Genomic DNA, 144,179 nt, shown 5'->3' on the forward strand with positions numbered 1-144,179 from the left:
TATTTGGGATTTGTGATATCCAAAGGTACTTTGAAAATGGATCCAAAGAAGGTAGATGCCATCTTGACTTGGCCAACACCAAGGACACCGAGAGAGGTGAGGAGCTTTCATGGGTTGACAAAATTCTATAGGAAATTCATTAAGAATTTTAGTCACATCTGTGCACCACTCCTTGACACCATCAAGGGAGGAAGAAGGGTAAAGTTTGAATGGACAACTAAAGCAGAGGAAGCATTTTAATACATGAAAGGTAGAGTGGCACAATTTCCTATTCTTACCATTCCTGATTTCAATAAACTATTCACAGTAGAAATAGATGCAAGTAATTTGGCCATTGGAGCAGTCCTTAGCCAAGAAGGTAGGCCGGTTGCATTCTTTTCTGAAAAATTGAATGAAGATAAGTAAAAGTATAGTACATATGACTTGGAATTATATGCAATGGTGCAAGCACTTAGAAAGTGGAGGCATTATCTTTTGCCCAAAGAATTTATTTTTTTCACTGACAACCATGCATTAAGCTTCTTGAATGGACAAGAGAAACTAAGTTGCAGGAATATGAAGTGGGTTGAGTAGCTGCAGGCCTATACATTCACTATAAAACACAAGAAGGGAACACAAAACAAAGTGGTAGATGCACTCAGTAGGAGAGCTCATTTAGTGCAGGAGGTTCAGATTTAGAGTATTGGGATTGATGCCCTCAAAGACCTCTACAAAGGTGATACAGATTTTGGTGAGATATATGATGTTTGCATTACTCTTTCTAATGCATGCCACACTTTGTATTTTGATTATATGATTCAGAATGGCTTATTGTTCAAGGGGGACAGTTGTGTATTCCAAAGTGTTCAATGAGAAGAAATCTCATTAATGAGAAACATTGTGGTCCTATGGGAGGTCATATTGGTATTGATTAAACACTAGAGTTGGTTAGGAGGCACTACTTTTGGCCTAAAATACAGACAGACATTAGGAAGTTTGTAGAGTATTTCACAATCTGTCAAAGAGCTAAGGGAGTTAGCACAAATCAAGGCCTTTACCAACCATTTCCAATACCTACAAAACCATGGGATAGTGTGAGTATGGACTTTGTTATGGGTTTACCTAGGACAAGACAAGGGTTTGACAACATTTTTGTCATTGTAAACAGATTCAATAAAATGGCACATTTTGTACCCTGGAATTCCACAAATGATGCATCTCACATTACCAATTTATTCTTTAAGGAAGTAGTCAGAATCCATGGATTGCCTTCCTCAATCATCTCAGATAGATATGTAAAGTTTCAAGGCCATTTTTGCGAACTCTTTGGAAGAAGTTAGGCACAAATTTTTCTTTCAGTTCTTCCTACCATCCTTAGATAGATGGGTAGGCTGAAGTCATAAATAGGTCTCTTGGAAACCTATTCAGATGTCTAACCAAGCAGTATGCACAAGCTTGGGTTTCAATTCTTCCACAGATAGAATTTGCATTTAATGATACTATTAACAGGAGCACTCAAAAAAATCCTTTTTAGATCAACTATGGTATTCATCCTAGAGGGGTGATGGAGTTAAGAGAGCTACCAAATGATTTCAAAGCAAGTGCCCAAGGTGAAGATTTGGCAGATTTTATCAAACAAGTTCATGAACAGGTGAAGGGGACTTTAAAATGTACTGCAGAGAAGTATAAGGTACATGTAGATCACAGAAAAAGATATATCAGTTTGAAAATAGGAGATCAGGTGTGAGCTTATTTGAACAAAGGAAGGCTGCTTAAAGGCAAGTACACTAAGTTGTAGATGAGGAAGATTGGTCCTTGCCAAATCATCCATAAGTTTGAAGATAATGAATATGAAATCTCTCTACCACTTAATCTTGTTATTTCTCCTATTTTTAATGTTTGTGATCTCAATTCTTTGCAGGAAGCTGATGATGAACAAGTTGAATGGGTGAAGGACCTTCCACCTAGCCAACCACTCCAGTTGGAGAAAGTGCTGGATACTAAAGTGGTAAAACGGACCAGAAAGAACATCTATAAGGAATATCTGGTCAAGTGGAGAGGTTTACCAGACTTGGATGCCACTTCGATGGATGAGAAGACAATCATCAAGAATGGAACCACATTGTAAGAGCTACTCTCAATTAGGAACTTGAGTTCAAAACAACAAGGGGAGTATGGTGCAGGAGCACCCCAACAATGAAGCCCCTTTTCCATTTTTCATGTTTGTTGTAATAAAGATCCATTTTTGTAAGACCAATTATCAAGTTGGTACACCTATAAACTACTTGGTCAAACTTGGTCAACAGATCTATGGTAGAATATGAAGAGTCAATTTTGTGTGTATTGTGTGATTAGGGCTCATTTGGAAACCTTTGGAGTGCATAAAAATGCGTAAATGGTCGATAGAGCAAATGTTGCAAAAAGGTGTAAAAGTTGCACTATCAGCGTAACATATCCCGATAGAGTTGCCTTCTTGAAGAATTGTCATTGGGTATCGGTGTAGCTATTTTGAGCACCACTCGATAACTTGATGGAGCAACAACATTTTGAAGGAGTTTTCATCGAGTATAGGTGTAGCAGTTTGAGCACCACCGATAACCCGATGGAGTAGCGTCAACATTTCGAAGGAGTTTTCATCAGGTATCAGTGTAGCAGTTGTGAGAACCACCTAATAACCCGATAAAGTAGCATATGGAAGGAGTCAGCATCAGTGATCATAAGTCAAGGATCCTAACTTACCCCAATGACCCGATAAGTTAGCACACTTAGAGTTTTGGCATCGACTATTGGAGAAACTGTCTGGAAGTCATCTTGATGACCCGATAGAAAAGTGGACTTCTGTTCACATGTTATCGAGTATCGGCAAAGCACACTTGAATTTATCCCAAAGAGCCAATGGAAAAGCGCACCACCTTGAGGACATTTCATTGGACATCAGGTGGAGATTTTTTGAGCTACTCTGAAGACCCGATAGGAGCGCACTAGTGGTAGAGTTGTGATCAAACATCAGGAGAGCTATTTTTAAATTAACCCGATGACCTGATAGAACCACATGATTATAAAACATTTCATTGGGCATCAAAGGTCATGTTTTTGACCTATGTCGATGACTCGATGGAAGTTGACAACTACCAGGAAATATAACCGAAAAGGAATTCAGTCTCCCAAATCCTTCCAACGGCTAGACCGGATTGAATTTCAGTTGAGGACATTGGTGGAGACCTATTTGAACAAGTGTGAATAATTTGCAATAGGAACAGATTGATTCAATAAATGTAATGTGATCTTTTGGTGCAGACAAAAACATAGTTGCAAGTTTCACAAAACATCTTTTGGGTGTTGAAAATCAATAATTTGCATTAGTAGGACTTGGCATGGGCATGAAGGCTTAAATTGTGTAGTTCCAATTGTTCTAAAATTGGCTTAGGATTTGGGTGGACACATCTGAGTCAGAAATTCTTTTGTTCTAGTCTGACAACCAGGGTAAAGTGAAATAAGGGTTTCATCTAGCAATGGTTCTAACTTGAGATTCTTGCATTGGACCACATCGGCCATTAGGAGAGTTCAAGTTAGAGCAATGTACATTAGGAAACTGGTAGTCATCACTTAGGTTCCACACCATACCCTAGGCTAAGCATGTTGATGTGCTTGGTCTCAGAATTTAGGAAGTAGGAGTGCAGAAGGACTTTGGGAGTGGAATGAACCAACCCAAGGTTGGATTGTGTATGTAGGAGCCAACTTAGACCTAGACTTAAGGTTTATTTAGCCTTGTGAATTCATTTGCAATTTGTTGCTTCAAAACCAGACTTAGTTATCCCTATTAGGCCTATCTGGCTGAGAAGAGTTCAAAGGTGTGCCAAAGGAGTGGGAGCCTATCCTTTTTTGGAATCTGGAAGTACTCAATGAAGAGTAATCAGATGTGAAGGTTGTTCCCTTCATCCTTTGGAGGATTTGAGGCTGGTTTGCAGAAAATAGTGTTTGGAGGGCTACAAGATGAATTTAGTTTGGCATGACAATATTGTAACACTTGGGTGTTGTAGGTCTAGGAGCCATTGGGGATCAACTTGGTTGATCAAAATAAGTCTGAAACAAGATAGGTAACCCTATCCACTCCCTAAATCGAAGGGTTTGAGTATTTCCACATTTTGCGAATTTGGCTTGTCAGCCATTAGCCTTATCATGCTAAGTAAGGAGACATTGTTCACTAGGTCAGAGTGAACAAGAAGGATTGATCATCTGCAGAAGGTTGGATTTAGGGCATAATTGTGCTTCCCCTACCAACCTCTGTATCATTCATCCCATTGGCCACAATAGTGAAAGTATTCTTCCTCCCATCATGCACTTCTTATCTATCAAACTACAAGGCTCTACCCAACAAAAGGTGACAAATATCCATAGGCATAATATCACACAAGAGTTCATCATGATAATTCCCAATTTTCAATTTCACCAAACATTGTTCACTTTCTAACAACTTATGTTCATCCTGAATCCATGGTTTCTGATAAGGATTAGAGTGTTTCAATCTCTCCAATTTTAACTTATTCATCATTTCTTCTAAAACAAGATTATCTGAACTACCACTATGAATAACAACTTTACAACACTTACTGCATACCTTACATCTGGTATTGAACAAATTCTTCCTCTACAAGGGCTTTTCATCTCCTTTGGTATGACACAAAGCTCTCCTCATCACCAATAGTTCTCCATCTTCTAGTTTATTGTCTGATCCGATGGGGTTTTCTTCCACCACTGCTTCTCTTTTGGTAGTTTATATCTTCTTACACTTGAATGCATGATTCCTTCTCCTCCACACTTAAAGCAGGTTCTCTAAATGTCCTCTTGTCTTTTCTCCCAAAATTCTCATTTCGGTAACCATCTGGTTCTCTCCTCCGATAGAAATTTCTATCATCCTTTCGGTATAAATTACCTTCTTTGCTCACTTTATTGTCCTTGTTCTGATCTTTATTGATTCCTCTTCCTTTGGTATATCCTTTTCCTCCTTGAAATATTCCTCCCATAAACCTTCCACCTCTGCCTCTTTGCCTCTGCTCATGTCTTTTGTTTAACTTCTCTTCTGCCTTTAGGGCATACTAGTAGGCCTCTTCACTACTCTCCAATTTTACCATACTCAATTCATCTTGTATAGACATCGGCAATCCATTCAGATATCTTGCAACTTGTTCAAATTCATCAATAACATATCCAGATCTAATATTAAACTTGTAAAATACTTCGGTGTACTCCTTCACACTAGATTCCTTCTGTCTCAAATTTTGCGACTTCTGGAACATATCCACTTGATAATTAACCAGCACAAACTTTGAATTCAACTTAGAAATCATCCAATCCCATGTCTTAATATTTTCTTTACCTCTTCTCTATCTATCAACTTGCAAATTCTCCCACTAAAGAGATGCATGACCTTTCAACCGGGTATAGGCATATTTCACTTTCCTCTCTTCTGCAGTGTTTTCATAATCAAAATAATTCTCCATCTCTGAGATCCAATCCCTCAATTCATTTGTGTTGGCATTTTTTATGTTTATGCTATGATTGTCATTGATGGACACACACTTGCATTGAGATCCCCTTTATATGTATGAGTTAGAGCTCAACCAGTATCTGTTCCAACCGGTATGTTGTATTCTAGTCTTTAGACTATTGGTGATTTTGCAGAAAGTGTTTCCCGGTCTGAAGCGGCATGTCAGCCCCAAGCGGTTTGTAGATCTCAAGCGGTATGAGGGAGCAAAGCAACATAAAACATTCTTACCAGTCTTCATTTTTGTCAAACCGACAACCAGTATTTTGTATGAACCGGTAATACTTTGTGTTGAGTTACCAACTGACATTTTGTGATGAGTTACTAATCCACCGATTGTTTGATGGTGTCAACACATTGGCGGTGTTTCTTGTGTCATGTTACTGAGTATGTCTAGATTCATTGAATCTAGGAAATTGAAACGTAATCCTATTGGACTGACATGAAATCAAACTCCTTTAAAAGGACATCATGTCTAGGGTTTTAGATTATTGCTGAAAGGGTTTATGTTGTGACTAGGGTTTAAGGTGGTTGAGGAGTTGAAAAGAATATGAATGTGTAGAAGACTGAAGTAATGCAGAAGTACATTAAGAACGAGCTATCAAGGATCTAACCGAGCAGTTTGTGCTATTAGATAGATCAAACACTTGTTTATTACTCACATCTTTGACAAGTCTGTAGCCCTTAATCGGGTAGGCCCAAAAGACTTTTGTAAAATCCTCTAACAAGGTGGTTCACATCTGTGAATCTAAAATACTCTAGCAAGGTAGTCCTTGATTGGACTTATCTCCTAATAGAGATTGAGATTCCTAATAGGATCTGTTCTGGTCAAGAACATTGTAAGATCTTAACCAGTCTGACCTTAACCGGTCTAGTTCCTATTCTGCAGATAGTGACTTGTGAGTTCCATCTCATTGTGGTTTTTCCCATTTGGGTTTCCACATCAAATATCTTGTGTTATGGTTGTATTGCTTTTGTGGGTGAATGCTTTATTTGCATTTTGGTTTGCATGTGTGATAACTGGTCTGTCTGTTAAACTATTTTATCAGTTTATCTTCAGACTATTTAAGTGTTTTAGGGCAATGTTTTTTGGCATACTAATTCAGCCCCCCCCTCTTAGTATTCATCAATTGGTATCAGAGCCTACCTTTCTATAAGTTTAACCACTTGGAAAGAGATATGGGGGAATACACCTTGAGGGAACTTACTCACTCAGTCTGAGCAAGCTTATGATGATCTTATGGTCAAATACAAGGAATCTCAAGAAAAAAGGAGAGAACATGCAAAAAAGCTGATGGAGCTATTTGAAAATAGTTCTGCAGATGAAGCAGATATGAAAGCCATGATAGCAAAAGTAAATAAGCTAAATGATTCAAACTCCAATCTAAGAAAGGAGTTGGAAGGACTGACTATCCAGTTTAGTCAAAAGCTTGAGAACTGGAGGAAAGCTGAAGATCTGGTGAAGGACAGAGATCATGAGATCTCCAAGTTGAAACAAGAGATTAGTGCACTGACTACTCGCCTTCATGAGAGAAAAATGGAAGAAGAAGGAGTACAAGATGAACTGAACATAGCCATCTCTGAAAATACAAGCCTAATGGAGACAAATACTGCTATTTCCAAAGAACTCTCTGAGTCAAAGGAAATACTTGCTAAGTTCAACAAGAGCACTGTTAAGCTAGAGCAAAAGCTTGAGTCATCTAGACCGGCAAAGAATACCAATGGACTTGGTTTCTCTGGTCATGAGGAAGGAGAATTCTCAAGAACAAATGCTGAAACATCAAAGAAGCTACCGAAATTCAAAGGAAAAGGTAAGCAAAAATTCAAACCTGTATGCTTTGACTGTCTTAAAGAAGGACATACTGCCAATGTATGTAGGAGCAATGCCTACAATAATTTTGCTTACTTTATTAACAATACACCTAGATCCAATAAGTTCAATGGTCATTGTTATGCATGCAACAAGTTTGGGCATAGAGCATTTGAATGTAGGTTTGTCATGAACAACATCAGAAGATATCCTCAGAGGATCCAAGGAGCTGGTCCGAAATCTTTTGTGAACTGAAACCCCAACCGGTTTATTGCTTACAATTATCAGTCAGGTAACAATGGTTATCAATCGGCAACCAGATGGAGAGAAAATTGTTGGGTTTGTCATGGTCATGGTCACACTGCTGCTACATGCAGAAGGAAGAATGGAAATATGAATAATGGACCTTGGAGAGCACCTGGAATGATTTGCTATCATTGCAACAAACTGGGTCATGTGACAAGATTCTGCAGAAGCAAAAAGAGTGTATCTAATGATATACCGGTCACTTTGGAAGCAGAAATTGATGTTGAAATAGTTCAAGCGGACATGAACAAAACCTAGAGGAAGAAACCAACAATGTTGGAAGAGGAACCGGTTTCTGCACCTAGTGTGGAAATATTGGAACCGGCAAACTAAGCTTCAAAAGGCTTAGGGGGAGCAAAAGGTGAAATGTTTTCAAACCCCCGGTTTACACCGGTAAAAGACCTTAACCAGTATGTGATACCTGTCGCTTGGCAGAAGACCGAAAATGGTAAAAAGGAAAATTAGGGTTTACACCCTAATAGAGGAGCATTAATGGCGGTAGGTGAGAGACATGTGTAAAAGCATTTTTCAAATCATTTCTCACTATCTGTTTTCGAGTGAAGAAAAGTTTTTCAAAGAGAAGAGTGAAGAAAAGGCGATTTGAGCTGCGATTTCAAGAAATTGACAAATCACGAATGAGATTCAAATTCAAATTGCAAACGATCAAGTGGAGAACACAAAGTGATGATTCAGCAACTGACAGAGTGTGGAGTGAAGGAGAATCAGAAAGCCCTAAATTCGTGTTTTAAAGGTATTTCTCGAGTTCTTAAAATATTCTACAATGGCTTCCGCATCTCATACCAGTTCTAGTGCATCCATTGAGTCTGAAAGTTTCATTCAAAGGAAGTCAAAGTATAATGCCCTATTACAAGTTCCAGCTGGAGTGATAGTAGAAGAGGGAATTTTTGACTATATTGATTGCAAGATTGAAGACCTAGGGTCTCTAGCCATCCACTCCCAACTAGGTCTGTTTTGTGGAAAGGATAAGAAAATCAAACTGGAATACAGTATCTTAGGGAAGAAGAAACTCCATAATGTTGTATACTTTCTGGAAGACTTTACAGAGGATCATATTAGGATCATTTTGAGCAGAGTCCATGGTGACAAGATGTACCTGGAGAGGATGCATGATATCACACCATAGGCAATTCATGTAGCCACCGGTTTTTGCAACACATGGGAAGTGCTAGCCCTAAGGACAATAAGCAAAACAGAAATGTCAAGGCTCACTAGTTCAGTGAGCGATTCATGAGACATGACTGTCAACTCCATCAAGGATGATCTAGTTAAGTATGCCTGCATGGTGATAGGCTACTGAACATTCTCTGCCAACAGAATTAACTTTGTATCTGCTGCAATGGTAAATGCCGCTTACCGAATGATTAAAGAGGATGCATCATTTGATTGGTGCACTGGTATGCAGAGGCAACTTCTATCTAATATGAAGTCAATCAAACAAGATAATGCATTGAGATTCAAGTTCGGACAACTATTGGTTGGGTTGTTCTTCTATTTCCAAGGCTACTTTCCTGGAGTAGGAGATGTCCAGTGGTCTCCTGACCAACCGGTAACCAAGCAGATCAAGGAAAGCATTCAAGCAATCGGAATTGGTTACCCTAATGTGTTGAACAAGTATTTTGATGAGTTCAGATGGAAAATGAGTCAAAGGATGAGGATCTCAGGTGACATCGTCAATAAATATGAAGATGACATCTGTTTCACCATCTAGGTGGACAAATGCTTAATGGAGGCTGTTGAGCCTAGAATGGAAGAAGTGGAGCCAATGGGTTATGAGGTGATGTATGATATGCTGGAAGGGTATGCCTCAACCCTTATTGCCTCACCTCTTGATCCTAAGGCAAAGAGGACTAGAACCTATCTGGAAAGGATTGCACCGATCGAGGAACCCTCTGTTAAGAAAGGAAAAGAACCGGTAGAAAAGAAGGCAAAGGCAGTGCCTGTAGCATCAACACCAGCTACTACTGAAACTCCAAGAGTGACCAAGTGGTCACCTGCAAAGAAGAAACCGGAAGTGGCACCAGCAAAAGTCTTTGAAAGAAAAAGGAAGACTAAGTCAAATGAACCAGACTCTGAAGAGACTGAGTTTGAGGAGATGCCAAAGAAGGCCAGATAGACGAAGAAGATGAAGAAGAATGAACCGGTAGCATCTGCACCAGTAAATATTGATATCTCCTCATATAAACCTTTGACACATTGTCAAAGAACAATAAAGAATATTAGGAGAAAATTACTTCATGACTTAGTAGATTATTATGATGATTTTAGTGATGAGTAGAAAGAAGATGTACTATAGGAGATTATTATTTATAGTGTTCCATGGATGTTGGGAACAAGGAGATGGGGGGATGCAGGGATGGGCTTCAGGGATGGGGGGAAAAAGGGAAAAAGTTTTGGGGACGGGGGGACTTGGGCCTGGGAGGGGGAAACACGTTTCCATGGAACACTGATTATTTATTTGTGTAAGAATGACCGGTTGCTATCAGAGATTAAATCTTAGACACCGGATTCCTTATATAAGGCATTAGATAATAAATGGCGCATTGCCATAGAAAAAGAATAGGAGATTAGGGAGAAAGTCTTTGCACAGTACTTTTTCGACCTCTCAAACTTAGAATTATTTGATGTTTTGGACCAAAATAAAGGACTCTTCTTCACAAGGAGAAGAAGACTCTGGCTGTTAGAGGGAAGAGTTGATGATGTTAAAAAAGACACTCATCAGTATATGGATCATGCTATCCATGCTCACAAAGCATGTATGGCCAACCTGCAAGTGGAAAAAGAACCAGTTATATCCAAACCGGATGAAGTTTTTGATGAAGAAGGAAACCTAGTTGAAGAACCAATCGACACTATTGATTTCAATGCTCTGGACGTAGAAGATGTCACTTAGGACATAACTTCTGAGGGAATAGGACAGGTACAATAGGCCGAACAAGGCAGTGAGCAAGCTGAGGACAGACAGGAAGTGGCTAAGGAACAGGCAGAGAAGAAGAAGAGGGATGAAGATAGAAAAAGCAGAAAGAGGAAGAGAAGAGAAAAGAGGAAGAGGAGAAAAGAAAAGATGAAGAGAAAAAGAACCAAGAAGATGAGAGGAAAAAGAAAGAAGAAGAGGATAAGGAAGAAAAGAAGAAGAAGGAAGAGGAAAAGAAGAAGAAGGAAGAGGAAGATAAAGAAAAGGAAAAGTGGAAGGAAGAAGAGAAGAAGAAGAAGGAAGAGGAAGAGAAAGAAGAGGTGAAGAGGAAGGAAGCTGAGAGGAAAAATAAAGAAGAGGAAGACAAGGAACAAGAAAAGAAGAAGGAAGTAGAGAAAAAGAAGAAGGAAGAAGAAGACAAGGCAGCGGAGAAAAGAAAAGCGGAGAAAAAGAAAGCGGAAGAGGACAAGGCAGTGGAAGTGGTGAAAAGCACATAGATGGAGACTCCGAAGGCAACTGGGAGTCAAGCCAAACCGGCTGATATCACCAGTCCTATCGATCTCTAGTCTGCAAGTGAATTGGAGCTAATACAGAGCATCAAGGTTGCTCAAGAGCGCTTAGAAATTATTCAAAGGAAAAAGGAGCAAGATATAATTCAAGCGGCTGTGGACACCCTTACCGGTTTGATCCCCAGTACCAGTCTTCCCAACACTGAATCATCACTAGCAAAGCTTAAGCTACTATGTATAGTAGTGGATGATCAGGTGCAGAGCTTGGAAGAAGCAGCTGAGGCAAATGTCAAGAAAGAGCATCGAAAGGCTCTTAACATTACTCTGGTGAAGAAGTTGAATGAACTCCGGTCTGAACTGCTGAAAGACCAAAAGGATATAAGGGACGCTTTGGATGAGGGAAGTCTGCTACTAAGCAAAATTTATCAACCCCATCTATTCTACGATGATGTGCTAGCTCAAAAGGAAAATCTTCAAACGAACTTATAGTCTTACTTGAGCACATTTAAGCCACCTTATGATTCCTTTGCAACTTATGGGCAAACCGTTCACCGGTTTCACATCCAGTCAGCCAAAATGGAGCAAGAGATCAGCACACGGTCTAGAGATTTGCAGGAGCTTCAACTGGTTCTACTCCCACGTTTGCAAATTCTTCAGAAGTGTCATCTGAACCTGGATGCCTTGATAGTTACACAGGAAATGAGCACAGTTGATGCCATGGAAGAATAGGTCTCCCAGATGCAAACAGAGAAAGAAGTGGCCACCTCCCTACTTGAGTCTTGGTCTCTATCAATGAAACAATTTTTGTAGGACTATAAATCGGTTTTTGACAAGTATTATTCCTTGTTGTCACAAACTTTTATTATTTTAATATCAAATGGAAACAAGGTTGTTCAGCGTTACTTTGTCATTGTTGGCAAAGGGGGAGAAGTACTCTATCTATTTTGAAGAAGTATAGGGGAGAAGTATCTGGCTTTAAAATTTTGCTATATGCTTTGATAAATGCTATATGCCTTAATATCTCAATGTTTATGCTCTATATGCAAAATTGCTATACATTGTATTGATTAAGGGATAGTGTATATGCTTAGGGGGAGCAATTTTGTTAATGGCATGTTTTTGTTGTAAAACACTTAGATGTCAAAATTTTATTTTCCTAAGTGTTGCCATCAATGCCAAAGGGGGAGATTGTTGGCACTTTTGATGTTTATGTTGTGATTGTCATTGATGGACACACACTTGCATTGAGATCTCCTTTATATGTATGAGCTAGAGCTCAACCGGTATCTGTTCCAACTAGTATGTTGTATTCTAGTCTTTAGACTATTGGTGATTTTGCAGAAAGTGTTTCCCGATTTGAAGTGGCATGTCGACCCCAAGCGGTTCATAGATCTCAAGCGATACGAGGGAGCAAAGCGGGATAACACATTCTTACCAGTCTTCATTTTTGTCAAACCGGCAACTGGTATTTTGTATGAACCGGTAATACTCTATGTTGAGTTACCAAATGACATTTTGTGATGAGTTTCCAATCCACCGATTGTTTGATGGTGCCGACACACTAGCGGTGCTTCTTGTGTCATGTTATTGCGTATGTCTAGATTCATTGAATCTAGGAAATTGAAATGTAATCCTACTGGACCGACATGAAATCAGACTCCTTTAAAAGGACATCATGTCTAGGGTTTTAGATTATTTCTGAAAGGGTTTATGTTGTGACTAGGGTTTAAGGTGGTTGAGGAGTTGAAAAGAATATGAATGTGTAGAAGACTGAAGTAATGCAGGAGTGCATTAAGAACGAGCTATCAAGGATCTAACCGAGTAGTATGTGCTATTAGATAGATCAAACACTTGTTGATTACTCACATTTTTGACAATTCTGTAGCCCTTAACTGGGTAGGCCCAAAAGACTTTTGTAAAATCCTCTAACAAGGTGGTTCACCTCTGTGAATCTAAAATCCTCTAGCAAGGTAGTCCTTGATTAGACTTATCTCCTAACAGAGATTGAGATTCCTAACAGGATCTGTTCTGGTGAAGAACATTGTAAGATCTTAACCGGTCTGGTTTCTATTCTGCAGATAGTGACTTGTGAGTTCCATCTCACCGTGGTTTTTTCCATTTGGGTTTCCACATCAAATATCTTGTGTTATGGTTGTATTTCTTTTGTGGGTGAACGCTCTATTTGCATTTTGGTTTGCATGTGTGATAACCGGTCTGTCTGTTAAACTGTTTTACCAGTTTATCTTTAGACTGTTTAAGTGTTTTAGTGTAGTGTTTTTTGGTATACTAATTCACCCCCCCCCCTCTTAGTATTCATCAATTTGAATCTAAGTTCCCATCATATTTCGATGGGGTATAATGAGGTGTAGTATTCACCCTACTCAAAACCCTCAAAAACTTTTCCTCATTTGGATCAACTACCGGTGGATTTTCTTGTTCTGATGGGGCTTCTTCTCCTTCATTTTCACTTATATCTTCAATATGTTTGCCTATTCTCTGGGCTGTCTCCATGGCTTCTAATTAGGCTTCTATTCCTCACAACATATCCATCACAGTAGGGTCTGCATTCCCATGTGCTCCACCATTCCTAGCTCCTCTTCGCTCCATCATTCATGCTAGTCCTCTGCAACTATAGGTCGGATCCAGAATCTGCCACCCTAAAACAAAATTTTAGGACACACAACCTCTGGAATGAAAATTCACTCTAATACCACTTGAACCAGTCACCTGTGAGGAGGGACCTCAAAGAGATCAATATGGACCGGTCAACAAGAGTAAACATAGTGGAAACACAAAATCTATGATGGAGGCAATGCAAAACAAATTGTTTTATTTCATGAAAATTGATTACATCCAACCAGTAACAACCGGCTCACAACATACTGGCTCACAGGCCTGGTAGAATAGGTCACAATTAGGACCTTGAATCTTAAGATATATATTCTACGTAGAGTCTAGCTACTTGGTTCTCTCATTGATTACATTATAATGCACAATTACAATTATATATATATATATATATATATATATATATATATATATATATATATATATATATATATATATATATCGATCCAAAGGATCCAGTCGGCCCAAAATGGATCAAAACCCAAGGAACAAGACCTAACATGCAAAATAAACAAGGTCGGCCTCTACCAATCTGCCAAGAGATTCCTCCAGAAAATCCAAATGATGAAACATAGATCAAGGGAAAAGGTTGGGGCTATGCCAAGGAACATCAGAATCAACGCCCAAGGCTATGCAAGGTTTGAAATGGGTTCTGGTAGATCACCAAAGTAGGTCCAAGCAATCGGTAACAAAGGATTGTCAACAGGTAACAAGAAACTATCATGGAAATCGGTAGCGATATCTTGCCAAAAAGTGATCCAAATGCGATGCGGTTTGGAAACAAGAAATATGATGAAGTCTTCAAGTACAATCCAACTCCACAGGATCTGGTGAGCCAAAACAGGGACACACATAAAGGAAAATTGAAACTACAAACATAAAGGAAAATGTTTTTGGTTGATGCAAGATTGCTATGAACCGGGGATGCTCCTGCATCAGTTCTGTAATTCCTTCAGGTGTTGGTGCACCTTGGAAATAAGCTTAAAATGTTGCAAACATTGTTATTCATATTGTGAGTTAGATTCTCACCATGGTTTTTCCCAATTTGGGCTTTCTAGATATATTTGGTGTTCATGTGTGTCATGGTTGATGCTTATGTGCTAATGATTAATGTGTTATTTCTAATTAAGTTATTGTTGTTTATTAATAATCTATTTTGAAGTTCTTGACTAATTCACCCCATTTCTCAGTCTTGGTGAATGTTCAAAATCTCCTATATCATTTGTGAGTATTTTGGCTTTTAGCATACTTATTTTCATCACCACAATAATCCTAGTCTTCCTCTAAGCTACTCCATTTTTCTATGGAGTATAGTTGGTTGTCAACTCCTTCTTAATGCCTTGGTTCTTGTAAAAGTTTATAAATTCATTATAGGTATCCTCTTCCTCTCTATTCTATTAGAGGACCTTGATGAAATGTCCACTTTCATTCTCATCTTGGGCTTTAAACACTTTAAAAATCTTAAAATCTTCTAATCTATGTAACAAAAAAATAATCCAATCTTTCAACCATTATTATCAATAAATATTAATTAAATATTGATTCAAGTTCCTATTGTCAGAGTTTGTATAGAGCCACATAAATCTATATGCACTAGCTCGAATAATGTTCTTGATTTTGTCAAATTATTTGATTGAAAGGTACCTATGTTATTTTCTTAAGATGTATGCTTTACATCTACTATTTGACTCTACTATGTTTGGTAAACCCCCAACCATAGCCTTCTTCGATGAAAGACTCAATCTAGAATAACCTAAATTTCTATACCTTAGATGCATGGCTTTGAAGGTTCTTAAATGATCATCTTGAAGATAGATTGCTGCCATAGTATTGGACATATGCCATGCATGGTAGTAGCAACTACAAATTGAGCTGATAAAACAATTTTTTTCTTCAAAAGAAACATTTTTTTTTGTCATTGGCACTGATATCCTATTCTTTATCCCATTCATGTCAAATATGATGCATTCATCTTTTTCTATTAGCATTATGTGACCTTTTTGGACCATTTGTCCAACACTCAAGAGGTTGTGTTTTATACCTATGACAAAATAATTATTTTTACATCCATTATTCATATACCACACTTTAGTGTTCTTGTGCTCACTAATGTTGCACATGATGAAGGTCTTTGACTAATTATCTTCTATTACGTTTTTATCAACTACATTTACACTTTGTTTTGATTGCTCATGTTTCTTTTTCTAGCATTCATTTCGTAATGGCCATACTTGTGGCAATAATGACACTTAACATTGCTCTTGTCATACCTTTGGCTCGAGACTAATACTATTTTGTTTTTGGCTCTAGAGGTGAACTATGTACTACTTTCTTCCTCTTGGTTGTTCATCCATCTAAAGCTATCTATTCTAGAGGTAACCTGTCCATAGTTACTTCTACTTCTAGCTCTCGAGATCCGCTTGAAGCTATTTCTACCTCTGCCCCTACCTCTTGTAATGCCCTAAACTTTGAATGTCTACTCTTTGGTAGGAGGTGCAAAGCTGTTCAAGCATTAATCATGGATTTTTAGAAATTTCATCAATTCGTCCACTGTCATAGTTAAGAGGTCCTTAGCCTCTTCTATTGGAGTTACTATTAGGTCAAATTTTGAAGGCAAACTTTTGACGATTTTTTCCATAATCCTATGCTCCTCCATGGTTTCCATTTTTTCTCAACTAATTTATCAATGCGGAAACTGTGAAATTATGAAATAGACTCACCGTCCTTCAATTGCAAGTATCAAAATCTCCGAAGAACTTGGTCAAGCTTAACTACTTTTACTTTATTAGTTCTTTTATTCCTAGTTTGGAGGATTTCCCAAGTCTCCTTTGCATAGTTAGTTGTTAGTATTCTAGGGAATGCTGCCTCTATTAAGACTGCCTCTATCAAATTTAAGGCTTTTGCGTCTTTCCTTCTTGTCTCCTTCAATAGATTCTTTTGGTTATTTGTGAGGGCTACATAAGTTGCTAGGTAAATCACATCTATGAATCCATTAACCACAAGCTCCCATAAGTCATTTGCAACCATGATGGTTTTCATTTTCTTCGCTCACATATAAAAGTTTTATCCATTAAAAAATTGTGGATACTTCCAACTTTCGATGTCTTCTCTAGCCATGTTTGACACAAATAAATCTCTAAACTCAAAAAGCTATGACTCAAAACACTCTAAAACAGAGGGTTCTGAAATGAATTCCAAATTAAAAAGACAGAGACTGCCACTCTGTTACCAAACAGTTTGCAATGAACTGAATAAAATGAACCACATAGACTAATGGAGGCAAACAACAATTTTATCAACAAAATAATGCTTGCAAAATTCTCAAATTTAGATTACAAAATGTTTACAGATTTTTTTACTACTGATATACATGAACTGGTTTTTCTACAACTATCTAGAGCTGTTGTGTATGATTGTTTCCTACAGTTGTCTAGAGATACTTTATACAACTGATTTTTCCAACTGTCTGGAGCTGTTGTATAACTGCTCTTTCTGGAGCTGCATGCTGTTCCTTTAGAGATACTTTATACAACTGATTTTTTCAACTGTCTGGAGCTGTTGTATAACTGCTCTTTCTGGAGTTGCATGCTGTTCCTTTCTTCCTCTGGAGTTGCCTGTTGCTGCAAAACACTCCTTCCTCTATTCTCCTTCACAAACTGTGCTGCTACGACTTCTCTTGTTTCTACTCAACACACTAAATATTCTATTTTTCTTTCCCATTTTTTTGTTTTTCACATTTCAAACTCACCTACCTACATTAACCTTCCCCCGCAAATACACTTGCTCATAAAAAACTCAAATTTGGACATCAGAAACAGTGCCTCAAAAATCAGTGTGTGTTGGTGGTTGCAGGAGGAATGTGGAGGCAAGACCCAAAAAATCAGAGGAATATAGTATTTCCTGCAACTATGTTTGCAGGAAGTATGCAATTTAGGTGCAGATGGTCATGATGTCTGACAGGGTACTCTAAACTGCCACAGAGTTTAGTAACACTGATTTCTTCTGGACCAGGCTTGGATATTGTTCTAGTGTGTACGACTGGTGGGGAAATGGTGAAGGGACTAGCACATACTACATGTCAATTAATTAGGTAGTCGCTGGGAAGTTAATCACTAGCTGACAAACTTGTTTGTAACATTAGTAAATTCTGGTTGGAATATGCAAGTTAGTGAGCATGTACAATGGTACATATAAAAATAGATATCAAATCAAAAGTCAGTTTTGAAATGTATTTACTATTTAATTGTGGTTTGGGGATGCAACGCTTCAGAGTTTACTGAAACTCTTTCTCATATTCTGTTTTTTCTTATCATTCCATTAGACTCATGCTCATACATGATCTGGTATTTTTTCTAACTCAAACTTGAAGCATGGAAAGACCCTTTACAGAACCAAAATCAATGTCTGCCCATTTATCTCAGACCACAAAGAGCATACATCACAGATGCTTACCGAATTATCAGAAGTATCTCATCATTCCTCTGTTATATCTTATTTCAAACGCAGATATGTCACAGTAATGTAAAATTTTTAAATTACTCATGAACTAAAAACAGAAATCTCAAAATGTAAATCTCCCCTTTTACATTAGTTTTTATTATTGTTATTCAAGCAGACACCACACTGCATCCTCTATCAGTTTTCACATTTCACTCAAATTCAAGAAAAACGTTCTGATAACAATAAAATTTCCTAGAATAAAATTTATCGAGCTCATAAAAAGGCTATTTCAAAGACTAGCCTGGACTATGGATAATTAATCAGTGTTTTTTATTTTTTCATCATCTGGTTGAATATGACTGTCAGAAGCTGTTTAGGTAATAGATTTTGTTGTCAATGAATATCTTTCATCATTGAGATGTTTGTTTTCTTGAGGTTGGAGTAACTGGTCAACAGTGTCACATAAGTTGTTTTCAACAGAGTTTCCCGACATACATTCTGAATAAAAGCTAGATTCCTTCTCAAGAAAAGGAGTCCGAAATAATAATTTTCTATCAAACTTGAGTTAAAAAATGCTCAATATGTGAAATCATAGATTGGCTCTGCATTGTTTTCATCTGTATTTCATGCAATAAAGACACCATGTTCCTTTCCTGAGCAGCAACAGTATATGGAAACAATTTTAAAACTATAGGATATGAGACGTGAACCCTTAGAGTACGTACACAAAATATTTGGGCAGTAAAATAATCTTACCTGTTTGCAAGCATTTCTGTAAGAAGCTAGTCAGGGCAATCCTTCTTTAGCTAAAGCGCTTCACAAGAACAGCTGTCATTATCACTACAATATTTAATCCTCTGTATAATAGCCTTATTCACTTCAAATTTCGAGGACAAAGATTGAATTGCACAGAGATGTGAATAATTACTGCATTGAGAATTCCTAATCTGTTTAAGGGGTGGTGATTTTTTCAAACAAATGTCTATGGTGCTTCCCTCCTTAATGTTATCGCCACTGCCTACTATGGGTCATATTGGCAAATCATGGAAGAACCCAATCTGTGTTGAAGACTGAACTAAATAGCTTTGATATATCAATACATAATTACCATCTAAGAAATTTACTAGTTGTTATTGGAAGAGAAGAACTAATAAAATAATAATGCAAACGGAGAAAAGAAACCTGGAATGATGCCTTCATTTTTAGGTTCGCATTATCTATCCATCATTCCTTTCCCTTAGGGTTTGGGTGTTTTTATCAGCTCTGCGCATTGCCTTTGCAGAGTCATTGCATCTTGCCCTTGGAGAATCACTGTGCAGCACTTTCCATCCATTATCTGTTGTCTCCACAAGTGCTTTAGAGGTGGAGATCTTGCACGATTTCAATTATATTGCTTCAACCATGGGCGCCTCAATGCAATCAAAGCTCTGTGGAATGAACCTACATTTCACAATGCACTCCCCACTTGCAATTCCAGACACCAGAGTTATGATAGTATTTGCAATTTCCATGCCGCTGCCTTTGCACACATTGTATTCATTTAATAACCACTCTCCTTTCAGTGCTCCCTAACTTATTTACGGCATCGTTGCCAGAATCGTCCTGCTAATTTCTGAATCCATGATCATTTCTTCATCAGTAAAATAGTCCGCGATCAACCCATCACAACTCTTCTAAAATCTTCATTGTGCCTTCATCTCCGCACTTAACGCCAGCAGAATCCACAGAGTTCTCCAGATCCGCCATTAGAAGCTGTATCAACAGCACGCGCCCTTGAACCCGTGACCTTCTTCCCCACCAAAGAACGTACAACCTAAACAAAGAAATCTTACTTCCATGTGGTATTGGCCTCAATTTGCAAGAGTATTCTCGTTAAAATGTTCCTAAAATCTTAAAAACCTGGTACATTCCATCTTGATAATTTGGCCTTATGCACGCAAAAGTGTAGCCGCCTCTTTGTGTGAGCTATTTGAAAGAGTGCCACAACAAGTGTCGTCATCTCATAGAATGGAAACAAAATGGATTTGTTGAAGAGGCTTTAGAAACTCTAGATTCAAGACAAACAGTAATGCCAGTAAGGCATCAATTGTTGCACTGAAAGAGAAAAAAATGCTCCCGTCCTCCAAATTGTTCTACGATTATATGCAAGTGAAAGCCTTTAAAGCATCCAACTCAGATTATGAGGATCCTATGTTGTAATTTACAAAAGAGAAATATATAAAATGGCATGCTTTTATGTTGGCCATCTTTGTCATCAATAGTAGGGCAGCTACAGCGATGGTGAAAGAAAGAAAAGCCCAAGATCAATTGAATAAATATAAAGTGGCCCTTTCGAATACAAATGAAAAAGATTCCGTTAAGTAGATAAACAGTGATCTGTTCGATCTATGAATCACTTATTAGATAAACATATAATACATATATATAGGAATATCAGAAGTTTCAAAAGGTATCTTCTTTAAAGCGATGCAAACTTGAGTATGATTAGGTCTTGTGTGTGTTTTAAAGCATCAAAGTGACATATATTAGGTAAATTATGTACATCATTATAATAAATCATAAGATTTAAATTGTAATTTATCATATTGATTTCAAATTCAATAATAAAAGAGTGGTTTTGGTAAATGTCATATCTTATTTTATAGATAATAAATTTTGTATTGTTTTTTTTTATGTTTGTAGACTGATAGTATAGATAAATATATTTGGTAGGTTATTGCTAGGTTGCAAGAAGCATTCACTTAGATTAACTCTTTGAAATTAAACAATGAACAAAAGAATAAAAATCAATTATGTATGTGTTTCTATAATGGATATGTAATGTTAGAGCATGTTATTTAGAGTACCAATAGAAATGTGTAAGATGAATAAACTTTCTTTAAGATTTGATTAGAAAAAATGCCTCAAATGTCTATAAATACAAGAATATAAATCCCACAAAATTTTACTTAAAAAGATTTTAGAAAAAATGTTCAAACTCAAATTTAAACTTTTAGTAATAAAAAGAGCAATAAATCAAAGATGGATTAAGATAATATGTAAATAAGGGTTCTTCCCATAGTGTATTGGTTTTGTTGTTGTGATCACCAAAGACTAAACCCCCCTTGGCCATTGTGATTATGGGCTTGTGTCTTCCTTGATCCAATGTGCTCACATGTTTGAGCCTGAGCATTGCTACATGGGGATGTTGTTCCCTATTGGTGACCTCACCAGTTCATAGCTTTGGGTCAAAAGTGTTTCATGTGGAGCCACAGGGTATGTTGTGCTAATGTCAGTGGTCACCAGTTCGTGTTGATGATGATATCTTCAATTTGACGGAGTTTTGAGATAGTGTTTTAAGTGAGATGTGCTTGCCATGATATTGGTTGCTTGACATAATAGTTTAAGGACATTTTCATGATTAGGAGATCTTGTTCATTTCAATTCAACTATTGCTTTCTTTATCGAAAGATAGTGAACTTTTCTTGGCATCTTTTTGTATCTTTCCTTGAGACAACATGTCTTTGTCTTGCAAGTCATTTGTATTTTGTTCTAAGGTTGTGTACCTTATTTTTGTAAGTCCTCTTAGGGGTAGTGACTTTCAAAGTCACTATTGTAATAAATTGCATTCATATTGTGAGTGTGATTCTCACCATGGTTTTTGCCTACTTATGGTCTTCCATGTAAATCTGGTGTTCATGTGTTGGTTATACCTTGTGGTTTTATGATTTATTAATGTAGTAATTACATAGTTGTGGTTTGAAGTTTAAAATATAAAAAATTAAGTATTTTTGACGTCCAAACTGATTCAACTCCCCTCTTAGTCATGTGGTGTGTTCAACATGGATATCTATATTCCTTAATATATGAAAATAAAACTATGTAACATCTTAAGGGGGTATATTCTTTAAGAGATGAAAATTAAACTATGTGATATGTTAAAGGGGGGCATGTAAGGCCTCCTCATTTCTTATGCTTAGTGTCACTATAGAACCCATTTTTCAGTCTCATCTTAATTTCTACTTGGTGCACAGATACAACACCCATTTTGTAATTGCATTTAAAAATTACCTAGCAAATAGAAGTTTTGTTTTGTAATCTTTGCATTTGGTGCATATTGTAGCACCCATTTTACAGCTACCATTTTGGATTACCTAGTGAACAAAGGTTTTGTTTAGTAATATTTGTGTTGGGTGCATCCTAGAACACACATTTTGTATTTGTACTTTTACATTATCTAGAAAATAGATATTTTTCTTTGTAGTATTTCTTAGCATGGGTTAACTAGCATAACACACCTTTCTAGTCTTATTTGAGTCTCCATGATATAACATGATTCATACACCATAACATACCTTCTCTCTCTCTTTATAATGTAGCATAACATAACTTGCTAGCCAATGGCCACTTGCCAAGATTGGTCTACAGACGGAGGTCCAAGATGTCTCTGATTCGGAGATGGACCTAGACAATAGTGGGTTTCCTGCTGATGACCCTGAATATGAACCTATGGAGGAAAAATACAAGATGGTCACTCTTGAGATGCTCGACAGCAAGTAAATACAAAACCACTAGCAAGTTGATCTACAAAGCCAAACCCCTCACCAAAAATAAAAAGTTGGTGGCGAAGTATCACAACCCGAAGATTACGAACCAAGGGATTAAACTAGACAATCCCTATCAATGTCTAGAAAGACAATCAGGGGAAAGATGGTATTATGATGAATCTTGTCATGGAAGCCCCTAGAAGCCAGGAGCACTACTGGAAGTGGGTCGAGCATGAAATCAATACCCTCAAGATGGGGGTTAAAGAAATAATTGACATTTTCGCTACTTCCCCAGAACCCAGCAAGCCATAAAAACTCATGATCATGACTCAAAAACTCTCTCAGAATGTGGAGGTTATGAAATGTAACCATGAACAAAGGATTGATAAGCTGGAACAATCCATGGTTGAGATTAAGAAAAATCTCAAGAATCTGGTCAACATTAGTAAAGAAGCCATGAACAATAACATTGAGGGGCTGGAAAAGATTAATGAGGTGGTTGCTGATTATAGATCCTTCCATAGTGACCTGGTGAAAGAACTTGGTGTAGATGATGTGGCTGCTAGAGACACCAAAACCATGGGACCTAGTTCCAGAACCAAGAGCAGAAGCAGCAACAAGGGTACCTCTAGATTCATCATGGAGGAGCTTGAGGAAATCAACAAGATTTACATCCAAAAGAACAAGGATTTGCTGCTCTCTCTTAACTGAGAGCTTTTTTGCTTCGGCATGTTTGTTTGTGTTTCTTTTGTTTTTGTTTCTGCTCAGGGTTGTTCCCTTGTTTTGTTGTCGTTTCTTGCCGGATTGGCTGTTGGCCAGTTGTTGTAAAACTTTAGGTTTTGAGTCCTTGTAAAACCTGTTTATCCTTATCAAAAACTTGCTAGACAATGGAATCCATGATGCAAGCATAAATCGCCCAACATAATAAACCTTGTTGGCTAGTGTAATTTATGGTTCAAAATTTTCACATGGACCCATACCATAATATATCTTGCTACTTTTTGGATTGTGGTTTCTTGACCAGTCAACTAATGTATTCTCTTTCTCTTTGGATAAGACTACTTGTGCTCTTCAAATAATATTTTAAGAATGGTATTATCAATTGAGACATTTTTATTGTCAAGGTATCTTCAACTAGTTGACTTGAAGCCTTGTTTTAGTAGTATAAGCTTTGTGTTTCTTTTGTTGATTTTTTTTCTATTTTCCTTTTGTTTTTGTTTTTTTTTCTTTTGTGTTGTCTTGTGTTTTGGGAATTCTTTCTTGGATGTTATTGTGTGAGTTAAGATCCTAAGACTAGGGGCTTGTACTCTTAAACTCAATGGCATCTCTCTCTCTCTCTCTCTCTCTCTCTCTCACACACACACACACACACACACACACACACACACACACACACACACACACACACACACACACACACACACACACACACACACACACACACACACACACACACACACACACACACACATGAGTATGAGCCTATTTTCATACTCTTACTAAAGTAGGGGATAAATGAAGTGTCATAAATTATAACCCATTTTCAATTTCATGCTTCTTTTTGGGCCATTGTTTTAGTTTTCTATCTCATAGCTCATTTCAAGCCTATTTCTACCCTTGTTGCAACCAAACTATCATCATATACTGATGAGGTGACTAGATCATATTTCCAAGGTATGTGCACTCGGCCTAAAATAATGAATACAATGTAATACCTATATAAAGGTATACTCTCTCTTTAATGTTAATCTAAGAACTATCAAGCACTTTCCATTAGGAAGCATTGTTGAACATGTATGTTTAGATCTGAGCATTATGGAGCAACAAGCTATACCATCCTACATGCAAGAGTATTTTCTTTTTTCATCTTGTTGTTTATTGTCATGCCATTTTTATTGACACAACTCTTAAAAGAAATTATCCAAAGAGTATTTCATCACCATCAAATTATCAAACCTAAGGTAATATCATTTCACTTAACATTTCCTTAATATTTTCAACCTCTTCCCTACTAGAGGTAATCTCTCTTCTAATCATCATTGTTGTAGTGAAGGTCAATACCTATCACAATTTTGAATTAGGAAAGCCCATTTGGATCTCAATATTTCCCTTCTCTTTATGTGCAAGTTACAAATTTGATAATCAAAAGTTATGAAGTTGTAGAGAATAGACTCAAACATACAATTCTATGTTTTAAATAATAAAAAATTCATGGACTAATCTAGTTAACTCATCTGTCTAACACTTTTCGATTGAATTTATAAGGAAGAAATCTATAGAGCATCTTGATTAAAAATTTGAAGTGGTAGTTGATTGAAGTACCTTCAAGACTAGGGCACCTATCTCATTAGTTTGTCATTTTTTTTTGTTTATGTTATATCTTATCAAGTTTTTATCATTTTGCCTAGTTCTTGCATCATTTCTCATCATTCCATGTCCAATAATATTGATAAAAGACAAAAAAAATTAATCACGGTGATCAATTTCTAGTTTGCAAGTTTAAGGTAGTGAATTCATTTCCCTACATTTCTATTAGAATTTTCACCCATGAAGGTTTATAGTTATTGGAAATAATTTTTGTATCAGTTCAAACAAATAGTTTGAATCCTAGGTCCACTTCCACCATAGGAGATTTTTCCTAATTTTAGTTTGTCTATATTTAAAATTGGCCATTTTTAGAAAAACTTGAGGTTTTAATAAGATTTAATTCATGACTTCAAATTGAGGAACTTTATTTTCGCAAAATTTAATTATTCAATTTTTCTCTTTCATTGAACCTATTTGTATTATAAAAATAATTGTTAATTAGTTTCAAATATTTGGGGGAGGAATAGGGGGTTCATGTAATATTGAATCAAGAGGTTGTCTTGAGTTGTTCCACTTCCACACCTTTATGAGAACTACATCATATAAAGATGAACAATGTAGTACTTAAACATGCATTATGATCTTATCACTTTTTTCTACATATAAATCTAGAAATGTTTCATAGAAAGCATCAATGATTCCTTACCACAAGATATTCATAGTTATTTCATAGTACCATAAATTTTGGAAGACATCATTGAGGAAATTGGTCTTTCTTTTTATAGTTTTTAAATAGAGTTTGGAGATACTTGAAAAAAAGCATCCAAAGAGTCAGCAATACATCACTTCTTTTGTTCCTATTTATATCACATGTTGCATCAAAATTCAAAGACACTTCATAAACAACATTCATAGATTTTTTCTAGGAAAATGATACATGGAACACTTGCATAGTCTCCTTTTCCTCTTATACAAGGGGAATATTTATTGTGTATAATACATATAAGTAGGCTTTGGGAGGTATTGTTTCCTTATCTGATCTATCTTCTTCACTTGTACACTCACACTATATCATTTCACTTTTGGAGATGAGTTTTATTCTTATAGGGTTTTCCCCTTTACTCTATTTAATGAAAAAGTTATACATGGATGCCCAATATGACTAATAGTCGAGACCCATCATCATTTTTATTTAAATTACTTGCTAAGTTTCTCTTAAGGGGGTGTTGGTCTAAATATCAACTTCATCAAATTAGTTATCTTCTAGCCTACCTAATAAAATTCTTACTAGAACATTTCTTAAGTTTCAAGTTATGTGACCTTATGCAAGTTGAGACATGTGCAGTCACTTGGTGAAATACCTATTGCATGTACATTTACAACTTGCTCAAGCAATTTCCAAGTGAGCTCACAAGTGTCCCATGTTTGTAGCGGTAGTTAGTAAATATCTCCTCCAATTTCGCCTACTGTTTCTCCTCATCTACCTTGGTTATATATACAAGTTTCTATGTAAATTACTTGCACTCTCATTGTGTATGATATGTCTGGCATTAAGATGACAAGTAGTCAAGTTAGGAAGGTTTTTCTGAATGTGCAAGTCATTTTCTTTGTCACAGCTTCCTTGGATTATAAGATAGTTGATTGTGTTTTTATTTAAAATATTCAGACTACATCATATTTAGCTACATAGATAATTAAAGTTTTACATTTCACATCTCTTTGAAATGTTTTAATAATATCACATCCCTATAAGAGATATGCCCCCCCCCCCCCTCTCTCTCTCTCTCTCTCTCTCTCTCTCTATTATAAAACATGTATATAGATAAATTTTAACTACTTATTTCACTCACACCATTACTTCAAATTATAATTATAAATAATTTAAACTTTAAATTTATATATTAATTTTTTTAATATTAAATATAAATTTATTACGTCCAAGGGGTTGAGCTTAATTGGTTAAAACACTGGGTTCTCACTGTGGAGACCCAAGTTCAATTCCCAATAAGGACATCTAAAATGAATTCTAACTTCGGCCAAAAATACACATAAAAAACAACACGTTCAAGACTCCTAGAAATCAAACACAATCATATGATATAACTTAAATAGAGAAAATGAAGATATTTAATTTGAATTTATCCATACAATAGTCTTATTTAATGTAGATGATACAAACTTTTATAAAATCTTATAATTAACCCATTTATGGTAGCTCTTATTACATTAATTTTATATATAGGAAAAAAGACCTTTTCAAAAACAATTTTTTATTAAGAACATATGAATTTTAAATCTACAAAATGAAATAAAATGAAAGTTAGAATATATATATAGGAGATGATAATCACAGAATACTATAATTGATTTCTGAATTCAATTCCATAAGAATTTTTACGTCATTTCAAATCACAGCCGCTGATCAGGAGAATGCAAGAAAACGTTTAAAGAGAAATGGGAGGAGCAACGTAAATGAAAGAAAACGTTTAAAGAGAAATGGGATGAGCAACGTAGGAGATTATGTATGTTTCATTCTGGTGGTACAAACGGAGGAGTAATGGATAGGATGCGGTTCCAAGAAATAGTGTGAAAGAAAGGATGTCTTTTGACGTTCTTCATCTCAAGCATTTCCTTACTAGAAGGCTCCAATAACGCCTTGATCAAATCCATGGCTTCCTCGCTAACAGAAGGAATTCTCGGGAATCTCAAGCTCTCTCTTACTGCATTGTAATAGTAATATCTGCATTCACCATGCCCAATTTTGAACGGCATCTGTCCAAACAACAATTCATACAAAAACACTCCGAAAGTCCACAAGTCCATAGCACTTCCAATAAGATTATCTCCCTCACTTCTAGGCTCTGCAACAAATTCCCGCACGCTCTTTCTCCTGCAATCCACTGCACTTTTTCTCCAACATAAACGGTTACATATCTTTGCAGGTAAAAACGGCAAACATCTAAATAGCTTCTGCACGCTCGAGTAATTTGAGGAACAAGGAGTGCAATCTGTGACCAGGTAAGGGTCCAAAGTACACATCACAGATGAAGAAAAATCCATCAACATAATATGCCCATCTGATCTTATGAAGACATTTTCTGGTTTGAGATCTCTGTAAACTATTCCTTCAAGTTGATGTAGATATTCCAGAGCTATAAGCAGCTCTGCTGCATAGAACCTGCTAATAACAACAGAAGAAAACATATGGAAACCCTAAAATGCTTAAAACTGTTTCTTCCATAAGGAAAGAAAAAATTAAAAGCTAAACCGTAAATATTTGGAATCCTAGAATGCCTAAAACTGTTTCTTACATAATGTAAAGAAAACAACAAAAAGCTAAACCCTAAATAAATGGAAACCCTGAAATGCTTAAAACTGTTTATTACATAAAGGAAACATCAAAAGGCGAAACCCTAAATATTTGGAAACCCTAGAATGCCTGAAACTGTTTATTAGAAAACAACAAAAAGCCCTTACCTTGCAGTGTCTTCGGGAAAATAGTTTCCAGGATACAATTCCCTAAGGGAACAAAGGTTTATTCCACCAGGGCAATAGTCTGTGACTGCATAAAAGGAAGTTTCAGTCTCAAAATAACAATACAAAGGCTGTACGAATGGATGATCAAGCATTTGCAGGATTTCCTTTTCATTCTGGGCGCTTTTTAACTTTCCTTGGCTTGCAAGTTGATGCTTGTCCATGACTTTCATGGAGTAGTAAATTTGGGTGCCTCGTAGTTGTGCCAAATACTGTGTTCCCATGCCATGGCGGCCTGTTTCCTTGAGAATCTTGAATTGGCTCAGTCTCAGCCTATGATCTGCATCGCTAGCTCTTCGGATTGCCCTTGTTCTTAACAAATCTCCACGCCCAGATTTCCTGAACACATTACCGCTTGCTTCTTCCATTTCTACGTGGGCTCTCAGTTTAACGATTTGAGAGCTTTGCAGAGGTGGGATTGCTTTATACAATCACGCACTTGGTGGGATTGCTTATTTCCCTGCATATGGATGACTGCAATGAGTGTTAAAATTTTATATGGTGATGAAGAAAATACAAGTTTGGCTAAAGACAGCCGACGTGACGATCCAAGGAAGGTAACGAAAGTGCAGCTCTAAAACATCATGAGGTGGTGAATGGAATAAAAAATTTAATGAAAAGGGGAGTTTTTTTCTTAGAATTACAACCAATTAGCTCAAATTTGGGTTCACGTAAGATGGGGTTTTAATGGGGATAGTGGATCTTATTTTTTTATTTTAAGGTCGTCTCAAATAGTAGTATAAGAATATAAATGTATTTTTAATAAATGTAATTTGATGAAATTGAAATATTAGTAATAATTAATTATAGAAATATGTGTTGGGATTTATAATTGAATGTGAGTGTTTAAATAAATAAATGTATTTATTTTTAAAGTTGATGGTAAATTATTTTTTAAGTTATTTTTCATTATAAAATTAGGCTTATCAATTATAAAACACTTGGACATTGAAGGAGACTTTGCAATTATTATCAATGCCTTGAGGGCGGGCTATACTCCAAATTGGAGGCTCAATTCTTTGCTTGGGAAAGTTTTGGAGGAGATTAATTCCTTTGATTCAGTAATTGTGGACTTTATTTATCCATGCTATGTTCTGATAGGTTTGCACATGCCTACCATAGGTTGGCACAATGCGCATTCTCGGCGCCTCTTTCTTTTCCTTGCTGAAGAGATGCATTCATCTAATGCATGGCATTTTGTCTTTTTGAACCCGCAAAGCTTGGCCCACAGTTTTACAATGAGGCTATTGTGATACGTGGCAACTCCTTAGGAGGTTATGAGATCGCAGTTTTGTCTGTTGGTTTTTAGGTCTCAGATTAACAGTAAGAACAAAATCAGAATTGTATCTTTAACAACTTATATTAACATGAAGGCTAGCTGAACAATTAAACAAATATAGTCTAAATGAAATGCATAAACAATATAACACAAAACATGAGTTACCCTAGAAAACCTCCCTCTTGGAGGAAAACCCAGCAAGGAATGATCCTCAGATCTGATTGTCACCAATTGGATAGATTACAATACTTATCCCTTTAATGCTAATGATGATGAACAAACAACAATCTATTTGTTCTAATCTGGTAACTAGGTCAACACACAAGCTTGACCAAGACTACACCAAATCAGATATAAACATCCTTCTTCTTTAGATCTGCTCCAGGTTTGATATGATGTCTCAAAGCTTTGATAACCTGTCTTCAATATCAATATGAAGTACACAGGTCTGCACCTTTTGATGATGAATTCTGCACTCTTTAATGGAGGTATTTGCATCTAGGATTATGCCCATGAACGGGATTTTCCTTAAGTCTATATAGCATCAGTTCTTCACATACAATGGATCAGATTCTTCTGGCACAGATTGCTCCTAACAGCAGAGATAGTTCACACCAAGTTGGCTCAGATTCTTCATATACTGATTGCACATAATAGCTGAGAAGGTTCACACTATACGACTGGAGAATTTCACACCATAGGGAAAAGGTAGAGTTCGCATCAATCTTTTCGAGCAGAATTATTTGCTTGAAAAACTTATTTTATGCACTCCAAATGACACCATATATATATGGTGCTTGCTGACTTATTGGGTCGGCCCAATAAGTAATTGGCGCCAACTTCAAATTTGATTTCCCACACTAATATATATATATTTGAATGCTTCCACCTTTTATCGTATAGGGTCAGCCATATATTGAATTTGGCGCCAATGTTAGTTTGAATGCCCATGCTACCTTTGGGTGTGGATACAAGAAAGGGCAGGCCCAACCCTATTTAGCAAAAAATCAATTGTTGCCTTGGGTAATTTGATTTTTGCTTTATAATTAATTTTTGAACTAGTTACAAACAACACTCCCTCTTAACTAGGGAGAAAAATAATCTTACAACCAAGTTACATGATTAGGGCCCAACCCTAAGTAATACATGCAATCTATATCTTGTATTCTGAAATTAGCCAACACTCTTTTAGAGAGGATTATAACAAGTAGCCAGAAATAACACCACGAATAATAACCCATAGTATTCATCTTGCATTGCCATTCATTGTCTGCTAAGAATGAAGGAGAACTTCCATTTTAATGTTCTTTATTTACATCTTGCACACAGTATTCTCCTTTAATCTTCACCTAGAGAAGAGTGTAATACCTTTACCTCAATCTTCTCCCACAGAAGAGTATAACATCAAAAATTCATAATCTTGCACACAAGCAAAGAAGGGAATAACCATAATCTTCCATCTAGCACACCTTCCATCAAGCAAACCTTCCATCCAGCACACAAGCATAGGATGAAGTTTCATCTGCCACACAAGCATAGAGTGGATCTAGCACATCTTTCATCTAGCACACAAGCATAGGATGAGATTGCATCTAGCACACAAGCATAGAGTGGATCTAGCACATCTTTCATCCAGCACACAAGCATAGGATGAGATTCCATCTAGCACACAAGCATAGATTGGATCCACCTTACATAGCCCAAAGAGGGTGGTTGATGCAACACAATGCATCACTGAGGTTGAGACTTCTTCTCAACCAAGGTAGTGTTCTCCATAGCTCCAAGTCTATCTTATGAAGTATTCAAGCTTCAAAAGACTTGGTGAGAACATGTGCAACATAGGATTGACCTGTCATAAGACATTGAATTGTCAAGTATCACTATACAACCCTGATAATAAATAATTATAAGAAACAATTCAACAAGAATTCGAAAAGCCACACAGTTTCCTTGATACAGTTCATGCTCTAATGAATTCAGCTTCGGCAATACTTAGTACAACTGAGGACTGTTTACTGTAGTCCTAATAGATCATAGAGTTTCCAAGCTGGAACAAGGTGTTTGAAGTGTCTTTCCTATTTGTGTCACTTCTTGTCCAATACTCTAGGTGATAACAGCTTCAACTCACAATCATATATGCTTAGCAAAAATACTTTAGGGTATGCTTGCCAAGAACAACATACACAACCTTGATCATGAATTAGCTGAAGAACCCAATAATCAACTGCCTGTCTTCAGATGGATCTATAAATCAGACTTAGCTGTAGACATCCTCAACTTCTCTAAGTTAGTTTACATAAATGTTTACAATCCATCAAATATCAATAGTATACTTGACTTAGAATACTTGGTTAGATCCTGGACATACTTCTAACCCTAGAAAGTAAAGCATTAAATTTTAGATTCTTAATTCATCCACATCAGAAATAAGAATTCACAATATATTACAAAACCCTACGCTTAATAAATGATTGTCAATTCTTTTATACCAAGTATTCATTGAGGATTGTGGGAATCCTAGGACTCCTTAATCCTTAACCAAATATAACAATTAACAAAAGAACCAGACATATATAAAACTGAAGATGCTAATTTGCTTTTCTCTTATTTTCACATTCTGTGAAAGGACCTATGGCATACCTTTGGACATCTTCTTCAGTAAGTAAATGAGTTGAAGGTTTGTATAGGCTTTCATACCTTTTTCAAGATCCCTCTGAAACTTTGAAGCAAGAACTATCTTGAAGAGAAATCATCAAACGCAAGGAAAGCTTATCTCTTTCATTGATTGGAAATCCTCCAGCATTCTTAGCCCTAAGAACCTCTGAAGACTGAGAGGCCACCTTTATCTCAGCAAAGAGGCATAGCAACCTGTGAAGTATCAAACACATACAAATATTCATGGATTAAGAGATATTAATATTACTACAAAAATGTAGTTATGAGTTTCATCCTGATTGTACTAATATCACGAGTGGAATTTTAATTTTCCTAAAGGATATAACTTGAACTCAGAAGAGATCAATTACAACTCGAGTCATAAATTGTCAAAATCAACCTTACCAAGGATTTTTTTTTTTTTTTTTTCAAATAACCTTCACCTTTGACCCTGAGAGATGGATGAGGCTAATATATAACTAAGTCAATATCTGAATAGCCAAACTTGAAAGAGTCTTATAGATTAATCACAATATGGTTGATCATGTACATATAATATCAAGTAGAACAAAGTCTTCATACTTAGCCGGGCAAGAACCTAATTATATTCAACTAGGATGGAAGAGGCCCAAAACTATCAAGTGAAATGCTTACCTCAACCTGAGGCATCTCAAAATCACAAGCATATGAATAAAGAAGAAGAAACCACTATTGTATTGAAACATTCATCTTTTACTGCATATGCTATTTTACTGAACACAAACTAACTTCAACTATCAACACATCATCATAACTAATTAACAATGATATGTTGCTCTCATGTATAGATAAATCATTGTCTAGGGAAGCACTATTCAACAATAATTGACATACCATGCCAAGGTGAAGAAATGATCAAGGCCAATCGAAAGAAGCCTTTCTATGACATTAGGAGCACAAGACAACAATAATGGAACAAGAGAAGATTTGCAATTTATGTCCAGCAACACCTAGGTCCAATAATAGATGTTGGATATCTAGAAGCAAAATAAGTCTATCATTTAAAAAACTTCAACCATTGTCAATATTCAATCATATCACATTAGGGGTTAAGGATCATGAAAAATATGTCAATCTAGGGTTTGGACAAGAATACTTATCACAAGGAAAATTACAAAGCCTAGAAAATATGCAAACCCTCGATAATACTCTTAATGTGAAAGAAAATAAGTTAGAATGACCTTATCTTTAGATAGGACCCCAACTAGGGTCATAATAGAAAAGTACATCAAAGCAAATGTTCAAGAGAAGTGAGCCTTTCTTGAAGGCATCTCTTGAATCCTGCATACCCATGATGTGGACCTGCTAATGCCCTTACTCTTCAACCTGATTCCCAACCTTTAGAAAAATATTCTCCTTAAGGGTGAAAGTAGTACGAACCTTTCGAGAGGCAAAGGTGAGTGCCCCATCAAGTCTCTCTTCAACCCTACTATCATCTAAATCTAAAAAACGATAAAAACTTTACTGAAATTTGAATGTTAGTATGACCTTAGCTCTGATACCATGTTGGATTTTAGGTCTTAGATTAACAGTAAGAACAAAAATCAGAATTGTATCTTTGACAACTTAATATTAACATGAAGGTTAGCTGAATAATTAAACAAACATAGTCTAAATGAAATGCATAAACAATATAACACAAAACACGAGTTACCTTGGAAAACCTCCCTCTTGGAGGAAAACCCAACAAGGAATGATCCTCAGATCTGATTGTCACCAATTGGATAGATTACAATACTTATCCCTTTAATGCTAATGATGATGAACAAACAAAAATCTATTTGTTCTAATTTGGTAACTAGGTCAGCACACAAGCTTGACCAAGACTGCACCAAATCAGATATAAACATCCTTCTTCTTTAGATCTGCTCTAGGTTTGATATGATGTCTTAGAGCTTTGATAACCTGTCTTCAATATCAATAAGAAGTACACAGGTCTGCACCTTTTGATGATAAATTCTGCACTCTTTAATGGAGGTATTTGCATCTAGGAATATGCCCATGAATGGGATTCACCTTTACTCTATATAGCATCAGTTCTTCACATACAATGGATCAAATTCTTCAGGCATGGATTGCTCCTAATAGCAGAGATAGTTCACACCAAGTTGGCTCAGATTCTTCATATACTGATTGCACATAATAGATGAGAAGGTTTGCACTATATGACTGGAGAATTTTGCACCATAGGGCAAAGGTAGAGTTTGCATCAATCTTTTGGAGCATAATTATTTACTTGAAAAACTTATTTTATGCACTCCAAATGACACCATATATATGGTGCTTGCTGACTTATTGGGCCAGCCCAATAAGTAATTGGTGCCAACTTCAAATTTGATTTCCCACACTAATATATATATATATATATTTGAATGCTTCCACCTTATATCATATAGGGTCGGCCATATATTGAATTTGGCGCCAGTATTAGTTTGAATGCCCACGCTACCTTTGGGTGTGGATACAAGTAAAGGTGGGCCCAACCCTATTTAGCAAAAAATCAAATGTTGCCTTGGGTAATTTGATTTTTGCTTTATAATTAATTTTCAAACTAGTTACAAACAACATTGTCAAGGCCCAACTCTTTCCCTCCTATAGCCATGTGTCTTTCAGAGAAGTAGTCTAAAGGCTTCGGACATTCAGTTAGCAGGGGCAGCATCACGGGTAGCCACTAATCATTTTTGGGACTACATTCTAGATATTTTGAAACTTAGGCTATTGCAAAAGAACCACTCGGATCCTTTTTGATCCGAATAACAGAATGGTGGATGCAGTTTTGCTAGAGGCTGAGAGCAGTTTTGCCTACATGTTTGGGTATTGCCATGGGGGTCAAGGAAGTACAAGTGATATCTTTTGAAGATTATTTTCTTGCTTTTCAGTTCTCGACTGTTAGGTCCCGTTCTATAAGAAGTGCAATGTTTGTTTTTGATAAAGATAAATGGGTTTTACATGGACCCAAAACCAAAAGTTTTACAGAATCTGGCCATCAGCCAGCCAAATAGAAACCAACAGCAAAACATGGGAGCACCCCATAACAAACATGAAAGAAAAAAGAGGCATAGACAACAAAACAAAAACACTCAATTAAGAGAGTGCACCAGCTCCTTGTTCTTCTACATAGTAATCTTGTTTATTTCCTCCAATTCCTCCATAATGAACCTAAAGATGCCCTTATTGCTGCTCTGACTTCTAGTCCTAGAGCTAGGGCATGTGGTTTTGTTGCTGCCAGCAACAATGTCTTCACCTCCAAGATCTCTCTCAAGATCACTGTGAATGAGTCTGTACTCTGCAACCATGACATTGATCTTTTCATGCCCCTCCATACTATTATTTATGGCCTCCTTGCTTATGTTGACTAGGTTCTTGAGGTTTTTGTTTATCTCTGCCATAGACTGTTCTACCTTTTCAATTCTTTGTTCATGGTTGCATTTCATAACCTCGACATCTTGGGAGAGCTTCTGGGTCATGATCATGAGCTTCTCAGAGTTGCTAGGCTTAGGCGTAGTAGTGAAGATATCTATTATTTCCTTAATCCCCTCTTTGAGGGTATCAATTTCCTTCACCCACTTCTAGCATCTCTCCTGGCTTCTAGTCGCTTCCATCAGCAGGTTCATCAGAGTACTATTCTTCTGTAACCCACTGTCCACTTCTTTACGTAGAGTCCCCTACTTTTCCTCTAGGACATTAAGAGGAATGTCCAGTTTAATTCCCTAGTCCAGGGTCTTGGGACCATAGTCCTTAACTGCAAGCTTCTTCTTTTTAGAAGAAGGCTCAGAAATTAGCTTGCTGGTTTATTTATATTTTGGTTACCCATCTAGGGGGATTCTTTCTAGTTCCAGGGGTGACCAACAATTCACCTTCTTCAACCGGCTTATAATCAAGGTCATAAAAAGGTTTGGCACTCCCACTATCCTCCATTTCCATATTCGAATCAGAGACTTCCTGAATATTAGTATGTGGGATTTGGCCTTTCTCAGAGAGAGAGGACACAACTTCATGGGTCCTAGTGTACTCCATAATGATCACAATAAGCCCTTCATGGAGGACCAGATTATTTGGATTCTCAACATGTTTTTCAAGACTATTCTTCAAAGAAGAGGCCAGATAGAAAGGAATAGAAATGACTTTACCATGCCTAAAGTGATTCAAAATGGTAAAATGGTAGGAAAAGATATTGGCGTATCTGCCATCAAGTGTAATGTACCTCATGATGAACTCAGCCATATTCGCTTAGGGAGCCATAAGATCTTTCTTGTTGTAGTCACCATCAGCCATTTTATTGACTCTTGAATGCTCCTTATCTTTGTCAAAAAAATTTGCCATGTCTTCCTCCCTAGTTTTCCTATCTCTGTGGAACCTTTTACCATTCATCGCCATACCCATAACCGTTGCCACTAGGTTATGATCCAGCTAGAATTCAGCACCATAATCCCTCAAAACCCCATTTTTCCACCCATTAACAAATGTTTCCGTGAGCAGAGGAGAAGGTCCATGGAGTCTTTCCAAGAAGGGAATTTAGCCTCTAATCTATTATTGTAATTTTGGAATAGGATAATCAAATTGTGTCTACGACCTTTGAGATTAGTTTATTCGGTGTGCATTGATAGTTTTTTGTGCATCTTTAAAATTTTGGCTTAACTTTAGCAATAAATGCTTAAGATTATACTGATTAAATCATGTTCTTATACTTTTTATCTAGTAGATGCATGACGTATGTTGCTTTTTGTTAAGAATAATGTTTGGATGTATTTTAATTAGTGTTTGGGACATGTAGAATATGGAATGGGCCTCAAAATGACATGCATTTGAAGTTCTCTGTGCTCTTAAGTTTGACAAAAATAATAATTCAGCGCATCACTTTAGAATGGTTTTATTTTTAATGTTCCTTCCTTTCACTTTTCTGCCCCCAAATGAATGAAGAGCTGACTTCTAAAATCCAACAGGTTACCCAGTGAAACCACACAAGTCCCCCATCACTGAGTTTACCATAAGGTTGTTTTTCTGGGAGCAATTTAGTGGAAGACATATTAGAATTCAGTATTTTGGGTTCAGACGATATTGATGAACATAGATTTAAATCTTATTCATTATTATTTTTGTTATTTTTGGCATTTGTTGTAGGGCTGGATATGGCTTCTAATATAAAATGGGAACCCCAAATATAGTTGCTCCATTCTTCCCCATTGGTGGGATTTTTTACTTTCATATTCAATTTTTTGTCATCATCATTACCTATGTACATAGACCACTTAAAGTTGGCAGTGTATTTAATGTTTAAAGTGATGATGGTGGTGTAATTTCTAAGCTTTCCATAAAATTTAATCAGCTTATTACTTTGAGTGTTTAGATACTCCAGTTCATTAATGCCTTGAGTTGACGGTTTCTTGAGGTTGGCAAGGATTGGTCTTTTTGCCTTGGGTTTGTTGAGCTAGCTTTCTATTGCCCTTTGGCCTCATTAATGTTCCTCCTTTTGGTTGGCCATTGAAATTATACAAACCATCCCTTTTTATGAGATAGTTATCTTGGTTGTTCTTTCTATTTTTATCTAGGCTTTATTTGTCTCTCCTCTTTTTTGTTTTTTGGTCACCTTTCTTGCATTTAATTTCTTCTCCTTTAAGCAAGATATTTTCATAGATTTGGCTTAATGTTGATTAGACTTCTTCATCCTTGATTCCTTTATGAGATCTATTTTTTGAGCTTGGCTTCTCAAGCAAGTTGGATTATTTTTTGTTTTCTCTCATCCCTCAGGAGAGTTGTTGACATTCTCTAAGTTCTTCCATCCTTTTCAAACCATTTGTCCTGCATTTCCCCATTTCTCTTAGAATGGATACATCAATCACCCTCATCACTTCAAAGTGGAAGATGTTCTTTCTTGACCCGATTACTCACAAACGGCTTGGTATGGTAGTCAATTATTCTCATTAAATTTTCTTCCATGTTGTCTGCCATTTTCTTAGGGGTGAATTCATTAGAACTACCCACCACTACAGAGTCAATACAAACATTTCTGCCTTTTTCTTTCCATGACCCTCATGGTTAGGGAATCAAAGGTCGCTACAAAAACACACTATAGAAGGGTCTTAAAAGTAAATTTCTTGGGTAAATTGGACAAGGTTTTGATATCATCAAAAAGGATCTAACCATACCCTACAAGATACATTATGTCATCAGAATGGAGGTTGGTATCCCTACTCCTAGATTCCCAATTCTCTTTGTTTGGAATAAAACCTTTTGGGATTTCAAATTAGCTATCATCAAGAGAAGTATTCAATTTCTCAAATAGTTAATGAGATTCACAATAGATGGTTTAATTGTCTTCAACATTATCAGTGATAATGTGGATTAGAATGAGGAATGGGTACTCGACTACAAATTTATGGAGAGTTTAAATGCAAACGATAATGTGGAAACATCTTCAAGCTCAAGTGATCACGATGGTGACCAGGTTCATGAAATGGAGCTTGCAATGGTGGCTTCCCCCTCTTTTGGCTATGCACCTTTCTCTTTGTCTTCCTCCTTTGTTTAGGCATTGGACTAATTTTCTTCAAGGTGCCCCTATCTTAGTTTTGGTTCTATTCTATTTTGGTTCTTTTTGATGGCCCCTTTTCATAGGTTCTATAGATAAAATCTCTTAGGGATTCTGTCTTTGTTTGGTTTTTTCTTAGTTAGGGTTCTTACTCATAAATGTTTGTTTGCATGATATGGCCACTTAGTTGATATTTTGTATTGTCCCTCACATTCGATAGGATCATTCGTCCCCTATTGTTGGGATGTTTTTTGATTTACTGGTTCTGGTTTTGGTTGGTTATGGTTTAACTATTTCCATGACAACTTATCAATTAAATGTATTAAAATTATTTTTTCCTCCTAATTATTTAGTTTACTTTTGTGATTCTAGCAATGATTTTTACAAATATGGACCAATCTATCTTAAGTGTTTGAATTTGATATGAATGGTTATCTATAACTTACCTTGAATGTTTTTATATATTCTACCAATAACCAAGCATATATCTTTCCTTGGACAAACTTCTCAGTATTTTAACTTATAGCTTTGTACAAAGACAAAAAATATATAATTTTAAGAGAAGAACATTGTAATTAATAGCTTATAACCAAGAGAAACTTCAAAATTATTATTAAGACCCTAAAAAGAACAATCAAGAAATAACAAAGATTATCATAATGACCCTAAAGAAAGGAGGGTGGAGAGATTCATAATGGACCTATCAAAGTAATTTGAACCCTTGATGAAAATGTCTCATTGAAAGCATTTCTCCCTCTATTCTACTTAGTTTTCAAGCAATGTTCATATAAGACCTTGATCAAATTCTCTTTAAGTTTGATGTTTTTTTAATCTAACCTATGACTACAAATTAAATAATAAAAATACTCAAACTATTTTCATCAACCTTAAAAGATTGAATAATGTGATGGTTCATAGAAAATCTGATAGATCCACTAGTTCATGGGAGGAATTAAACAAGTTATTTTTGGATAAATACCATTACTATCATAAAGTAAGAGATAAAATCAAGGAGGCACTCTTAAGGTCAGAGAAGAAATACAATGAATTTATAGAATATTTTGGGATCAATTCCTATATTTAACAATATTATGGTGGCATCTTATTCTTGTTCAAAATCTTAGCTATGTAGTCATTGATGTCAAACTTGTTGTTCTAGATGGAGTTTGGTCCATATGTAGTGTTGTTGACTTTGTGTCTCTTTTGATTGGTTATTAGAAGTACAAACATTCATATGCTTATATTGTGCTTGGTGAATATGTATTAAGTGTCTCCAGAATGTTACACTTATGGCAAGTTCAATATATAGTAAAGAGTACATAATGCCCCAGTGGTAGAATGATTTATATTCCTCTAGATTGTGAATAGTATGGTGTTTGGATTTGAATATAATGTCAAATTTTTATGAGTAGTCTACTATCAAGTCTATAGGTCTTCTGATTGCTCAGATGATGAGATTAGTTATTGTTGTTTTTTGGTAGTAAGAGTGTCTATGAAATTGGTCTAGGATTTATTTTTTTTCTTTCAAATACATGAATTGAAGTGTTTTGGTTTTGAGAAATGCTTTTTTGGTTTATGTAGTATTTCAATTCAATTCTCTGGTGGTATTTCTATTCCATAAGTGAGTTATCTTGGTCTATTCTTGGTATGTTCATTTGTGTTATGTTTCCAGTGTGTCTAGTTGGATTATCTTATTTGGATCAAGCCTTTTGGTCTAGATATATATTTTAGGTTGAATTAGAACATTTTTATGGGTCTCACCACCATCTGTGAGAAATCTTCGTTAAGTAATATGCATTTGAAGATATTTTTGGGCTGACTAGTTGCTAAATTTTATTGTTTATCTACAGGTGACATTTGGTGCCAACTTTGGAGGATGTGCTAGCATGTGTAGTTCATTGGATTCAACTTAGAAGGATGTTTTGTGGTTTATTTGGGTCCCCTCTAACTCATGGAGTGGACCACATTGAGTACTTTTCATCTAGGTGGCCTATTTTATGTAATATTGTATATTATGTCTATGGTCAACTCTCAACTAGGTTTTTGAAGATCTAACTTGTATTTAAGAAGTGGAAATGCATGAGTTGTTTCATGTGTAGTGTGTAAATTGATGTCAGGTGAATGTGAATGATGTTCAACCATATTTGGTAATGTAGATCTATAAAATTCTACGAAGAGTTTTGATGATTATATATTCAGCGTGACAATGGTCTAAGATAGTGGTTGATGTCAAATATGTTTTCTATTATATTGGTTACTTGAAATAGTAATTTAAGGGTAATTTCATGATCAAGAGATTCCTCTGAGTTTAATTCAGCTATTTTTTTTGTTGCCACAAGATAGTGAGTCTTTTGGTAGCTCTTTGTATCTTTCCCTAAACCAATCAATTTTACTTGTGCGAGTTATTACATCTTTCCCTAAGTTCATTTTTCTTAGCCTTGCAAATTTATTAGGTGCATGTTTCTCCTTGGCAATAAGCCTAATAGATTGTTATCAATTTTATTTATATTGTGAGTGCTATTCTCACCATGTTTTTTTGTTGTTGGATTTTTCGCATATATTTGGCATTCATGTGGGATGATCCCAAAATACTAGGTTACACTTTTTGGTACATCCTAGCTTTTGTTTAAATCATACATTTTTTAGAAAATATAATGATTTAAGATTTAAGAGGTCCCATTTAAAGTAATTAATTGAGGAGAGTTAGATCAAAGACTCTTAGATCTAGACTAATTCACCCATATCCTCTCAGTCCTATCATGGGTTCAACAATTGGTATTAGAGAAAGATTCCTCTTTTAAATTATTAACCACTTAAGTTAGATCCAGAATGACACATGAAATTTACTTCAAGGCATCGAAGTTTGATGGCTCAAATTTCTCTTATTGGAAGGAGAGGATGTAATCTTATGATGCAAAGGCCTACCCAAACTCCTAATGACAAGACCAAATGAGGTTAGGTTATTGACCCTTCAACTACTCACAAGGGTCCTGCAAGGATGGACTCTACACCTTGGATGAAAATACTCACACACTCACTAGTCATGGGCCTACTCAAGATGAGTTAAAGGCTTCAACTCTTCAAAAGTGCTTTGCCGGTGATCCCTACTCCTTGGTATTTTATAGTTGGCCAAAAAATAACATCTAAGACATTTTTCAAGCACTGGTTTTGATCTTGGGCATCAAATCCTTATACCTTCCTTGTAAACCTACCCCTTCAGGTAGTAGCCCTTTTATACCGGTGTTTTGGCTTTAACTCAAAAATATTCCACACAACACTACAAAAAACTTAGCATTTAGGACACCCTTTTGGAAGATATATACATCCCCAAAATGATTTGTTCAGATCTACAAATATATGGTCTGCTCCCTTTAGAGGCTAAGAGAACTAATAGGGGCAATTAGCCCTATTTTCCAAAGAAACTACCTTTATCAGTAGAATAAATGGAGAATAAACTCAATAGAAATGTGGGGGGTAGTGAGAAACTTCTAATTTGAGGGTTGCATGCCTGGAATCCATTGCTAAATGAAATTATGATGACTATCCTAAAACTTGTCCTAGGTAGTCACATAGAGATGCCTACCTAAATCTGTTCTTTTCTCCACACAATAAGGTCTCCCCTATAACAAAAAACAAAAAAAGCTAAAATACAAAGGCTTATCCTGTATCCCTCCAAAGGAAGAGTCTTCTAATGGACTGGAGTACAAGATAAAGTCATTTTGGTTCAAAACCCTCTCCAAACCCTCACTTTCCGGGTCATAGTCAGTAAAATGGAGGGTTGTCTCTACTACAGGATGATTAAGACCTCAGATCACCACCAAAAGAAAACTAATGCATCTCCCTATCTACTCCATTGATTTTGTGGTTCAAACCAATCCATACAGTTACGTACAACACCTGCAAACTCAAAATGTTATGAGAAAACTGAAGTATTTTAAGTATTATTGCTTCCTAAACTCCAACTCCAACAATAGAAACCTTGGGAATCAATCCCATAAGGATTATAAAACTCTCCAATACTTTCCCACCAAATTTGGAGTAGATTGGAGCCATTGAAAGGCTTCCCCCAACTAAATTACAAAAAGTTGCACTTTTGCACTCAAAAGTTGCATTTTTGCAATTTTGCTCACAAAGTTATCATACTTCCTAAGGTTGGGATCCACACACATGGACCAACCAAACAAACACAAAAAATTTCTAAAACCTATTACTAAAAAATCTAAACCATCTACTACCCCTCTTTACCACATTGCCCCAATTGGCTTCTCAAATTGCCTAATTGGTGACATGGGCTTACATGGTAGGGTTTATGTGCATACATGAAACAAAAAACACTCTAACACATCCTAATGGTCCTATTTTTCATCCTCAAGTTCATGAATAGATTGTTGATGAGGTGCTCCTGCACCATACTCCTCGAGAGAAGAGAGCTCAAGCCCACTTGAGATAAGAGTTTGTAAATCTGCTCCATCATTGGATATTTGTTCACTTGTCATCCAAACTGCCTCAGAATCTGGTTTATCCTGCCAAGCCACCAAGTAATTAATGTACTCCTTTTTCCTTGTCTTCTTTTTGACTCTAGTGTCAATCACTTTGCTCAACTTAGGTGATTCCTACTTCAAATGTCATTGTCTACTGCAACCTGTATTGGTTCCTCTTCTTCATTATCAGTACCTTTTAAAAGTGTAAGATGACACACATTAAAGATGGGTGATAATCCAAGATCAGGAGGAAGTTGGATCTCATAGGCATTCTATCCACACTTCTTCAATATATAAAATGGTCAAATCTTCCTCTGCATGAGTTTGGTGTATTTGCCTTCTGGTAGTCTCTCCTTCTTCAAATGTACCCATACCAAATCCCCAACACTAAACTATACATCTCTCTTCTTCTTAATAGCATGAGCTTTATACTTCACTACGGATTGTTGGAGATGAGACTTGAATTGGTCATGCAGCTCTTTAGTGGCTGATGCAATTGCTTCACCATCTACACTAATGGCTTCTTCTTTGGGTAGATCTCTTAACTCCAACACTCCCCTTGGGTGTATGCCATAAACAATCTAAAAAGAAGATTTACCGGTACTCCTATTTATGGTGTCATTGTATGAGAATTCTGCCTATGACAAAATGGTATCCCACTTCTCTCCATGTTTCCTTGTTAAACACTTTAATAGGTTCCCCAATGATCTATTGACAACTTTAGTTTGCCCATCCATTTGAGGATGGTAGGCTGATGTGATAGCTAGGTTAGTTCCCAACTTCTTCCAAAGAGTCCTCCAAAAGTGACCTATGAACTTCACATCTCTTTCTGAAACAATGTTAAGGGGAAATCCATGTATCCGGACTATCTCTTTGAAGAATAGGTCTGTCACATATGATGCATCACAAGAAGTCTTACGTGGTAAGACATGAGCCATTTTACTAAACCTGTCCACTAATACAAAGACACTGTCAAATCCTCTCCTTGTTCTAGGAAAACCCAACACAAAGTCCATACTTATGCTCTCCCATGGCCTAGAAGGAGTGGGTAAAGGCTGATATAAACTTGCATTTGTAGACTTCCCCTTGGCTTTCTGACATATGACACATGTTTCTACAAACTTTCTCACATCTCCCTGCAATTTAGACAAAAAATAATGTCTCTTCACAAGCTCTAGGGCCTTGTCAAGACCGAAATGACCTGCCATAGCTCCACAATGCTTCTCCCTAATAATATTCAACCTCATGGAACATTTAGGAATACACAATTGCACTCCCTTGAACAACAATCCATCTTGTATCAAAAACTCAGAAAACTCAATATGATACCGGTCACTCAAAGTTTCACATACCTTGTATATTTCTCCAAAATCTTCACCAGTAACATACATACTCTTCAAGGAATCAATACCAACACTCTCCATCTTGATTTGGTTTACAGTCAAGACTCTTCTACTCAAAGCATCAACAACTTTGTTCTTGACTCCCTTCTTGTGCTTGAGGGTAAATGTGAAGGCTTGCAGGGTCTGAACCCACTTCATATGCCAGTGATTAAGCTTCTCTTGACTATTTATGAAATTGAGTGCCTGATTATCAGTAAAAACTATGAACTCCTTAGGCAATAAATAGTGCCTCCATTTCTTCAAGGACTGTAATAGAGCATACATCTCTAAGTCAAAAGATGGGTATCTTTTCTTAGCATCATTTAGCTTTTCACTGAAGAAAGCAATAGACCTTCATTCCCGACTAAGTACTACTACAATTGCCATGTGACTTGCATCACATTCCACCAGAAATATCTTGTTGAACTCTAGTAAGGAAAGGACTAGTTGTTCTGCAACCTTCTTCTTCAATGTCTCAAATGAATCATATACCTCTTTGTTCCAACTAAACCTGCACTTTTGTCCTTCCTTTATGGTATCAAGCATGGGTGCACAAAAATGACTAAATCCTCTTATGAATTTCCTAGAAAAAGTTGCTAAACCATGGAAGCTCCAGACATCATTCATAGTTCTAGGTGTAGGCCAAGACAATATAGCACTCACCTTCTCTTGATCCATTTTCAACTCACCTTGTGAGATCACAAAACCCAAGTAGATGATCTCTTCCTGCATGAACAAACACTTCTCAAAATTGATCATTAGTTTCTATTCATGTAACCTCTTGAGAACCATATGTATATGTTTGAGGTGCTCTTCCCTTGCGTGACTGAAGATCGAGATATCATCTAAGTATACTATGACAAATTTTCCTATAAATTCCACCAAGACTTCATTCATTAACCTCATAAAGGTACTAGGTGCATTGGACAACCCAAATGACATGACATTCCATTCATATAACCCCTCATTAGTTTTAAAAGATATTTTCCATTCATACCTTGGCCTTATTCTAATCTGATGGTATCCACTTTTAGATCCATTTTTGTAAAATATTTAGCACTCCCTAACCAATCAAGAAAATCCTCTATTCTAGGGATTGGGAACCTATACCTTATGGTTATCTTGTTGATGGCTCTTGAGTCTATACAAAGTCTCAAAGTGCCTTCTTTCATGGGTGCAAGGATTGCTAGTAGTGCACATGGGCATAGAATTTTGCCAATCAGTCCCAATTCAAGCAACTCTTCAATCTGCCTTGCCATTTCTGCATTCTAGTCTGGGGTGAGCTTGTAGGCTACTTTGTTTGGCACTATAGATCTATGGATCAGGTCTATGCAATGACCGATGTCCGTTACCGATGGTAGGGACCTTGGCATTCCATCTGAGATGATGCCTTGATGTTTATCAAGCAACTGTCTAATTGCTGGGTCTATGTGATTTGGTCCTCCTTTCTCTTCTACAAACTGCTCTTTCCTTGACACCTTGGGTCTAGGCATGAGGGCATAGCAAACTGCACCTTTCTCTGCAATCTCCTTCATAAATTGTTTACCTTCTAGTATCAACACTCTTGTATCCTTCCCTTTTGATTCCATCTCTTCCTCTATTAGAGGTAAGAGTTCTATCCCCTTCCCATCTTTGGTGATTGAGTAGGTGTTCCTTAACCCATCATGATGAGCCTTCAAGTCATACTGCCATGGTCTCCCAAACAAGAGATGTCATGCATCCATCTTGGCTATGTCAAAAAGAAATCTATCCTTGTAAGATCCAATCTGAAACTCCACCCAAGCCTTCTCTTCCACCACTGCTTGCTGACCTTGGGTGACCCATGAAACCTTATAGGGATAAGGGTGAGGCATCTTCCTAATTTTTAGCTTCTCTACCATTTCAAATGATACAAAATTTTTAGTGGAACCGAAGTCTATTAGAACCTTGCACACCTTTCCTCCTAACTTGCAAGTGGTTTTGAAAGGAGATTTCCTTTGTGTAGGCTCCTTGTCAGGTAATTTCATGGTGGTTACTGCTCTCCTCATCATTAGAGCATCCCCTCTTTCAGGATATCCATAACTATAAGGAGAATTCACACTTTGATAAGTGCTTGCACTTGCCATACTTTGACAATCAGATTCCTGCACCAAATTGCTTCTCGTTTCTCTCATGGAGCTAGAAGCCTTCTTTGGACACCTATTGGCCATATTCCCTTCTTGATTATAATTTTAGCACCTAGGGGGTCCTCTACCTTGGGATCTCCCTCTAGAGGGTGGTCTTCTCCCCCTAAAGCTTCCTCTTGGGTTTTAGCCTCCTCCTTGATTGTAATTGCTCTCTCCTCTATTGCCTTCTTAATTAGAGTCTCCTTGATAACCAAAACCATTTCCTCTACCTCGAAAAGGGCCTCTTCCTCCTCTCTTCTTTCTCCCTTTACCTCTTCCATTATGATCCTGCCTTCTTTTCAACTTCTCCTCCCCCTTAAGTGCCAATTGAAAACACTTTTGGACTGTCATTGGGGTGTGTATATTCAAGTCTTCTTGGATTGTAAACCTCAACCCATTGAGATACCTTGCCACCTTCTAATATTCACTCTCTTTCACCTTAGTCCTCACACACAACTTCATAAACTCCTTGGTACAGGAACTCACGTCCATCTCTTTTTTTTTTTTAAATTATGTCTCCTCCTATGCAATTGGATATTGTAATCCATTGGGACATAGGCTTCTTTCACCAAAGCTATCATCTTTGTCCATTAGCTATTCTTCTCATTGCCTCTTTCACCCTCTCATATTGGATGAAATTCCACCAAGTTAGTGCAGCCCCTTTCATTTTGGATTGGGCCATCTTCACCCTCTCGTGGTCTGGTATGTCTTCACTTTCAAAAACATTATCCAAGGAGTCTATCCACTCCATCACGATGTCAGACTCCATCTTGCTTGCAAATACTCACAGATCCATCTTCACATCCATTGTTCTTCTCTCCATGGTCTTGAGGACACTCATCAAGGGTATCTGATCTATAGGTACCTCTAACTCTTCCTGCATAGGGATCTCCTCTTTATCCCCTTCTTCTCCAGAGTCTCTCTCTCCCCTCTCCACTTTTTCCTTCAATCGGTCCATCTCATTCCTCAAGGCCTGATTCTCAACTCTGACTGCTCTTCTCTCTGCCATCTGCTTCTTCACCAAGACATTCAACTCTGCATTGGTCATTCTGGAAGGTGTGTCATGGGATCCTTCTTCTTCTGACATCTTGTCTTCTCCTTCTCTTCCAAAGGACACTCCTTTGCTCTGATACCACTTGATGTAGAGGCCTACCTAAACTCCTAATGACAATCCCAAATGAGGTTAGGCTAGTGACCCTTAAACTACTCACAAGGGTCTTGCAAGTAAGGAATCTATACCTTGGATGAAACTACTCACACACTCACTAGTCATGGGCCTACTCAAGATGAGTAAAAGGCTTCAACTCTTCAAAAGTACTTTATCGGTGATCCCTACTCCTTGGGATTTTATAGTTGGCCAACACATAACATCTAAGACCTTTTTCAAGCACTGGTTTTGATCTTGGGCATCAAATCCTTATACCTCCTTTGTAAACCTACCCTTTCAGCTAGTAGCCCTTTTATACTAGTGTTTTGGATTTAACTCAAAAATATTCCACACACCCCTACAAAAAACTTAGTATTTTAGACACCCTTTTGGAAGATATATTGATCCCAACAATGGTCTGAAAGCAAATACCTTTACCGATAGACCAAATGAATAATCAACTTAATAGGCATGTGGGGGGTAGTGGGAAACTTCTAATTCCAAGGTTGCATGCCTGGAATGCATCACTAAGACAAATTATGATGACTGTCCTAAAACTTGTCGTAGGTAGTCACATATAGATTCCTACCTAAATCTATTCTTTTCTCCACACAACAAGGTCTCCCTTGCAAAAAAGCACAAAAAAATTTAAAATACAAAGGCTTATCCTGCATCCCTCCAAAGGAAGAGTCTTCTAATGGACCGGAGTGAAAGATAAAGCCATTTTGGTTCAAAACCCTCTCCAAACCCTCACTTTTCAGGTCATAGTCAGTAAAATGGGGGGTTCTCTCTACTCTAGGATGATTAAGACCTCAGATCACCACCAAAAGAAAACTAGTTCATCTCCCTATCTACTCCATGGATTTTGTGGTTCAAATAATTTTGTACAGTCATGTACAATACATGCAAACTCAGAATTTTCTAGGAAAACTGAAGTATTTTGATTATTATTGCTTCCTAAACTTTAACTCCAACAACAACAACCTTAGGATTAGAGCTCACAAGGATTTATAAACTCTCCATCAGTTTCCCACCAAATTTGGAGTAGGTTGGAGCCGTTGAAAGGCTTCCCCCAACCGAATTACAAAAAGTTACAATTTTGCACTCAAAAGTTGCATTTTTGCAACTTTTCTCACAAAGTTGTCATACTTCCTAAGGTGGGGATCCACACACATGGACCGACCAAACACACAAAAAACATGTCTAAAACCTATCAAACACAAATCTAAACCATCTACTACCCCTCTTTACTACATTGCCCTAATTGGCTTCTCAAATTGCCTAATTGGTGACATGGGCTTAGATGGTGGGGTTTACGTGCATACATGAAACACAAAACACTCTAAAACATCTTAATGGTACTAATATTCATCATCAAGGTCATGAATAGCTTGTTGATGAGGTGCTCCTGCACCATCTTATTTGGAAACTTTTCCAAGTGTAATCTAGAAAATTGTCAAATTTGGCTATAAGCCTTTGAAGAATGGACCTCATTCTAGATGAAGCTAAGAATAATAAGAATAATACAAAGGCTAGAGCTGAAATTATAATTTGTTTAAGTAATATGGTATTTTCCAGAGTTGCATAGTTAAAATAAGCCAAAGAGATTTAGGATAAGTTAAGTTTTGCATATGGAGGAGATCCAAACACAAAGAAGGCTATGTTAATGAATCTAAAACATAAAAATGAATGACTAAAGATGGTTGATGATGAGGGTGTCAAATATTACATACACATGATAAATTTGTGCTTGTGAATGGTATCAAATGTGTTGGTAGAAAGATAGAAGAAGGTGACGTTGTGAAGAGTTTTGATGATGATATATTCAGTGTGACAATGTTCGAAGACAGTGGTTGATGTCAAATGTGTTTTTAATTATATTGGTCACTTGAAAAAGTGATTCAAGGAAAATTTCATGATCAAGAGATTGATCTCAGTTTAGTTTTGCTATTCTTTTTGTTTCTAGAAGACATTGTGTCTCTTGGTAACTCTTTGCATTTTGACCCAAACCAGTGAGTTTTAGTTGTGCAAGTTGTTGTATCTTTCCCTACAGTTGTGCACCTTATCCTTGCAAGTCCATCAGGTGCATGTTTCTCGTAGGTAGTAAGGCTAAAATAATGTAATCAATTTTATTTATATTGTGAGTGCTATTATCACTATGATTTTTCCCTATTGGGGTTTTCACATATATCTCGTGTTCATGTGTTGGTGGTTAAAATTTTCCACTACTATTATAAAATTCTTAGATGTTGCTTAAAGGTCTATAAAATATTTGGACTAATTTACCCTCTCCTCTCAGTCATGTCATCAGTTTAACAACTAGTATTAGAGCAAGGTTCCTCTTAGAAAAGCTTAACCACTTGAGGTAGATCAAGAATGGCATAGGAAATCTATCTCAAAGAAGAAAAGTTTGATGACACAAATTTATCTTATTGGAAGGAGAGGATGAAATATTATTTGGAAACTTTGCAATTGGAATCTAGGATATTATCAAATCTGGCTATAAGCCTTTGAAGATTGGACCTCACTCTAGATGAAATTAAGAATCATGAGAATAATACAATGGCTAGAGTTGCAATTACAAATTATTTCAAGTGATACAGTACTATCCAAAGTTACATGGTTAAAAGAAGCCAAAGAGATCTTGGATAAGTTAAGTTTTGTATATGAAGGAGATCCTTAAAAAGAGTAGACTAGGTTAATTAATTTGAAACATAAATATGAATGTCTAAAGATTGTTGGTGATAAGGGTGTCAAAAGTTACATAAACACGGTAAATGAGCTTATGAATGGTATTAGAGGTATTGGTGGGAAGATAGGAAATGGTGATGTTGTGACAAAGATTTTGTTGACTCTAAACCTGACAAGTCTAAGAGGTGTGTTATTGAAAAAAATCATGATTTAGATAAGTATATTGTTGACCAAAAATGCCTTTGAAATATAAGAAATGGAAGATATCAAAACGGAAAGAAAAGAGGTTGCAGTCAATGTTTCAAAGATGGTTGAAGATGAACATGTAGCAATGAATAATATTGAAGAAAACTTTGTGAGAGGACTAAAGAGAGGAACTAAAAAATAAAAAGGTATGTTACCTCTAAAATTATTTAATTTTTGAATAATTGGTCATTATGATTCTCAATATATAAGGAATACTACAAAACCAGCCAAAACCAAGTCTATAGTGCCCAGATTCTGAAAGGATAAGACAAATGGAACTCTAGAAAATAGTCCACTTGTTAGCATTCTTTTAGATATATTTTTTAGTAAGTTTCTCTATATTGCTACAAAACAGGTGTTAGCTAGAAAATAAACCACAAAATATGTATCCAATCATCCCAAAATAACTAAGCCTCACAATTTACTGCATAGAAAATACTTGGACAACATGCAAAAGAGACTACACGGGCTAAAAACTCAATGAAAATATCAGTTTGAAATAGAATGAATGTAGCCAGACTTCATATAGACAATTATATCCAAATTTGTTGGGATAATGAGATTCAAAATAGTTTTAGAAATGAGACTTTTATCTTCTTTCAAACACTATATTAGCAACAAGGTTTTAAAGGAAGCTTAGGGCACAAATGCATTAAATTTAAACCACCAAACCTATTTGGAAAGGCCCTTTATCATGCCCAGAAAAATGATAACAAAAACAACAAGTAACTTAGAATATTGTAGGGTTGCTCATTGGTTGATTATCACCATGAGATACAAGAAAAGTAGCTCTTCATTGCATAGAGAATAGTTTAGGGCAGCATCTAACCTTAAAGATGCCTTCAAATGTTAGTCTTTATCGAATAAATCTCACTAGAAAATTTTATTATCATGCATAGATAGGGGTACAAGGGCAGTGAATCCTTTTACATTATCTAGAGATATTATAGTATTAATCTTTGTCCATTTCATATGATCAAGGAACCAATCTATAGCTAGTTTTCCTCCTATTCGAATAGATTCCTTACCTATATGTATAATCTAGTACCACAACCCCTGTCTCATCTTTAACAAGATTAAACTTGAGTCATATTTGAAAAGTTGCGCACACATACAAGTTCTATGCATATGTTGCTCAAAATAATAATTCATGCTATATCAATCGATAAACAATATGATAAATTATAGAATATTATGCTTGCGTAGATTCAAATTGAATATATATTAAACACAATTAAGAATTACATCTTTAGTAAGACAATTTTTCTTCACATCTTTAACTCAAATTATATTTTTTATTTACTTATAATGATATCAAGTAAAGCTATTCATGACTGCATTTGGCCTCTCGTTGTTCACTTTCTATAACTAAATCTTATATCTTTACCTTTATTGTCTTATTCCCTTTCCATTGGTACTTAAGTGTCTGCTTAAAAACATGGAAGTGCAATCTCGATATCCACCATAATCAACTTCCATTAAAATTATGTTAAATATCCAATAGAAAAAATAACATATATTTTTTTGGGGGAAGTGTAAATTATTTTACGTTGTGATAATCTTCCCTAAAAAAATAGCACATTTATTATCACTAATATATCTCTAACATGTGATCAATGGTGTTTAAGCCATTCATATCTAGTGTTGAAATTTTTTATCACCATCGCAAGTTTAGTTTACTATTTGGCAAAGCCATTTTGAGGGTTGGCTTAGGTAGATTGAGCGAAGGTCTAGATAACACAAGTGGCCATTGAATTCCTTGAAAGAAAGAATGTTTCTTAATTTCCGTGACCCCATATTTGTGCCCAAGGCGCTTCCAATGCTTCTTCACCAATAAAGCTTTTATTAGATCTTTGGATTCATTGCTTACTGTTGGAGAATCCAAGAAGCTCGGCTCCTCTTTCGCCACATTATCATGAGTTCCATTATTATCTTTTCCTATGAAGGGAGTTTTTCCATACAAAAGATGGTATAGAAAAATACCAATCGACCACCAATCAACTGCGCCTCCATGGCCTATATTTCCAATCATTTCTGGGGCCATGTATTCTTCAGTTCCCACCTATGAATGACCCCACCCACCCCATGGCTCTACGGTGAACTCAATTTCATCTTTTTTCTCCGTTCTTCCTCTCTTATTTGAACCAGAATGTAGAAATATGGTTTTCTTATCATCGGTGTTTCCTTTTTTATTTTTGTCGCAATGGTTAGAAAATAATAGATGATGCATGTAGAATTGTTTGGATATATAGAAATCTGTAAGCAGAAGGTGACCATCTTCCTTCACCAAAACATTAGCTAGTTTGAGGTCTCTATCTATAGTTTGAGGCGTATGAAGGTATTCCATTGCTAACAGAATCTTAGCACAATAATGAAATATGATCGATGACATGGAGTTGAGAACAACTGTCAGTTTTTTGTTTTTGTGTTTTTTCTCACTTTTTATGCTTTAGGAGGATCAACAGTTCGTAAAACTGGTATGGTAGCTTTATTTAGTTTTTTAAGTTTTAATTCTTGTTACCACTGCCATCAATGCAAAAAGGCAGTTAATAAAACAATTTTTTAGTTTTTTTTTAAACCATTATTTTATTCTGATCAGTGTAGATCAGCCTTTTATAAAATAATATAGAAGTAATATAATTATTTTTTATTGAAGTTTTACAATATCAAAATCTGTTCTCTGAAATAATTTGCAGTCTTCTTCTTTTCTCTATTTTTCTGTGTCTTTTTCATTTATAAATTCTTCATTTGGTATCAGAGCAGGTTGCAAGAGTTCTGATTATGCAGGTTGCAAGTTAGAACAACAGTTATTTCCAAATGGCTAATGGAAAAGATTTAGCATTTCAACTTCCATTATTTATTGGAGAAAACTATGATTATTGGAGTATCAAGATGAAGGCCCTACTTTTATCCCAAGATGTCTCAAGATTTGTGGAAGGTGGATACACAAAACCCGTTGATCGGAATACATTCAATACATGGATACCACAATAGAAAATCAGCTGAAAGAAGATAGAAAGAAGGATAACAAATCTCTTTTCACCATTCAATCTGCCTTGGATGTTTCAATTTTTCCTCGAATCCCAATGTGACAAAATCAAAGGATGCATGAGAGGATCTACAAACTGCATACCAAGGTATAGATAAAATCAAATTGGTAAGACTTCAAACTTTTCGAAGAGAATTTGAAAGTTTGAGGATGAAATAATCTGAGTCTATTCATGAATTTATTACAAGGACTAAAGGTATTGTGAATCAATTTAGGAATCAAGGTGAAACTATATCAGATCAGAAAATTGTAGAATTTTTTTTGAGGTCTCTTCCTCCTAAATTTGATCCAGTAGTAATTGCAATTGAATAAAGTAAAGATCTAACTACTTTCAGAGTTGCAGAATTAATTGGTTCTTTGCAGTCTCATGAAGAGCGCATGCAACGTTCTCTAGAAACTTTTGTGCAAACTTTCTTATCTTCTATGAATATTGAGGAAAATTCCAAATCTCCTCCCTCACACACTGTTAAATTTCAAGGTGAATCTTTTGGTAATAACAAAGGAAGAGGTAGAGGAAGATGGCGAGGAAATAACAAAGGAAGAGGTAGAAGTTTTGTTGATAGAAGGAGTATACAATGTAGATATTGTGAAAGATATGGGCACTATGAATCTAAGTGTAGGCAGAAGAAATTTGACTTGAATAAGTGAAGAGCTAGTTATGCAGAAGAGTCTTGTGACACAAAAAATTCTACATTCTTTGCATGCAATTTGGGAAAAGAACCCCAAGAGGATGTCTGGTGCTTGGACAACGGTTGTTCAAATCACATGATAGTTAAATCTGATTTATTTGTCAACTTAGATGATTCAATGAGGAATAAAGTAAAATTTTGAGATGATAAGGAGGTTTCAATAATGGGAAAAGGTACCCTTGTAGTCAAGACTAAGCAGGGAGACACTACAAATATCCATACTACTTTCTTTGTGCCAGAATTACTGCATAGTCTTTTGAGTATAGGACAACTATTCTAGAAAATAACTATAAAGTTGTATTTGAAGATAGCTCCTGCAACATTATTGATAAATCTATTAATCATCAGCTTGTATCAAAGACTTATATGATAGAGAATAGTTTGTTTCCTCTCAAATTGGTTTCTAATAAGTTGCATGCACTAAAATCAACCATAGATGATTCATGGTTATGGTATCAACGATATGGTCATCTGAATTTTCAAGGGATAACTTTGTTAAATAAGAAGAATATGGTGCAAGGTCTTCCTCCAATCAAGGCAAAATAAGAAGTTTGTTCAGGGTGTGCACATGGCAAGCATCACCGAGACACTTTTCCGGTGGGTAAATCTTTGGGAGCCAAATATCCTCTAGAGCTTGTGCATGTTGACATCTGCGGTGATATACAAGAGCCATCATTGGGTAAGAACATTTATTTTTTGACATTCATTGATGATTACTCTCACCACACTTGGGTTTATTTTTTGAAGCAGAAATCTGAAGGCTTTGCATGCTTCCAGAATTTTAAAGCATTGGCTGAAAAACAAAGGGGGTATCCTGTCAAGATACTCAGAACATATAGAGGGGGAGAGTTTACTTCTAATAAGTTTGCTGATTTTTGTGGTAAGAATGGCATCCAGAGATAGCTTACTACTGCATATACACCTCAGCAAAATGGTATTGTGGAAAGAAAGAACCATACAATTATGGAAATGGCATGAATTAGGTTGCAAACAAAAAATCTTCCAAATAGTTTTTGGGGAGAAGCAGTTGCCATTATAGTCTATATTCTCAACCGTAGTCCCACAAAAGCAGTTAAAAATCCGACTCCAAAGGAATCCTAGAGTGGTCACAAGCCTTCAGTTGCTCATGTTTGCATATTTTGATTCTTGGCATATGTGCATATTCCAGATCAAAAGCGGAATAAATTGGATGCCAAATCCCAACATAGTATCTTTGTGGGCTACTCTATTGAACTAAAGGCTACACATTTTATAATCTCGAGAGAAAACAATGAATAGTTAGTTGGGATGTGATTTTTGATGAAGGGGGAGTATGGCTATGGAAAGATGATGTGCAAAAAAATCCATCAATAAACATAAACATGGAAGATATCAGTGTTCCTCCTCCTTTCCCCACAAGCTCAAGTGGAAGTTCTAGCTCCAGTTCTAGTCCTCCAAGCTCGCCTAGTTCTTTAAGTAGCAAAAACTCAGGTGAAGATTCACCTCCACCATCACCTCTAGCATTCACTCCATGAAAGGTATGAAGTTTAGTTGATGTTTATTAGAGGAGTACCAATATAAATTGAGTTGTTAATTTTTCTTTTTTTAGTACAATTAAAGTTGAATCCTCTATGTATGAAGAAGTAGTGAAAGAACCCGTATGGGTTAATGCTATGAATGATGAAATGGATTTTATTCATAAGAATAATACTTGGGAATTAGTTCCACTTCTCAAAGGTAAGCAGGTGATTGGTGTGAAATGGATATAGAAAGTAAAATATCATTTAGATGGCTTAGTAGAACGACATAAGGAAAAACTAGTTGCCAAGGGGTTTGCACAAACTCCTGTAGTGGATTATGTAGAAACTTTTGTTCCAGTGGATCGTTTTTATATAGTTAAGATTATATTGGCTATTGCAGCACAATATAAGTTGCCAATATTTCAGATGGATGTGAAATCAACTTTCTTTAATGGTTACATAGATGAGGAAGTTTATGTAGAACAACTCATGAGTTATGAAGTTCCCAAAAAAGAACACTTAGTCTACAAGTTGAAGAAAGCCCTTTATGGGTTGAATCAAGCTCCTTGTGCCTAGTATGCTAGGATTGACAGTTATTTCATGAAGAACGGATTCAATAGAAGCCACTTAGAGCCCACTTTGTATGTCCAACGAATTGGTAATGATATTATTATAGTTTGCCTCTGTTAATGATTTAATTTATAAAAATAATAGCAAGCTCTCATGGAGAAGTTTCAAGCAGAAATGAAACAAGAGTTTGAAATGTCAGATCTGGGATTTATACACCATTTTCTTGGTATGGAAGTACAAAAAACATCAGAAGATATATTTATTTCTCAATCTAGGTATATAGGTGATTTATTGAAGAAGTTTAACATGGTGGCATGCAAAGCATTTGCAACCCTCGTAGCCCTTGGTGAAAAACTAACCGAGGAAGATGCTAGTCCCAAGGTTGATGCAACTTGGTATAGGAGTTTGGTTGGTAGCCTCATGTACCTCACAACCACGAGACCTAATATTATGTATGTTGTGATCCTCATCTCTCAGTTCATGTGGGATCCACATGAGTCACATTGGTGGATTGCTAAAAGAATTTTGAGGTATGTGAGTGGTACACAAAATTTTGGCATTCAGTATTCTCCCATTGACAAGTTTGAACTAGTTGGTTATAAAGACTCAGATTGGGCCGGTTCAGTGGATGATAGGAAATCAACATCTGGTTATATGTTTTCATTTGTCTCTAGAGTTGTATCTTGGAGTAGTAAGAAACAGGCAACAGTGGCTTTTTCTTCAGCAGAAGCGGAATACATGGAAGCTTCATCGACAAGTTCTCAAGCGGTATGGATAAGAAGGATATTGACAAATCTATATTTTGTTACTGAGCATCCAACCACCATCCATTGTGATCACAATAGCACTATTTCCATGACAAAGAATCAAGTGTTTCATGCTAGAACGAAGCACATAGAGATCCGTCGTTATTACATTCGTGACTTGGTTGAAGATGGACAAGTGGAGTTGCAGTTATGTCCTTCATCTGAACAAGTTGCTAATATCTTCACCAAAGCTCTTCCAGTATCAACTTTTGTTACTTTCAGAACTCAGTTGGGACTCGCCTCCATTCATCATTCAGGGGGAGATTAAAGATATGATCGATAACATGGAGTTGAGAACAACTGTCAGTTTTTTGTTTTTGTGTTTTTTCTCAGTTTTTATGCTTTAGGAGGATCAGCAATTCATAAAACTGATATGGTAGCTTTACTTAATTTTTTAAGTTTTAATTCTTGTTGCCACTACTGTCAATGCAATAAGGTAGTTAATAAAACTGTTTTTTAGTTTTTTTTTATAGCATTGTTTTATTCTGATCGGTGTAGATCAGCCTTCTATAAAATAGAAGTAATGTAATTATTTTTTATTGAAGTTTTACAATATCAAAATTTGTTTTCTGAAATAATTTGCAGTCTTGTAATTTTTTCTATGTTTTTCTGTGTCTTTTTCATTTATAAATCCTTCAAATAAAACCTGCGAAACATATTCTATCCAATATTAACTCTTAGTTGTTGAGTCTAAACCTACAGTATAATATTTATTCCGTAATAAAATTAGTGAAAAAATAAATAAAGGAATGACAATATAAAATAAAGGAATGATAATATAAAATAACGCAATAAAATTCAACAAAAGTATGAAGTAATGCATAGTTGATTAAAAGTCTGAAATGATGGCATAGTTGACTAAAAGTTTGAAGTGATGGCAGAGTTGATTAAGGGTATTGGACTCGTTCTACATAGGTCTCAAGACAGATAGATTCTAATTTGTATATTGGCTATTGACGTTGTTTTGTATAGATTCTAATTTGTATATTGGCTATTGACGTTGTTTTGATTAAAATTATCTGATATTCATCCATTTCTGCCACCTTGAATAAGAGGCTTACACTGTTAACGAGTTGTGCTCCTGTAAAATAACACTCTACAAGACATTCTCAATATTTCAAGAAACATCCATGAGATAATGTATCTATAAGATAAAGTATCTATATCTTATATCTTATTGTTAAGAGCAAAATCTACAATCTTCACAAAACTGCTGCTATTATAAAATTAGTTTTTTAGTAAAAAGAGGAAAACCCAGTCTGTTCATGTTTTATGATGCATCCGGCCAATTTCCTTGAGCTAGATGTTTAATATAACAAAAATAACTAATTTTTTTAATTAACAATTAAAAAAATTTCAGGGTTATCACACTCCAATATTGACAATACATGTGGAGAAAATGTAGACTATTCACTTTTAGTTATCTTAACCATACCTGACTATATCTTCTGAGAAGCGATGCTCTGGCTGTTTGTATCGAAGTCTATCAAGATCTGTCGGACAGTACACTGTAACAAAATATGACTTCCCATCTTTTCGACAATGGAAAAATAAGGTTGGGAAAAGAGGGTGAGATCTCAAGAACTTGAGTACTTGTATTTCTCTCCTTACATTTGAAATGTTGTTGCCATCTGCCACTTTTATAGCAAAATAGGTTTGGGTGTAACTCAATTCAGCCAAACACACTGTTCCTGAACCACCACGCCCTATCTTTCTGAAGTGATTCAACTTCAGATTTCCTTCCAGGGCAGTGACTGTCTTAATTGCTTTCCAATAAGCAGAAGAAGTGTTTTGGTCTCGGATGTTTTGGTGGTTGTTATGAGTGTTGCTAATAGAAGTAGAGTAGAGCTGTCACTACTCTTGTCTAATGCTTTTGAAGACGGACCGGTGGCTGTCCAGCTGCTTACGAAATTGACATATTTCATTTCTGGCTCTTAAACGTTTCAGTTTAAAGTTTAGGTATACAAAGAGTTATCCTAGGAGAAAACCGTGTTTATAAATGAACAGAAGTCATGGGCTTTACGTTGTAATCTTCCTTGCAGAAGATCGCCGACAAGATACATCCATGCCAAGGACATCATCAAAATGAGTTATGAATCTTCCAATTATTGGGCTCGCCAGTGTCGAAATAATAGGACTTCAAACCGCCTCTTCTAATTTCTAATGCCCCTCTACAAGAGGTTGTCCAATTTAGACCAGGTGGAATGCGAATCTGGTGAGGTTTTAGAAAAGAGAACTTTGAGTTACATTGAGTTTTTCAATCTAGAAATATTATTGTAGAAAGGAAGATTATAACTTTTGACTTTTTAAAATGGATAATTTCAAATTAGTTTATTTGTTGTTGTTTTTAAGTGGTATTGGGTAAGAAAATAATGGTTAGTTGTGTTTAGGGTTGAGTTATGCCTTTAGAGTTATATATCTCTAAGTATCATTCTAGTTCATTTTAATTATGTAATTGTAGATTTCTCATCAGCAGTTGGCCTTACGATACCCTTTTCATTTGTAAAATTGGTGTCATCCTTTTCCCTGAATAATCCCCGCCTGCCTGACACTTGTCACATCTGCAAGGAAGCTTCACTAAGAGGGTCCCCGAAGACCATGAAGAGTCCATGAATCTTCCACGTGTATAACTCATTTATCCACCTCAGCGGGTAATGATTCCTAGCCGTTAGGATTACGGAAATCATGGAAAGCGAATGATGGAAACAACTAAGAAAAAGAATGTGCATGCATGAATCAAAAGAGTTGTCAAGATGCTTTAAAGTCAAGAAAATTATGAAAATAATGGAGGTGGCTAGCCTCCCCAGTCATGAAAAAAACATAGATGCCCCTCACGGCAGAAATTAGGGATACCAGAAATTAGGGATACCAGAAATTAGGGATAGATCTATGGTTTGAAATTCACCAGCATAGAAGCAACTAGCTATGTCGGCCTAGACTTACTCGCAAAAATTCTCAAACCAAGTGGGAATGCCCTTTAAGGAGAACTATAAAAGCTAGCAGACAATAATAATTCTAAAAAAAATTCTGTGTTTTTTTAAGTTTTTGAGACCGAGTCTCTCAGAGATGGTCTTGTATGAATGGAAAATCTTTTAAAGTGACACATATTTTTTTATAATTTTCTTTGAAATAAATAATTAATTATGATTTTTTTACTGTACCTTTTTAAAAATATAAAAAGCTTGTCTGACCATCATAACTTGGTCAAAACTTTATGAAATTCAATTTTTCTTTTTTTAATCTTATAGTACATGAAACATAGAATGTGACGCATGTTTCAAATTCAAAAAATGTGATAATATCGCCACCTTTTGGCCCCTCATGATCCTGCGCATACCCGCATGTGTTGCTCAAAATAATAATTCATGCTATATCAATCGATAAACAATATGATAAATGTATAGAATATTATGCTTGCGTACATTCAAATTGAATATATATTAAACATAATTAAGAATTACATCTTTAGTAAGACAATTTTTCTTCACATCTTTAACTCAAATTATATTTTTTATTTACTTATAATGATATCAAGTAAAACTATTCATGACTGCAATTGGCCTCTCGTTGTTCACTTTCTATAACTAAATCTTATATCTTTACCTTTATTGTCTTATTCCCTTTCCATTAGTACTTAAGTGTCTGCTTAAAAACACGGAAGTGCAATCTTGATATCCACTATAATCAACTTCCATTAAAATTATGTTAAATATACAATAGAAAAAATAACATATATTTTTTTGGGGGAAGTGTAAATTATTTTACATTGTGATAATCTTCCCTAAAAAAATAGCACATTTATTATCACTAATATATCTCAAACATGTGATCAATGGTGTTTAAGCCATTCATATCTAGTATTGAAATTTTTTATCACCACCGCAAGTGTAGTTTACTATTTGGCAAAGCCATTTTGAGGGTTGGCTTGGGTAGATTGGACGAAGGTCTAGATAACACAAATGGCCATTGAATTCCTTGAAAGAAAGAATGTTTCTTAATTTCGGTGACCCATATTTGTGCCCAAGGCGCTTCCAATGCTTCTTCGCCAATAAAGCTTTTATTAGATCTTTGGCTTCATCACTTACTGTTGGAGAATCCAAGAACCTCGACTCCTCTTTGACCACATTATCATGAGTTCCATTATTATCATTTCCTATGAAGGGAGTTTTTCCATACAAAAGACGGTACAAAAAAATACCAAACTACCACCAGTCAACTGCGCCTCCATGGCCCATATTTCCAATCATTTCTGGGGTCATGTATTCTTCAGTTCCCACCTATTAATGACCCCACTCACCCCATGGCTCTACAGTGAACTCAATTTCATCTTTTTTCTCCGTTCTTCCTCTCTTCTTTGAACCAAAATGTAGAAATCTAGTTTTCTTATCATCGGTGTTTCATTTTTTATTTTTGTCAAAATGGTTAGAAACTAATAGATGATGCACGTAGAATTGCCTGGATATATAGAAATCTGTAAGCAAAAGGTGACCATCTTCCTTCACCAAAACATTAGCTGGTTTGAGGTCTTTGTCTACAGTTCCAGGCATATGAAGGTATTCCATTGCTAATAGAATCTCAGCATAGTAATGCAATATGATCGATGACATGGAGTTGAGAACAACTGTCAGTTTTTTGTTTGTGTGTTTTTTCTCACTTTTTATGCTTTAGGAGGATCAAGAGTTCCTAAAACTGCTATGGTAGCTTTATTTAGTTTTTTAAGTTTTAATTCTTGTTACCATTGTTGTCAACGCAAAAAGGCAGTTAATAAAACAATTTGTTAGTTTTTCTTTAAAGCATTGTTTTATTCTGATCGGTGTAGATCAGCCTTCTATAAAACATTATAGAAGTAATATAATTATTTTTTATTGAAGTTTTACAATATCAAAATTTGTTCTCTGAAATAATTTGCAGTCTTCTTCTTTTTTCTGTTTTTCTATGTCTTTTTCATTTATAAATCCTTCATTTGGTATCAGAGCAGGTTGCAAGAGTTCTGATTGTGCTGGTTGTAGGTTAGAACAACAATTATTTCCAGATGGCTAATGAAAAAGATTTAGCATTTCAACTTTCATTATTTATTAGAGAAAACTATGATTATTGGAGTATCAAGATGAAGACCCTACTTTTATCCCAAGATCTGTCGGGATTTGTGGAAGGTGGATACACAAAACCCGTTGATCATAATACATTCAATACATGGATACCACAATAGAAAAATCAGCTAAAAGAAGATAGAAAGAAGGATAACAAATCTCTTTTCACCATTCAATCTGCCTTGGATGTTTCAATTTTTCCTCGAATCCCAGTCTGACGAAATCAAAGGATGCATGGGAGGATCTACAAACTGCATACCAAGGTATAGATAAAATCAAACTGGTAAGACTTCAAACTTTTCAAAGAGAATTTGAGATCTTGAGGATGAAAGAATCTGAGTCTATTCGTGAATTTATTACAAGGACTCAAGGTATTGTGAATCAACTTAGGACTCAAGGTGAAACTATATCAGATCAGAAAATTGTAGAATTTTTTTTGAGGTCTCTTCCTCCTAAATTTGATCTAGTAGTAATTTCTATTGAATAAAGTAAAGATCTAACTACTTTCACAATTGCAGAATTAATTGGATCTTTGCAGTCTCATGAAGAGTGCATGCAACGTTCTCTGGAAACTTTTGTGCAAGCTTTCTAATCTTCTATGAATATTGAGGAAAAATCCAAATCTCCTCCCTCACATACTGTTAAATTTCAAGGTGAGTCTTTTGGTAATAACAAAGGAAGAGGTAGAGGAAGAGGGCGAGGAAATAACAGAGGAAGAGGTAGAATTATTGTTGATAGAAGGAGCATACAATGCAGATATTGTGAAAGATATAGGCCCTATGAATCTGAGCGTTGGAAGAAGAAATCTGACTTGAATGAGTCAAGAGCTAGTTATGCAGAAGAGTCTTGTGACACAAAGAATTCTACATTCTTTGCATGCAATTTGGGAAAAGAACCCCAAGAGGATGTCTGGTTCTTGGACAACAGTTGTTCAAATCACATGACAGGTAAATCTGATTTATTTGTCAAATTAGATGATTCAATAAGGAATAAAGTTAAATTTTGAGATGATAAGGAGGTTTCTATAATGGGGAAAGGTACCCTTGCAATCAAAACTAAGCAGGGAGACACTAAAAATATCCATAATACTTTCTTTGTGCGAGAATTACAACATAGTCTTTTGAATATAGGACAATTTCTAGAAAATAACTATAAAGTTGTATTTGAAGACAGCTCCTGCAACATTTTTGATTAATCTATTAATCATCATCTTGTAGAAAAGACTTATATGATAGAGAATAGTTTGTTTCCTCTCAAATTGGTTTCTAATAAGTTGCATGCACTAAAATCAACCATAGATGATTCGTGGTTATGATATCAATGATATGGTCATCTGAATTTTCAAGAGCTAACTTTGTTAAATAAGAAGAATATAGTGCGAGGTCTTCCTCCAATCAAGGCAAAATAAGAAGTTTGTTCAGGGTGTGCACATGGCAAGCATCACTGAGATAGTTTTCCAGTGGGCGAATCTTTGAGAGCCAAATATACTCTAGAGCTTGTGCATGCTAACATCTGTGGTGATATGCAAGAGCCATCATTGGGTAAGAACCTTTATTTTTTGACATTCATTGATGATTACTCTCACCACACTTGGGTTTATTTTTTGAAGCAGAAATCTGAAGGCTTTGCATGCTTCAAGTATTTTAAAGCACTAGTTGAAAAACAAAGGGGGTATCCTATCAAGATACTCAGAACAGATAGAGGGGCAGAGTTTACTTCTAATGAGTTTGCTAATTTTTGTACTAAGAATGACATCCAGAGACAGCTTACTACTGCATATACACCTCAACAATATGGTATGGCTGAAAGAAAGAACTGTACAATTATGGAAATGGCACGAATCATGTTGCAAATAAAAAATCTTCCAAATAGTTTTTGGGGAGAAGTAGTTGCCATTATAGTGTATATTCTCAACCGTAGTCCCACAAAAGCAGTTCAAAATCTAACTCCAAAGGAAGCCTGGAGTGGTCACAAGCCTTCACTGGCTCATGTTCGCATCTTTTGATGCTTGGCATATGTGCATATTCCAGCTCAAAAGCGAAATAAATTGTATGTGAAATCCCAACTTAGTATCTTTGTGGGCTACTCTATTGCAACTAAAGGCTACAAATTCTATAATTTTGAGAGAAAGAAATGGATAGTTAGTTGGGATGTGATTTTTGATGAAGGGGGAGTATGGCTGTGGAAAGATGATGTGCAAAAAAATCCATCAATAATCATAAACATGGAAGATATCAGTGTTCCTCCTCCTTTCCCCACAAGCTCAAGTGGAAGTGCTAGCTCCAGTTCTAGTCCTCCAAGCTCACCTAGTTCTTTCAGTAGCACAAACTCAAGTGAAGATTTACCTCCACCATCACCTCTAGCATTCATTCCATGAAAGGTACGAAGTTTAGTTGATGTTTATTAGAGGAGTACCAATATAAATCGAGTTGTCAATTTTGCTTTGTTTAGTACAATTAAAGTTGAACCCTCTATGTATGAAGAAGTAGTGAAAGAACCCATATGGGTTAATGCTATGAATGATGAAATGAATTTTATTCATAAGAATAATACTTGAGAATTAGTTCCACTTCCCAAAGGTAAGTAGGTGATTGGTGTGAAATGGATATAGAATGTCAAATATCATGCAGATGGCTCAGTAGAACGACATAAGAAAAAACTAGTTGCCAAGGGGTTTGCACAAACTCCTGCAATGAATTATGCGGAAACTTTTGCTCCAGTGAATTGTCAGAATATAGTTAAGATTATATTGGCTATTATGGCACAATATAAGTTGCCAATATTTCAGATGGATGTGAAATCAACTTTCCTTAATGGTTACATAGATGAGGAAGTTTATGTAGAACAACCTATGAGTTATGAAGTTCGAGAAAAAGAACACTTAGTCTACAAGTTGAAGAAAGCCCTTTATGGGTTGAAGCAAGCTCCTCATGCCTAGTATGCTAGGATTGACAGTTATTTCATGAAGAAAGGATTTAATAGAAGCCACTTAGAGCCCACTTTGTATGTCCAACATATTGGTAATGATAATCTTATAGTTTGCCTCTGTTGATGATTTAATTTATACAAATAATAGCAAGCTCTCATGGAGAAGTTTCAAGCAGAAATGAAACAAGAGTTTGAAATGTCAGATCTGGGATTTATGCACCATTTTCTTGGTATGGAAGTACAAAAAACATCAAAAGATATATTTATTTCTCAATCAAGGTATATAGGTGATTTATTGAAGAAGTTTAACATGGTGGAATGCAAAGCATTTGCAACCCCTGTAGCCCTTGGTGAAAAACTAACCAAGGAAGATGCTAGTCCCAAGGTTGATGCAACTCGGTATAGGAGTTTGGTTGGTAGCCTCATGTACCTCACAACCACGGGACCTGATATTATGTATGTTGTGATCCTCATCTCTCAGTTCATGCGGGATCCACGTGAGTCACATTGGTGGATTGCTAAAAGAATTTTGAGGTATGTGAGTGGTACATAGAATTTTGGCATTCAGTATTCTCCAACTGACAAGTTTGAACTAGTTGGTTATACAGATTCAGATTGGGCCGGTTCAGTGGATGATAGGAAATCAACATCTGGTTATATGTTTTCATTTATCTCTGGAGTTGTATCTTGGAGTAGTGAGAAACAGGCAACAGTGGCTTTTTCTTAGCAGAATCGGAATACATGGCAGCTTCATCGACAAGTTCTCAAGCGGTATGGATAAGAAGGATATTGACAAATCTATATTTTGTTACTGAGAATCCAACCACCATCTATTGTGATCACAATAGCACTATTGCCATGACAAAGAATCAAGTGTTTCATGCCAGAACAAAGCACAAAGAGATCTATCATCATTACATTCGTGGGTTGGTTCACGATGGACAAGTGAAGTTGCAGTTTTATCCTTCATCTGAAGAAGTTGCTAATGTCTTCAACAAAGCTCTTCCAGTATCAACTTTCGTTACTTTCAGAACTCAGTTGGGACTCACCTCCATTCATCATTCAGGGGGAGATTAAAGATATGATCAATGACATGAAGTTGAGAACAACTGTCAATTTTTTGTTTTTGTGTTTTTTCTCAGTTTTTATGCTTTAGGAGGATCAGCAGTTCGTAAAACTGATATGGTAGCTTTACTTAGTTTTTTAAGTTTTAATTCTTGTTGCCACTGCTGCCAACGCAATAAGGCAGTTAATAAAACTGTTTTTTAGTTTTTTTTAAAAGCATTATTTTATTCTGATCGGTGTAGATCAGCCTTCTATAAAACAAAAGTAATGTTATTATTTTTTATTGAAGTTTTACAATATCAAAATCTGTTTTCTGAAATAATTTGCAGTCTTCTAATTTTTTCTCTGTTTTTCTGTGTTTTTTTCATTTATAAATCCTTCAAATAAAACCTGCGAAACATATTCTATCCAATATTAACTCTTAACTGTCTGAAGTAATAAAATTAGTGAAAAAATAAATAAAGGAATGACAATATAAAATAAAGGAATGATAATATAAAATAACGCATTAAAATTCAACAAAAGTCTGAAGTAATGCATAATTGATTAAAAGTCTGAAGTGATGGCATAGTTGATTAAGGGTATTGTACTCGTTCCAAATAGGTCTCAAGACAGATAGATTCTCTCCACCCTCTCTACCTTGAATTATCTGATATTCATCCATTTCTGCCACCTTGAATAAGAGGCTTACACCGTTAACGAGTTGTGCTCCCGTAAAATAACATTCAACAAGACATTGTCAATATTTCAAGAAACATCCATGAGATAATGTATCTATAAGATAAAGTATCTATATCTTATATCTTATTGTTAAGAGCAAAATCTACAATCTTCACAAAACTACTGCTATTATAAAATTAATTTGTTAGTAAAAAGAGGAACACCCAGTCTGTTCATGTTTTATGATGCATCCGGCCAATTTCCTTGAGCTAGATGTTTAATATAACAAAAATAACTATTTTTTAGGGTTATCACACTCCAATATTGACGATACATGTGGATAAAATGTACACTGTTCATTTTCAGTTATCTTAACCATACCTGACTATATCTTCTGAGAAGCGATGCCCCAGCTGTTTGTATCGAAGTCTATCAAGATCTGTCGGACCGTGCTCTGTAACAAAATATGACTTCCCATCTTTTCGGCAATGGAAAAATAAGGTTGGGAAAAGAGGGTGAGATCTCAAGAACTTGAGTACTTGTATTTCTCTCCTTACATTTGAAATGTTGTTGCCATCTGCCACTTTTACAACAAAATAGGTTTGGGTGTAACTCAATTCAGCCAAAAACACGGTTCCTGAACCGCCACGCCTTATCTTCTTTATCTTTCTGAAGTGATTCAGCTTCAGATTTCCTTCCAGGGCAGTGACTGTCTTAATTGCTTTCCAATAAGCAGAAGAAGTGTTTTGGTGGTTGTTATGAGTGTTGCTAATAGAAGTAGAGTAGAGTTGTCACTACTCTTGTCTAATGCTTTTGAAGACGGACCGGTGGCTGTCCATCTGCTTACGAAATTGACATCTTTCATTTTTGGCTCTTAAACGTTTCAGTTTAAAGTTTAGGTATACAAAGAGTTATCCTAGGAGAAACCCGTGTTTATAAATGAACAAAAGTCATGGGATTTACGTTGTAATCTTCCTTGCAGAAGATCGACGACAGGATACATCCATGCCAAGGACATCATCAAAATGAGTTATGAATCTTCCAATTATTGGGCTCGCCAGTGTCGAAATCATAGGACCTCAAAACCACCTCTTCTAATTTCTAATGCCCCTCTACAAGAGGTTGTCCAATTTAGACCAGGTGGAATGCGAATCTGGTGAGGTTTTCGAAAAGAGAACTTTGAGTTACATTGAGTTTTTGAATCTAGGAATATTATTGTAGAAAGGAAGATTATAACTTTTGACTTTTTAAAATGGATAATTTCAAATTAGTTAATTTGTTTATAGGTTGTTTTTAAGTGGTATTGGGTAAGAAAATAATGGTTAGTTGTGTTTAGGGTTGAGTTATGCCTTTAGAGTTATATATCTCTAAGTATCATTCTAGTTCATTTTAATTATGTAATTGTAGATTACTCATCAGCAGTTGGCCTTCTGATACCCTTCTCATTTGTAAAGTTGGCGGCATCCTTCTTCCCTCAATAATCCCCGCCTGCCTGACACTTGTCACATCTGCAAGGAAGCTTCACTAAAAGGGTCCCCGAAGACCATGAAGAGTCCATGAATCTTACACGTGTACAACTAAGAAAAAGAATGTGCATGCATGAATTAAAAGAGCAGTCAAGGTGCTTTAAAGTCAAGAAAATTATGAAAATAATGGAGGTGGCTAGCCTCCCCAATCATGACTAAAACATAGATGCCCCTCATGCAAGAAATTAGGGATCCCAGAAATTAGGGATAGATCTATGGTCTAAAATTCACCAGCACAGAAGCAACTAGCTATGCCGGCCTGGACTTAATCGCAAAAATTCTCAAACCAAGTGGGAATGCTCTTTAAGGAGAACTATAAAAGCTAGCAGACGATAATAATTCTAAAAAAAATTATGTGTTTTTTTAAGTTTTTGAGACCGAGTCTCTTAGAGATGGTCTTGTATGAATGTAAAATCTTTAAAAGGAGAATTAAAACCCTCCCTTCCTTTTTTTCTTATTTTTTCAGAAATTGTGATCTGTATCACGACCTTAGTGTCATTTGTGAACCAATAGACTACGCATCTGTCACTTTTTTGTCATTATAAATGATGTTCTATGCTATTAACAAAGGCATGATTATTTTGCCAATGGATGTCTAATTTTTGTCTCCTTCATTCATGAAATGTGGATCATGTGTAATCACTCTTTCAATTTTATGAAAATTGGTTTCAGATGGCATTTGTTTCACAAAATGAAAAAAGGATTTATTGTTTCAAAGTATAGGGGTTATCAATTTTGTTTGGCCTTTACAGGTGCCTCCCACAAGATGATTCAAATTTTATGACCTATGTCTGAGTTATTTTGTGACAATGTTTCGTCAATAGCTTCGAAGAAAAATCTTATGTTTCATGGAAGAAGCAAGCACATTTAAATCATGTATCATTTCATAAGAGAATTGGTTGAAAATGGTGAAATTAAGATGAAGTTTTATAGGTCATAGTAGTAATTAGCAGATGTTTTCATGAAGCCATTAAGTAGGCACAACTTTAAATACTAGAGAAGAAACTTGGGCATTATTGATTTTAGTAAAAAATGATCTTGTTTGTTAGCCCAAGAAAAAAAGTAGAGAATTGGAAAATCAAATTGCCCTGAGTATCCCTGTGGTTGTCACCTACCTATCATGAGCAACCAAGAGAAAATTGCCTAAAGATATTGGAATTGCACCCTTCCAATAGCCCATGATGTGCAACATTAGATTGCTATTGAATCAAATGAAGGTAGGTGATTTTAAATTTAAATATTTTGAGTGACAAATTGATTTGAACAACATAAGACAAAAAGGGAGAATGTTCTCCAAATCAGTTAGTTGGAAGTAGAATAGTTTTTTCTTGTGAACATCAATTTTGGGTGAAGAATATTGCAGTAATAGTTTTGTGTATGTGTGTGTGTGCAGTAAGCACGGATTTCTCCAAACACTTAAAAGATTTACATGAGTAGTATTTTGAAGGATTTTAGTGTATATCCATGTATTTGATTGGTTGTAGCTCCAAAATCCTACAAACAAATTTATAATCATAGTTTGTAATTAGTTTATTTCTAAGTTTGTAGTTTGCTTTGTAAAAGTTTTATTTTTCACATTAAATAAAAATCAAGTTTCCAATGTCCACAACATTTTTCTTTCATTTTTATTTTCACATTTGTATTCCCAATCTAGTTTAGAACTGATCTATAGTCTTAGAATAATTTGGGATTTAATCTCTAACTTGGTATCAAAGATTGTCTCTAACTATTTTAGGGATTTTAAATTTTTCTACATAGTTTTATTGAGATCCTTAATAAATCACTTCCACTTTCTTATGTCTTCTAGTTAAAACCAAACATCTTCCTCTAAGAAATGACAACATTTTTGGAACAATAATACCTTAAACCATTGAGGAGTTGGAAACCTTGCCTGGGTGAAGCTGGAATACTACCAATTTGATTTCTTCCCTAGTAATTGTTTTCATTATCCTTAGCATTGATTGTGTTTGGGATATAGTCCAAGAAAGTGGGGTCTAATCAAGCATTAGTAGTTCCATCTAAAGTGAACAATGATTTGAATAATGTGACTGCTCACTACTAGATCATTTGACTAATTGTAACAATGTTACCATTAAAATCAAAGATCTCTTTGATTTTGTTCCCTTCATAGATGACTGAAATTTTTTTATGTTAACTAATCCATTGTGGCCAACCAATTCTCCATTGATTTATTTTTCCAAAACTATTCTTCCCATGCCAACAAGCCTAAATTGACTTCTTAATAAAGTTTCTTTATTCTCATTATGTGAACAACATATAATAGGGTAGTTGAAACATTATGTTGAATGATACTATTATAATTTGAAAGAATATAATCAATGTTTGCATGGACACAAGATTTTGATTTCAGAAAATTGAGAGATAGTTTTGAAAGGAACCTCTAGAAAATTATAAGTCTAGATGAAACACTCTTGGGCCCCATGAACTCTAAGAACTATTTTAGTAAATTTTAATAATTTTTTCTTTTAGGTTCCTTAAGTGACTATTCTAGAACAATCTAGACTAGATATATTGATATATCCATGGAATGAAGTGGAAATCCCTTAGCATTTACTTAACCACCCCAATGTATTATATTTTTTTATTCACACAAAATCAATAATACAAAATATGGCTCTTGGTAATGTTAGGTTGAATTCCATTATGGAATTTTGCAAGAATATATTTGTTGTTTTCTTGGTCAAATGATTTTGAGTTCAGGAAAAATAAGAGATTATTATGTTGGGATTGTACATACACTTGTAGGTCCACATAAAATATTCATGGGACCTATGAAAACTAAAAGATTCTCCATCAAATGTTTTGGTGTAGTTTTTCATGTCCCATGACATGAAGAACAAAATGTGGTTATTTGCAATATTATGCTAAAAATAAATGAGATGTTTTGTAAGAGTATATTTATGTCATTTTTCATTTATTGAAGGTCTTTAACATCCATAGTGACCTATCACAAAGTGTGATACCAATTATTTTTTGTTAAGGATCAAAAAGGTTTAGAGGGGACCTGAAACCTCGTAAAACAAGTTTTGAAGGGACATGAAACCCTCAAATTTTGTGGGGATTTGAAACCCAAAGAAGAATGCTGCCAAAAGATACAATGGAAATAGCCATCACCCTAACCTCAACCTATCATCAACGTATAATCATTGAATATCCAACTGCAAAAAGACTCAGACAACACCAAAAGATGTCAATACAAGGAAATTCAAGGGTTTTAACAAGGCTTCCTTAACCTAAAACAAGTACCAAGGGTTTTTCTAGGCACCCATAGCCTTAACATTTGTTTTTAGCAAGGATCCCCAAACCATAACAACCATAATCTTGAAGATAAGGATAAAGGAATAATTTAGAACTAGGGGATTTTGAAAGGCTCCCCAAACCTTCAAATTGGGTTTTTATTTGGTAGGTCCAAAACCATCAAGTTAAAACTAGCAAATATAATCCAACTGAAAGTCATCTCCCATCCAACACAACTCCTCTCCACCTCAATAAGAAAATGACCCACCTCAAAAAGAAATGAAGAGAAACCGACCACCAATTGAAACTACCAAACACTGATCAAACCCATTAGATCCGGAGACAAAGGATAAATATAACACGAGTTTGCCAGAATATTGGGTTTTAGAAAGGCTCTCAAAATGTTAAAAAGGTAACGAGGAACAAATCAGCCATACACAAAGCAAGTGAGATCCACCAGAGTATCCACCTCAGTAGGAGAAAAGTGATAGATAAATAGAAGCAATTAAAAAAAAGAAAAAGATAAACCCCCATGGAAGCTGAAGAGAAGCCAAGGGAAAAAGGCACATAACCCTCCCCAAAGTAATGGACAATCAAGGAATCAAAGACACAACACCTAATGAGCCTTAGGTTTATGCCTTTATTTCCAAACATTTTACTATACTTAGGACTTTTATATATTTGTTGATGGGACTATATTATGCTTTTACTAACTTCATGGACCTATTTCAGGATCATGTTACCTATAGTTTAGAACCAATATTTTGGAATATCCATGAACCTTATGAATGAAAATATAAGTATTTATTATCTTTATATGATTGATGAATATGTTGCAATAAGTGATCATGAAATATGGATAGGAATGCTTGTTCTAATCTTGGTGTTCCAGCTACGTGGAAGACTCTTTATGATGAAACAAGGCTTCATTTGTAGTAGCATGGCAACATGGATAGGATTGGATAGCAAGGCTTGGAAAAGGTCAAGGGTTGATACAACTTGGGCACTAGTTGTTCGAGCTCATTAAGAAATCTTTAGAAGCAGTCATCATTCATTAATAGTTTTGTTAATAGTCATGTTAGATGTTAGAGCATATCTAGGGAAGATTTACAGATGTTCAAGGATGGAACAAAATCCTAATTGTCTTAGTTCTCCTAGATTTCATATTCTAAATAAATGTCGCCACCTAGATATTAGGAAGTGGAGTGACTCTTGTAGAAATTGTTGCGACGATGAATGTTATAAATTTGTCCCGTGTTTCCTAGTTAGTTAGTTTTTGTTTTGATAAAACAATTTTATGCTATTAAATAGATTTTGAATAAAGAAGCTGATTTACTTGCTGGAATAGTTAGGTCTTTGATGTTTTAATATGCTTATGTGAGCTCAATAGTTAGTTTATGCTGTAAATTTTACTCTAGAAGACTCACCCAAGGGGGGCCACTTGGTGAAGATTATGTTTTCTTATCTTTTATGCACTTTATCTTTCAAGTTGTCTAATTTTACTTTGTTAAGTTGTTTGTTGTCTGCTTTTGCAGCCACAGACTATTACTCTATGGGGCAAAAACATAAAGTTGTGTCACCCTTTGGGCTAACTGGTGCAGTTCGACCAAACTTAGTTTGACCAGACCGAATTTGGCCAAACTAAGTTCGAACGAACTATTTTTTTGTTGTGTGGCACCCATTGGCATGGTCGTGGTGCTTAGATGGTGCCAAGAGTTTGGTTGAACTATTTGTGCATGTGATGTGGCAACAAAATCAACATTTTGTCTACATTTTAAAAACTTTTCACTTCTACTGTATTTTTCTTCAAGCATATTATTTTTACACAAAAATTAAAAAATGCAATCTTGTAGAGCTCAAAGTCATGAATCTAGACATATAATTGTTTTTAATATTTTGATTAATTTTAATATTTTTTATTTTTTAAACATTGCAAGTAGGTTTTTAAATCTCAAAAAGAGGCTGATTTGAAATTTAAAAAAAAAAATTAAATGATATTAAAAAGATATAAAAAAGATATTTTTCACTAGATGAGAGAATCTTCTTCAAAAGGGTATAATTTTTTTTCATCATGCAAAATTTAATACACAAATGGTGAAGCCGTTCATGAAAACTACTAAATTTACTTACATTGGACTTCAAAATATTATTATGAGAAAAATATACATCAAAATTTAATTTATTTTTTTAAGTACTACATATATATGTCCTTTATTTGGGAAATTAAAATCAGGAAAAACTAAGTTCATTTTCTTTTTTTTTGGTGACATCGACTAAAACTGCTAATTTTCAGCAATAAAAAATTTGTCTTTGAATATATAAAAAAAATATCAATTTTTTTTTTTAATTTAAAAAAATAAAAAATATAAATTTCATTAATATTTCTACATTTGATCAATTTACATCATTTTGAAATTCAATTTAGAAATGTCACTGGGTAAAAGTACAAACCTGTGTCACACTTTTACAAAGGAAAAGGCTAACACAACAATAATTGTTCAATTTTGTCACCATAAAAGTGTCATTTGCATTTTGAATTTTGAAATAATATGTTGCATATTCTCCAATTCCTGATAAATGTAGCTTCATCCTTTTCTGCCATGTGGAGAAACTTGACTTGTTCAGCTTTGGTGCATCCCTTTTATACATCTTCAGATCTTTGCCTCAAGTACCTTTAAACTTTTCTTCTGGATTCCAAAGCTCTGATAACAATTGTAAAGTTATGATGCCAATAGCTAACAAGATGAGAGGGGGGGAGGTGAATCATACAAACTTAATCTTCCATAAAATCAACAAATTCAACCTCGGTAACTTATACTTCAGCAATATAACCAAAAATAGCTAAACATGCAAACTCATAAATACATAATCATCATAACACATATAACACCAGATTTAATGTGGAAATCCAAATAGGGAAAAACCACTGTGGGATTTCGGACCCACTAAGAAATATACTCTTCTAGAGTATGCTCGGTTAAAAGTAAATCCTATTAAAGATTACAAACACATTGCTAGATGTGACCCGATTAAGGGATTTCCCTCAGATCTGTTAGGATCTTCACTTTGTTAGAAGTGACCTTGTCAAAGGATTTCAAACACTCATTTAGAATGTTACCTTGCTAGAGGGTTTACAAATAAGACTGTTAAGTCCACTCGGTTAAGAGATTTTCTATCACATACAAAATAACAGTAATAAAATATATCTACAACTTCACATCTAAAATGCTAAAGCAAATTCTTATTTGCTCAAAACAATCTTGTCATAAGACTTATCTTGTCCCTCTGCTGGGCTCCTAGCTTCTGTGCTCGGTAATCACTATGTAGCATCCCTGTGCTTACTCTTTCCCACATACATTGTTCATCAATAATTTCTTATTTATAAACAATTTGTTAACCGTTGAATCTCCTTGATCACATTTCCCATGATCAATATTAGCCATCAGATCTTCAATCTTTACTAGGTTCAATGCATCTTTCAATCTGAAAATGTTTTACCTTGCCTTGGGACTTGCATTCCTTTCTTGGAACTTGCACAAGGTTATTGTGGTTCAATCTGCATTGTAGATCTTCCTGCCGATCTTCCATTGCCATAGATCCTTAACAAACTTCATGCTAGGCATACCAATCATTTAATCAACTCCAGCTCATCATTGTCCTTCATTAAATAATGCTTTTATCCATCCAATGCAATCTATCATAACTCGGTTGCAACTCGGTGACATTCTGCCTTCATTAACCGATATCGATAACCTTAGGGTTTACCGACTAGGTTCCTTAAGGTTTACTGACTAGGTTCTTTGCTCAGTGACATAGTATAGTATTAACCTTACAATCAACATCATATGTAGGATATCAAAACAATCTAAACATCATGATCTCATCATTGTCTAACTCGGTAATAGTTGCCCATTGAGTATCTTATTTCTCCCCTTTCTTATCACATTCTTTGTGTGTCTTTTACCAACCACTTAATACTCATCAAATCAATCTCCTCAAGATATGGCAACATCATACTGAATCAGAAAATCAATTTCTTGACATCAATGACAAAATAATGTTATAAAGATAGTTATCATCCTTTTTCAGTTATATCAATAATCTCCAACAACCTTCTCAATATCCTTAATGAATATCAACAATCTTTCTATTGAAATGCCAACACTTGGAAAGTTCAAACTATTCAAAGCAATGGTAGAAAATGAAACCGGTAAGAAAATCAAATGTCTAAGATCAAATCAAGGAGGAGAATTTACATCTAAGGATTTTAATACATTCGGTGAAGTAAATGGAATCAGAAGATAGCTATCAGCACCTTGGACACCACAACAAAATGGAGTTGTTGAAAGGAAAAACATAACTATCTTGGATGCAACAAGAAGTATGTTACCAGAAGGAAACATACCACATGTATATTGGAGAGAGGCAGTAAGTATAGCGGTCTATACATTCAACAAAGTTCACATCAAAGGTGAAACCAGTAAGACCCTTCATGAACTATGGTTTGGTATTACTCCTACTCTTAAATATTTCAGAGTTTTTGGAAGTAAATGTTATATCAGAAGAGATGAGTATATTGGAAAATTTGAGCCTAGAAGTGATGAAGGAATATTTCCTGGTTATTCATCTAAAAGCAAGGCATATAGATGTTTTAACAAAAGATTGCAGAAAATTGTTGAAAGTACAAATGTAAAGATTGATGAACAATTAAGAGGAACTTCAAGGTATATAGACTCTAAATCGGCAACATAAATTTTGACAAATGAACCTACACTAAATCCATTGGTACAGAATGAAGATCTAGTTACCCCGGTATCATCTAAAAATTCCACAGTAACTGAGGAACAACAACAAACAAAGATACCTCAGTATGTACTACTGAATCACTCTGAAGATCAAATAATTGGAAACAAGTATAAAGGAGTTATGACAAGAGGAAGATTGGAAAATGAAGAGGTGTGTCTTATTTCTAAAATTGAACCATCATTAGTTAATGAGGCATGTGAAGATAAATATTTGATTAAAGCTATGGAAGAAGAATTGGAACAAATTGAGAAAAACAACACTTGGACATCAGTTCCCCAGCCTAAAGATAAAAATGTAATTGGAACCAAATAGGTATTCATAAACAAACTTAATGAGGATGGTAAGGTTATCAAAAATAAAGCAAGACTAGTGTGTAAGGGATATTCTCAAAAAGAAGGAATTGATTACAATGAAACCTTTGCACCAGTAGCTAGAATTGAGGCAGTTAGATTATTTTTGGCTTTTGCAGTGCATAAGAACTACAAAGTACATCAAATAGATATTAAATGTGCATTTCTAAATGGAGATCTTGAAGAGGAAGTTTACATTGAACAACCTGATGGATTTTCTTTGACAGCTAACAAAGATATGGTTTGTAGGTTGAGAAAAGCTTTGTATGGATTGAAGCAAGCTCCAAGAGCTTGGTATGCAAGATTGGATAAGTATCTTTTGAAGATTGGTTTTTCTAAAGGTAATGCAGAGAACAATCTATATTATAAAATGACTAATGATGACATCTTGGTTATAGAAGTTTTTGTTGATGATATAATATTTGGAGGAGAAGATGGATTATGTAAAGAATTTTCTATTAAAATGTAGCAAGAAATTGAAATGTCTATGACTGGAGAAATAAAATTCTTTTTAGGATTGCAGATTTCACAGACCGATAAAGGTATATTCTTGAGTCAATCCAAGTACTTACAAGAGTTACTAAAGAAATTTCAGATGGAGAACTCTAAACTAGTTAAGCACACCTATGACTGCAAATGACAAACTATCACTAAGGGATGAATCTACACCTGTTAATCTGACTAGATACAAATCTATGATAGGAGGTTTACTATATTTGACACAAACCAAACCTGATATTATGAATGCAGTATGTATTGTTTCAACATTTCAGAGTAATCCTAGATCAACACTAAAAAGGATTTTTCGGTACTTACAAGGCACTATAAATCTTGGATTATGACATCCTAGAGATGAAAACTTTGAATAATATCCATATACAGATGCAAATTGGGTAGAAGATTTGGACGATAGAAAAAGTACCACCGACGGAGCATTTTTTCTTGGAAACAGATTGATTTCTTGGTTGAGTAAGAAACAAAGTTGTACATCTCTATCAATAGCAGAATCAGAATATGTTGCAGCAGCAACTAACTGTACACAGATACTATGGCTTAAGAAAATGTTGAAAGACATAAAGGTAAAATGCAAGGAACCTATTACTATCTATTGTGATAACACTGCAACAATTGATATATCTAAGAATCTGTTATTACATTCTAAAACCAAACATGTTTCTATCAAACTAAATTTCCTAAGGGAACATGTTGAAGCAAAGGAGATAAAGTTGGTTTATGTGAAAACTAAAGAGCAGATTGCAGATATTTTCACTAAAACTTTTCCTAAGGAGACTTTTGAATATTTCAGAGACCAGCTTGGGGTGATACCCCCACTGGTAGAAGCTTAGGAAGTTGATGATTGTCATCAACCGACAGAATTAACAGAGAAATCTTTTATTTCCAGCTTTGATGAGGAAGCTACTTCTCAGGGGGAGTAGTTGGTATATTGAATTGGTTGGTATTTTGTATATGAACTTGGTTTTGTTGTAACTTTGGCATTTGATGTCAAAAGGGGAGTGATATCTATGGAAAAACACATTATCTTTTGGGAGAGATTGGTATGAAAAATATGTTACTCTCAAGGGGAGAGATTGTCACTTTGGGAGAGTTTACTTATACTTTGGTAATTGTTGGTACTTTGTTATTTTCAATTTATGTTTTGGCACTTTGATGGTTTTTCCATCTTGTGTTGCCATCAATGTCAAAGTGGGAGATTGTTGGTATTTTGGTATTGTTTTGTCATTGATGTCAACACCTACTAAAACTCTAGCACTTTGGAGATCCAACAAACATTCACCAGCAAGCAAGTGAATTTTGCATAGTCACCGGTATATGGTACACCAGCAAGATATAATGATCACCAACACTTGGAATGGCATGGAAAACACTTGGTAATGTTGAAGACACCATTTGGACATCTTGTCTTGGAGAATTGGTTATTGGTATATTCATATTTGAATATTTGTTCTTACTGACAAATAGGTCCAGGTTACACTGACATGTTTACCTTTTTCAAATCAGCATGGCATGCTATGGAGATGATTAATTATTGTTGTAAATGCATTAAGACGACATGTTGAATCAGTTATTGCATCAGATATTGTATTGTTTGTAAAATGTTTTTATTGTGATATCTTGTAGAGCCAACCTACTTAATTTGGTCTTAGGTTATGGTATAAATGTAAGATCTTATTTGTAAGATCGGATATGGAATGTGAAAAGGAATTGTAAGAAGGTATATGTAAGATTAAGTAGAGCTATACACACAAACATCATTTGAAGGTGAAGCTAGGTTTTTGTGAAAGCATATCAAAACTACACCGGTACTGAATCCAACATATGAAGATGCTATTCTTATTGGATTTAACCATCCAACTGTAGTCAGTGTGACTCCCATTTTGTGATTGAGCAGTGAGCTCTAGGCGCTTGGCCTTTCTGCATGTGCAAACCCCATTTATGTACACTTACTATCTGCAGTAGTATCATCTGATTGTGGGTAAGGTTTCCCACCATGGTTTTTCCCCTTACAGGGTTTCCACATACAAATATTGGTGTTATGTGTTGTGGATGACTTTGTCTTTTTTTTTCATGCATTAATCCTTACCGGTATTGCAATTAACTGTTAAAACTATCTGCTGGCATATGAGACTGGTTTACTGGTATTAAGCATTAAGTTGGTTAAGTTGTTTTTGGTTTGAATTTATTAGACAACTAATTCACCCCCCCTCTTAGTTGTTTCCGGGACCTAACACACAGGACCATCCTCATTTTTTAACCAAGTACAAATTCTTCAACGAAATTGATGTGATGGCTGGCGTCGTGTGGGACAATATCATTGCGGAATAACCCTTCTATCTTCTGTCTTTTTCTTTTGTTTTTCTATTTAAAAATTTAAGAATTGTAAAAAAAATTTTAAAAAAAAGAAAAAGAAAAGAAGTCGCAATTGCTATCATATCATATCATTATTGAGTGGTCATCATGTTGCAATTGCTTACACAGTAATTTGTAGTTGATGATTTATCATTTTGCAATTGATGTGATATCAGTTTGCATTTGTTTCGTAGGTAAGTCACATTTGATAGATTCAGTTTTTCGTTTTCTATTCTGTTGTAGTTCTGGTTTTTACTACAATATCTTTCTGTCAGTGAAAAGATAGAACTCTATAAATGGAAATTTAGGCTGGTCCCACCATCTATTGACTAACGTTATTTTATCTGTAGGGTTAAAGTAGAAATATTTTCTTTTGGTTCTTTTAAATACAATTTTCATCATTGCTATGATGGTTAAAATGAACACTATGTTTGTGTGGAGCAACATCTCCACTTAGAATAGAAAATAATTCCAATGAACAGTTAAAAAGAACCCTTGTCTTTTGTGCTTCCAAAGAGATAGGTAATATGATCTCCGCTTCAATGGGTGATCATAAAACCAGACTCTCTTCCTTCATGCTTTCCTTTATTTTTTGCAATTAAATCCTTTAGAAGGCCTGCTCTCCCGAGTTTCCCTTAGAGCGCCATTAAAGCCGGTGAGAGGAGAATGACCTATGTGGCCAATGACTAAAGCCACGTAATCCAATCCACTATAATCAAATGTGTATGTGATGAAAATCATGTACAAAGAGTGTTACATGATGTCACAACGACGTTATGCCTCCCTCAGTGCCTATACGGTGCATTAAAATCTATAGAGCGTAACCTCTACAGAGTGGGAGACCTCCCTCAATGGAGTGTAAAATGTTGCTGATTGTGACCACCCAAACGGAACCCTGTCTAAACACCATAGAAATTAGAATCCAAGCTGAGTCAGTACCCAAACACTTGTTTTATCACAGTGCAAGGGTGGGGAAGAATTTGCCCCCAAGACACTCACCATATATCTCCCAGGATAACAGACCAATTGAGGAGCAATCTTCTTTGATCTAATTTCTAGAAAAAGGCAAAAAAATGGGCGCACCCTAGGGTGTGACAGGGCTGTTTGAGTTGACGGAGTATCAAGATGTGAGTTATGATAATACTTGTGACCTTTTGACCTTAGGAGAGTTTGACCTTTTGACATTACAAGATACAAATCAAAACAAAATCAAAAGTTTCAGTGTTCAACAAGATCAAAACTTCAACAAAGACAAGTGTCAACATCAAAACCGACGTCAGAACCAAAACTTTTGCACAAAATCCAAAATGATGAAAATGTTACTTTCAAGTGATCATAGGTCCTAAGTATTCAATTCATGTAGTGGCTCGATTATAATCGTAATGCAAAGTCCTCACACAAGTCATTTCACCAGAGTACCTTAAGGTTAGTTGTCACAACCCTCCTTTATCACTTTTTGATTTGATACAATTCTATTATATTTTTGGTTGAGCTATTGAATAAATATTATAAAATAATAAATAATGGACCCACACATGCACTTGGAGAATATAATTCAAAAGGCATAATTTATTTTTATTTTCCCATTTCCAATTATGGCACATGTTGTAGGAGGAATTAGAATCTTCTAGAAGAATCTTCAATACCTTGCATGTAACTCCCCCACTAGGATATTAATCAATTTTGCATGAGACCGATATTGGAAAAGAATCTCATTCTTAATTAATTTCTCTAGATAGTGGAATTAAGGGATTTTTCCTATATATTGTATGTAAGTTTTCAAAACAGGGAGTTGATTATGTTTTGAAGAAAATTTCTCAATTTTTTAGTAGTAGGATCTTCTTTGGTAGTCTCATTTTTTGTTGTAGGATTGTTAAGTTGTTCTTGAAGATTTCTCTCGAGTTGCAAGGAAGGATCTAAAAAGGATAGCTAGAGGATTGGAGAGGATTCAACATCAAGCTTCGATAAGACAGGTTCTCTTCTTTTGTCATCTCTCATTTACATATGAGAAATTTGTATTATCAAAAAAAAAAATTAGCTTCAAGATCTTCTTTTATATAAATTTTTTTTTATTAGATTGTAAATCTTTTCTTCTTATTTAGGGATAAATATTGATAAAATTACTTTTCATATAATGCATGTAAAAGATAGCTTTATTATTTACTTAATTTTCTTTAGAAAAAAATATATATCAGATCTTGCTTTTGCTTTTCCAAATTTTTTTTTTTCTAGATCTGTGCAAAAATCATATTTCCCCTTATTTAAATTTCTTTTTCTGAGATTAAACTCTTCTCTGTGTGATTAAATGATAATCACTTGTGTATGAATCTTGTTCCTTATTATTCTTCTCTTAAATTCATTTCTCTCACTCTTGGAATGGAAATCTGAATGTAAATCTTATTTCTTTAATTAAATCTTACTTCCCTGTGAATAATCTTACCTCTATGTGAATACAAGTTTGATCATCTGCATATGAAGTTATTAAATATTTTTCCTGTGAGTAAAACCCATTTCTCTCTCTTTGAATGTAGATTTGATCATAAATCTTAATTCCTTAAGAGCAGTCTTCTCTGTGAATAGAAAACATCTGGAAATAAAGTATAAACTTCACTGTATTTGTTATTCTCTGTGGAAATAAAGTATAAATCTCTCTCTTTCTCTCTGTGAATATTAGTCCCTAAAAATCTCTCTTTGAAAGCTTTGTTTATTTCAGCATAATCATCTACCTATCTCTGTGATAATTTAATTATCTGTACATTGCTGGAACAAATCTATTTCTCTGTGTTACTTCATCCTTGTGATTAAATTCTTATTCTCATTTTTTTTTACATCAATATTTTTCTTATACATATATCCTTTTTTTATATATATTTCTCTCTTATATTATCAAATAAGCTGGAATGAAAAGAAAAAAACCCATATATATATATATATATATATATATATATATATATATATATATATATTTCATAAATTTTAAACTTAATGCAAAGAATATATTTAAGTTAATGCGCAGCGTTATCGAAAAATGTTCATCGCATTAATACCGGTAAACACAAGGGGGGCGGTTTATTACACCGCCAGGAGTGGTACTCTCCACTACCCCCTGTGGTCACTGCTATGACAGTACCCGCAAAGGGAGTGGAGGGGACCACAACAGTCCCCTCACCCCTATGAAACTGTACCCGCAGGTCTGCAATGGTGATGGGACCCATGGGTCCCACTCCCACTTGGCTTTTAAAAGCCACTACAAAAAGTTCAAACTCATGGCAACTTCAATTTTGTTAACCTTTTTTTTGTTTAATAAAAAAATTTAATTTAGGTAAATTTGAAATTTAGTAAATTTATAATTAATTTATAATTATAAATTAAATTATATTAAGATTTATAATTAGAATCTTTTTTAAACTATTTAAGATTCATTGGGTCACTTAGTTGGCAATTTAGACTCATTAAAGCAATTAATTCATATTAATATTATTTGAATCAAATGTCTAAGCTAATTTCTATTTTTGGGACTAGTGCCTTTATAAGTGATTATTCTCATGGTAGAAATCAACACATTGCTTAACCTTGCATGTAACTTACACTATCCTTGATTCATTATTTGCATTTATTGTTGTCAAAGTTACATTTTGTTCATCTTCATGTAAGTTACACGTTCAATTATTAATATGCAGGTTTCATAATTGTTATTATTATGCAAATTGTATTTCAAGTTTGCATATTAAATAATTTAGTTATGGTTTTTATTCCACGTGGTTCATCAAGTAGTTATTTCAACTAATTAAACTTTGCAATGTCTAATTATACACGTTCAATTCATAATTGTTTCCAAGCATGATGTTTTTCATAGATTCTTAGTTAGAAAACTAAATAAAGGAAGTCGGAAAACCAAAACTTAGCAGCGTTCGGTATATACAGTGCCTCTGGGTCATGTTTACGGGTAATTTCATCATGTTGAACTACTGCACTCAATGCCTAATAAAGCTACATCAACAACGTCTATGACATCGTCCCTATAAATTGTCAGGGAGTAATAAGGGACACTTGGAAGTTAAAATCCAAGGGGTGGGTAATCCCCCTTGGATTGATAATCTAATAAGATAATCCTTAAATGATTTTACATCCGCTGAGTTAAACTATAGTAAACCCGCTTAAGGTTGATTGAGTGAAATGCTTTTATGAAATAGATTTAATCTTGAAGAGTTGTTGACGATTGACAATTGAGTCAAGGGTGACACTCATGATGGGCATTAGGATCTAGTTGGTTTAGGCCACAAGCAATAGGCCACGTTGAGCCTTTGCTTAAGTGCTACCACTGTGGGTAGCAACCGCAGAGAAACTCTCTGGGACATTGACCCTAGAAAGGGTTGCGTACCCAGTAATCAGTTTACATCAAACCATAGAGTAGAAAATAGAACTACATACTTTACGCCTTGAGCCCGTGCCAAAACGGATATGTAGGCAGTCTTGGGATGGAGTTGTCCCTAGTACTTAGGCATTCGTGGATGGGGTCTAGGTTTGGTAAGAAGAAGGATTGAGTAGAATCCTAATTTGAAAGATAAGTATAATAAAAAGGAAAAATTAATTCAATGCATACTTGGAAGAAATCCTGTATGGATTCACTTGTCTTCCCGAGGCTTTAAGCCAAATTTTGAGGTGGAATTCAAGCTTGTATTATGTTATTTTAATTTCTCCTAAGGACGATGACCTTGGTGCACTCCTATTAGAAGAGTGTAGTACTTAGTGAGTGGCTCAGGACTCAAATGGTCCTGATGAGTCTAAGCCTCTGGCCAGAGCACCTCCTATCCCAATTGGATAGATGCCTACCCCGTGTGGGTAGATTCCTATGTCATATTGGATAGATGAAACCTCCTACTCCGTATGGATAGATGCGTAACTTGTATTGTTAGATGCTCATCCCAGATGGATGAAGGCCTAATCCTAATGGATGGATGCCCAGAGTATGCAATTTAATCAAACACATTTGATTAAAGTAGACAAAAGAAAAAGAAGTGGTCAAATTTTGATTGGGTTAAGTAAGGTGGGTTATGACATGTGGTATCAGAGCAAAGGTTCAAATCTAGGCCTTGTGCTCACTTCAATTTACACAACTAAGGGAATGTTTTGCAGTGGTAGAAATTAAATTTTAAAATCTTAAATCAAGAACTAACTACATAATTTAACTTTCAGGTAAAACCCTAGAATGGCTAAAGGAAGAGGAAGAGGAAGAGGAAGGGGTAATGGAAGACGTACTACCACTAGGAGACAAAGGGAAGCTAACCATGAGGAAAATCATGAAGAAAACCATGAAGAAAACCATGAGGAATACTGAAGGGGATCAACATAACCCAGGGAATAACAAAGATGGGGTAGAGGCTATAATCAACCTTCTAATTGAACAAAGGGATAAAATCAACTTCCTGGAGCAATCAATGCAGGACCTTAGGGCAAGGTAGAATGACATTGAAAATCAAAGTGGTACTGAAAATGGGAACCCTGGTAGCAATCAGGGGAATATGATGGGCAATAGAAATGAAAATAACATATTGGAACTCTCTAAGGATTGAAGAAAATCACCCCTCCTAAGTTCGATGGGAGGGAAATTGTTGAAAGAGTTGAGAATTGGTTAAATGAAATGGAAAAGTATTTTGAACTAAGATATTTTAGCGAAAAAACCAAGGCCTTATGGGGTTCCTATCAACTCACAGGGGAGGCAGCTAGTTGGTGGACCAACACCATGGAGCAAAATGGGTATAGCAGGGATACGATCACATGGGACCAATTTGTTCACCACTTTTGAAAAAGGTAGCTCCTTCAATTGTTCTTTTATGAGAAGGTGACAAAATTTGATAACCTACGTCAAGGGCCCCTATCAGTCCAACAATATTGGGATAAGTTCGCCAAATTGCTTAAGTACGTGCCTATGTACCATAAAGATGAAGAAGGCCAAGCGACGAAGTTCATTTTGGGACTAAATACCAACATAGGGGCAGATGTTGACATGCATGGACCCAAAAACATGAATGAAGTACTTGAAAAGTCCCGAAGTCAAGAGAGGAAGATTCAAACCCTAGCAGGACAGAACTATAATGGGAACCACTCTTTTAAAAGGAAGTAGGAATTCAAGGGGAACACTAACTTCAACAAAAGTCAAAGGAATAATTCTTCCAAAAGAAGGCCACCCCCTAATCAATATCAGAGGAATGGAAATAATAATAATAGGGGCAATAATAATAGAGGCAACTATAATAGGAATGACCAACAGAACATGATAACTTATCTGCCCAGGGCCAATGAAACAAGGAATGATCCCCCTAGGAATCAAGGCAGGAGGGGTCCTCTAGGTGGATGCTTTATGTGTGGGAGAAACCATTTTGCTAGAGAGTGTCCCAGGATGCAAGGTCAGATTAGGGCCAACCAACCACAACAAGGGCCCCAACAAAGGATTCATGCAGCAGTTAGGAGCCAAAGAGCAAGATTCTAGAATGTTCCTGTGGAAACTATAGGTACACTATTTGAACAGCCAATTTCAATTCTAATTGACACTGGGTCATCTAAATGTTTCATCTCACTTGAATTAGTAAGAAAATATGCATTAAAAGTTAATCAAATGGAGTCATAATGGATGATTCAATATGGGGATAAGGCAACTAGGGAAGTAACTAAGTGTTTGTCGAGGGCAAGGGTACAATTTCCTGAGTTTGAAACAAGGGTAGATCTCTTTGTGGCACCCCTAGGATTATATGATAATTATTGGAATGAGTTGGTTAACAGATCATCAAGCTAATGTAGATTGATATAACAAAGTTGTTGAATGTTTGGATGATGGGGGGGAAAGGGTCAAAATCCAAGGAAAGTTTAAACCCATTAATATAGAAACCATATCAGCCATGCAATTAAAGAAGGAAAGAAGAAGAGGAGGCCTAATCTATATGGTTGAAATTGATGAAGGAAAGGAGGAAAATACCCCAACCTTTGAAAACACCTCTTTCTTAAGAGAATTCAAGGATGTATTTCCAGAAGAATTACCCGGCTTACCCCCTAAAAGGAAGTTTGACTTTTCTATCGACGTACTATCGGGAGCTGAACCAGTATCAAGGGCACCTTACCAAATGAACACAACTAAATTAAAAGAGCTCAAAATATAGTTAGATGAACTCTAAGCTAAGGGATTAATAAGGCCAAGTGTGCCACCATGGGGAGCACCAATCTTATTTGTTAAGAAGAAGGATGGAACCTTAAGACTATGCATCGACTATAGGATGTTGAACAAGGTCACAATAAAAAATAGGTATCCCTTGCCTCGAATAGAGGATCTTTTTGACCAAATGAAAGGAGCAACAATTTTCTCAAAGATAGACCTCTGATCAGGATATCATCAACTCAGAATTAAAGAGGAGGACATTCCAAAGACAACTTTCAGGACTAGATATGGGCATTATGAATTCACAGTAGTTCCTTTTGGTGTAACCAATGCCCCAGCCACATTTATGAACCTAATGAATAGTGTACTCCATGACCACTTGGACAAATTTGTTTTGGTATTTCTGGATGACATATTGATTTACTCTAGGAATGAGGAGGAACATCTAGTACACCTACAAATTGTTTTGCAAAGGTTGAGGGAGCATAAGTTATATGGGAAATTGTCAAAATGTGCCTTCTTCGAGGAAAATATTCACTACCTTGGGCATATAATATCAAAGGAAGGAATAGCAATTGATCTAGATAAGATAAAGTCAATAGTAGAATGGTTGATCCCTAAAAACATTTCAGAGGTAAGAAGCTTTATGGGGCTAACAGGGTACTATAGGAGGTTTGTGGAAGGATTCTCTAAGATAGAAAACCCCATCACCTCATTACAGAGGAAGGGTAAAAGGTTTGTGTGGACAAAACAAAGTGATAAGACATTCCAAATTTTGAAGGGGAAACTAAATTCAACACCCATTCTAAAAGTACCAGATCTGAATGGACACTTTGCAGTCGTAACTGACGCTTCTATCGAAGGTTTAGGAGGAGTACTTGTCCAAGATGAAGGGGTAGTAGCTTACAAATCCAGGAAGCTAAAGACTCATGAAGTTAATTATGCACCCCATGACTTAGAGTTAGTAGCGATTGTGCATGCCCTACAGAAATGGAGACACTTCTTATTGGGGAAGCCCTTTGAGTTAAAGTTAGATAACCAAGGACTAAAGTAAATCTTTACCCAACCCCACTTAAATGCTAGACAAAGAAGGTGGTTAGAATTTCTAAGTGAATATGATTTTGAAATTAAATATATTAAGGGGAAGGAAAATAGGGTGGCAGATGCTTTAAGTAGGAGGAGACACTTGATGACTATAGCAACATTCAAAACTTCTTTCAAAAGGCAAGTAATGGATGAGCAGGGACATGACCCATGGTATGAGCAAGTCAAATTGACTTTAGAATACGATCCAACTGATCCTAAGGTTGAAGGGTATACATTAGATGAAGATGGGTTGCTCAGATACAATGATAGAATCTATATTCCTAATTCAAGAGACTTAAGGGAAGTAGTCTTATCAGAGGCTCATAATGCCCCTTACTCAGGGCACTCGAGAGTTATCAAAATTTATGCAGATCTAAAGAAGTTATACTTTTGGCAAGGGATGAAGAATGACATAGTCAAGTATGTGGCTAAATGTTTGGAGTGTCAAAGAGTAAAGGCAGAGCATAGACATCTAGCTGGATTATTACAGTTACATGATGTACCTCAACAGAAGTGGCAAGTTATTAGCATGGATTTTATGCAAGGGATGCCCATGTCACCTTCTATGCATGATATAATAATGGTGGTAATTGACAAACTCACTAAGGTGGCACACTTTATACCAGGGAATTTGACGGATGATGCACCTACCTTGGCAAGGTGCTTTGTTAAGGAAATATTTAGGTTGCATGGAATTCTAGAGAAAATCATATCAGATAGAGATGCTAGATTCACTTCAAGGTTTTGGACAACTCTTTAAATATCTCTAGGATCTCAAGTAAATTTTAGCACTGCATACCATCCTGAAACCGATGGTCAAACATAAAGGACAAATCAAATTTTGGAAGACATTCTTTGCATGTACTGCATGGACCAACAGAAGAAATGGGAAGACTACCTACCTCTGGTAGAGTTTTCTTACAATAATACATATCAAACATCTTTGGGAATGGCACCTTTCGAAGCATTGTATGGTAGGCCATGTCGAACACCTTTGAGTTGGGATAGCCTTGAAGATAGAGTAATTGTTGGACCAGATATGTTGAAGGAAATGGAAAGGAAAACTAAGGAAATTAGGCAAAGATTGAAGGAAGCCTCAGATAGGCAAAAAAGTTATGCAGACAAGAACAGGACACCAAGGGAGTTTGAGGTGGGAGAGAAAGTCTTCCTAAGAGTTAGGCCACACAAGAGTTCCATAAGGTTTGGTAAAAAGACCAAGCTTGCACCTCGTTATGTTGGACCTTTTGAAATATTGGAAAGGATTAATACAGTTGCATGCTGGTTGGCCTTACCTCCCCAGTTGAGCCAAATCCATGATGTCTTCCATGTATCTCTTCTTCAAAAGTATGTACCTGATGAGAAACATATTTTGAATTGGGATGCTTTACAGGTCCAGGAAATGGGAGGAATAATGATAGAGCCATTCAAAATCTTGGAGAGGCGCCAGTGCCAATTGCGCAATAGAGAGGTTGATCAATGCAAAGTACAATGGAACCAGTATGATGAAAAGAATGCCACGTGGGAAGATACTAGGGAAATGCAACAGTTGTTTCCTTTTTTGTTTTAAACTAATCATAAACTATAGACTCTTTTGGATACATTCAATAAGTGCATCAAGATGATGCACAAATGAAGGGGGGGAGGATGTCACAACCCTCCTTTATCACTTTTTGATTTGATACAATTCTATTATATTTTTGGTTGAGCTATTGAATAAATATTATAAAAGAATAAATAATGGACCCACACACACACTTGGAGAATATAATTCAAAAGGCATTATTTATTTTTATTTTCCCATTCCCAATTATGGCACATGTTGTAGGAGGAATTAGAAGCTTCTAGAGGAATCTTCAATATCTTGCATGTAACTCCCCCACTAGGATATTAATCAATTTTGCATGAGATGGATATTGGAAAAGAATCTCATTCTTAATTAATTTCCCTAGATAGTGGAATTAAGGTATTTTTCCTATATATTGTATGTAAGTTTTTGAAAAGAGGGAGTTGATTATGTTTTGAAGAAAATTTCCCAAGTTTTTAGTAGTAGGATCTTCTTTGGTAGTCTCATTTTTCATTGTAGGATTGTTAAGTTGTTCTTGAAGATTTCTCTCAAGTTGCAAGGAAGGATCTCAAAAGGATAGCTAGAGGATTGGAGAAGATTCAACATCAAGATTCGATAAGCCAGGTTCTCTTCTTTTGTCATCTCTCATTTACATATGAGAAATTTGTATTATCAAACAAAAATTTAGCTTCTAGATCTTCTTTTATATAATTTATTTTTTATTAGATTGTAAATCTTTTCTTCTTGTTTAGGGATAAATATTGGTAAAAGTAGTTTTCATATAATGCATGTAAAAGATAGCTTTATTATTTACTTAATTTTCTTTAGAAAAAAATATATATCAGATCTTGCTTTTGCTTTTCCAAATTTTTTTTTTCTAGATCTGTGCAAAAATCATATTTCCCTTTATTTAAATTTCTTTTTCCGAGATTAAACTCTTCTCTGTGTGATTAAATGATAATCACTTGTGTATGAATCTTGTTCCTTATTATTCTTCTCTTAAATTCATTTCTCTCACTCTTGGAATGGAAATTTGAATGTAAATCTTATTTCTTTAATTAAATCTTACTTCCCTGTGAATAATGTTACCTCTATGTGAATACAAGTTTGATCATCTGCATATGAAGTTATTAAATATTTTTCCTTTGAGTAAAACCCATTTCTCACTCTCTGAATGTAGATTTGATCATAAATCTTAATTCCTTAAGAGTAGTCTTACTTCTCTATGGAAAGAAAACATCTGGAAATAAAGTATAAACTTCACTATATTCATTATTCTCTATGGAAATAAAGTATAAATCTCTCTCTCGCTGTGAATATTAGTTCCTAAAAATCTTTCTTCGAAAGCTTTGTTTATCTCAGCATAATCATCTACCTATCTCTATGATAATTTAATTATCTGTACATTGCTAGAACAAATCTATTTCTCTGTGTTACTTCATCCCTGTGATTAAATTCTTATTCTCATTTTTTTTACATTAACATTTTTATTATACATATATCCTTTTTTTTAATATATTTCTCTCTTATATTATCAATAAGTTGGAATGAAAAGAAAAACCCATACATATATATACATATATACATTTGTATTTCGCAAATTTTAAACTTAACGCAAAGAATATATTTAAGTTAATGCGCAGCGTAATCGAGAAATGTTCTTTGCATTAATACCGGTCAATGCAGGGGAGGGGGGTTGATTACATTGTTGGGGAGTGGTACTCTCCACTACCCCCTGCGGTCATTACTACGGCAGTACTCACAGGGGGAGTGGAGGGGACCACGACAGTCCCCTCACCCCTGCAAACCTGTACCCATAGGTCCGCAGTGGTGATGGGACCCGTGGGTCCCACTCCCACTTTGCTTTTAAAAGCCACTACAAAAAGTTCAAACTCATGGCAACTTCAATTTTGTTAACCTTTTTTTTGTTTAAGAAAAAAATTAATTTAGGTAAATTTGAAATTTAGTAAATTTATAATTAATTTATAATTATAAATTAAATTATATTAAGATTTATAATTAGAATATTTTTTAAACTATTTAAGATTCATTAGGTCTCTTAGTTGTCAATTTAGACTCATTAAAGTAATTAATTCATATTAATATGATTTGAATCAACTATCTAAGCTAATTGCTATTTTTGGGACTAGTGATTTTATAAGTGATTATTCTCATGGTAGAGATCAACACATTGCTTAACCTTGCATGTAACTTACACTATCCTTGCTTCATTATTTGTATTTATTGTTGTCAAAGTTACATTTTGTTCATCTTCATGTAAGTTACACGTTTAATTATTAATATGCAAGTTTCATAATTGTTATTATTATGCAAATTATATTTCAAGTTTGAATATTAAATAATTTAGTTATGGTTTTTATTGTACGTAGTTCATCAAGTAGATATTTCAATTAATTAAGCTTTGCAATGTCTAATTATACATGTTCAATTCATAATTGTTTCCAAGCATGATGTTTTTCATAGCTTCTTAGTTAGAAAACTAAATAAAGGAAGTCGAAAAACCAAAACTTAGTAGCATTTGATATATACAGTGCCTTTCGGTCACGCTTACAGGTAATGTCATCGTGTTGAACTACTGCACTTAATGCCTAATAAAGCAACATCAATGACGTCTATGGCATCATCCCTATAAATTATTGGGGAGTAATAAGGGACACTTGGAAGTTAAAATCTAAGGGGCGGGTAATCCCCCTTGGATCGATAATCTAATAAGATAATCCTTAAATGATTTTACATCCATTGAATTAAACCATAGTAAACCCCCTTAAGGTTGATTGAGTGAAATGCTTTTATGAAATTGATTTAATCTTGAAGAGTTGTTGACAATTAACAATTGAGTCAAGGGTGACACTCATGATAGGCATTAAGATCTAGTTGTTTTAGGCCACAAGCAATAGGCCACCTTGAGCCTTTTCTTAAGTGCTACCACCGTGGGTAGCAACCATAGAGAAACTGTCTGGGACATTGACCCTAGAAAGGGTTGCATACCCACTAATCAGTTTACATCAAACCATAGAGTAGAAAATAGAACTACATACTTTACGCCTTGATCCCGTGCCGAAATGGGTATGTAGGCAGTCTTGGGATGGAGTTGTCCCTAGTACTCAGGCGTTTGTGGATGGGGTCTAGGTTTGGTAAGAAGAAGGATTGAGTAGAATCCTAATTTGAAAGATAAGTATAATAAAAAGGAAAAAGTAATTCAATGCATACTCGGAAGGAATCCCATATGGCTTTGCTTGACTTCCCAAGGCTTTAAGCCAAATTTTGATGTGGAATTCAACCTTGTATTATGTTATTTTAATTTCTCCTAAGGATGACGACCTCGGTGCACTCCTATTAGAAGAGTGTAGTACTTAGTGAGTGGCTTAGGACCTGAATGGTCTCGATGAGTCTAAGCCTCTAGCCAAAGCACCTCCTATCCCAATTGGATAGATGCCTATCCCGTGTTGGATAGATGAAACCTCCTACTCCATATGGATAGATGCCTAACCCATTTGGTCAGATTCTCATCCCGGATGGATGAATGCCTAATCCTAATGGATGGATGCCCAGAGTATGCAATTGAATCAAACACAAATGATTAAAGTAAACAAAAAAAAAAGAAGTGGTCAAATTTTATTGGGTTAAGTAAGGTGGGTTATTACATTAGTGTTGCATCAGATTATAGGAATCATACCTAAGTCCATGGGTATTAGAAGAGACGGAGAATTCCCATTCGAACAATCAAATCTTGGACCAAACAATGACTGATTATAAATAATTGATGGTTAAGATAACCTCGCTTAGGAAGTAAGAGTCAATCGTGCCCAATATGATACAGTTGAGGCCATCATAGATGATGAAATCTGAAAGTTTGTTCATCTTGATGAGAAACTAAGGAAAAAGATACAAAGAATGGCTCAGAAAGAAGCCATTAGAGAATTGGTAGAGAAGACCATAGAAACATTCCTCAAACTGTGTTAGAAAAGAGAAAAAAGTGTCCATCATTTTAGGTATCATTAATTTCTAGGATCTGCATTGTCTACATAGTAATCTTCAATGCATGGGTCTAAAAGGAAATGGTCAATTCTCATTTGAACAACCAAATCTTGGGGAAAACAATGTTCAATTAGAAATAATTGATGGTTTGAATATCCTTGCTGAGGAATTAATAATTGGTCAAAACCAATACAACATAGTCCAGGCTATCATAGATGAAGAAGTTGGAAAATCAGTACAAATAGACATAGACCTCAAAAATCAAAATAAAGAAGAGGCAAAATTTGAATCTTTTTGGCAATACACTAAAAATCTTGTGTTCGAATTTCAGAAACTTAGATAGCAAGTCATCATTCGTAGATCACTTTGTCTACATTTTAGCTTCTAGGATGTCATAGAAGCATATTTAGTTGCATTTAATTGAGTCTTGCATACACAATTTAGAGGGTCAAGATCACTTCAAAACAATATTCATGCCATTGACACATGCTCAAAAGGAAAAAAACCAAATGGATCCTAACAATGACCCCTTGGTTAACCCAACATGGAATATGGATCTATCCACACAACAACAAACAAGGGTTACACACCTAGAACAATGTCAACAAATGCGAACAAGATGTCTTCCATCAATGAAATATGACATAATTTGACAAAGGAAGAGCTAGAAGCAACCAAACAAGATCCCACAACATTAATGATTCTCAATGCTCTCATTAATAATGATAGAGATAGATATCTCTCTTAGTCTAGAATGGGGCCAAGTTACCACCAGGGGTAGATATTTCAACAATATTGCGACAAGGTATGACATTACATCAAAATATACCTCAAATACCAGTTACAACATAGACATAAGCAATAGTTGCTACATCAATGCAAGGTATATCTTAAAATGCCAATATGATTACAACCTCGACACAGTCAATAGTGGCACTAGCAAGTGCCAATATTAGAACATAGACAACGCCAAACATGACACTGTAAGCTCCAACATCTCACACCACTGCCTTGGCAAATATAACTCAACCAATAGTTTTGGTTGGTTCCACCGACAATAGTCAGAATGTGAATCGAGGGACAACTAGCTTGGCTTAGCCAAATGCTACTCTACAATTTGCATACTTCACACCACCTACTAGGACTTATGGCACATAGTTACCTGGTCTATCTATATTTCAACAAGCTCAAAGGTACTCAAATACTATTCCTTTTGTGGGGAACATTCATCATGTCAATACACCAATAACCCAAATAGAACTTCTGGCTCAACAAATGGAGAAACTTAAAAAATAAATGGCCAGTAGACAAGTGGTTAATGATAAAAAGAGATACACCATGGAGGATCTTTGTCTGTATCCTTTTGACAGAAAATTATGCATGCCACCTTTTCCCCCACATTTCGAAATGCCAAAACTTGACAAATATAGAGGAAAAGGAGATCCTCGAGATCATATAAGAGAATTCTTCATGACATGCATTGAAGTAGCTCACAATGATACATACTTGATGAGATTATTTTCAAAGAGCCTAGGAGGGACAACATTAGAATGGTTTTTGTACCTTCCACTAAAAATTACTTCATGGGGAGAATTGGCTGAGTTATTTATGTCCAACTTTGCCTTCAACATAGATAATCCAGTCACATTAATGGATTTGTGTAAAACAAAGCAAAAAGAAAGTGAGACTTTCACCATATTCTTGCAAAGATGGAGAGGCCTATATCATAGATGTCTTAGTCACATCCTCAAAGTCAAGCAAGTAGACATCTTTAATGAGAATCTTGTGCCTCCGATTAAATATCCATTACAAATGTTGTGCCTGAATAATTTTAAAGACATAATAGAAAAAGGCATCAAATGTGAGAAAGGCCTATTAGAACAAGGGATAATGAAACACCACAAGGATAGTGGACCAATCACCAGCACAAACAATGAAACACCAAAAGTTTTGTCTAGAAACAAAAATGTCACAAATGATGGATTTATTGATGCACATGTTATAAACAAAGCTCAACCAGCAATATCTCTACAAGGACCAACTGATAAGAACTAGTCTCAAACAAACTACACCAATGCACTATAGTCAAGTAATCCAAGGCCTCCAACGATAGGTGCACCCAGAAGGAATTTTACACCCCTCGAAGAACCTATTGAATTGGCACTAAAGAAGTTGATACAGAGAAATGCCATAACTTTACCAGAACATAGGCCATATGAACCGGGTCCATTTAAGCTGGCTTGGTGGAATGACAATGATTTTTGTGAATATCACTGCAATAAGGGTCACAAGATAGCAAGTTGCTACAAATTGAAAAAACCCATCCAAGATCTCATTGATCAAGGTGATATTACTATGGATAATAAAGCAATAAACATAGATCATACTATTTTCAAAGATCCTTTTCTCAAACATGACAAAGGAGAGGTTTATAGTTCTAATGCACAGAACAATATTTCCAATTACACTAATGTATCATTTGACTATGCCATTAACACACTAAGTGAAGGACATGAAATGGTAGCTACAATCATAGTGAATCCTAAAAGTAGAGATTGTGTCGTCATCACTAGAAGAAAAAAATTCACATTACAAAGAGTACCTTTGAATCAGCCTTCAATAAATAGCAACTACAATATAGTGGATCAGTTGAAGCGAACTCTAGCCCAAATTTCACTATTTGAGTTATTGTACATATCACCAGCCCATTAAGCAGTCCTAGATAAAGCCTTACAAGATTCAGTTGTTGCTAGAGATATTGATGAGAACACATTTTAATCAATGGTGGGGAACTTGGTAGCTTCAAAGGTCACATTCACTGAACAGGATGTCCTTGCAAACCGACTCATGCATAATGATCCATTGCACTTGGAAGCTTTCATTGATTGAAAAAAGGTTCGAAGAGTACATAGATGGTGGCACTGGCCTCAACATATGCACTCTACATTTGATCAAAGCTTTAGGATATTCTAAATATTATATTGACTCTACTAAGAGAATCAATATAAAATCCTATGATGATGAAGAACGCCCTTCTAAAGGTATGGTGACTTTACCAGTACAAGTGGGACTAGCTACAACAAATATCACCTTTCAAGTTGTAGACAAAGAATTGGGGTACGATATGCTGTTAGGTCACCCATGGATACATACAATCCAAGCAGTACCATCAACTTTTCACCAATGTGGAAAGTTCCCATACAATGGTATAGAGATTACTGTCGATGGTGACCCAAACCCTTTCCAACATTGTAATTATTTAAGGGCAAGCTCAGACAATCAAGTACCAAACAATTAGGAAGCTCTTATTCACCTACAAATGGAATCATTATCAATTAAAGAAACAGAGAAAAATACACCAACCACATCTTCTTTGCATATTAGCAAAGTTGGTTGTGGAGAATATTCCATTTCAAGTACATTAGACGATAAACAATAATCATTTTATCCCAGGTCCTTTGGGAAACCTCAGAACACAACAATGAAGCAAGATAAAGGGAAAGAAATAGTAAAATATTCAGATTCTTGTTCTTTCATTAGATGGGGAGACCTACAAGAAGGATGTCTAAATGAAGATATCAGTCACTAGATATAGAGAGAGGAGGATAACATGGTAGTACCTAAGATACCTCTACATCAATATGGAAATGGTTTGAAGATGTTACAAAAACATTTGTATGATGGTACCACAGGATTAAGACTACAAAAGAAAGGAATATTAGAACTTGTTTTACCACATGTAAACCCAAAGAATCAAGGCTTGGGATATAAGTATGTGCCACCAATAATAGAAGCTAGACAACGTACATTAGATATATTGAACAAGCCAAGGTTACCCTCGGAATTCATAGCTTAAAATCAGTCATCAACAAAGATGTACTTCTCTCCACCTCAAAAAAGAAAGAGACCACCAATATCTCCTATCATGGAACCAAATGGTGAAGACATGAGACAACTTCTGCAAGAACCTACAATAGTGACATCTAGTAGTACAGTACTTGAATCATCTGCATGAGAAAACATAGTAACAGATAAACCAAATCCTTGGTTACTGTCAATACTTTTTCCAAGGGAAATGACTTGAGCTCCTCCATTTGAATCAGATGAAGAAAGACTACAAAAGCTAATACTAGGCGTAAGAAGGGTATCCACAGAACAAAGGAGATCTACTCATTTACAAGAAACTCAGTTACCGGAACACGAGCAGATAAGCGACACAAAATCAGAAAGTAAAATATATATGGAAAGTGTCAGAGATTCTCATGACTATGAATTTCCATCTGACAATGAAGACAAACCACCACCAATTTATGATGAAAAAACAATATATTATAACTAAGTATGCATGATATCAGCATCCTCTAAAACAACAGGAAACAAATACTTTCTCCTCATGCATCCATTCTTGATTGATTAGGGCCAAGAAGGAAAGACACAATTAGATTGGTTTCAAAATGATGAAGCCATAGTTGAATTCTTGGGTGAAAGGGATGGATTCCCTTATAATGATCACAAAGTTGGTTATGCAGTAGATTTGGATAGAACTACATATTTTGGAGAAGCAAACTCCTCTCTAATCATGCTGATGATGATAAAGCTGAACACATAATAGACGCCCTACCTAGTGATAAAGAACGGTAAATATTATTGGTAGAAGAAACTGAAGAAATCAACATCACTGATGCTGAGAAAGTTCGTAACATTCACCTAGCAAAATCCCTCCATCCAGCGAAAAAAGAGAAATTCATCGAATTATTTAAGCAAAGACCCATCAATTTTGCATGGTCTTATGCAGATATGCCTGGATTAGACCCGGAATTGGTCTTGCATCACTTGCCTTTACTTCTAGGGGTAAAAACATACAAACAAAAGCTCAGGAAGATGCATCCTCACATAGCTTTGTTAGTCAAAATTAAGATACAAAAATTATTAGATGTGGGTTTCATCAGACCTATAGACTATACTAAATGGATTTCAAATCTAGTCCCGGTATCCAAGAATACTAGAGGTATTAGGATCTGCACCGACTTTGGAGATCTTACCAAGGCTTGCCCCAAAGATGATTTTTCCACTCCCTAACATAGACTTCATAGTAGACTTGATAGCTGGAAATGAAATTCTATCACTCATGCATGATTTTTCTGGGTATGATCAGATCAAAATTGCACCAGAAGACCAACCTAAAAGAACATTCACTTGTCCATGGGGAACCTATTGCTAGAATGTGATGCCATTCTGCCTTAAAAATGTAGGTGCCACTTATCAAAGGGCAATGGCCACCTTGTTTCATGATATGATACACATAATCATGGAAGATTATGTAGATGACTTGTTACAAAAGTCCAAAACAAGGGATATTCACTTAAACATATTGGCTAAGATCTTTTATAGGCTTTAGCAATACAATGTAAGACTAAATAAAAAAAAAACATCTTCAGGGTAACATCTGGAAAATTGTTGGGCTTCATTGTATCTAATCGCGGAATCGAGATAGACCCAGAGAAGGTGAAATATATTTTAGACATGCCATCACCTATTATAATCAAACAACTCATAAATCTACAAGGGAGATTACAATCCATAAGGTGCTTCATTTCCCAATTGGCAGAAAAGTGCCAACCATTTCAACATCTTTTAAAGAAAGGTCTTACATTTAAATGGACACAACAATGCCAAGAGGCATTCGAGAAACTAAAAAAAAATCTATTGTCCACTCCGATATATGTTCCACTCATACATGGGAAACCATTAGTCCTATATATAGCTGCAACAAATTCCTCTTTAGGCGCTCTCCTAGCATAGCATGATGAACAAGGAAAAGAGAGAGTCATCTACTACATTAGTAGAACACTCATTGGGTCTGAGCTCAACTACACACAGATAGAAAGAGCATGTCTTGTAGTAGTCTTTGCATCACAAAAACTGAGACATTATATGTTGAGCCATAAAATACAACTAGTCGCACAATTTGATCAACTCAAATACCTGATGAATAGAGAATCACTAACTGGAAGACTTGCAAAGTGGGTCATGATACTCAGTGAATTCGACATCGAATACATCAGTATAAAATCTATAAAAGGACAAATCATAGGAGACCAACTTGCACAAGAACCTTTACAAGATAACTATCCAATGGTGATAGATTTCCCAGATGAATCGGTATTTACACTATCAACACAAACACAGTGGAAATTATTCTTTGATGTTTCACATATAAATCATGAAGCAAGAGCAAGACATATGTTCATAACTCCTCAAGGGGATTGGATTCCCAAATCATTCAGGATTACCTTCCCTTGCACCAATAACATTGTTGAATATGAAGCCCAGATGGTAGGACTACGCACTGCACTACAATGGATGATCAAAGACCTACAGGTCTTTGAAGACTCACAACTCATTATTAATCAAGTCAATAATGATTACAATGTACAAAAGATGATAAGTTACGACCATACAAACAACTGGTGGAAGAATAGAAGTAACACTTCACCAAGGTCACATTTGAGAATATACCGTGAGTGCAAAACATGGCAACAGATGCAATGGCAATAGTAGGATCTCTTGTGGATATGCCAAATGATGGAACACACTTTGAATTTCAAGTGGAACAACTCATTGTCCCAGCTTATGAAATACCATCCACTGAATATGTATGTACGATAGTAGGACACCAGTCTCCATGGTATAGAGATATATACACATACCTGCATGATCCATATATACCTCTCGGTCTTTCACGTAATCAAAGGAAGGAACTCATACGAGAATCGTCAAAACATACAATTATTGTTGATTCCTTATATAGAAAAAGTATAGACAACACCTTAATTAGATGCCTTGATATTGAGGAGGCACAAATTGCCCTAAAAGAAGTTCATGACGGAATATGTGGCACACATTCTTCTGGACCTGCTCTAGCAAAAACATAGTTACGAACAGGTTATTATTGGCCTACAATGGAAAAGGATGCTTACATGTATGTCCAAAGATGCAAGCAATGCCAAATACATGGGAACCTCATTCATGTACCTGCTCAAGATCTTAAGCCAATAACATCACCATGGCCATTTTCACAATGGGGATTAGATCTTGTAGGAAAAATAAATCCTACCTCCTCTCGGACACAATTTTATTCTCACAGCTATAGAATATTTCACAAAATGGGTTGAAACAATCTTGATGACTTTCACAATAGGAAAGCAAATAGGTAAATTCATCTTGAATTATATTATTTGTAGGTATGGGGTACCCATGTGCATCGTGAATGATAATGGCCAACCCTTCAAAAATCAAGAAGTGAGTGAACTTTGTGAACAATTTAACATCTAGCAACGTTTTGTAACACCCTAGTATCCCCAAAGCAATGGTCAAGTTGAGGCAACAAACAAAACTATTTTGAAAATTTTCAAGAAAGTTGTCAATGATAGTGGATGAGATTGGCATCTCCAACTAGATCTAGCTCTATGGGCTTATCAAACTAGTATACGCACGTAAACCGGTACAACACCATTCTCTTTGGTTTATGGTGTAGAAGCCATTTTACCTATTGAAATAGAATTGCCATCCCTAAGAGTCTCTCTAAAAACTATAATCTCAAACGAAAACTATAGAGTAGCACATTTGCAAGAATTAGAATTCCTAGATGAAAAATGACAAAGCGCTCTGAACCATTTACAAGGCTACCAAAATAGAATGATAAGAAGTTACAACAAACGAGTCAACCCACGTTGCTGCGAAATAGGAGATATCATTCTTAGAGAAAATCAAAGAAACGTTGTTGAACGTGAAAAACTAGGAAAGTTTGAACCTAACTGGTTAGGTCCTTTTGTCATTACGAAAGTAATTGGAAATGGCACTTATCATTTGCAAACAGTGGAGGGAGATTCACTCCCTGATCCCATTAACAGTATGCACCTAAAAAGATATTACATCTAAGGGTGGGTTCATTTCAATTTTCAGTACCGCATTGCATTATTCCTTTCCCATATAGTTGAATCAATAAAAACATGATGATTGTATAAGTTATTCACCTATTTGCACTGAAAAGAATGAAGGTTGTCTCATTTCCTAGATACTTGTTCATAAAGTCTTTAGGATGTCTTTAGTCATTCGTCTTCAACATCACATTATGATTATGCTTTATCCTTACTCGGGTAGAGGTTTTCTTGTTACCCAAAATCTACCAATTGCTATATCTCACACATTAACCAAAAGCTCTAAGTCATTATAGATACCTAGTTGATCATATGGCTAGTGAAAAATCCAATATTCTACTTCAACGCCACTATAATTATCATACCCAAGTAGGTTTCATTACTTACAAGTCAAGGCAAGAAAATAAAAGAAAAAAGTGTTATGTCAATCTCAAAATAAAAATTAAAAAATGATATATTAGTGAAATATCACACATACAAGTGTGACAAAAAAATCTTGACTATGGGAACATGCAAGTAACTCCATCAGGGCTATGCACGCCTACTGGCAATGGAGCAATGTTTGAGAGATTATAGTGCATAACCTCATCGGAGCCCTAAAAGCTTGCTGGCAGCAAGGCTCTATCCAAGTTGCTTTTGAAGTCATAATAAATCACGTAGCTATCCACATAGGATTCCAAGGGTCTTTGATGGTTATAAGAGTCTAAATAAATTCAATTGCACACACATGGGCAAAAGAAAGATCAAAGTTTCAAGAATTGATGGAGAAGTTTTCCGCGCCTCCATTCATAAATCAATAGTTTGACTTGTGTTCTCGATACATTTTAGAGCTTCTTGCAGATTTTCAATCACTATCTGATTTACGGACCCCTTTGATGATTTATTCTTGTTATCAACACGCAACAACTCCAAAATGGGGCTCATTTATTTTCTCCTAAAAAACTTTGCAAATAACTGTGCTCTTCCAATTAGAGATTTGTCTTGAAAATATTCGTCCCAAATTTTTTTGCAGTGTAATTTTAATGTGCTTTTTGGTATCATATCCTCAACTCAAATCTCATTGACAAGAGTGTCTTCCTCCATCTCTATCAAATTGGCCATGCCAAAGAAAAAATTTCTGGATTAACTAGGATCGGTTACTTCTCTTTCCTGAATCGGGACGACTTCACCGTTAATGGGAACTTGTTCTTGAGGAGGTGTTGTATCCCATTTTTTGTCTCTTTTATTTTATCATACTTCTATAATCTAGTCCTTTTATTGCCCATTGGACAAAATGCTATTGAGAAGCAATCTGAATCTACAAACCCCTAAATATACATGCCCACATGCACATATATATGTCAAGTCGATTGGACCCAACTTTAAATATAAATATTCACATATACATAGTATATACACACATACATGTAGACACACACACATACATGCAGACACATAAACATACATGTAGATACATACATACAAAGACACACACACATGCATGTAGACACAGAAACATACATGCAGATACATACATACAAACACACACACATACATACATACATACATACACATATACACAGTATATACACAAACATATAGATACACATATACATAGACACACATACACACACACGTACATACATACATACACATATACATAGTATATAGACAAACATACACATACACATATACATACACACATACATACACACATACATACACACACATACACACACACATACACATACACATACACATACACATACACATACACATACACATACACATACACATAGACACATACATACATACATACCCATACATACACACATTTACACATATTTACACACACATACACACATACACATACACATACACACATACACATACATAGATACACATACATAGATACACATGCACATACACATACATACACACACACGTACATACACACACACACACATACATACATGAACAGACACATACATACACACACACACACACGTACATACACATAAATACACACATACACACATACACACAAATACATGCACACATTCACACATACATACACACATACTCATACATACACATACACTCATACACTCACATACACATACATACACACACACATACACTCATACACACATACACACACATACACATACACATACACATACAGATACACATACATACGAACATTATCACACACATACACATACATACATACTTACACACACATACACACATACTCACACATGTAGACATAGACACATACACAAACATACACATACATACATACATACATACATACATACATACATACTTACTTACTTACATACATACATACACACATACTCACACATTCACATACACATGTTCATGAACATACACATACATACATACACACATACACATATATACTCATGCATAAATATGGTCACACATACACACACATATAGACACATACTTGTACATACACACATCCATGTACTTACACATACATACACACATGTACATATACACACATACACACATATACAAACACACACATATACATACACACATATAAACACACATGTGTGCACATGCATATACAAACATACATGTATACACATACACACATATGCATACACACATGTAGGCATACACACACATAAACACATACATGTACATATATGTACATATATAGAAACACACATAATTTTTTTGTAGCCATTTAGATCAAACATCACAAACAAGAAGACACACTGATCGTTACAACTAGTGATACTATAAAAATTAACATGACCAATGTGTCTGTTCATAGGCCAAATTCAATCCAATTTCCACGGGTCTAAACACAATAAAAATTACATCAAACACTTTCTTATCCTAAGGTCAATATTCGCATGGCGGTAACTTCATCCGACAACCTAGAATCTCCATCAGCTAAAATGTAGCGACACCTTGAGGGGTATATTCAGTAATTTTGCCTTTTTGCATGAGCAAACAACTAGGGGCCTCCAGGAATGGAAGGATGACCCTATCACCCTCTCCCCAAAAAGCTACAAGTAGATCATGCTAAGCTGAGGATTTATGTCTCATCCCACGGGAGCCTTATGGTGAGTGTCTTGGAGGAAAAACCATCTTTCCTCTTGCACTGAAGCTATCACGATGTTCAGACGAAAAAAGGGTGGGCTAGTACTCTAAGTTGTTTAGTGGGGGGACTTCTACAGAACTTGGTGTCTACCCATGCGGTGGCAACTCATTCAAGAACCTAATCCTTGTTTTCCACACAAGTGCATACACATAGTGCAGATACTAGGGAGTACCGTTGATGTAGATACACATCACCAAGGCATCACAACTTTTGCCTAATGTATTAATTTATATAGTGGGTAGAAGAAAGTATTGCTTGGGTCATTCCCCTCTCACCATCCTTATGGGCTTATCATGAGGGTAGGCCCTTCTACCTAAAAAGAAGATGATAACAGTTTCTCTTACACCCAACGCCCAATGGAAGACGAGGAGAGTTCAGATACTTTTTGTTATCATCTTTAGGGTTCTATCTAAACACAAAGCATGCCAAAGGCATAAAACACCTCAAACAAGTTAAGTAACCCCAAAATGGAATAAAGATGTGAGCCTAATTAAACTACAAATGAAAAATAAATAGACATGTACACAAACTTTCTAATAGTATTTAAATGAAAAATGGGTAAAAACTCAAATTATACACATAATTTAAATATTCATATATTAATAAATAAAAACTAACATTAAAAATATTAAATTGAATAAAACATACCTTGTAAAAGTTGTCAACAATACGTCCAAATGGTCATCAAATTGACCTTGATAACCCATCTAGCTGACTTCGCAAATAAATAAAAAAAAACCAAATTTTTTTTTTGTCCCATGGTCGGATGGGGGACCAATTTTGGTAGGCAAGAGTCTGGCGGGACTAGCTAATGTGGCCTTCCATGTGGCACCAAAATGGCTATTTTCTCTGCATTTTTACCAAATTGAACTTTTGGCCAATTTTTCATCACAAATAATTTTTTTTGCAAAAAATGAAAAAATACCCTTTTGTAGAGCTCAAAGTCACAAATCTGGTCATATAATTTGTTTACTATTTTTATAATTTTTAATATTTTTTATTAATTAAACATTGTGAGCAGCTTTTTAATGTTAAAAAAGAGGCTGATTAGAAATAAAAAAAATACACATGCACAGACACATACACACACACACACACGTGTACATACACACAAATACACACATACACACAAATACATGCACACATTCACACATACATACACACACATACACACATACTCATACAAGATGTTACTGAGAGGGGGGGACAAATCAGTGGTTCCAAACTTTAACCTTTTAATTCTAAGTGTGTGTACCAGTTGGAAGATCTAATCACAAAGTAAACATACCGATGAGATAGGGTAGAATAACACAAATGTAACCACACACAAAAGGAACATCACATAACACCAGATGTACGAGGAAAACCCAACATGGGAAAAAACTTGGTGAGAAATACTACTAGAGTCTACTGCTCCAATCCAGCCTCACAATAAAACAATGGTTACAACATTTAGGGCACCAACCCAATGAGTACCAACCGTACTGATTTAGAGAACCAACCCAAGGAGCACCAACCCTCCACTAAGCTCCAACTTAGTGATTATAAAGTTTGTATTCAATGCAAAAGTAATCTCCTAATTATAAATGAGTTCTGTAACCTCTGCAATCTTCCTTCTAGTTTTACTCTTCTCAACCGCTCTTCCTCTTCTCTGCTCTCTGTTGGTTCTCTGCTCACTAGTTCTCTATTCTTCTTTCGTCTCTACTGCAACCTTACCAGTTCAACATCTACCTCTTCTCTATCGGTACTCTGCTCTCTGTTGGTTCTGATCTCTCCTCTGCTCAATCACTATTATGTCTTATCTTCTCTGACACTCTTGTTGGATCTCTTACTATTGCCTTCTTACTGGTTCACCCCATTATTAAACTCTTTCATAGTCTACCGGTTGCCTTACCCTTGTCGGTTTAGCTCTTCTTACTGGTTATAACTCATGCACTCAGTCTCCTCTATGATTTTCGATGGTCACTTGACTAATTAATTCTTTGGTTTCACTCCCTTAACCGACTTCACTCTCTTGTTTAGCAACAATAGATCTGGTCTTCGATCTACATATTTATACTATGTATTCCCACCAAAACCGACATTCAAACTTCTAGCACGCTAGGGTTCCTTCATCAAACATGAGGCATATCAAATTGGATCGGATCTCTTTATAGAGATAGTCAACCTCCTTCTGATCTCCTATCACTGCCAATCATGCTGCTTCCAGAACACATTTTCTCTATTTAGTAGACACGACAACCTGCATCCTGATATGTCGGCCTTGTGTTTTGTCGATTATCATGCATGATGTGGTTTCCTTAACCTACTTTGATTTGCTCAATAAATACGTCCAAGATCTCCTCTGTTCGTTTGATCTCAAGCTGCAAACTCCTATAACACACTTGTGATTTTCAGGGTTGACCATAAATGCAGACACAGTCAACAACTACCTCACTGACTCACACTTCACCGAACACAACATGCATGACACCTATGTATATGCTTCATCATTGTCGACATGCACCTTATCTCGATCACCATGTCGGTTTAGACTTTGTCACCAACCAACACACAATATTGTTGCCTCATCTACCAGTTCTCTAACCCTGTCCGTTATACCCTAACTAGTCAACCTTCAAGCTTGCACTTGGCAGCTCTATTGGTGGAACACCTTTTCCAGTCACCAAACATATCAATCCACCACATGCTCATCTTCATCAAGTAGGAGAACATTAGCTAGCCTTTTGTCTCTCTTACCGGTTCACATACTTACCGGTAAGCACCTTGATGACACCATGTCATCAACCTTCAACTGTTTCCATCTAAGGCAACTATATTCCAGTTGAACTCTCTATCTGCAACTACTCGACCTTACCTTCTTCTTCATTAGTCCAAATATCATCTCAATCAGTTTGTCAAAGTGACAAACCCATCACTTCTTTACTCTTCCTTTTCTGTCCTGGTGGCACAACACACCAACTCTTGCTACTTTGATGCACATCTCTGATTTCATGCACCTGAGACATCTTTATGTTACACTAGTTCATCCGTTGTGAGCCTTCAATCTCTTGCCTTTAACTTCTTGACAAGAGTTATAATGCATTCCATGCATGTTGGGGGATAAGCTCCACTTACTGGTGGGAGTGGATCCTTTTCATCTACTTCTAGCATTGCACTGATATGACATTGTTGTCATTGAGTAGATACATCTTCAGTCAGGCACATAACCCGGTAGACATCCCTCTTGTCTACCTTACTAACTTGCAGCAATCCAAACTTTGTCGATCACATCAGCATCCTGATATAACCTCTTCATCCGGTGGGAGTCCTGTTGATTGACATCCAACATATCAACACAAGTCAACACTAACTTGTGTACCGATGAATCCAATTATCACAATGCAAGTTGGCATTCTCTTTCTTACCAATGACAAGCTATACCTGTAACCTACTATACTAGTTGACATCAATGACACCATTATTGGTTGACATCAATGATAGCTATACCAACAATCTCTGATACTGGTTTCCATGCTATACTGGTTGACATCAATGACAACACAATGCCAACAAGGTTGTCCACTTTAGTTATGTAAGTCCTTCAGCTGTTGGTGTGCCTTGGAAATAAGCTTAAAATGTTGCAAACATTGTTATTCATATTGTGAGTTAAATTCTCACCATGGTTTTTCCCTGTTTGGGTTTTCTACATAACTTTGGTGTTCATGTGTGTGACGGTTGATGCTTATGCACTAATGATTAATGTGTTATTTCTAAGTAAGTTATTGTTATTTATTAATAATCTACTTTGAAGTTCTAGAATAATTCACCCCATTTCTCAGTCTTGGTGAACCTTCAAAAGCCCCTATATCATTTGGGAGGTCTTTGGCTTTCAACATGCTTATTTTCATCACCACAATAATCCTAGTCTTCCTCTAAGAAACTCCATTTTTCTATGGACTATAGTTGGTTGTCGACTACTTCTTAATGCCTTGATTCTTGCAAAATATAAATTCATTATAGGTATCCTCTCCCTCTCTATTCGATTAGAGGACCTTGATGAAATGTCCACCTTCATTCACATCTTGGGCTTTAAACACTTTAAAAATCTTAAAATCTTTTAATTTATGTAACAAAAAATTAATCTAGTCTTTCAACCATTATTATCAATAAATATTAATTAAATATTGATTCAAGTTCCTATTGTCAGAGTTTGTATAGAGCCACATAAATCTATATGCACTAGCTCAAATAGTGTTCTTGATTTTGTCAAATTATTCGATTGAAAGGTACCTATGTTATTTGCTTAAGATGTAGGCTTTACATCTACCATTTGGCTCTACTATGTTTGGTAAACCCCCAACCATAGCCTTCTTCGATGAAAGACTCAATCTCGAATAACCTGAATTTATATACCTTAGATGCATAGCTTTGAAGGTTCTTAAATGATCGTCTTGAAGATAGATTGCTGCCATAGTATTGGACATATGCCATGCATGGTAGTAGCAATGACAAATTGAGTTGATAAAACATTTTTTATCCTCAAAAGAAACATTTTTTTTTGTCATTGACACTAATATCCTATTCTTACTGCCATTCATTTCAAATATGATACATTAATCTTTTTCTATTAGCACTATGTGACCTTTTTGGACCATTTGTCCAACACTCAAGAGGTTGTGTTTTATACCTATGACAAAATAATTTTTTTTACATCCATTTTTCATATACCACACTATAGTGTTCTTGCACTCACTAATGTTGCTGGCTTGAGACTAATACTATTGTTTTTGGCTCTAGAGGTGAACTATGTACTACTTTCTTCCTCTTGGTTGTTCATCCATCTAAAACTATCTATTCTAGAATTAACCTTTCCATAATTACTTCTACTTCTAACTCTTGGGATCCGTTTGAAGTTATTTCTACCTCTCCCCCTACCTCTTGTAATGCCCTAAACTTTGAATGTCTAATCTTTGGTAGGAGGTGCAAAGCTGTTCAAGCATTAATCATGGATTTTTAGTGATTTCATCAATTCATCCACTATCATAGTTAAGAGGTCCTTAGCCTCTTCTATTGGAATTACTATTAGGTCAAATTTTAAAGGCAAACTTTTGACGATTTTTTCCATAATTCTATGCTCCTCCATGGTTTCCATTTTTTCTCAACTAATTTATCAATGTGGAAACTGTGAAATTATGAAATAGACTCACTGTCCTTCAATTGCAAGTATCAAAATCTCCAAAGCACTTGGTCGAGCTTCACCACTCTTACTATATTAGTTCTTTAATTCCTAGTTTGGAGGAACTTCACCACTCTTACTTTATTAGTTCTTTAGTTCCTAGTTTGGAGGATTTCCCAAGTCTCCTTGCATAGTTAGTTGTTACCATTCTAGGGACTGTTACCTCTCTTAAGACAGCCTCTATCAAATTTGAGGCTTTTGCATCTTTCCTTCTTGTCTTCTTCAATAGACTCTTTTGGTTATTTGTGAGGGCTACATAAATTGCTAGGTAAATCACATCTATGAATCCATTAACCACAAGCTCCCATAAGTCATTTGCAACCATTTGCAACCATAATGGTTTTCATTTTCTTAGCTCACATATCAAAGTTTTATCTATTAAAAGATGGTGGATGCTTGCAACTTTTGATGTCTTCTCTAGCCATGTTTGACACAAATAAATCTCTAAACTCAAAAATCTATCACTCAAAACACTCTAAAACAGAGGGTTCTGAAATGAAATCCAAATTAAACAGACAGAGACTGCCACTCTGTTACCAAACAGTTTGCAATGAACCGAACAAAATGAACCACATAGACTAATGGAGGCAAACAACAATTTTTTTCACCCAAAATAATGTTTGCAAAATTCTCAAATTTAGATTACAAAATGTTTACAGATTTTTTTACTACTGGTATACAAGAACTTGTTTTTCTACAACTATCTAGAGCTGTTGTGTATGATTGTTCCCTACAGTTGTATAGAGATACTTTATACAACTGATTTTTTCAACTGTCTGGAGCTGTTGTATAACTGCTCTTTCTGGAGCTGCATGCTGTTCCTTTCTTCCTCTGGAGTTGCTTGTTGCTGCAAAACACTCCTTTCTCTATTCTCCTTCACAAACTGTGCTGCTACAACTTCTCTTGTTTCTACTCAACACACTAAATATTCTATTTTTCGTTCCCATTTTGTTGTTTTTCACATTTCAAACTCACCTACCTACATTAATCTTCCTCCCCAAATACACTTGCTCATAAAAAACTCAAATTTAGACATCAGAAACTGTTCTCCAAAAATCAGTGTGTGTTGGTGGTTGCAGGAGGAATGTGGAGGCAAGACCAAAAAAATCAGACGAATATAGTATTTCCTGCAACTATGTTTGCAGGAAGTATGCAATTTAGGTGCAGATGGTCATGATGTCTGACAGGATACTCTAAACTGCCACAGAGTTTGGTAAAACTGATTTCTTCTGCACCAGGCTTGGATATTGTTCTGGTGTGTACGACTGGTGGGGAAATGGTGAAGGGACTAGCACATACTACATGTCAATTAATTAGGTAGTCGTTGGGAAGTTAATCACTAGCTGACAAACTTGTTTGTAACATTAGTAAATTATGGTTAGAATTAGTGAGCATGTATATATAAAAATAGATATCAAATCAAAAGACAGTTTTGAAATGTATTTACTATTTAATTGTGGTTTGGGGATGCAACGCTTCAGAGTTTACTGAAACTCTTTCTCATATTCTGTTTTTTCTTATCATTCCATTAGGCTCATGCTCATACATGATCTGGTATTTTTTCTAACTCAAACTTGAAGCATGGAAAGACCCTTTACAGAACCCAAATAAATGTCTGTCCATTTATCTCAGACCACGAAGAGCATACATCATAGATGCTTACCAAATTATCAGAAGTATCTCATCATTCCTCTGTTATATCTTATTTCAAACGCTGATATGTCACAGTAAGTTACAGCATTTTATATTACTCATGAACTAGAAACAGAAATCTCAATATGTAAATCTCCCCTTTTACATTAGTTTTTATTATTGTTATTCAAGCAGGCACCACACTGCATCCTCTATCAGTTTTCACATTTCACTCAAATTCAAGAAAAACGTTCTGATAACAATAAAATTTCCTAGAATGAAATTTATCAAGCTCATAGAAAGGCTATTTCAAAGACTAGCCTGGACTATGGATAATTAATCAGTGTTTTTTATTTTTTCATCATCTGGTTGAATATGACTGTTAGAAGCTGTTCAGGTAATAGATTTTGTTGTCAATGAATATCTTTCATCATTCAGAGGTTTGTTTTCTTGAGGTTGGACTAACTGGTCAACAGTGTCACATAAGTTGTTTTCAACAGAGTTACCCGACATACATTCTGAATAAAAGCTAGATTCCTTCTCAAAGAAAGGGGTCCGAGATAATAATTTTCTATCAAACTTGAGTTAAAAAATGCCCAATATGTGAAATCATAGATTGGCTCTGTATTGTTTTCATCTGTATTTCATGCAATAAAGATGCCATGTTCCTTCCTTGAGCAGCAACAGTATATGGAAACAATTTTAAAACTATAGGATATGAGACGTGAACCCTTAATTTAAATAACTCACCAATTTCAGTCACAGAAGTACGTTGAGAGTAAGTACACAAAACCTTTGGGCAGTAACATAATCTTAGTTGTTTGCAAGCATTTCTGTAAGAAGCTAGTCAGGGCAATCCTTCTTTGGCTAAAGTGCTTCACAAGAACAGCTGTCATTATCACTACAATATTTAATCTTCTGTATAATAGCCTTATTCACTTCAAATTTCTAGGACAAAGATTGAATTGCACAGAGATGTGAATAAGTACTGCATTGAGAATTCCTAATCTGTTTAAGGGGTGGTGAATTTTTTTCAAACAATTGTCTATGGTGCTTCCCTCCTTAATGTTATCGCCACTGCCTACTATGGGTCATATTGGCAAATCATGGAAGAATCCAATCTGTGTTGATGACTGAACTAAACAGCTTTGCTATATCAATACAAAATTACCATCTAAGAAATTTACTAGTTGTTATTGGAAGAGAAAAACTAATAAAATGATAATGCAAAAGGAGAAAAGAAACCTGGAATGATGCCTTCATTTTTAGGTTCGCATTAATCAATCCATCATTCCTTTCCCTTAGGGTTTGGGTGTTTTTATCAGCTCTGCGCATTGCCTTTGCAGAGTCATTGCATCTTTCCCTTGGAGAATCACTGTGCAGCACTTTTACATCCATTATCTGTTGTCTCCACAAGTGCTTTAAGGGTGAAGATCTTGCACGACTTCAATGATATTGCTTCAACCATGGGCGCCTCAATGCAATCAAAGCTATGTGGAATGAACCTACATTTTACAATGCACTCCCCACTTGCAATTGCAGACACCAGAGTTATAATAGTATTTCCAATTTCCATGCCGCTGCCTTTGCACACATTGTATTCATTTAATAGCCACTCTCCTTTCAGTGCTCCCTAACTTATTTACCGCATCGTTGCCAGAATCTTCCTGTTAATTTCTGAATCCATGATCATTTCTTCATCATTAAAATAGTCCCCGATCAACCCATCACAACTCTTCTAAAATCTTCATGGTGCCTTCATCTCCGCACATAACGCCAGCAGATCCCAGAGAGTTCTCCAGATCTGCCATTAAATGCTGTATCAACAGCACACGCCCTTGAACCCGTGACCTTCTTCCCCACCAAAGAACGTACAACCTAAACAAAGAAACTTTACTTCCATGTGGCATTGGCCTAAATTTGCAAGAGTATCCTCGTTAAAATGTTCCTAAAATCTTAAAAACCTGGTACATTCCATCTTGATAATTTGGCCTTATACACGCGAAAGTGTAGCCGCCTCTTTGTGTGAGCTATTTGCAAGAGTGCCACAACAAGTGTCGTCATCTCATAGAATGGACACAAAATGGATTTGTTGAAGAGGCTTTAGAAACTCTAGATTCAAGACAAACAGTAATGCCAATGAGAATAACATGTGAAGTTTGCAGGATACGCGATAAAGGTACGTATACTGTTGGGAAATTGTAACGAGGCATCAATTGTTGCACAGAGAGAAAAAAATGCTCCCGTCCTCGAAATTGTTCTACGATTATATGCAAGTCAAATCTTTAAAGCATCCAACTCACTTTATGAGGATCCTATGTTATAATTTACAAAAGAGAAACATATAAAATGGCACGCTTTTATGTTGGCCGTCTTTGTCAGCAATATTAGGGCAACTAAAGCGATGGTTAAAGAAAGAAAAGCTCAAGATCAATTGAATAAATATAAAGTGGTCCTTTCGAATACTATGTTTTTGATAAAGATAAATGGATTTTATATGGACCCAAAATCAAGAATTTTACATAAACTGGCCACTAGCCAACCAAACAGAAACCAACAGCAAAACAGGGGAGCACCCCAGACCGAGCTCAAAAGCAAAAAGAAATAATAGGCAACAAAACAAAGCACAGACAAACACTCAATTAAGCGAGTGCATCAGCTCCTTGTTCTTCTGGATGGTAACCTTGTTGATTTCCTCCAAGTCCTCCATAATGAACCTGGAGGTACCCTTATTGCTCCTCTTGCTTCTGGTCTTGGAACTAGGGCCCATAGTTTTATTGCCACCCACAGCAGAGTCTTCACTGCCCAGTTCTTTCTTTCTGTTACTATCACCACGATAATCACTCATAATGAATTCGGTCATATCCGCCTAGGGAGCCATTAGGTCCTTTCCATTGTAGCCACCATCTGCCATTTTATTAACTCTTAAACGCTCCTTATCTTTATCAAAAAAATTTGCCATATCTTCCTTCCTAGTTTTTTTGTTTTTGTAAAATCTTTTGCCATTCATAGCCAAACCCATAACCGTAGCCACCAGAGTTTCATCCACCTGAAATTCAACGCCACAAGCCCTCAAAACCCCTTTCTTCCACTCGTTGACAAACATTTCCGTGAGCAGAGGAGAAGGGCCATGGAGTCTTTTCAAGAAGGAAACCATTCCCCCATCTACAATTTCCAACCACACCTCCTTATTTTTCTTCCATTTATCAAAAGTGGGTTGTTCTTGCCTATTCTTGTCCCCACCCATAATGGTCTGGGTCACCAAACAGAAGCAGGAAATGGGCCACACAAGACAAGTCTCCAAATAGAAGCAGGATAGGGGCCACACAAGAAGACAAAAAATCCAAGCACAAGGGAAGTTTCTAGATCTTCGAATAGGGAAATAAAAAGGAAACCATTTCCTCAACAACTTAATCAAATCATGATTATTTTTCATTAATTACCGCAAGTGGATGGTATCATCATATGCTACGTCGCGCAAGTTTTTTGGGAAAGAGTCCCGATTGCTCCACTATTTTGCTGCCACGTAACCCACCGCCATATTGGCCAATAAATCCACCACTTTATTGCCTTTCCGAAATATGTGAGATATTTTGAATTTATCCAACTCTTTAATCATATCACAACAATCTTTGTTCAAGTTGGCAATAGTCCAACTAGGATCCCTACGCCCATTCAAACAATTGATAATGTTAAGTGAGTCAGATTCCAGCAAGACCTTTCTAAATCCTTCCCTTTTAGCCATGTGTATCCTTAAATGGACCTCTGCAAAATGGTTGGACTGGGTGCCTAGAGAGAGCACCACTATAAAAACCAACAAATCCATATGATTCCTAGCCACTCCCCCACACCTAGCTGGCCCAGGATTCCCTTTAGCCGCCCCATCCACATTGATTTTGATCCATCCCATGGGGGGGGGGATGCGATAGAACATTATGTCAGCACTGTTTAATTTTGTGCATAGGAATGGAGATATTCCAGCCAATTTGCCACCGTTTGATAGTATCCCACTCATCCTGGAGAGTAGGGAGGGGATGGTCGTTCCTTCTATTGGGGCAGGAGTGAAGAAAATTCTCCTTGATAGAATTTCTAATTCTAATAGCCACTACAAGCACAGGAGATTCCAAATATTTAAAAGCTCTATTATTTCTTCCTTTCCAAATACCCCAAGCAATATGAGGAAGAGATATATTCTAGAGGACTCCCAAAGCCTGATTGTCGAAGGAGCACTTCCATTCAAACCACAGTCTTTGAACAGAATCAGATAAGACCCAATTAGTGTTCCAGATATCAAGGAAGAAACTCCAGATATCCATGACAAAAGAGCAGTGAAGCAACAAATGAACAACATTTTCTGTCGATTCTTTGCATAGGAAGCATCTGTTAGTAATAGGAAGACCTCTTTTGCAAAGGTTGTTAATGGTATAAATCTTACTCTGCATGAAAATCCAAAAAAAATGTTAATTTTCGGAGTTAAAAGCTTATTCCAGATACCAGCCCAAAAGGGGGAAGGAGAGAAACTTCTAGAGATGAACTTGTAGGCATTGGCAACCTTGAATTTCCCTAAAGAGGAGAAATTCTAGAACACTTCATCCTCCACATGAGAGCAAGGGATATGAATATAGTTTTACCAAGGTTGCAAAGGTATCAAAATATCATCCATAGATTTGAGGTCTAACCAGGCTCCATCTCTAATATAATCAGCCACCCAGGAGCCAATTTTTCTCAGACATAATTCTTTGAAAGGAGGAGCCCAAACAAAATCTGAAAGGGGGCCATCACCAATCCACTAGTCCTCCCAAAATCTGATTTTAATTTCTTTCCCCAACACCCATCTACAACCATGCAAGATAATATTGGTGGAACCAAAGAAATTGCTCCATAAATCAGAGACTGAGCTGGGAAGGTCATAAGATTCCAGCGTGTTTTGGATACCTTGGATGTGGCATTTATGTATGAAAATGTCAATACATTTATTATTCTCTTTAAGACATCTCCATAATTGCTTGACCATCAAGGATTTATTGAAATCTCTCAGATTTCTAATGTTCATCCCCCCATGGACTTGGGAAGGAAAACTTGTTTCCAAGCCACAAGATGCAACCTATTCTTAATTTCAGTCCTTGTCCACAATTTTTTTTTTGAATTCTTTCCAGGCCATCAACAATTTTGATGGGAATTTTGAATAAACTCATAGCATACACTAGGAGGCTCTGTAGCATAGCTTTGAGTAGTTGAAGCTTACCAACCTAGCTTAACAAAGCACCTTTCCACCTAGCCAGCTTATTCTGGAACCTATCAATAAGATTCGCCCAGAAGGAATCTGGGCCTGAACCATGGCATAGGGGATGACCTAAATAAGAGTCGGGTAGAACTCCAACTTTACACCCTAGAATCATGGTAATCTTCCTTTTCCTTTGATCCAGGGTGTTAAAGAAAAATGGAACTTTTAGCCAAGCCAATTTTTATCTAGTACCTTGCTCATAAGTATCTAGAGTCTTTTTTAAATTCTTAGCTTCTTTAACCAAACTTTGCCCCATCAACAAAGTATCATATGCGAATTGTTGGTGAGAACAGGTAGAGGCCTAAGAAGAGGGCCATAAGCCCAAAAGATTACCTTTTCTAACTTCCCTTTGGATAATTTTACTAAGAGCTTCACTCATCAGAATGAAAAGGAAAGGAGATAAAGGATCTTCCTATCTAATGCCCCTTGATGCAGAGAAGAAACTAGAGGCAGCACCATTGATCAAGATTGAAAATTTGGGAGTGGACACAAATTGATCAATAATCTAGATGAAGTTGTCTCCAAATCCAAATGCCCTAAGGATTCTGAGAATGAAACTACATTTGACTCTATCAAAAGCTTTCAACAGATCCAATTTTAGAAAAAAAAAATAGGTTTTTTTATTGATAGATAAGGAGTGAATGTTCTCATGCACCACAATTATGGAATCCAAAATCTGCCTCCCAAGAACAAAACCATTCTAGTGTTTTGAAATTAAAGAGGGGAGGTATTTCTTAAGCCTGAGCACCAAGATCTTGGTGAAAATTTTATAGATAGAATTGCATAGACTAATAGATCTAAAATCTTGAAAAAGAATAGGCATCAGGTTTCTTGGGAATGAGGACAAAGAAGGTGGCATTTAGTTCCTTTAGAAGAGAGTGGGACCCAGAAAACTCTTGTGCTGTGATGACCACATCAGAGCCTAAGATCTGCCAAAAGTTTTGAAAGAAGAATAGAGGGAAACCATCAGGTCCAGGGACTTTGTTACCTTCAAAAGAGAAGACCGCATTGCAAAATTCATCATGAGGGGATTTTGGTTAGCTCCATATTCATATCCTGAGAGACAATGTTGGGAACTTCCTACAAGATCTCATCTTGGCCCAAAGCATTAAGAGGATTGTCAACAGATAAGAGATTAGTGAAGTAACTAATGGCTTCTTGGAAAATCTCTTCATGCTTATCAATCCATCTTTGGCCAACTTGAATTTTACTGATTCTATTAGCAGCCCTGTGCTTGAGGGTCGTCATATGAAAAAACTTAGTATTTTTGTCACCAATTTTAACCCATAAGGCTCTAGATCTCTGCTTCCATAATTCCTCCTCTTTGGAAATAATATCATGCAGTTTAATTAAAATCTCAATTTCTTTGTTCAAGATGTCATTATCAAACCTGAAATCTTCAATATGCTTCTGAACCTCCTCAAGAACCTGCTTTAGCTTATCTTTAATTTTGAAAATATAACCAAAAGAGGACTTGTTCCAATGTTGAATATTGGACTTGACATTGGATAACTTCTTGGCAATATGAAACATGGCCATGCCCTAGATATCAATATTCCACCACTCCATAATTTTATCATGGATGTCAAGGACCATCAACCACATTTTCTCAAATATGAAGGGGTACGCCTTTCTTTTAGACAACAGAATCACCGAAACACAAATAGGGAAGTGACCAGATCCTAATCGGGTCAAGGCATTGAGTTTACAAGAAGCATCCTATATCCAATCAAGAAAGAGAAGGCCCCTATCCATCTTAACCTATATGAGATCCTACCCACTACATTTATTAGACCAAGTGAATTTAGCCCCAATAAGATCCAGGTCCAATAGGCTCAAAGAATTAATCATATCAGCCAAGTCTTGTCTACTATCAATAGAAATAGGCATGCCCCTAGATTTCTCCAAGTTTGAGAGAGGGGTGTTGAAATTACCTTGAAGTATCCATTTCTCATTAGGGAAAAGTGATCTAGCATGACAAATGGAAGACCAGAGAACTTTCCTAGCAGTTCTCCCAATAGGTGCATAGATGTTGGAAATAATCCAGAAGGATCCATCTTTAAAATTATAGAATCTAGTAGCAATATGATTAGGAGAACAAAGAACCACCTTATCACAATAAAGTCTTGGATTCCAAAGAGTGGTGATACTGCCAGAAGCAGCATCCACATCAACACAATGAACACCACAATCTCAAAAAATCTCTAATTTAATCTTTTCAACTTTACAACTAGGCATTTTAGTCTCTTGAACAAGGCAAATATCCGGCTTATGATCCCTAACCAAGTTGGATAGCAGATCATGCTTATGGGGATGATTCAATCCCCTTATATTCCATGAAATAATTTTGATTTAGCAAGAGAGGGGGATCCCATCCCCATTTCTAGTAACGGTCTCTAGGCTTCGTTTGCAATGGAACCCTGAATTTTCCTATCTCTACTAACCACATTGGGAGGCCTCCCCACCCCCGTGAATCTGACCCATAGTCCACTTTTTTTCTATTTCTAGTTGAAACCCCCCAGAGGCCGAAGTAGATTGGCCAATAGGGGTATTCCTTCTTTTGTTTTTGGGTTTGACCTCAATAAAAGGATAGGAGTCCTCTTGGGATGATTCCAGTGTGAGAGAAACCTGGGGTTTCACCTTAATAGAGTTACCCATTTCAATGACCAGTTGAATGAGAATATTTGGGGCAGTCCCATTAGCATTTAAAGTATTTCCTTTTTCATAGGGAGTATTCACAATAGGGGATTCCTAAACATTCTCCTCCAAGAGCGGAGGGTTAGGAGCAGGGACCACAGGTACATTTGAAGTAAAACCTGCTCCAGGCATAACCCCATCTTTTACAATCGGGGGAGGGATAGAGGGATCAACAGAACCATTTGAATCATTGCACAATCCTTCTAGAGGAGGATCAGAGGGTAGGGAATCCCTATTCTCTAAGATCAACATGCCATTCCTCTTTCTCCATACCTTCTATGGCTTAGATGGACACTGCCTAGCCCAATGACCCACTTTTTTATAGTGGAAACATGCACAACGGATGGATTCATACTCTACTTTCTGCACCCATCTAACCAATTTAGAAAAAAGATCAATCTCAAATGGCAGGTTGGTAGATTGTTTGACATTGACACACAATCTGGCATAAACAAGGCATCTTTTAGCTGCAGTCATTGGGTCAATTGAAATTAGCTCTCCAAAACATGCTGCAATTCCTGCAAAAATCTCTTCTCCCCAAAATTCCATGGGTAAACTTGGCAATCTAACCTAGATTGGGGCTTCATTACATTCCCAATCTTTGGGATTAAATCCTGGTTCCCACTTTTTGAGGGCCAGCAAGGCTTTGCCTAGCATCTAGGGACCACCCGCCAAAATAGATTGAAGATCTTCCTCACAAGCAAATGAAAAAGAGAAGAAACCACCAGCCATAGCAACAACATAAATTTGACCCTTACCCTTCCATTTTCTAGACACCCAGGCTTTAACAGCCTCAATGTTGGGACGTGGTCTTACAAACTTACACACCAAGATGAAGTTCATGTAAGCCATATTCTAATCCATAATACAGTCTGGGATAGAGATGGAGCAAGAACCAGACTCTAGGTCAAGTTTATGCAGAACTGGTGAAATGGCCTTACCCTTAAGCTTAGACCCAAATAATGAAGCCCATTTCTTATTGCACTCCGCAGACGGAATCTTAAAAAAAACCTCCATAATATTGGGGCCCTCAACACCACCAGATTTGTTAGAGATGATAGATTTACAATTGGCTGTATTTTGTAGGGTACCACCATCACACGTATCATTTGAGGCCCCATCTATGGGATCAGGATTTGATTCGGCAAAGGGATGATTCATGAGGGAAAACCTGGACCCCCATCACTCGGGAAACCCACACTAGGGCCACTCAAATTTAAACCTGAATGACTCGAAACTCCCACTCTAGCTCCTGCTCTCTCAATTCTAGAGTTTTTGAATACTATGTTGCAATAAACAATTGATATTGTTTATGTGAGAATACAAAAGAAAAAGATTTTGTTAAGTAGATAAAAAGTGATCTATTTGATCTATGAATCACTTATTAAATAAAAATATGATACATATATATAGGAATATCAGAAGTTTCAAAAGGTATCTTCTTTAAACCAATGCAAACTTGAGTATGATTAGGTCTTGTGTGTGTTATGTTAAAGCATCAAGGTGACACATATTAGGTAAATTATGTATATCATTGATAATAAATCATAAGATTTAAATTGTAATTTATCATATTTATTCCAAATTCAATCATAGAAGAGTGGTTTTGGTAAATATCATATCTTATCTTATAGATAATAAATTTTGTATTGTCTTTTTTGATGTTTTTAGACTAATAGTATAGATAAATATCTTTGGTAGGTTATTGCTAGATTGCAAGAAGCATTCACCTTGATTAACTCTTTGAAATTAAATAATCAACAAAAGAATAAATAACAATTATGTATGTGTTTCTAGAATGGATATGTAATGTTAGAACATGTCATTTAGAGTACCAATTGAAATGTGTAAGATGAATAACCTTTCTTTAAGATTTGATTATTAAAAATGCCTCAAATATCTATAAATACAATAATATAAATCACTCAAAATTTTACTTAAAAAGATTTTAGGAAAAATGTTCAAACTTAAATTTAAACTTTTAGTAATAACAAATGCAATAAATCAAAGATGGATTAAGATAATATATAAATAAGGGTTCTTCCCATAGTGTGTTGGTTTTGTTGTTATGACCACCAAAGACTAAACTTCCCTGTACCATTGTGATTATGGGCTTGTGTCTTCCTTGATCCAATGTGCTCACATGTTTGAGCCTTAGCATTGTTATATGGGGATGGCATTGCCTATTGGTGACCTCACCAGTTCATAGCTTTGGGTCAAAAGTGTTTCATGTGGAGCCAGAGGGCATGTTGTGCTAATGTCAATGGTCACCTGTTCATGTTGATGATGATATCTTCAATTTGATAAAGTTTTGGGATAGTTTTTAAAGCCAGATGTGTTTGCCATGATATTGCTTGCTTGACAGAGCAGTTTAAGGATAATTCCATGATTAAAAGATCTTCATTTCAATTCAACTATTCCTTTCTTTATCAAAAGACAATGAATTCTCTTGGCATCATTTTGTATCTTTCCCTGAGACAACATGTCTTTGTCTTGCAAGTCATTTATATCTTGTCCTAAGGTAGTGTACCTTATTTTTGCAAGTCCCCTTAGGGGCAGTGAGTTTCAAAGGCACTATTGTAATAAATTCTATTCATATTGTGAGTGTGATTCTCACCATAGTTTTTTCCTACTTATGGTCTTCCATGTAAATCTGGTGTTCATGTGTTTGTTATACCTTGTGGTTTTATGATTTATTAATGTAGTAATTACATAGTTGTGGTTTGAAGTTTAAAATATAAAAAAATTTAAGTATTTTTGAGGTCCGAACTGATTCGCCCCCTCTCTTAGTCATGTGGTGTGTTCAACATGGATATCTATATTCCTTAATATATGAAAATAGAACCATGTGACAACTTAAGGGGGTATATTATTTAAGAGATGAAAATTTAACTATGTGACATCTTAAGGGGGGGCATGTAAGGCCTCCTCATTTCTTATGCTTGGTGTCACTATAGCACCCATTTTTTAGTCTCATCTTAATTTCTACTTGGTGCATGATACAACACCCATTTTTGCAATTGCATTTTCAAATTACCTAGCAAATAGAGGTTTTGTTTTGTAATCTTTGCATTTGGTGCATATTGTAGCACCCATTTTATAGCTACCATTTTGTATTACCTAGCAAACAAAGGTTTTGTTTTGTAATATTTATGTTGGGTGCATCCTACAACACACATTTTGTAGTTGTAGTTTTACATTATCGAGAAAATAGATATTTTTCTTTGTAGTCTTTCTTAGCATGGGTCAACTAGCACAACACACCTTTCTAGTCTTATTTGAGTCTCCATGATCTAAAATGGATCATATGCCATAACACACCTTGTAGTCAAGTATAATTCATCTCTTTCTCTCTCTCTCTCTCTCATTGATAATGTAGCATAGCATAACTTTCTAGCCAATGGAATCCATGATGCAATCATAAATCACCCAACATAATAAACCTTGTTGGCTAGTGGAATTTATGGTTCAAAATTTTCCCATGGACCCATAGCATAATATATCTTGTTACTTTTTGGATCATGGTTTCTTGTCCAATCAACTGATGTATTCTCTATCTCTTTGGATAAGACTACTTATGCTCTTGAAATAATATTTGAAGAATGGTATTATCAACTAAGACATTTTTATTGTCAAGGTCTCTTCAACTAGTTGACTTGAAGCCTTGTTTTAGTAGTAGCAGCTTTGAATTTCTTTTGTTGATTTTTTTTCCTTTTCCCTTTGGTTTTTGTTTTGTTTCCTTTTGTGTTGTCTTGTGTTCTTTTAATTTTTTATTGGTTGTTATTATGTGAGTTAAGATCCTAAGCTTGGTGGCTTGTACTCTTAAACTCAATGACATCTCTCTCTCTCTCTCTCTCTCTCTCTCTCTCTCTCTCTCTCTCTCTCTCTCTCTCTCATGAGTATGAGCCTATTTTCATACTCTCACTAAAGTAGGGGTTAAATGCATTGTCGTAAAATATAACCCATTTTCAATTTCACACTTGTTGTTGGGCCATTATTTTAGTGTTCTATCTCATAGCTCATTTCAAGCCTATTTCTAGTCTTGTTGCAATTAAACTATCATCACATACTCATGTGGTGACTAGATCATATTTCCTAGGTATGTGCACTCTACATATATTCATTTGTACTCCTATTTTGCATGGAATAGGGTTCCTAGAACCATAGTCCTAATGGACTAGGACCCCTAACTACATAGTCCCTCCAAAAAGGTTTTAAATTGAAACTTGTATGAGTCTTTCATTCCTCCCATGTTTTGATATGACCATTAGAGGTTGGCCTAAAATAATAAATACAATGTGATACCTATATAAAGGCATACTCTCTATTTAATTTTCATCTAAGAACTATCAAGCACTTTCCATTAGGAAGCATTGTTGAACATGTATATTTAGATTTGAGCATTATGGAGCAATAAGCTATACCAACCTACATGCAAGATTATTTTCTTTTTTGGTCTCATTGTTTATTGTCATGCCATTTTTATTGCAACAACTCTTAAAGGAAATTATCAAAAGAGTATTTCATCACCATAAAATTATCAATCCTAAGGTAATATCATTTCACTTATTAGTTCCTTAATATTTTCAACCTCTTTTGTGCTAGAGGTAAGCTCTCTTCTAATCATCATTGTTGTAGTGAAGGTCAATACCTATCATAATTTTTAATTAGCAAAGACCATCTCAATATTTCCATTCTATCTATGTGTAAGTTACAAATTTGACAATCACAATTATGACGCTGTAGAGAATAGGTTGAAACATACAATTCTATGTTTTTGTAGCGTCGTAAATTGTACGCACTTGATAGGGTGGTACAATTTCACACCTAGTTTAGCACCCGCCTTGGCACATTTTGCATTTTGCATTGCATTTCCCCTTTAGCACTTAATTAATTAAATTAATTAGGTCTAAGGTCCTATTTCATCATCATCCACATCATAAAGTTGGGCCCTTTCATTAAAGTGTGCCACTTTCAATTTATTCCTCCAATACATTATCTAATCAAAAACCCTAATTAGGTCCTATTTCGAACTTGGGGGCTTGATTTCGGGGGTCGAAACATCTCAAAATCACCTGTAACTTCAGGATTCTCTCTAAAATCATCATATCCGACGGCCCTGAAAATTTGGTGAAAAGTTGTCGGGACCATGGCGCCCGGGGAGGACCATGGCGCTCGGAGTGCACATGGTCCCGGACATTTTTCCCAAAATTTTAGGAGCGCGATCCAATCATAAAATAAAGCTTAACCCCAAGAAATTGGTAGGATATTCAATCTCTAGGTCGGCCAAAAGTTGAAATTTAGACCTAGGGTTTCATATATAAGAGCTCTCTTTCTTCATTTGAAAGGATCTGGAATTTTGGTTTCAAGGGCCTTCTATGCAGCGAAAGAGCAGATCTTTGAAGACTTCAACAACATTCAACATCCATCCATCAAACATTCATCAATTTCATTCATCCATTTAGGGCTTTGAAGACATTGAAGAGCAATAGGAGATTACCGATTGAAGATTGGCTTGTACCCCTCCCTTGGGGTTGGGTATGATTTCATGTTGTTTTCATGTCTTTGCATAAGCTTCAATACGTCACTTATTCATGCTTTAGATCACTTTGCATCTTGATTTAGAGCATTTACATCGTCATTTACAAGCAATTAGGGTTTACTTTCTAGGTTGCTCTAGTTTGCTTGCTTGCATTTTAGGATCTTGCACACACACAAGGTCTGCACACACAATACATTTTACAATACAACTTGGCTATTCATGGAGGTGGAAATCACTGAAGCAGGGGTTTGACTAAGGCAAAACCCTATATAGCCACCCACCATACCCTTTTCAGATATAAGTGTAGGTTTCGGGACTCGGACGACGCCGCAGGTTACAGATTCGAGAAAAGCAGGCCGAGATAGCACTACACACCAAATTCCAGCCTAGAAAGCTAGGACAGGGGCATGGGGCGCCCTGGTCCTGCCAGGACAGGGGCGCTGGGCACCCTGGTCCTCCTGACAGATAGCATTTTCAGCATTTTTGACAGCTTTTCCAGAGTGCAAAACAGCAATTTTCGGAGCAGTTTCAGGGGCAGAATCAGGACAGTGGCGCCCACGCCCTCGTCCCGAACATTTTCACTCAAATTTTGACTCTGGGTATGCATTTTCATTCTTGTCTTGTCCTTGTGTTTACAACTTTCCATCATTCAAGTTCAATTCTACAATCTTGTTATTAGTTCATACTTGCACTTTGGGGTTAGGAATTGAACTTGCATCATTTTATCTATCATTTGCAACAAGGGAATAGAAATCCTAATAGGTATCTCATGGCTCTCTCTTCCACAAAAAGAAGTAGCCAATTGTGTGATACCTCTAGGCTCTTTCGTATTCCACAAGTGTGTGGTTGAAAGTGAGATTAGGGCATGTTTGCTTAGTGTCACTTTTTCTCCTACACATTTTGGTGAACCCGACGTGAACTCCAATCTTCTCTAATTCTGATTTATGTTTTCAAATTTGAGTGTTTATGCTATTTCAAATTCAAATTTGTATTTACAAGTCTTAATTTCTTGCAAGATTCAAAAATTTAGAGGAAATTTTTGCTAAAACCCTAATTTTTTAATTCAAAGTTGAACTTGTAGATAGTTTAATTGGGATAAATAATTTCAAATCTGATTTAGGAACTCATTTGAATCATAAATTTCATTTTCTAAATCTACATTCTAAGTGCCTGCATTGGTTAAAATTAAACATTTCCTTCTATTTTGCATGTGTCATCATTTGAAAGAGGAAAATTGTTGTCATGATGCATTCATTTCATAGATGTGATAATGGGTTAGCCTCCCTTGTTTCAATTTTTCCTTCTCCTAAAGAATCTCCCCCCATCTATAACAACATTTTAGTGCCTAAAAGAGTTACTAACAATCCCTTTGAGACTCTCCCATGCTCTAAGGATGAAGACTTTAAGAGTGATCTTGACAATTCTCCTAAAATGTGCCCTTCCTATTTAGCTATCCTAGAGGAAGAGAATGATATCATAAACACCTTTCTTAATGTTACTTTACCTTCCTTACATGATGCCTCTCTAAGTGAAAAGGTATTGATGGACATTGACTTATTTTCTCCTAAAGTTGGTCCTTCCAATGGGGGCATGTTAGTGCAACAAGAGGTTATGAACACTTCTTTCAAAGATCTCCTTCCTAAGCATGAATCTTTGGAGAAATATGTTCATGTTCCTCCTAAAAAACACTCCATTCATGAGGATCCTTTTGTGCAAGAAGATGACATTATCCCTACATTTCCTAGTGATGGCATTTCCTTTTCCCACAAAATTCCCACTAGAGATGATGAATTAATGATAAATGCTTGCCCTTCTCCTAAAGTTTGTCTTACCCATAAGCATCCCTTAGAGAAAGAAGATGAAATAATAAGCAATTTCCTTAATTCTCTCTCCCCTAAAGATCATATTGAACATATTTTGAGGAAAGAGGATGATTTTAACACATCTATTGATGCTCTCCCTTCTAAGGAGGAGGAATTAATAAACAATGTTATCTCCTCTCCTGAAATTGACAATACTTCAAACATTCCTTTCAACAACTTCACTATTTGGGATGAACCATTAGAAGAAGGTGTAGATTATTCTCTATCCCATGAGAGAATGAGAACCCTAGCCAAAGGGGATGAAATCAAGATTGAAAACTCCCTTGATAGTTTCTCAGCTTCCTTGAATCTTAATTATTCTCTCTCTAAAAATAAAGCATCTCCCTCTCCTCAACTTGGTTCTACTCATAAGGATACCCTAGTTCAAAGCAAGATGGTTAACATCTCTTTCAAAGATTTCCCTCTCAAAAGTGAGACTTTAGAGAGAAATGTTGATCCTTCTCCTAGAGAGTTTATTCCCCATGTAGATCCTTTGATGATAAAGGATGATATGACCTTTCCTAGTATTACTCTTCCTACTAGAACATCAATGCCTACCTCTTGTCTCTCTCCTAAAATTGATTTAATCTGTGATAAGATTTTAGTGCAAGAGAAGACTATCAATAATTCTTCCAACACTTTTGTTCTTTCCTCTAAACCATCCTCAATCAATTTGATACATGTGAATGAAACACCTAACAAACTTCTCTTCACTGTCCAAGGTGCTTGTCCTTCTCAAAATTCTCAACCTTTAAATAAGCCTATCTTAGTGGTTCAAGGTGGTTATGCTAATGATTCTTTTTGCACTCCTAACAAACCTATTATTATTGTGCAAGGAGGTTATTCTTCTAAGAGCCCTTATGAGTATGCTAAGCAACTGACTAGAGAGAATTATCATGCAGTTGCTCATACCTATAACACAAGAAACAATAGGCAACCTAATCCTCCTCCAGTTAGCCCAACTTCACTTCCTCCTTCTCAACCAATTCTTCCGCAAGCTCCACGTATTTCACAAGTTCTTGGTAAGGAATATGATCTCATAGAACAACTTAAAGCTACCCCTGCTAAGATATCCCTTTGGGATTTGATCCAAACTTCTTCCGCTCATCATGGAATGTTACAAGATGCCTTGAAAGATTTGAATGTTCCTCCACCTAATACATCTAGTAATATAGTGTCTTTGGTTGACTCTATGATGAATCCTAAAGCTCAAATTGTGTTTACCCAAGATGAATTGCCTACTAGTGAAATTCAACATCAATATGATCCCTTGATGATTGTGGTTATCATAAATGACACTGCTATAAGACGAACACTGGTAGATAATGGCTCTGGCCTTAATGTGTGTAGCATTAATCTATTGCATAAGATGAATGTGGATACATCCCTTGATGTGGTCGTCATCACATCAAGTTTTAAAGTTATTTATATATTGTATACAATGAGGACTAACTTTATAGAATGGCTCAAAAGAAATCTTATCTCGTGGAATGCATGAAATGAGAAATTTAGAAAAACAAAGTGATCAAATGGAAAGGTTTCTATCAGATTTGTTTTAGTTTGAAATATCCTTCAACTTGCAGCATTTCAAAGAAGATGTCATCTTACAGATACCTGCTATAGGCAGAGGGTTCTCCAAACGTAAAGAATGGATATGCATGATTACTTTCTGCACTGGCAGAGTAATGTGTTATAAAAGAGCTTTAAAGACTTCCTTGTGATTAAAGAGGAACTTATGTAGGTTTCAGTTCAAATCGATATCATTCATGCATTGAAGAATACTAGGTCGGTTTACTTCAAAACCTATGCTCGCTATCTCAAGGAACTTTAAATATGTTATAAGTATTCTTTCCAAATATAGATTGAAGGAGGAGTTGTGTCAGATATCATGAAATATGGAGAATGAGAGATATGATTTTAAAAAAAAACTATCCCAAAGAAACATAATGCAATGATTCTAACAGTAGCATGGTGTTGTTTTAAATGATCTTTCAAGCTTTCAACCCTATGGGATGAGAGGGAGTCAAGAGATATTTTTAAACATTGTTTACAAATTTCCAATTTGTTGCAATTGGTAATAAAAAGACGCTTTGGAACTTCTTAGTATAAGAATCTGCAAAACACATCATCATGAAATACAAGGCTCAAGAGTATGAGTATGCCCCGATGATCACCACCATGATTCCAGAGGTTCATGATACCAAGATTGGGCACATAAATTTGTAGGAGATCAAAAAGTTCTTCATGGAAGGTGACAGATCAAAATTGTCTTGTAGAGTGGCAGGAAGCGGCTTGATTGAAGCAGCATGTTTTCCCATATCAATTCAATGTACAAATTTGGTACTAGAATGCTCAAAAAGATATAATCCAGATGCGAGAGAGATAAGAGCTGCAGACGGATCCTTAATGGCCAAACTTGACAGAATTTCAATAGCTATTATTCTTCATTTGCCATATAAGGAAAAGTTCACTCACATCGATAAGCAAAAAGCTTACAAATACTTCAGCGATAATAGAAGCAAATGCCTCAACAATCTGGCTAAAGAATGGATGGTTGCGCCATGAGGAGGATAGTCTCAGCTTCCAAAAACACTCCATCATTCTCTTTTCATCAAAGAGATTTGTTACTTGATTTTGTTACTCCATAGAGTGACAGGAAGTCCTGACTCCACTGAGTTTGAAATGTGGATGTATCTTTTCATAACAGTCATCTTTGTCGGTAAGCAATTCATTGACTGGGGCCATCTCATCAGTAACTGCATACATGACCAGTTAGTGCACTTCAAAACAAGTCAACGCTTCCATATGACCTCTTACTTGATATATGTTATTGCTAATTTGAGGTCATGGCCAGGGTTAAGTAGTAAAGGTGTCCTGAATCAAGAAACTCAAGTTTACCATTATTACAAGCAATTGCAACTTGAGGAAAGCTTTGTGTATTTCAGGCGAGTGAATGATGCTTTCACAATGTGGGTAGTAAGGTTACTACAAGGTGACATTGCCACCAGAATATCAAAGGAAGCCGCTAATTTGATAAAGAAATATGGAAGTTTCTTGATCCAGTTTTTGAGATTTACCTATCTTCGAGTAGGAGGATTTGAAGGTTATCCACACAAGTTACCCAGATATGTTGATGATAAGCTCATTTTAGTTGAGCTTTGTCAGCAATTGGTTTCAGTTCAAAAGAAATGTAGAGATAGAAAGAATAAAGGGGTAGCTTTCCCTATTTGTCTTGGGCACTATAGATGTGAGTCAAGTTCGAGAGCAGATGAGTCAGAAAAAGCTTTATCCAAGGTCAATTTGTATCCATACCAGATGAGGCTCCCTTTTGATAGCAAGGATTATGTCAAGAACAAGTTAAAGTTAGGTCTTGGCTATTTTCATTTTCCTAATCTTGAAGACTTTTGGGAGGATTGCGAAGATGAGTTCGAGGTTAGAAAAAGAGATTGGACAAGGTTGACTTTGAAGCAAATGAAAGATTTCAAGATGGATTGGACCATAGAAGGCATTGAAGATGATGGATCTGATTTGATTGATCCTATCTATTTTGAGCAAGTCTAGTCCCAGCCACTTCCCAATTTGAATTGGGCAGATCCAGAAATGAGAGATGTTAGAGAAAGGACAAGCTTTGTAATCAGGAATTCTGAAGCTTGGATTAAGAAGAAGATTGCCCAAATGACTGCTACTCGACCAACAAACAAAACTCCAAGAAGAAAAGGAAATCAGCTTGAGAGCTCTACTTCACTGCATTCTTTCCATACTCTAGCTAGGGATACTCCTTCTCAATAGAATACTCAAGGAAGTGAAGGAGATGAAGACCCTCCAAAGAGGAACAATATTCAGAACACATGTGCTAATGAACCTCGACAAAAGAGGAAGAAATCCAGAGCAAAAGACATAGAAGAAAATTCTATTGCAAATCGAGTAAAGGATCAAGTTCCAGTGGAAATTTTGGATGACACAAGATTCGATGATGGAATGCATTCCATATCTCCCTCCATTCCTATTGAATCCCCACGACAAGAAGCACAACAAAATACTTTAGTCATGGATTCATCATTTCCAAGTAATCCAAGTCATCAAGTTGAAGAAATCAGAGAGGTGACTATGACACTGGTAGCAAGATAGGAAAACATCCAAGAGTCCACAAAAAATTCTTTATTCCCATGGTTAGAAAAAAGTCTATTGAAGAAGAGGAAGGTCGAAAAGTTGGTGGTACCTGAATTTAGTAGCATATCTGATCTCTTTGGAAGAGCTAAAAAACCAAAGAAACTCAAAGTATCCTCAAGAATAAAGACTGATCCAAATTCAAAGAATATGTGCTTAGAGATTGCTCAACCCATATCTGAGAAAGATACAAATGAGGCCACCTTTGCGGACTTTGTTGTGACAAAGATTGATATGGGACCTTCTTCTCATGAGTCTGATATTCAGAACTTTAATGTGATGATAGCCAGAATGGTGGAGAGAAGTGAAAAGGATAAGCAATCCAAGGATCAATTGAAACAACAAGTGCACACTTTGTCTTCTTACTTGAGATCCGTAGTTGATACCTCCACTATGCCACTAAGTGTAGATCGCCAGCCAATTATATTGACACCAGAAGGAGTAATTGAAAGGAATGTTATGGATAATCTTCAAAAGTACCAAGCCTATGGAAAGGTAATTGAAGGTTGGGTAGAAAAGGTCAAAACTCTCGCATGTGAATTCCTAGTCCAAGCAAAATCTATCCATGATGAGGCCTTAATAAAGAAAAATACTATTGAGAAAGACTTGAAGAATGTCAAGAAAGAGGAGGTAGCTTGGAAAGAAATTGTGAATGATTTTAAACAAATGATAGAAATTGGAATGGACACCCTTGCAACCGAGAAAATCTTGCCTAGTAATGAAAAAGATTATCCAGAGATATGGATAGAAAGCATTAACTGGAAACTAATGATCATAGATCAAGTTTCATCAGAGTTAGAAAAGCTCATGCTTTCATGTGATCAAGTGTGTGTCAAACTCCAAGGGCAACTCACTGCTCTTCTCCCAAACGTGACATTGATGGAAGACTTGCAAGTGTTACAGAATAGCTTCCAGAACATGGTAGATCAACAGCTTTTTAACAGGACAAATTTCAGTGAGAATACCATCGAAAGGTTGATTGATATTTACTATTCCTTGAGAACTTCTATGCCTCAGACACTCAACATGGTGACAGAACTAAGTGGCATTCATAGAAACTTGAAGACATGGAAAATGAGGATAGCCAACATCCTAATTCCCAAAGGAAAATCTGTCACTTCAGCCATCCGACTTTTCAGAATCTTTAGAGACAAAGGACCTGGACAACCTAATGTGCCTATAGAAGCAACAGCCACATCGGCAATGCAAGGAGTTAGCTTAGAATAAGTGCAGAGATGCTTTTTGTATAGTCTTAATTTTTGTTGTGTTACTCGCATCATGTTTTTGTCTTTCTTTGTAAATAACTCTCATGATTGAGTTTCCTTTCTCTCATCTCTATTTCTGTATTGTAATAAAAGATAATCTTGGCTCTTTTCATATGAGGTAGTTATCCTAAGTTCTCATTTTGGGTAGTTATTCTAAGTAGTTATTTTTTCCAAAGTTGAGGAAGTTATTTCAAGTAGTTGAGGAAGTTATAAAGTAGTTATAAAGGTGGTTAGGGTAGTTACCTCAGGTGGTTACCACTTCACCTATATATACCTCATTATTATTCAATGTAGGGGATTCCACTTTTTCACAAGCTTTGTATAAGAGACTTGGATAGTGTTATTCAAGCAATTAAGCAATAGAGATCAATTTGGATGTGTGTTCAACTTATTCTCATGGGTTATTATCAATGTTGATGATTACCTAATGCTTTCCCTTTAACATTGAATGTGAAGAAGTTTATTTCAAGTTGTGGTATCTCAAACTTGATTATATGGAATTTATTTAAATCTAGATTCATATCTTATATGGCGCTCAATCTTTCTTAATTGTTCGTTCTTTAAATTTTTGAAAAATCCAAATACCCCCATTATACGAGGGAGCTGCCCCTCTAAAATGCAGAGAAGAATTACCACTTCTTTGTGATTCTTCAACTGTTATGAACGCTTTGTTGCTAATTACAGGGCAAAATAGAGTTTTTCAAGAAAGTTTCTTAAAGCAACAAATCTGTTTACCAACACGATCTTATCACTTGTTGCTACATTTAAATCTAGAAATATTTCATAGAAAGAATCAATGATTCCTTACCACAAGATATTCATAGTTATTTCATAGTACCACAATTTTGGAAGACATCATTGAGGAAATTGGTGTTTCTTTTTATAGTTCTTAAATAGAGTTTGGAGATACTTGACAAAAAACATCCAAAGAGTCAGCAAGACATCACTTCTTTTGTTCCTATTTATATCACATGTTGCATTAAAATTCAAAGACAATTCATAAACAACAATCATAGATTTTTTATAGGAAAATGATACATGGAACACTTGCATAGTCTCCTTTTCCTCTTATACAAGGGAAATATTTGTTGTGCATAATACATAAAAATAGGCTTTCGGAGGTACTATTTCCTTATATGATCTATCTTCTTCACTTGTACACTCACACTGTATCCTTTCACTTTTTGAGATGAGTTTTATTCTTATTGGGTTTTTCCCTTTACTCAATTTAACGAAAAAGTTATACATGGATACCCAATATGACTAATAGTTGAAAACCATCATCATCTTTATTTAAATTACTTCCTAAGTATCTCTTAAGGGGGTGTTGGTGTAAATATCGACTTCAACAAATTAGTTATCTTCTAGCCTACCTACAAAAATTATTATTAACATTGCTTAAGTTTCCAGTTAGTGATCTTTAGATTCTTGTCTCACCTTATGCAAGTTGTACATATATATATACATATATGTATATATGTATATATATATATATGTATATATATATATATGTATATATATATATATATATGTATATGTATATATATGTATAAATATATATATATGTATATATATGTATATATATATATATATGTATATATATATATATATATGTATATATATACATATACATATATATACATATACATATATATATATATACATATATATATATATATGTACATATATATACACATATATATATGTATATACATATACATATACATATATGTATACATATATATGTATACTTATATATATATATATATATATATATATATATATATATATATATATATATATATATATATATATATATATATATATATATATATATATATATATATATATATATATATATATATATATATATATATATATATATATATATATATATATATAAGTATACATATTGTTGGATTTTGCCAAGATCAAGAAGTCATTGAAATGTACAAGATAGAGACATAATATGGGACAAGAATAAACTGTATTCTCATCAATAGAAAATGATCAACAATCAACTGGATTATCTAGTTGTTACATACAATGTAGATGAGCCTGCTTATATAGGCAAGGCTAGGGATATGTATGAGCACACAAATATGACATGTGGCTCAATAAGAAACAAGGGTAGGTAGGAAATAGGTGTGGGTAGGTAGGAGAAATAATATAATATTCCACATGAGGTGGATCACCCACCGAAGGTGGAATTATCACTCCACAATAAGTGGATATGATAGTGTAATAACAAGATCAACACCATAAGAGGTGGAATTTCTCCTACACACACTATCCCAATGTGGCACAAACACCCAAGTGTCTCATATCCAAACTACTATGAAATGCATTATCCTAAGTAAACTTAAGTAAGTGTAATAATATCCATGATGAATAATTATTTACACCAACACCCCCCCTTAAGTGCAACTTAGGGGAATGCACTTAAGTCTACAATGCAACTAAGCAATGCAAGATGGGTCCCGACTACGAGGCCATGTTAGGTACCCATGAACAAATGCAAATGCATGCAAACCAATGCAATGAAATCTCTCATAAAGTGGGGAAAGAGAGAAAAACCCAATGGGAAAAAACCCTCCCCCAAAAAGAGAGATGAAAGCTATACAAGAGAACTCTCAAAGAAGTATGTGAGGAACAAAACCCCATGTGAGGAAAAAGTCCCCCCCATATGAGAGAAGAAGAGAAGTCAAACTGTGATCATCCCTCAATGAAGAATCTGCACCAATGATAGAAGCTCAATGTATGAAGAAACTGCTCCACGAACGTCGAACAACATTCCTCCCCTTAGGAAGAAACAAAACCAAAGGTGTATCCATGAAGTCTCCCCAATCATGAAGGGAAGATGTATGAAGAAAACTCATGATGAAAGGAATCTCTGAAAACTGCTCAAGTGTCCCCATGTCGATGCTGAAAGATACCCCTTCCAAAGATGGTAAACTGTGCCATACTGCTGAAAAAGGAACTCCAACATCTAGTGGAGATGGATGTAGAACAATATCCAAAGACTCATGTGTCTCCTCAAAGAATAAAGAGACCTCCTCCAACTGCTGTACATAAGTATCCACAATCATGTCAACCTCGAAAGAATGATCATGTAGAGAATGAACAAGAGGGTCAGAGTGTGCCCTCGCAAAAATCGAAGAAGGATCATCTTCATCAAAGAGAAGATGAATGTCATCAATGATGTCTCCCAAATCTGCAATGTAGGATTCCACAAACAAACCTGCAATGTCTGTCAAGTAATCATCCCATGAATCTGAAGCTGGAAGACAATGTATATCCTGCTGCACTGAATCACATGAAGGCAAAACTGTCGCACTATCTGCATCATCAGGTGCAATAGGTGATGTGATATCAATATGAGAAGATGAAGTACAAGACTCAAGAACGGGGTTACATGTGAGAATCCCCAAATTCAAGTGTCCAAAGTTCTCCTCAAAATCTGAATCATCATAATAAGTGTGATCATCATGTGTAGAATCATCAAATGTGAAATCATCATCATCAACAAAATCTGAAAAGGAGTATAACCGAGATGCATGATCAACCACCCCAGTCGCAATGATAGCTCTAGTCTCCATGTCTCTAATAAAAACTGAGTCAGGTGTGAACTCCACAACTCTCTTAGTTGCGCCATGTGTGATTTGATAGATAGAAAGGAGATTGTTTGTCAAGTGGGGTACACACAACACATCATTGAAGGAGTTATCCCCAATGTCAATAGATCCTTTCCCAATCACATCCATGTATGTATGATTGCCCATCAAAATTTGAGGCATGGTGCAAGGCTCAAATGTAGAGAACATAGATTGTGAAGATGCCATATGATGAGAAGCCCCTGAATCTAGAAGCCATCTCTCTGAAGTATGATTTGTTGTAGCACATAGAGCTTGTCCTTTTCTTGTTCCAAAAGAGAGAGTTTTTCCACTTGTAGAAGCCATGAATGCTTTCCCTTTTCCTTTTGAATGTGAGGAAGTGGAAGTTGATGAATCATCCTTCTTGTAGACTTTAGGCAAATCAATGTTATGCTTTTTGATGATATGTGTGAGCTCATCAATCTTCTTAGTATGGCAACGATGTTCCTCATGACCAATCTTTTTACAATAAGTACAAGTAGGTCTCTCTCTCTTTGGTGAATTATCTTTCTTGGAAGTAGATGAATCTCCTTGTTGTGGAGAAGATGATGCTTTATCCTTAGGCTTTGATTGCCATTTCTTCTTGTTTGAGTTGTCCTTTCCTTGATTTCCTTTGTTTCCTTGATTTGCCACGAATGCTTGAGACTTAGAAGAAGCCTTAAGAATGCCCATGCTTATCAACTTGGTTTGTTCCATCATCAACATTTCATTGAAAGCATCAAATGTAGGCATTTTGTAGCTTGAACCCATTGTCATTCTATGAGTTTGGAAACTAGAAACAAATGCTGCATATTCTTGTGGAAGCTTGCCTATCAAGTTGAATATCAATTGAGTATCCTTCTTATCAATGCCACAATCTTTGAGTTGTGCCCTCAACTCATTTGCCTTAGTGACATAATCTTGTATAGTATCAAAGTTCTTGGGATCTAACATGGTGAGATCACTATCAATTTGATATCCCCTAATCTCATCAACTTGACCATACAAGTCTTGAAACTTTTGCCAAGCATCCTTGATTAGAGTACATTTCTCAATATGAAAAATGAGATCCTTTGATACATACTTTCTTAAGGTACCAATTGCCATGATATTTTTAGTGAGCCAATCTAAGTGACCAACTGGATCAGCCTTAGGATCAGCTGGAGCAACAATAGTTCCATCAATGTAATGAGTGAGTCCTTTTTCCATAAGTTTACTCCATGCATCAATTTTCCAAGTAGCATAATTATGTGGAGTTAAGAGAGGAAACTTAGAAGAACCCATAGCAGCAAAAAGGAAAGAACACAAGAGCACAAAAGCACAAGAGACACCCCCCAAATTCAATCAATCAAAGTACCCCCCCAAAAGTGATGATTTTGGCACTTTATACTTAGTGCGATTACAATGAGCCACTTGCAAAACAAGGCAAAGTGGGCTTATGATGCAAATTTTACAACTTCTCAAATGAGATACAAGAGACTTCAATCAATAGTGCAATGAATCTAACTGAGATTCAAGCAAATATACAAGTACCAAGAGAGCCAAAAATGGCCAAGATCTGAAAGTACAATTTCTACTGACAATGACATCAATCTGATAGCATCATGTGAAAGTAGATGAAAAAATACGCACTTTCAAAAAAAACGGCACCTAAAAAGGAGGTCGGATGACCCCAAACGAAGCCTCTGAAGTTGCAAAAACTGGGATTACTCAGGGACAGTCACCAAAAACTGCATTTTCTGAAAAATCCGTGCATCAAAATTAAAAAATTCTTTCACCACTGCGGAGAGCACGAAATTCTAGCCCATTTCAAAAAAAATTGCACCCAAAAAGGAGCAAAAATGAGCAAGTTATGGCCATTTGAAGTTGAACTGCAAAATCAAAAATGCAAATGAGAGGGGGTCAAAAAATTTCCAAAGCCTGCTGATGTGGTGCTGACGTCAGCAAAACACTGTCTTAAATTTGACGGCCGTATGACCGTCGCCAAAACTTCGCTGCCTGGCTGATTGGGCGTCCGTACCGTACGGACAGACTGCGTGGATAGCTGACTGGATATTCCGTACTGTACGGATGATGATGTGGCAGAGGTGACTGTGCTGCTGGTGTGGCAGTCCGTACGATTGACGTGGCGTACGGTTTTGACGCGTGGCAATACGGAGTGATGATGTGTCATACGGAAATCCCACGTGGCTCAGTACGGAAGCGACTGACTTGTCGTACGGAGTGTACGGAGGGTCTGATGTGTCTGTCTGCGTGTGCTGACTGGATTGTCCGAGTGTCTTGCCACGTGGCGGTCTGCGTGGCTGTTCCCGGAGACCGAGGATGGAGCCGGAGCGGGGCGGAGCCCGGGAGCTGGGGAGGCGGAGAACCGGCGGACGAGGCGGAGCCGGAGCGCGAGGGAGGTGCCGGAGCGGCTGAGGAGGCGCCGGAGTCCGGTGCTCGAGCGGAGGACCTGCCGGAAGCTGGGCGCAGAAGAGACAGCAGAGTACGACGACAGACGGATGCGACGGCAAAGTACACGGAGGACTGCCGGGAGCGTGGCGCGGGCCAGACAGGGTACGGCACTGGCGACGATGGACGGAATCTACAGACAACAGTGTGCAGAGGATGTACAGGTACGCGCCGCTCGGAGGGAAGGGAGAGCCGCCGGCGGGGAGGAGAGGCGCCGCGTGCTGTGGGTGCCGGCGCCGGAGTGTGGTGGACGAGGCGCCGGGGAAGCGGCACTGGAGGAGGAGCCGAGGCCGGGGTGCTGCACGGAGCACGGAGCGCGGGTACTCTGCGGCACGGGTTCTGCTGTACGACAGTCTACAAACGGTACACCTGCAACCTGCGCAGGTAGGTACGGAGCATGGGGGGGGGTCTGCGGACCCCCCAAATAATATTTTTTTTGATTTTTTTGCTTCTTTTTTTGCTTTTCAATTTTTTTTTCGATTTTTTTTCAATTTTTTTGATTTTTTCAAAACAATTTCTGAAAAATGAATTTTTTTTTTTTGAAAAATATATCTGAAATTCGAAAAATCCGTACGATAAGCAAAATTGGGGAAAAATTTTTTCCTCACCAAAATAGGCCAACTTTATAACCAAAATTCATGGAAATGGCCTTCCGGACGCAATGGAGAGGTCGGATCTGGTCTAGGACGCCTCCAAATGATGATGCTCCTCAGATCTGCCTCTTGACGTCACAATAATGCCTCTTCAAGACGAATCAATGAAGCCCCAATAGCTCTGATACCATGTTGGATTTTGCCAAGATCAAGAAGTCATTGAAATGTACAAGATAGAGACATAATATGGGACAAGAATAAACTGTATTCTCATCAATAGAAAATGATCAACAATCAACTGGATTATCTAGTTGTTACATACAATGTAGATGAGCCTGCTTATATAGGCAAGGCTAGGGATATGTATGAGCACACAAATATGACATGTGGCTCAATAAGAAACAAGGGTAGGTAGGAAATAGGTGTGGGTAGGTAGGAGAAATAATATAATATTCCACATGAGGTGGATCACCCACCGAAGGTGGAATTATCACTCCACAATAAGTGGATATGATAGTGTAATAACAAGATCAACACCATAAGAGGTGGAATTTCTCCTACACACACTATCCCAATGTGGCACAAACACCCAAGTGTCTCATATCCAAACTACTATGAAATGCATTATCCTAAGTAAACTTAAGTAAGTGTAATAATATCCATGATGAATAATTATTTACACCAACACATATATATGTATACATATATGTATATGTATATGTATATACATATATATAGATATGTATATATATATAGATATGGATATACATATGTATGTATAAATATATATATATACATATCTATACATATGTATATATATATATACATACATACATATACAAATACATATACATATATGTATATATATGTACATACATATATATACATATATGTATATGTATATGTATATATACATATGTACATATATGTATATGTACATATATATGCATATGTACATATGTATGCATATGTACATATGTATGCATATGTACATATGTATGTATATGTACATATACATATATATGTATACATATATATACATATGTATAGATACATATACATATATATACATATGTATACATATACATATACATATACATATACATATACATATACATATATATATATATATATATATATATATATGTATATGTATATGTATATGTATATGTATATGTATATGTATGTATACATATATATACATATGTATAGATATGTATATATATATGTGTGTATATATATGTATATATATATATATATATACATATATATATATATATATATACATATATATGCATATATATATGTATATATATATGTATATGTGTATATATATGTATATGTATATGTGTATATATATATACATATATATATATATATATATATATATACATATATATATATATATATATATATATATATATATATATATATATATATATATATATATATATATATATATATATATATGTATTATGTATGTACATATGTATATAACATGTACATGTATAGATAAATTTTAAGTGCTTCTTATTTCACTCACACCAATATTTCAAATAATAATTATAAATAATTTAAACTTTAAATTTATATATTAGAAATTTGAAAAATATATATTAATTTTTTTATTATTAAATGTAGATTTATTACATTTAAAATAATATTTCTAAATGTTTATCTAAAATATGATTAAATAATAAAAATATATTTATATATTATATCTGCATTAAAATTTTAATTCTATTAATTAACATTACTTGTTTAATGAATAATTCAAATTAAATTCATGAATTCATATATTGTTTATTTTAAAAATATTATTTCTAATATTATTATATTCATTTCATTACACCTCACTGAATCATGTTATTGTAAAATATATCTAACATTAATAATCAATTGAACAAACAACACATAAAAAACAATGCTCCAAGATTCCTAGAAATCAAACACAATCATATGATATAACTTAAATAGAGAAAGTGAAGGTATTTCATTTGAGTTCATCCATACAATAGTCTTATTTCATGTAAATGATACAATTTTTATAAAAATCTTATAATTAACCCATTTATGGTAGCTCTTATTACATTAATTTTATATATAGAAATTTAGACCTTTTCAAAAAGAAGTTTTTATTAAGAACATATGAATTTTAAATTTGCAAAATGAAATAAAATGAAAGTTAGAATATATATAGGAGATGATAATCACATAATACTATAATTGATTTCTGAATTCAATTGCATAAGAATGGTATCAAAGGTGTTGGTAGAAAGATAGAAGAAGGTGATGTTGTGAAGAGTTTTGATGATGATATATTCAGGGTGACAATGTTCTAAGACATTGGTTGATGTCAAATGTGTTTTCCTTTATATTGGTCACTTGAAAAAGTGATTCAAGGAAAATTTCATGATCAAGAGATTAATCTCAATTTAGTTCTTCTATTCCTTTTGTTTCTAGAAGACATTGTGTCTCTTGGTAACTCTTTTCATTTTGACCTAAACCAGTGAGTTTTAGTTGTGCAAGTTATTGTATCTTTCCCTACAATTGTGCACCTTAGCCTTGCAAGTCCATTAGGTGCATGTTTCAACTAGGTAGTAATGATAAAATATTATAATCAATTTTATTTATATTTTGAGTGCTATTATCACTATAATTTTTTAGGACAAATGGTTTGAAAAGTTTGCACCTATCAAAATGCTAATAAAATGAAAGTTAGAATATATATAGGAGATGATAAATTTGAGCTTGTTAATGGTATCAAAGGTTTTGGTAGAAAGATAGAAGAAGGTGATGTTGTGAAGAGTTTTGATGATGATATATTCAGTGTGACAATGTTCTAAGATAGTGGTTGATGTCAAATTTGTTTTCCTTTATATTGGTCACTTGAAAAACTGATTCAAGGAAAATTTCATGATCAAGAGATTGATCTCAATTTAGTTCTGCTATTCTTTTTGTTTCTAGAAGACATTGTGTCTCTTGGTAACTCTTTGCATTTTGACCTAAACCAGTGAGTTTTAGTTGTGAAAGTTATTGTATCTTTCCCTACAATTGTGCACCTTAGGCTTGCAAGTCCATCAGGTGCATGTCTCAACTAGGTAGTAAGGATAAAATGTTGTAATCAATTTTATTTATATTGTGAGTGCTATTATCACTATGATTTTTTAGAACAAATGGTTTGAAAATTTTGCACCTATCAAAATGCTAATAAAGTACAACTTTTACATTAGCTTTTGGGGGGTCAAATCAATTCATTTAGAAGTTTTGGTTTTTAGGTATTTAGTCCTTGTTATAAGCTTTCCAGATAGTATAATTTTTAATATATTTAATTTCATTAATATATTTATGTTTTATTTATTTTAATGTATGTTTTTAATCGAGCATTAAGGATTGTGTTTCACAGATGTGGAAAAATTGAAAAAAAAATGAAAAGAATTTATAAAAAATATCTTTTCCCTAGGTATTGAGAACCTCATTTGAACACAAAAAGAATAAGTTAATTCAACTGCATAAAAAAAAAATTATGCATTACAGAATCATCTATATCCAAATCATGCTTACTATGTCTTCAAATATTAACTAAAAGAAATATATGTAACAAAAAGTTATGAAAAAATTTCCATTCACTAGATATTGGAGTGGCAATTCTATATTTTGAAAATTATAATTTCTTTCTTGATATAAAAAATGTTATGCATTACCAAAATTACTATAAATATTGAGTTATTAAAAGTTACATAGAAATATACTCCATGTGCTCGTTGTGTGCCATTACGGATGGTATCATGAGGAAGGAAACAATGGGGTTTGTTTCAAAGAAAAGTCAGATGAGAAAGAAGACTAGGAAGCTACTTAAGGAAGGAAAATTGGATGAAGACAATGAGGAGAAGCATACCACCCTGGGGGAGATATGGACTGATCAAGTGAAAGGATGGAGTGCAAATGGAGGATGATAAAAGGTGATTAAGAAAATAATTTTTTGTTTACTTTTTTGGTTAATACTATTATAATTAGCAGTAGTTGCTATGTGCATTTGGATAGGAATAGGCCTGCGTTCCATATGAATTGTACTTTTATCACTATTGGATACTCAGTTAAGATAGTTTATCTTTTACATTGCTTGAATACTTATTTTATGATGGGTAGATGGTGGATAGATAAGAATAACATGTTTAGTTATATAGACATGATAATTTTTTACTATTTTTGAAAATAGTTGGTAGGTTCCTTGGCTGGTTGTTAGATACTAGAACTCTAGTGTTGCTCTCTATTGTTTTGTTGTTCTAAGTTTAAGGGCCTTCTCCTACTACTATAATAAAAAAAAATATAGACAATTAATTTATAATTATTTTTTAAAATATATATTTACAATCTATATGAAAAATATCACAAATTAGTAGTTTACTTTATCTTCAAATTCTTAATGGTTTAGATGCTATAGGTTTTAGAATGTAAATTTTTGATTCAAAATACTGATTTTACTATCAAGTTTGGCCTAAAAGTGTAACCTAGTATTATGGGATCACCTTACATTGATGGTTGATGTTTTCCACTAGTGTTGTAGAATTGTTAAATGTTGCTAATTTTTTTTTTAAAGTTCTAGACTAATTCACCCATCTCTTCTCAGTCCTATCATGGGTTCAACAATTGGTATTAGAGCAAGGTTCCTCTTATAAATGCTTAACCACTTGAGGTAGACC

The 144,179-nt window shown here is 35.6% G+C and overlaps 2 protein-coding genes and 1 long non-coding RNA gene across 4 annotated transcripts; 1 reads left to right on the forward strand and 2 right to left on the reverse strand.

The window, feature by feature from the left end:
* Nucleotides 1-18,278: 18,278 nt before the first annotated feature.
* Nucleotides 18,279-20,331, reverse strand: LOC131050001 (uncharacterized). The gene is made up of 3 exons (XR_009106831.2): nucleotides 19,332-20,331; nucleotides 18,906-18,977; nucleotides 18,279-18,802 (listed from the first exon to the last, which is right to left on the reverse strand). It is a non-coding gene; the product is annotated as an uncharacterized LOC131050001 (long non-coding RNA).
* A 6,990-nt stretch (nucleotides 20,332-27,321) lies between these two features.
* LOC131049983 (serine/threonine-protein kinase AGC1-7-like) lies at nucleotides 27,322-114,071 on the reverse strand. Of its 2 annotated transcripts, XM_057984103.2 has the most exons (4): nucleotides 113,229-114,071; nucleotides 32,493-32,663; nucleotides 28,460-31,644; nucleotides 27,322-28,160 (listed from the first exon to the last, which is right to left on the reverse strand). In XM_057984103.2, exons 3-4 carry the CDS (start codon nucleotides 28,882-28,884, stop codon nucleotides 27,512-27,514), a joined length of 1,074 nt encoding a protein of 357 aa, XP_057840086.2. In that variant the 5' UTR covers nucleotides 28,885-31,644; nucleotides 32,493-32,663; nucleotides 113,229-114,071; the 3' UTR covers nucleotides 27,322-27,511. The 2 variants fall into 2 exon arrangements, with proteins under 2 accessions (XP_057840086.2, XP_057840085.2); XM_057984102.2 differs by having other exon boundaries at nucleotides 28,460-32,663.
* LOC131858353 (uncharacterized mitochondrial protein AtMg00810-like) lies at nucleotides 66,048-66,464 on the forward strand. Its single transcript, XM_059211571.1, has 2 exons — nucleotides 66,048-66,234; nucleotides 66,346-66,464. The coding sequence occupies exons 1-2, from the start codon at nucleotides 66,048-66,050 to the stop codon at nucleotides 66,462-66,464; spliced, it is 306 nt and encodes a 101-aa protein (XP_059067554.1).
* Nucleotides 114,072-144,179: the final 30,108 nt, after the last annotated feature.

The sequence above is a fragment of the Cryptomeria japonica genome, chromosome 9, assembly GCF_030272615.1.
Source record: "Cryptomeria japonica chromosome 9, Sugi_1.0, whole genome shotgun sequence".
In the NCBI taxonomy this organism is placed as follows: Eukaryota; Viridiplantae; Streptophyta; class Pinopsida; order Cupressales; family Cupressaceae; genus Cryptomeria; species Cryptomeria japonica.

What these genes read in the sequence shown, in the direction of transcription:
- LOC131049983 (XM_057984103.2), bottom strand. Translation starts at nt 28,884, where the DNA reads ATGGAAGAAGCAAGCGGTAATGTGTTCAGGAAATCTGGGCGTGGAGAT. An exon ending in TTTCCCGAAGACACTGCAAG is followed by an intron (nt 28,161 to 28,459) that starts GTAAGGGCTTTT and finishes TGTTATTAGCAG; the next exon opens with GTTCTATGCAGCAGAGCTGC.
- LOC131858353 (XM_059211571.1), top strand. Translation starts at nt 66,048, where the DNA reads ATGGTGGAATGCAAAGCATTTGCAACCCCTGTAGCCCTTGGTGAAAAA. An exon ending in TCAGTTCATGCGGGATCCAC is followed by an intron (nt 66,235 to 66,345) that starts GTGAGTCACATT and finishes TTGGTTATACAG; the next exon opens with ATTCAGATTGGGCCGGTTCA.